This window comes from Crinia signifera, chromosome 1 (assembly GCF_055691185.1).
Source record: "Crinia signifera chromosome 1, ASM5569118v1, whole genome shotgun sequence".
NCBI classification, from domain to species: domain Eukaryota; kingdom Metazoa; phylum Chordata; class Amphibia; order Anura; family Myobatrachidae; genus Crinia; species Crinia signifera.
In genome coordinates, this window is record NC_139217.1 from 421,346,320 (window position 1) to 421,490,498 (window position 144,179).

General features: G+C 50.7%; 1 protein-coding gene across 1 annotated transcript; it reads right to left on the reverse strand.

Annotated features, from left to right (window-relative positions):
- Positions 1–8,590: 8,590 nt before the first annotated feature.
- On the reverse strand, positions 8,591–75,448 carry FAM151B (family with sequence similarity 151 member B). Its single transcript, XM_083151864.1, has 6 exons — positions 75,216–75,448; positions 54,497–54,622; positions 51,327–51,486; positions 20,225–20,445; positions 11,254–11,389; positions 8,591–9,456 (listed from the first exon to the last, which is right to left on the reverse strand). The coding sequence occupies exons 1-6, from the start codon at positions 75,355–75,357 to the stop codon at positions 9,291–9,293; spliced, it is 951 nt and encodes a 316-aa protein (XP_083007990.1). The 5' UTR covers positions 75,358–75,448; the 3' UTR covers positions 8,591–9,290.
- Positions 75,449–144,179: the final 68,731 nt, after the last annotated feature.

The following is a 144,179-nucleotide window of genomic DNA, read 5'->3' on the forward strand; positions in this document are numbered from 1 at the left end:
CTTAAAAATTTACATTTATTGATTAGTAGGTTGTTCCACGCATGCAGAAAATAAATGTACTTCTTGTGTGAACGGTGTACATGTGTGGTAACCAGTAGAATACTTTAGGGAGGTTAAGAAGAGGAAAAGTGTAGTACTAAAATTGCTAAAAGAGGGGAGTATTCCAGGAACACTTGCAAGTTTGCACACTAGGGAAGATTTTCACTCCGAGGGAGGAAATACCACTGAGTAGGTGCAGGCCAAGGGGAATACGGTCATTAGGTCTACAACAACTAGGTCGACACCACTAGGTCGACATGGGTCAATGTCAACATGGGTCTAGGTCGATATGAGTCTAGGTCAACAGGACATTAGGTCGACACAAGCACTAGGTCAGTATGGGCAAGGTCGACAGTCAAAAGATTGACATGGGGTTTTTCCCTGTTTTTTGAGCCGACATGTGCCGACAGGTGGGATTTCATGACCTACCATCCACTAGGGCATGGTGGGAGAATAAAATAGTGTGCCGAACGTAGCGAGGCACCATGCCCGAAGCAAGGGTATGCGGTGCACTTCAAACTGTGTCCATGTCGACTGTGTCGACATGCGGGTAAAAAAAAAAACACAGTGAAAACCCCCATGTCGACCTTTTGACCTTGCCCACGTCGACCTAATGCTTTTGTGGACCTAAGGTCCTGTCGACATTAACCCATGTCGACCTTGTGGTGTCAACCTAGTTGTTGTAAACCAGACAATCCACACCGGCCAAGGAGTGTGAGGAGTCTGCATAAGGAGGAAAATCCCAGGATTGGGATCTGTGTGATCCTGGGATTTAGGCCCCAAATTGCCAGTGTTTCATTTCCAGAACTGGAAACTTCAGTCCTGGCATTTGACTAATTTATGCCCGGCAGAACTAAGCACCAGCCGTGCTTGGCACAGACATTGCCAGGCAGGTTGTGTGGCTGTGCCACACACCTGTCCACTTCTTCAGCAGAGGTGTGGTATGGTGGCCCGACAGGGGGGATCCCAGCGGTCAGTATTCCGACGTCAGAATCCCGACTGTAAGAGCTCCGACGGGCACGAGCACAAAGAAGACCCTTGCGGGCTCGCTTTGCTCGCCACAGGTTAGAGTCTCCCTCTATGGGGGTCATTGACCCTCACAAGGGAGAATAGCCCCTGTCAGTCAGGATCCCCCCTATTGGGATACTGACCGTCTGGATCCTCCGTCGGGCAGTTTTACGGCACCCTTCAGCAGGACTTTTCACCATGCCTGCCGGATTGCTGCACAATGTGGCGTGGCATCAGGAGGTCACTCCTAAAACCCAAGTATCCGGGGATTGAGAGTTTTTTCTATCCTGATTCCCGCCATTGAAACAATGGCCTGGGACTGCCCTCCCCAAGTCTGCGTGACAGAAGCAGATGTGAGACAGAGCGGAGAGGTCAGGTTGGGAGATATTTTGTGGCATAAGAGATGTGTGATCTGCAGTTTTATGAATACCAAAAGAAAAATATAGTAGAGCACATTTTTCCATAGTTAAATGTGAGTGTGTGTGGGGTGTAAATGGCAGAAGATAATGGGAGACAAATTCCCATTGGTTTACAACTAATTATAGTATTATAGTACATGTGCGTACAGAATCCTGGGCCTAAATAAATATATGAACCTAAACACAATATAGGTCAATGTGTTATCAAAATAGTATTGGGATACAATGTAGATGGGTAGTGTAGGTTCATTGATAAGTAAAGTTGGTTATCAGTGGTATAAGTACATCCCAGTTGCCCGGAGGCAAGATAAATGTTGGTGTCCCCCACCAAGATATACACAGTATAAAGGGATTTTTGTAAGAACTTACCGTTCGAATCCCTTTCTCTGATATGGTCCTGGTGACACAGCTCAACACTGGGATGTAGGAGGGTCCGAAGGAGCCAGGCACCTATCCTAAAGTTTTAGAGGGTAGGCTCCTCCCCTACTGCATCCCTGGACTCTTCAGTTCAATCTTTCAAAGCCATTGGAATACATTAACTCAGTACAAACGCCTGCACATATTATATGCACATTTTATAACAGAAACTGTTAACTTTTAACCATTTTAACATGAACATCATGAAACTTCTGGCATACTTACTGAGCGTAAGGGAGGGATCGCTGTGTCACCAGGACCATATCAGAGAAAGGGATTCGAACGGTAAGTTCTTACAAAAATCCCTTTTTCTCTTTCAATGGTCCTGGTGACACAGCTCAACACTGGGACGTTCCAGAGCTGGTCCTTTGGGAGGGTACGCTCAGGTCTGCAGCTCTCAGCACTGCTCGCCCGAATGATGCGTCCTCCGACGCGAACTCATGGAATCTATAGAATTTGGCAAATGTGTGAACAGATGACCAAGTGGCAGCTCTGCAAACCTGCTCAGCTGTGGCCCCATGTCGAACCGCCCAAGAGGTGGCAACTGACCTGGTGGTATGCGCATTTATTTTGGCCGGTACTGGTCTACCCACTTTGGTGTATGCAAAGGCTATCACAGACCGCAACCACCTAGCAATAGTCTGCTTAGATGCAGGCCAACCAATTTTGTGTACGTCATACAATACCAACAACGTGTCAGTCTTCCTGACACTCTTCACTCTGTCCACATATATGCGTAAGGCACGCACAACATCCAAAGTTCTCAACTTGTCCCTTTTCTTAGAACCCTCTGGGGGTTGAAACACAGGTAGAACTATCTCCTGATTTAAATGGAAGGTAGATACCACCTTCGGTAAAAACTGAGGCACTGTTCTTAAAACAGCCCTGTCATCATGAAAAATTAAGAAGGGAGATTTACATGACAAGGCTCCCAATTCTGAAACTCTTTTAGCAGATGCTACTGCTAACAAAAACACTAGCTTCCACGTGAGAAACTTAAAGTCAGCCGACCTTAAAGGTTCAAATGGTGCCTTTTGAAGGCATTCCAAAACCAGTGATAGATCCCAAGGTGCTACTGGTTGCTTGTATGGAGGTTTCAACCTGGATACTCCTTGTAAAAAGGTTTGAATTTCCGGCAAAATGGCTATCTTTTTCTGGAAATAGATGGACAAGGCCGAAATCTGCACCTTCAGTGACTGAAGGCTTAGACCCGATGAAAAACCATCTTGTAAGAATTCCATCATTCTTGATAGCTTAAAATGAGATGTATGAGCCTTTCTTCTCTCACACCATCGAATGTAAGTCTTCCAGACTCTATAATAATTTGCCGAAGATACAGCTTTTCTGGCTTTTATCATCGTCTGTACTACTGCCTCAGAAAACCCTTTCCTTTTCAAAATGGTGGTTTCAATAGCCAGGCCGTCAAAATCAATCGATCTGAATCCAGGTGATTGAATGGGCCTTGTCTTAGAAGGTCTGGTCTCAGAGGTAGACGCCATGAGTCCACAGACAACCTCTGAAGCCTCGAGTACCAGGACCTCCTTGGCCAATCTGGGGCCACTAAGATCACTGGAAACTTCTGCCCCTGTATTTTCTTCAGAAGTCTCGGTAACATTGGTACTGGTGGGAATGCATAAAGGAGATCTCCCTGCCAATGAATAGTCATGGCATCCACTGCCTCCGCTAGTGGATCCCTTGTTCTGGCATAGAACCTGGGCACTTGACGGTTGACCCTGGATGCCATCAGGTCCACATCCGGAGTTCCCCACATCGAAGTGATCTGGTGAAACACCTGAGGGTGTAAGCTCCATTCCCCTTCCTTGAGCTCCTCCCTGCTCAGGAAGTCGGCTTCTATATTCTCTATTCCTGGAATGAATATAGCCGATACAGCTGGAACATTCTGTTCCGCCCATAGGAAGATTCTGGACACCTCCCACATGGCCAATTTGCTGCGTGTACCTCCCTGGTGATTCAGATACGCCACAGCTGTGGCATTGTCGGTCTGAATCCTCAAATGGAGGTTCTGTAACCTGTCTCCCGCCAAGGAAATCACTTTCCAGACAGCTCTCAGCTCCAAGATGTTGATTGGTAACGCTGATTCCTCTGCCGTCCACAGGCCCTGAAGCCTGAGATCCAGGACTACTGCCCCCCAGCCCCTGAGACTGGCGTCGGTAGTTACTATCAACCAGTCCCAGGTCTGTAATGACCGACCCCACTGAAGGGAATCTACTTCTGTCCACCATTTCAAGGATTCTCGAGTGTCCGAAGACAGCACTATCATCTCGGATTTCATGGTCAAAGTGTTTCCTGACCAGGCTGACAAAATGTTCCATTGGAACCTCCGAGAGTGGAACCTGGCAAATTGAAGCGTCTCGAATGACGCCACCATCTTCCCCAGGAGCTTGAGGCACCTCCATACTGAAATGCTCTGAGCCCTGAGAATCTCCTGGACTAGGGTGACCAGATCCCTGGCCTTTACCTCCGGGAGGAATACCCGATGAAGATGGGTGTCCAGTATGACTCCCAAGAATTGGAGCCTTTGTGACGGTACCAACTGAGATTTTTGCAAATTTAAAATCCAGCCGTGAGCCTGCAAAAAACTGATGGCCTCTGCCAAGTGACTCTGCAGCATGGCTGCTGACTCTGTTTTGAACAGGAGATCGTCCAAATAGGGTATTACTGTGATTCCCCTGAGCCTCAGCACCGCCGCCATCACTGACATTATCTTTGTGAATACCCTTGGCGCGGTTGCTAGCCCAAAGGGTAACGCCCGGAATTGTAAATGCAGGTCTCCTATGGCAAACCTCAACAAGGTCTGATGCTCCGGGTGTATAGGGACGTGCAAATATGCGTCCTGGACATCTATGGACGCCAAAAATTCTCCCTGGTCCAGACTCAGGAGAACTGACCGTAGGGACTCCATTTTGAAATGGTCTACCCATAAATGAACATTTAGAGACTTCAAATTTAGTATTGGTCTGAAAGACCCGTCTGGTTTGGGCACCAGGAACAGCGTGGAGTAAAAGCCTTTCTTCCACTCTGCCCTGGGGACTGGTGTAACCACCCCTTTTTCCAAAAGGGAGTGAGCTGCTCTCACAAGAGCTGTACGAAGCCGTGCCTCCTTTGGTAAGGATGTGGGGATGAACCTCTTCGGAGGCGGCCCTCTGCAAGGGATTTTGTAACCCTGTGTTATAATATCTAACACCCAGGCATCCTGGCCTAGAGAAGCCCAAGCGTCCCTGAAGAGTGTGAGACGCCCCCCCACTTTTGTCACTGTCGGGCGAAGACCCTGACAGTCATGCAGAGGGTTTATCCTCTCCTTTTGTGGCAGGCTTCTTGTGAAAAGAGCCAAATTTTGACTTTTGTGTCTTGCCTCTAGAGGACTGAAACCTTCCCCTGAAAGACTGTCCTCGAAAGGACGCACCACCTCTAGGGGAGGTCCGAAAGGACGGCTTAAAAGCAGAAAATCTGGACGTCTGCTTTGCTGAGGAGGCCGGCAGGAATGTACTTTTGCCGCCCGTGGCCTGTTTTATAATCTCCTCTAATTCGGTACCAAAGAGTACCTTTCCTTTGAAGGCTAATGTTTCCAGAGCCTTCTTGGACTCATTGTCTGCTTCCCAGGCTTTAAGCCAAAGCACTCTCCTGGCATTAATGGAGACTGTGGACACTCTGGTTGCCATTTTAATAGCTTCCTCCTCTGCTTCCACTGCATATTCTGCAGCTGCCTTAATCTTTTCTGCAAGCAGTAACGCACCAGGGTCAGCCTGCAGCATGGTGCATAATTCACCAGCCCACTCTATCATGGCCTTAGAGACCCAGGCTGAAGCAATAAGGGGCCGTAAGGTAAACCCCACCCCTTCAAAGATAGCCTTGAGGTTACCCTCCAGCTTTTTATCCACAGAATCTTTGAAAGCTGCACCGCCCTGTACTGGTAATACAGTAGCCTTGGACAAACGTGCCACTGAAGCGTCCACAACTGGGACCTTTTCCCAGAGCTCCGCATGAGACTCTGGCATGGGGTACAGACTAAGGAATCGCTTAGGCATCTGTAGCCTCTTATCAGGAGTTTTCCAAGCCCCTTCTAACAATTCCTGTAACCCCTCATCTGAAGGAAAAGTAACAGCCTCCTTCCGCTGTCGCTTAAAAACACCTTTAACAGGAGTCTTATCCTCCACAGACAGCTTTAAAGCCTGCTTCACAGCTACAATGAGATCCTCTATACCAGCAGCAGAGTTCTCTTCCACATCATCACCCTGATCCCAGGGGATGTCAGTATACTCTCCTTCCTCCTCATCTACCACAGTAGTCAAAGCATAAGACCTTCTAGGGGTCCCTGCCACATCATCCATTTTGTCCAGCATTTCACTGAACCTGTTGATCCCTTTAGCAGTATCCTGCATCACCTGAATCAGCGCAGGATCTGCCTGGGTAAGAGGCAAGGAGCCAGACGACTGCTGAGATGATGGCATAGGTCTCTGTGATTCTACCAGCCCATCACTCTGCCTGTCCAAAAGCTGCACCAAAGCGTTAACTGACCTGCCAAGGGCCCTGGCCCACGCAGGTTCCATCTGCTCTGCCCTATGGGGTTCACTGCCCATGGGTCTCACATCAGCGCAAGTAATACATAAGCCCCCCTTGGCCATCTGCTCAGGGACAAACTTTTGTGTGCAAACATTGCACGCGCTCAGTGCACTAAGGGCTCCCTCCCCCAAAACCACAGCCTGATGCTCAGACATGATGCAAGTGATAAATGTATATCTATCAGTATACACAGTGCAAACAATGTACAAGCGTTTATACAGAGGCAATGCACCCAATCACTTATCTGTCTGTTGGTTTCAACTGCGGGGAAGCGATGCCCAGGAAATCCAAGTCACTCTGCCAGGATCAGTAAGCCAGCTCAGCTCCGCTGCAAGCGTTCTGAAAGGCGCCAAAGTCAGAGTGAAGGAAGAGACCACAGGTCCCTGCTGCTGCGGGGTCCGTGACCTTTTGGCGCCAACCACCCCCAGCTAGCCGCTCCTCAGGTAGGATTTCCTAGTTCCAGTGTCTCCCCCTCAACTGGGGATCACTTGGAACATGCCTGTCACAACGCTGCTGTCCTCTCATCTAGGAGCTCAGCGTGTAAGCTCCGCATAAAATGGCCGCCGCCATCACGGAGCGCCTGTCCCCCATGATCCCCACCTAAATGTGGAGCCGGTTTCAGGGTACTCCGGAGCCCAGGCAGCCTTTTAGAAAAGGCTATAAGCGCTGTACAGGGAGACCAGACAGTGTCTCCCCTGTGCACAGTGAGCTGACAGGACGCGCTTCTGTCAGCTCCTGCTGCGCTAGCAGTGTGAGGATTCACTATGAGAATCCTCACACTGTGCCTACCTAGCTAGGGTAAAAGTTAATAAAACAATAAAAATCCCCTAACTACTCTAATTCTTCGGCTGCTCCTGCAGCCCTTTAGAATAGCACCCACTCCAGTGGGCACCTAACACGAACTGAAGAGTCCAGGGATGCAGTAGGGGAGGAGCCTACCCTCTAAAACTTTAGGATAGGTGCCTGGCTCCTTCGGACCCTCCTACATCCCAGTGTTGAGCTGTGTCACCAGGACCATTGAAAGAGAAATATAAACACAAGCATACACACCTCGGTCACTCAACACAAACACACACCTGTTTCACACAAACACAACACCCGGCCATAGAAGAGGTGGCATCACTTCAGTGGAAAGCTGCAGATGGGAAAATGAGGAGAGAGGAATAGAATAGAAGGTTTGGTTAAATGAGAGAGTAACAAAGCCAACTGACGGACAGAGAGGGTAAAGGGAAGGAGCAGCAGAGAGGGTAAAGGGAAGGAGCAGCAGAGAGGGTAAAGGGAAGGAGCAGTAGAGAGGGTAAAGGGAAGGAGCAGCAGAGAGGGTAAAGGGAAGGAGCAGCAGAAAGGGTAGGGGGAGAAAGAAAGTGATATAGACAAAGGGATGGCAGAAGGGATAAAGAAATATAGCATCAGGAATGGCTCATAGACAGAAACTAGGTCAACAAGCATTAGGTCGACACCACTAGGTCAACATGCATTTAGGTTGACATGACTGAAGGTCGACAGGTCATTAGGCCGACAAAAGCATTACGTCGACATGGGGAAGGTCGACAGGCTAAAGGTCGATATGGGGATATGGCTCGTCATGCTTCGGGCACAATATTTTGTTCTCCCATCACTCCCATGTCGACCTAATGCTTGTTTTGACCTAACCCATGTCGACATTCAGTCATGTCAACCTAGTGACAGTATCCCCAGGAAAGATAAGGGGAGAAATGTAGAGATAATGACAAACAGCTTACAAGGGAACCTTAAAAAATGGAATAAGGTTCAGTCAGCGAGAGAGAAAGATTAGCAGAAAACGTACAGAAGCCAGAGACAGGAATAATCACATAAGTAGATACCTGGGAAATGTGGTAATAAGAGAGGTGACACTCTCCTCAGGAGGCCTGGGCTGTGGAGAGCTCAATAACTATGACTGTGGCCAGCTGAACAGATAAATAAATGTGCACAACCTAATCCTACCGCTCTGCTCATCCCACAAACATTACCTAATGCTGAAATGGGACAGCTTTACCGCTCAGCATAAATGTGAACATACATTTAAAAACCAGTGGTGATTGCTGGTACTTGTTGTACACCTGCACCTTAATACCCCATGACAGCAAATGTATACAAGCACAATGTATTATTCAGTTCACCTTTATTAGCCAAATAGGAGATACAAAAAAACAGTATTCAAAGTCATGAAAATGGACAGTGTATAAGTTGTCATAATGGAATTAACAATGGAATGTACTGTCTATTAACTGTTGTATATGCAGTACAGTTCAGTAACTGTATATTATCAGTAGCGACACTATTCATACCCAGGCTAACCACCCCCTTATTCCTATGCCATCTCCCTGTGTAAAAGAGTTTACTTTAAATGTGTCCTTTTCTTTGGTCCTTGCTTTGACGGTGGAACGTAAAGGAGGCCATACATCTACAGATCGATTGTCAGATCTGGCTGGTTGGAACAAACACCTGGTAATATCTGAATGACAGTTTTTGGCAGTTTTCCAGCATTTCAAAGCAAATGGTCAACTGTCATTTGCTCTCATCCATTACCAGGATTTTGTTCCAACCAGCCCAATCTGACAATCGATCTGTAGATGTATGGCCGGCTTAACCTTCTTTTGGACCGCAGGTGGTGACACTCTTCTCTGATTCATGGAGCAAGTGTAAAGCATGGGGTGCAGGATAAGGCCACCACCTTGTCTTCATGACAGATCTACTGAAGGTATAATATGAAACATACATTATTGGTTTGTAGTCAAATGAATGAACTGAATTTATTAGACCTGAATTCATTAGACCCAAAACATACTTTTATTACATATGCTGTTACTGTTTTGCAGTACGTTCTTGCTGTACAGCCTTTTTGAATTTGCTGTTTTGAGGTTCAAACACATCATAAAATATTCTGTGTTGCTGGGAATGTTCACGGATATATAGCAGGTCACCCACAGGATACAGGTCGTCTTTTCCTGCCCAGACAGTCAGACTGTACCTGCAAAAAGCCAATGTTATTGATCATCAGTCTCTGAGCTAAAGTTAAGCCGCTGACAGCAAGTGAACCATAATATGATTGGCTTCTAAAAATATGCACCGTTCAATAAGTCTTAATCTGAAACACAATAAGCACCTGGGACTTAGCGACTTTACTGGACAAATACGGAGACTTATTTTTACAGGTGCGCAATGGATACTTGTGAAGAGGGGCATCCTAATTAATCTTAATCATATTGAATGCAGAATTAATTTTAACCCATCCTGTACTGACGACAATCTTTGCTCCCCTATGTAAATAATACTGCCTGCAATGAATGCCTGAACTGTGTAAGGCCTGCAATCATTTTTAGAATAATGCTGGTTATCTGAAAGACAATGGGCCATTTACTAGCCTGGCAATGGGAGGGGGCATTGATGGTTTGGTCCAGTTATTCAGCACACTATTTACCAAGAGAGCACTCTCAGCCAATCAGTGGCCACCAATTCATTTGAAAGCTCTGAAATCTACCCGCCGCTACTGCAGCCTCTCTATCCAACCCTTATCCTTAATCCAGACCCTAATAATCTAAAGTGGCCCATGCACTAGTACAATTTGACCCATTTATACACAAATTTGACGCATGGGGCTCATAAATTGTGTGCAATATTTGGAATTGTATTTAATTTGCTTACAATTACAATCCGATGAGCGGTCCTGTGCACATCAGATTGGACCCAAAAATTGTCACTGCTGCACCAATGATATATCGTATCCCGGGGCAGTGAATGAGATCACATGCTATATATTGTATACAAGATAAAATGCGATCTAGCAGCTGTTGAGCTTCCACTTAATTTTAAGAGGTATTGCATGCAAGGCTTATGCAATAATAATAATAAAAATGAGGAAGCCTGTATGGAGGTTGTACTGTGTAACTGTGTGCTATGTAAACATTCTCAAAAGAGGAAATACACATAAATGTGAAATTACGTCACAGACTCAAACTTAAGCCAAGGTATTAATTTACTGTCAATATTACAGACATATAAAATAATAATTTAACTTTGTTGTTTTCACCTATTTACTTTTTTCTTCTTCTTTTTTACAGTATTTCGGACTAATGCATGTCTAACTTTTGTCAATGTCTAACTAATGCTTGTCTATCTTTTATCAATGTCTAACTAAAGCATGTATATGTCAATGCCTAACTAATGCATGTCTAACTTTTGTCAATGTCTAACTTTTGTCAATGTCTAACTAATGCATGTCTAACTTTTGTCAATGCCTAACTTATGCATGTCTAACTTTTGTCAATGTCTAACTAATGCATGTCTAACTTTTGTCAATTTCTAACTAATGCATGTCTAACTTTTGTCAATTTCTAACTAATGCATGTCTAACTTTTGTCAATTTCTTACTAATGCATGTCTAACTTTTGTCAATTTCTTACTAATGCATGTCTAACTTTTGTCAAAGTCCAACTAATGCATATCTAACTTTTATCAATGTCTAACTAATACAGGTCTATCTTTGGGTGATGACCTATTGACTGCCTAACTAGACAATGTCCGAGCTATACCACACCCTAAGAAATTAGATTAATACATACTATGCAGACCCATGCATGGTCAGCAGTCCCTACACACATAAGTAGTGGGCATTAAACTAAAAAAGCTTTAAATAACATGACAACCTCGTAAGTATTATCCAGTCCATATAATGCTGTTGACTAAACAACTACTTCTTATTACTGCAATCATATGGATACAGTGTTTGTTACAGAGGTATAAATAGTCTACGCTTTCACTGCTTTACCTGTCTGATGTCTGTAGCAGCCACTCAAGCTGAGGCCATGACTGCCGCACTAAGGCTGCTCTCACTGGGAATGTTACTGGCTGGCTTAATGTCTTACAGATCTTCTCCATGTCCTGCACCATCTCCCAGCTGTAGCCTGAAAGCACAACACATGTTCTATAGAGCACACCAATAACGGCCAACGGCCTTCTCGTGGTGGTAATAAATGTAATGCAAAAGGATGTCAATGAAAAATTCAAAAAGGATTTTAATTCAAATTAATATTTACAAAAAATATAGAGTTACATTATGCAGGCAAAGAACATCATGTAATAACAGGTTGGGTTAAAAGAATAATTATAGTTATATACTAATACCCCTTTCCTACAGAAAAACAAATGACCGGGTTAAACATTTCTACCCAGTAATTTACTTTTCAACACGGCTCCTTTTCTTGTGTGAAAGAGTCAACCTGGATGGAAGTTCCCTGGTATTGGACCCAGGAATTTACTAGGGACGAAGACCCGGGAATTTCGACCCGGGTTGCTCTTTCACTTGAATTATCACACATGTTAATCAGCAAATTACTGGGTATTATCCGGTCATTTGTTTTTCTGTATGAAAGGGGGGGGGGGGGGGGGGAGGGAGAGGGGGGGCGGCGGCTGGGACCTGCAAAACAACCTGACGCTCAAATGCTTGGATTTAGGGTCTATTTTGTCTGAAAGATGTACTGTATAATGAAAGTTTTTAGGATATTGTTATATTGAAGCTATGTTATTAAGAATAAATAATAAAAGAATAGTAACACAAAATATATATTAAAAAATACTGGGAATAAAAAATAAAATCATAATTAGGAGTCAATTCATTAGACAAAGAACAATATGGCTTTCAATTAAGCAACCAATCATTCTTATCATATTAGAAAGATGAATAACAAATGCATACCTCCCAACTATCCCACTTACCGCAGGAACGTCCCGGTATTCGGGGATGTTCCCGCATCCCGCCCGGGGCCGCCATTGTCCCGCGGTGGGGGGGCAGTTGGGAGTCCCCCCAGCCTGGCAAGAATAAACACAGCTACTATTCAGCGCTGCAGAGTGGCGGAAAACGAGGCGCGGACGGAGGACGCGTCATCCCGCAAGGTCAGGCCCCTTTTCAACGGCCACACCTCTTTCCTGGGATTGTGCGTGGCTTTGCCGTGCGGGATTCCCGATCTCCCCCTTCAAAAAGTTGTCAGGTATGTAAATGCATTGTTAATTGAAACAGGACTCTGTTAAAACCTCTTCTTCCAGTAAAACCCTCTGTTATTCATATATAAAAAAATAGATCTTAGCAGACTAGGTAAAAAAAACAATAAAAACCCAATACAATTAAAACAGACTACCATACAAACCATCCTGTTCCTTCAAATGTGGAAAGACATATGTCTCAGCAGCATTTAAGCTGTATATAAAACTAAGGAGGAATGTGCAGATACAGGTAGAAAGGTTTAAGGAATCAAAAACCATCATAAGAAGTAGGTAATAGAAGAAGCTTAAACAACACTTTTTACAACACCAGAGAAATACTGTTAAAAAAACAAACAAACAAAACAAACATAATGTATCATGACTTTATAGACAAGGCTGTTGACCAAAGAAAAATGATGGTGGTTTGGCTGCAATCAATGCCTGTGACAAGAAGGGGTGGACACAGATACAGAATTCTGCTTCTTCTGGAAGACTTTTGGATATTTATCTTAAACCTAGAGGACTTGAACACACATATTGAATTAAATAGGGTTAGTGGGACATTTTGTTACATCGCATGAGGACTGTGAACGTCCATGAGCTTGTTCTGCTATTCATAGACTCCACAAGTTTTTAGAGGCGGAAAACAGGAAAAAAAATATTCACGGCCAGTTTTCACCGCAGGGAAGGGATCCGGGCAGCAGGGTCAGCCAGCGCAGGGAAGGGATCCGGACAGCAGGGTCAGCCAGCGCAGGGAAGGGATCCGGACAGCAGGGAAGGGATCCGGGCAGCAGGGTCAGCCAGCGCAGGGAAGGGATCCGGGCAGCAGGGTTAGCCAGTGCAGGGAAGGGATCCGGGCAGCAGGGTCATCCAGCGCAGGGAAGGGATCCGGGCAACAGGGAAGGGATCCGTGCAGCAGGGTCAGCCAGCGCAGGGGAGGGATCCGGGCAGCAGGGTCAGCCAGGGAAGGGATCCGGGCAGCAGGGTCAGCCAGTGCAGGGAAGGGATCCGGGCAGCAGGGAAGGGACCCGGGCAGCAGGGTCAGCCAATGCAGGGAAGGGATCTGGGCAGCAGGGTCAGCCGGCGCAGGGAAGGGATCTGGGCAGCAGGGTCAGCCAGGGAAGGGATCCGGGCATCAGGGTCAGCCAGGGAAGGGATCCGGACAGCAGGGTCAGCCAGCGCAGGGAAGGGATCCGGGCAGCAGGGTCAGCCAGTGCAGGGAAGTGATCCGGGCAGCAGGGAAGGGACACGGGCAGCAGGGTCAGCCAATGCAGGGAAGGGATCTGGGCAGCAGGGTCAGCCGGCGCAGGGAAGTGATCCGGGCAGCAGGGTCAGCCAGCGCAGGGAAGGGATCCAGGCAGCAGGGTCAGCCAGCGCAGGGAAGTGATCCGGGCAGCAGGGAAGGGACCTGGGCAGTAGGTCAGCCAATGCAGGGAAGGGATCTGGGCAGCAGGGTCAGCCAGCGCAGGGAAGTGATCCGGGCAGCAGGGTCAGCCAGCGCAGGGAAGGGATCCGGGCAGCAGGGTCAGCCAGCGCAGGGAAGGGATCCGGGCAGCAGGGAAGGGATCCGGGCAGCAGGGTCAGCCAGCGCAGGGAAGGGATCCGGGCAGCAGGGTCAGCCAGTGCAGGGAAGGGATCCGGGCAGCAGGGTCAGCCAGCGCAGGGAAGGGATCCGGGCAACAGGGAAGGGATCCGTGCAGCAGGGTCAGCCAGCGCAGGGGAGGGATCCGGGCAGCAGGGTCAGCCAGGGAAGGGATCCGGACAGCAGGGTCAGCCAGCGCAGGGATGGGATCCGGGCAGCAGGGTCAGCCAGTGCAGGGAAGGGATCCGGGCAGCAGGGAAGGGACCCGGGCAGCAGGGTAGGGATCTGGGCAGCAGGGTCAGCCGGCGCAGGGAAGAGATCTGGGCAGCAGGGTCAGCCAGGGAAGGGATCCGGGCAGCAGGGTCAGCCAGGGAAGGGATCCGGACAGCAGGGTCAGCCAGCGCAGGGATCCGGACAGCAGGGTCAGCCAGCGCAGGGAAGGGATCCGGGCAGCAGGGTCAGCCAGTGCAGGGAAGTGATCCGGGCAGCAGGGTCAGCCAATGCAGGGAAGGGATCTGGGCAGCAGGCTCAGCCGGCGCAGGGAAGTGATCCGGGCAGCAGGGTCAGCCAGCGCAGGGAAGGGATCCGGGCAGCAGGGTCAGTCAGCGCAGGGAAGTGATCCGGGCAGCAGGGAAGGGACCGGGCAGTAGGTCAGCCAACGCAGGGAAGGGATCTGGGCAGCAGGCTCAGCAGGCGCAGGGAAGTGATCCGGGCAGCAGGGTCAGCCAGCGCAGGGAAGGGATCCGGGCAGCAGGGTCAGCCAGCGCAAGGAAGTGATCCGGGCAGCAGGGAAGGGACCGGGCAGTAGGTCAGCCAATGCAGGGAAGGGATCTGGGCAGCAGGGTCAGCCAGCGCAGGGAAGTGATCCGGGCAGCAGGGTCAGCCAGCGCAGGGAAGGGATCCGGGCAGAAGAGTCAGCGCTGGCTGGAAACTAACCTTTTTCTTGCATTCCAATATAAATCCCCTAATCCTAATCACTTATAGATATTTCAATTCATATGTGGCTAGAGATGTAGCTCATACCCCAAAGTACCCAATGTTCACTACTTTGCGCATATGACAGACCCGTACTGAAAATGTGCAGCACGGGTCTGTGACGTTGGTAGTAGATCGGCTGCAGACGATCGTTGATATGTTTTTATGAAGCTATTGTTATTATTGACCTTGCCTGCTTAGTCAGGTGTTATATTCCTTATTGCTTAATATTTTAAATTTGCACAACTCTGTTCTGTCCTAATCTAGTTTCAAATTGGTATTTCTTGATCTGCGGTTGGACTGGGAGAAGGGGGGGGGCCAGAATTACGTTTACTCTAGTAACGAAAAGAACAAATATGGCTCGTGCTTTGAGGAATAGATATAAAAGGCTCCATACACAGTATTCAGATACGGTATATGGTCACTAGGTCGACATGCATTCGGTCGACAGGCCTTAGGTTCACACACTCAAAAGGTCAACATGGCTTTAGGTCGACAAGGAGTATCCGCGTCGACTGTGTCGACATTTGGGACCAAAAAAAGTGTGGGGGGGAAACCCACGCCGACCTTCCCAATGTCAACCTAATGACCATGTCGACATTTTGAGTGTGTGGACCCTAAAAGCTGTCGACCTTGCTGTGGTCGACCTAATAATACCAACCCTTCGGATACATGCATGTATGTGTAAGGCTAACTTTAAGAAACCTATCATTTCTATATACTTAAAACTAAAATGATAAGGAATAACCTGCATAAAGGTTACTGCCATATGTCTGGTGTAACAATCTCATGCCTACCAAATACTTAAGGTATACAACAAATTACTTACCGATCAATGGCGACCCTATGTCCAGCCTACTGTAGGCCCAAACTCACTACATGTGCACAACGTACAGTTATGTGTGTTCTATAGATTGTAAGCTTGCAGCAGGGCCCTCCTACCTCCAAGTCTGTCTGTTGTTACCTAGTTTGTTTTATCACTGCCTACTATTGTAAAGCGCAACGGAATCTGCTGCGCTATATAAGAAACTGTAAATAAATAATAAATTGTGTGTCCCACTATCCATTGGGGGATCAGTGAATCCCCACAAATAAATGAACCACTCTATTCTGGTTATTGTCATTTCTTCTATTTGGGTGCTGATTGCGAATAGCTCCACAATTTCACCCAAAGCCATTGCAGGTGATTTTAGAACCCAACTTTATTATTAATCATAATACCAAACCCCAGGTGAACTTGTTGTTAAAGATTAAAAACTCCTATTGTTTGTGAAAAGAATTCTCAAGCATCATATAGTGTTACATATACAGGTGCAGGAAATGATTCACTTTGACAACTAGAAACTTGGAAAAAGGAGAATGTTTGTCCTTCAGCAGATACAAGTTTCATGGTCATGTCATTATAAAGCGGCAAATCCACCTTTTCTGCTCTTTACACACCAAGGACATTTCGCATCCAGCAAGAGAGAACATAACATTTGCATCTGGTAGGAGACTCAATAAAAACAACTTTGTACAGTCTTTCTTTTAGAAGAATGGAATTCTCAGGATTAGTACCTGATCACAGTATTGAAAGGCAGAATGTGAATATGTTCAGGGTCAGAATGACTGGATTTGTGTCACTTCTCATTAAATGCTTAACAGGAAATTCACATGAATGCTCAGCCAATATAATGGGAATAGTGTACCCATAGAGTAAAATGACCATGTTTCATAGAACAGGGGAATTATACCACAATATAATAGCCAAAGGCCAAAGGTTCCTATTTGTTGAAGTTTTGGAGTGAATGAGACAAGAACATATAAACAAAGAACAGCAAACTGCCACATGTAGCCTTCAAGCACTCATAGGGGGCCCTCCAGCTGTTTCAACAGCAAACTGCCACATGTAGCCTTCAAGCACTCATAGGGGGCCCTCCAGCTGTTTCAACAGCAAACTGCCACATGTAGCCTTCAAGCACTCATAGGGGGCCCTCCAGCTGTTTCAACAGCAAACTGCCACATGTAGCCTTCAAGCACTCAACTGTGGCCCTCCAGCTGTTTCACAACAGCTGGAGGGCCACAGTTTGGACATAGCTGCCTTAGGGACTGATTGTCTAGTACTTCATCTCTCTCCACTTTAGCACTCTCCACTTTAGCACTGCCTTGGAGAGTGCTAAAGTGGAGAGAGATGAAGTACTAGACAATCAGCTGTTGTGAAACTACACATCCCATCATGCCTTGCCATAGTTTTAACATTCCCTAATAGCAAAACTGTTGCAAAGCATGATGGGACTTGTAGTTTCACAACAGCTGGAGGGCCATAGTTTGGACATGCCTGTCCCAAGCGATCTAGTGAGAAATGTGTGTAGATCCCAATAGTCTTTCTACATAAGCTCCAACTATGTAATTCTAAACTTCTTTTTAACATCCCCCCCTGTCCCCTAAGGGGGAGGGGGGGGGGCTAATGTAGGAGCTAATGTAGAAAGTCTAATGGGACCTACACCCATAGTGATAGCAATGCACAGAGATATTGCCCAGAAATTAATGTCCAGCACACTGGATAGTAATCGGTCAGGGCCAGTGTTCTCACCAGAGAACACTGCCCTGACAGATCGCTCCATACACATTGCTGTGCGTAGAGCAATCTTGCTGAGCGTTCTAGCATTGCTCTGAATGCTCAGCAAATCTCTATGTGTATACAAATGGAGCCCCTCTCATGCTTACAGGGGCTGGCGATTCTATCGCCAGCCCCTGCCAGCCGCCAGAAGGTGGGGAGCACAAGACACGCGCACGCCCCATTCCGACGGAGCTCCCCGCCACCATCCACTGCCTCCCCGGCTCATTCTTTTTACTGGGAAGTCAGAGAAACAAGGCACTGACAGCAAATGTCTCATCAATGGGGGAGGGGGGGGGGGGGGGAATCACAAGGAACACCGGGCCCTAGGGATGGATAAAGCTTATAGGGATGGATAAAGGGAAAAGGACAATATAATGAGCCATAAGATGGTTGTATAGTGATAGAGGCAAGAGGAGGTGTGAAGGTTTTTTCCCAGCATTATGTGTGGGATTATCAAGCCTAAAGATGTATTAGATGAGAATGGACAATTCCCAGAGTGCACCCTAAATATATCTACTTCCTTTCTCTTCACTGAGAATGGAGGAACACAAGGGAACTCAGTTAGAAGCAGTGTTACTAGAGTAAGAGATCGGAATATATCTGGATGAAGGAGAAACTAAGTACGGAAAGAGAAACGTAAGGACTGATGACAAAAGGGAACAAACTGACTGTAGAGGGAGAGGACTCTGGTGAAGACCAGGTTTAAAAATGCCTTAATTGCATCACTGACAGCAGCAAACGCAGGATTTCTAGTGGGGGATTTCCACATGCAGTCCACAGTCTCCCACTCAGCAGAACATGGAGGAGCTGTTGAAGAAGAACCTTGTAATGTCGCTGGACATTAATGTACACATGATTTTTTACAGTGGATATAGGTATTCAATACAGTATCAATATTTAAAATTATAGATGGTCTATGGCTGTATCAAACATATTTTATATGGAAGCGGTACATCTGTCAGAACAGACTTAGGTCTACAGTCATTAGGTCGACCCCGGAAGGTCGACTGTCCCCAAGGTCGACAGGGTTAAAGGTCGACATGGCTCAAGGTCGACAGTCATTAGGTCGACATGAGTTTTTCACTGTTTTTGACCCGAATGTCGACACAGTCGACATGGACACAGTTGGAGTCGAACCGCAGCCCCTCGCATCGCTCACTTCGCTTCGGGCACGGTGCCTCGCTGCGCTCGGCACACTATTTTATTCTCCCACCACGCCTTAGTGGATGGTAGGGCATGAAATACCGCCTGTCAGCACATGTCGGCTCAAAAAACAGTGAAAAACACATGTCGACCTAATGACGGTCGACCTTGGCCCATGTCGACCTTAAGTCATGTCGACCTTTAACCCTGTCGTCCTTGGGGACAGTCGACCTTCCGGGGTCGACCTAATGACTGTCGACCTAAGTCTGGTCTGACAGATGACCGTTTCCCTTTAATATACATAAGTGGTCACGAAAAGGTTAAACATACCATAATAAATACTGTACACAAATATAATAGAACAAATACTGCGCTATGCAGACATTCTCCCACCTCATGGTAAGGCTCCTGCCTCTTCTTCCTGGCAGCTACTCTCTGGTCCTATACACTGACTGAAGACTCAGAACCACACACACAGCAAACTTGATAGAAGAAGCTGCTAACACTGGGCATGTGCCATAAGCCTGCCATTTTACTTAACATGCTCTCTATTATTACTACTGTTATCATAATTTGAGCCACTTGCTAAGAGAAGGGGGTTTCCGGGCAACCAGAATTTGATTATGGGGGTATTTAATTAAGTGCTGTTTTTTCGGCCCCTCGGTATTCAATTGTTGGCACTTTTGCCCGTTTTTGAGTACATTTTGGCCAATGCGGTTTCCCTTTTTTTGGGGGTGCGAATTAGCATGGGCGAAGACTGACTCAAAATTGGTCGATAATGGCGGCAAATTCATCCAAAAGTGGTCAAAAACACATGGTTCGACGACAATCCACCTGGTTTACCACTGTGCCAGGTTTTTCAATTGTAAAAATCATCATGGGCATTGAATAAGTCTAATCCAATTTGCCCTGAAATAGCCCAAAATTAGCCATTTTTTTTTTAAATTGTTCAATAATTGAATACGCTCTTTGTATCATACATCAGAGATGTACAGTATGCTAAAGCATTTACAGTTGTGATCCTGCAGCAGGTAGGATCTGTAAAATGACCAAACAACAGCAGGGACGCGCATCGGATTGGAAACGGATCGGAATCGGATCTGAACATGCAAAACCATGCCCAATCTACATACAGTCTACATCTAATCAGTCGGAAGTGGATCTAGATTGATGGAATTGAGCCCTACTCGTTCTGATGTGTACCCTACATTATGTGTTAGGATGGTTAAAGGCCAATAGTGAAATACAAGATATATTAACAACTGACACTGGAACTAGCTACTGTATTTTAAAACGTTCCGGTCTATGGTGCATTACACATGACAATTGCAAGTGCATGATTAATGTAATTTACCTGTTCTGTATTCATTAGTCTAACTTACCACAGGCTGTAGTAAATGTGTACATGGTTTGCGAATACTGGTAAAGGAAAAATAGCAATGTTGAATAATATAATTTTACCTTCATTAACAATTTTTTCAGGATGCCATCCAGTCGTCCAACCTAATGATAAAGTCACATCTGGGAAGGCTGAAGTAACCATCTGCAGGAACTCTCTGGCGTCCACTGCCTTGGCGATTCCTCCGGGGCCTGGGAGTATGTCAGCATTTATCCAAACAGGTTGCTCAATTTTATTCTTCATCCCATCCAAGATCTTCATAGATGGTGGAACAGCTTCCAAACTAAATAGGGGGCAGGGATTAATTAAACGTATACAGTAGGTCTACAGGCCTAAACCAGAGCAGCTAATTAGAGGCAAATATATAGGGAGTGCTAGGTATTTTTGTTGGTGTCATTATATATATATATATATATATATATATATATATATATATATATATATATATATATATATATATATATAATTAATATACTTTAAGGTTTTTAAGGGTTGCGTCCTGCCTGTTATTTCATTAGCTATTTAAACCACACCCACATTACAAAAGCCACTCCCCCAACATTACTGTCATGCCCATTTATGTATTGTATTCCATGTGAAAAGCTGGGCCACTTGCTTGTGTCTGTCCCCCAGGCTGAAAGTTGCCAGCCAGCCCTGCGCGAATGCATTACTTATCGCACCCAAATGAACCAAATTTACCTGTGTAACCAGCTAAACCGGTATAATGTCAGACTTAGCGGACCCAGACAACAGTTAGTCCACACAAAAGATGGACTTTTCATTGGTTAATGGTCCCCACCTCAGAAGGCTAGTTGCTCATTACATACTAGTGTTCCTTCTAGGAACTAGGGCAGGCAGGGTGCCGCTGCACGGGGGCAGCGTAAGGGGGGCGGACCGGGCCCACCAACATCACTGTTTTGGGCGGTCCCGTGCTGCCAATGTCACAAAAGGGGCATGCCCAGGCCGCGCCGTGATGAAAAGGGGCGGGCCCAGCTGCTGTCAAGAAAAGGGGCGGACCCGGCCGCCGGCGTCACTTAAGGGGGCGGGCCCGGCCACCCCTAAGGCTCTACACTGCCAGGGAAGCACCGGCCAACGCTATCTACAGCAGTGCCGGGCTTCCCCGATCACACCAGTCGGGTCGGAGGCAGGCTGTTTTAGCTAGGTGCTGCCAGAGGGGCAGGGCGCATTTTGCCCTTTAAAAACCGGGCAGGGGGCAGCACCCCGCTAAAACAGCCTAGCGGGAACACTACATACAGCAAGGCAAAAAAACAACTGAATGCTACCCTAAATATCTCTTGTAAATGGCATAAAAATTAGACTTTGTAATCCAGAGTATTTCATTTCCAGGTAAATAAATGACGGTACAATTTATTTTAGCATTTTGGAGCTGTATATTGGGACTCATGTTACTTACACATTTTATGATTAAGGTGTCTGCATTTCAAAAGTAAGGAAAGATCATTTGCATTAACTATGTTTGCAGGTACATATATTCAAGCATTTGAAAAAGCAAAGATGATTCCCAGCTGGATATGAACATGTCTGGGATCTACTACCCTTGAGCAACACCTCAAACATGACACATTTTCTGAAAGCTCGAAAAGTACAAGTTATCAATCAGAAATATAAAATAACAAGACAGTTATTAATTGGAGAGGGACATTCCTCACACAGAAAACAAGCAGCATCCCAGAAGCATAAACCCTACGCTACTCAGAGGAGTTAACAGTCTGTGCAAGAAAAGATGATGACATTTGATGAATACAGTAATGTATACATGCATTAACCTTTATGAACTGTGATCATTTCAGTGCAGCATAATGAGAAAGAATTTCCAGCAGAACAAATATAGCTCATACTGCGCTGTGATGCCCCGTCCTAATAATCTAAAACATTGCATTCAAATTTAAGGCAGTTTAAAGTGAATATCAACCACAAATAACATGTTTGGGATTAAAATATATAAATCCCTCATTATATATTAGTTTAAAGCAGAATTACCATGGAAAAAAGATAAGCTTCCGAACATGTTTCCCCCCCCCCCCCCTCTCTTTAGGCAGCTATTAATTATGATTTTGATTACCATAGCAACACCAGTCACACTGCACTAGATGTAGTGAGCAGAGAGACTTTGGAATAGCCTTCTGACTGACTATTGGGGTTTTAATTAGGCACGATAAGAGATCTGGTGCGGAAAATTGACGATTTCCCATTATTTTTCGCAATGTTTTTCTGATATTTTTTTTTTTACAGGCTATCCAATTAGAGCACCTGTTAATAAAATACATTTCTCATGAAAAACACACCAATGTGTGCTTTTACAGGTGCAGGCCCATTTTTGCACGAAAACGGTTCATACCAGGCAGGTGACGTCCGCGAAGGAAGGCCTTGAGCCGGCACTTGGAGATGACATTATCTCCAAGCGCCGGGAAATCCGCCAGCCAGGACTCCTGCAATGACAACCGACACGACAACCGACATGGCCATCGGTGCCTTTGACATTGATGGTTGCCATCAATGGGAAAAGTGCAACAGGCCATCAATAGTGTAAAACTGCAATGGGTGACCATCGATAGTTTTACATATCGATGGTCATCTATTATGTTTGAGTGATTGGCCTGTGGGCCAATCAAAACACGTGGGCAGGGCTTCGCAGGTTGGGTCTATGCTCCATGTCCCGAAAAGAAACAAGAAAACATCGGGTTTGCTGTGCCATCGATGTAGGGAAACCTTCTGGTTCTCCCCCATCGATGGCAAAAGTATTCGACATCGGCCATAAACCATCAATGATTTTGAATCATTGATGGTGGATGTCCATCCCTACCACAAACTCTGATTGGTTCACGATGCCGGCTGGAGCAGTTTTGAAATAGCGTTGCTGAGGCGGACCTGCACCGGCTCTTGTACAGCCAGGGGGAGAGTTGACAGAAGCAGAATCTGGTCATCGTTGCGACCTGGTGCCCTGGGTTTGTCGAGCCCTGCCTTAAAATAATACATCTTTTCATTATGCAATAGATTTCTCAATTAAAATATGGGCGCTCTAATTGATGGAAAAAGAGGCTTGTACTCCCCTGTTACAGTGATCGGTCCAGATGTCCCTCTTCACTTCTTTCAGATGGTTTATGAAATGATAAGAAAGAGAGAGGGCAGCTGTCCTCGTATTAAATTGGTTAAGACCACAGAGAGAAATAAAAATCTAGTGAAATCCAAACAGAAATGAAATTAATCTATAATTACAAAACTTTAGCCCCCGGGGGACTCAACCAGGATTTTGAATTGAAATGGTTTTTATGAACTCTCTCCACCCCCATTTCTTTTTATCTGCTTGATTAGAATGCCATTTTTAAACTGTTTCTTAAACAGTTTTTCAATCTGTTCTTTTTACACTTTTTTAATCTGCTCTTTTTTTACGCACTCACCTTTTAAACAGAATTCTCCATTTTTTATTATGTCACATTGCACTTTAACATAGATACTGGTGCTGCTAATTGATTCCAAATATTTCAGGATATATGCACAGAATCCGAAGTTTTGGAAAATAACAGTCTGCCGTACCTAAGTGCAATATAGGAGACACACAAGTTTTAAAGATGGAAGTGGAACGCAAATAAGAAGCAAACCAATTTAGCGTATAAGAAGAGAGAATACGAACAGTGACATAAAGAGGAAGTCCACGATAGAAACCAGACCGGTCCCACACAGAGGCGGCTCCAATGTGGACTTTTATACAAAGTTTTTTTGTTTTAACATCTTGTCATCAATAAAGGTTACTATTTTTATTTAAGTAGTACCTTTTTTTGGAATTCCTACCTACCCCATAAGGTTTATTAAAACAGCTAATCAGGGGAAACGGAAGAGGAGACGGAGGAACAAAAGACCCACCTGACAGGCGACTAAAATTCCTATCGGAGTGAGTAATTGGAGTAGGGGGAAGTTAACCCCGTGATACCATCTTTTATTATCTACATTGAGATACACTGATTATAGTGTGACATGCTGTTATTTTTTGTACACATTGTGAGTGTTTTTTAAAGGGGAACAATCCCCGAAATACTAGATTTATTGTTACACTTGGGGGATCAACACCGAATACTCTTATCGGTCTGATAACCAAACAATATTATACGAGGACAGCTGCCCTCTCTCTTTCTTATCATTTCATATACCATCTGAAAGAAGTGAAGAGGGACATCCGGACCGATCACTGTAACAGGGGAGTACAAGCCTCTTTTTCCATCGTTTAGAGCGCCCATATTTTAATTGAGAAATCTATTGTATAAAGTTTCACTTGTTAAAGAGTACTTGGGTGGTACCCTTGTCTCAATAGAAATACAGGCAGCTCTATCCTTGCGCAGATTAATAGAACCCCACCACTTAAAAATCATCTTTTCATTATGGTTTTATTAAAACAACTCCAGTCACGAACATGTTAATTGCTACATATTTTATAATCCTACCACAAAATGAAACAATTATAGAACAATGAACACATCAATATTTTCTTGAATATTAGTAGATGTGAAAAACCTGGAATGCATAATAAAGGTATCAACACCGATGGTAAGGTGTAGAACACATCACATTGCTGAACAGAAACAAGGATTTAATCATATCTGATCTATATGGAATTGATAATGCCAACAGGAGACAGTTGTGGAGCAATGGAAGCTGGGAAGAATAAGAGTTTGTACATAAATTCTATGATCTGATCACCACTATCGTCAATCAAGAATTCCCCAATTAGGAATGTTAAATTAAGAAATAAAAAGGGGGTTATTTATAAAATCTCCTCAATGCCATGTTACAAGCGGTCTAAAAAAAATGACAGTTAAGACCCTAACTAGTATTTATATATTTCTCCAATGTTTGAAAAATATTCCCCCAAATCTCTCAACGTTCTTTTAAAGCTATATTTGACCCTTGAGCCAATTTCTTCACCTTAAGGGGCACATTTATTATTTTATATTTGCGGCTAAATCCCTCAAAACACCTGGGAGGATATTCTGCACACAATGGGGGAGATTTAATAGGATGAGAGATTCAGAAAGTGAGAGATTTGGTAAGAAATCTCCAGTTTTTTTTAAAGCAGCAATCATTTACTCTGCAAAATCAAACTGGTTTTGCAGTGTAAATGATTGCCGCTTTAAAAAAACTGGAGATTTCTTACCAACTCTCTCACTTTCTGAATCTCTCACCCATTTAATTTTCCCCAATATTTCTCACAAAACCTCTTTTATACATAAATATTGTTATTTTGCAGAATAAAAAAATTAACAAAATCCTATTAAGCATTCAGAATGTGTACAGCACTTCAGAGTTGTATGCTAAACATTAAGTTTTTTTTTAAGGAAAAAAAAGAACTGGCCAGTTACTTGGAGCGCCCATCTTAATGCTGTTCGTCCTGCGCAGGGTCACAAAGTGATTTGCGAACAAAGGACAAATATTGGATAACTCACACCAGTTAACCACTATTTGCTTTGACTGAGCTTGTGCAAGTTAGAACAAATTGCAAAGTCTGATTGGCTGCTAAAGGTCAGCAGATCTTTGCACTCAATTAATAAATAGCCTAATTAGGATTATACATATAGGAAATAACAGGCACACATTAATATGCAAATACATTCATTGAAAGTCTCACTGGTGTATGAAAACCATACATGATATTCCCTGATTTTGACAGACTATGGAACCATATGACGGCTCTTAATTATGATGTGGGTAATGTCTAATGAGGGCTCACTGACACTTTAGCAAATAAACACACGGCAAATGTACCCTTATTATAAAAATACTATACTTTCACGTTACTCTTTTAGAAATAGCCAGTAGAACACATGGGCAAATGCTACAGTAATATGCCAGCTTTATATCCATGAATACTTACAGGAATGAAAGGAAGATGCCATATTGCCTCAAATTGGGAACATTTACTTGGAATTGCTAAACAAACCACTGAACACACACTTAGCAAACAAAAAAATACCCTTGTTTATGTACAAAACTTGCAATTTAAATGAATAGATACAGATGGAGCTCACTAGAACGTCCCCCTGGTGGAGAGGGACTCCATCCGTTGGGCTGCACGTGCGTCTCACACAAACGCGCGTCCCAGTCACTCTGTGGTGCCCCCTAAAGCTGAGACACGCAGGGTTAGGGGGGGGGGGGGTTTCAGGGCGGCGGGACTGGGGAGACGGCAGCAGGGAGCTCTGTCAGAACAGGGCGCGCACCCCCTTCCAACGGCTGGCAAGCATGAGAGGGCCTCCATCTGTAAATATATATAGTTTCCCTGCCAGACTGGCTATATCAGATAAGATCTAGTCGTCTCTCGTGCCAGGCAGCAAGATCACCTCTGCACTTTGGGAGTGGTCAGCAGATGGACACGGTTCTTCAGTTTGCTCCAACAGGCCTCAGTGACACCTAGGATTTTGAATATCTGGTTGCAGCTGCAGAAAGTCAGGAACGGAGCAAAAAATCTTAACCTACCGGACACTCGCGTGGCAGTGTATTATTAGGTGTGCTATTATTGTATATGCCACTGTCTAGTTGTAAAAATTGTAACATATCTTAAGTGTTCTTAAATGTGCCAGACATTCCTTTGTTCTGTAGCAGGTGTGTCTATTCGTATTTATCCGATATTCTGCCGAGTCGCATCCAGGCTGGACAGACATACTGCGGCCAGATTGCCTATGGCGGCCACAATGAAGCAATGGCAAGAGAAGATCCCACGCACAAACCAGGTAATGTAAGTCAAGCAATGGTTGGCAGTATGTTAGCGAGGGTAATAAGCCAGTCCACGGAGCACTGTGAATAATGTAGAATAGTCCTTGTTTTAATGCTGATGGATCAACAAACAGGTGCTAATGAGATGATTTATGAATTAGAGGATGAGAGTCTGTTTAGTATGATTTAACATTCAATGAGATGTTATACTGAATAGTTGTAAGTATATGCAATGTAATATATTTACCACTGCTTGCTTCTGAAATTGCAGTTGCTGGCCTCAGCCAGAGATGGATTAATGTGCACAAATTGGCAGCCAAATGGTGATTTTTAAAGTTGTGGTTCCCGGCCTGGTTAGCACTCCAGTCTGCCTTATCAGGACCCGCCCATAAGATGGTCGCCACTGGATGGAAGAAAAGTACTGGTACCAGGGCTTAACGCGTTTCTCCACCTCTAGGGGGCCGGTGACATCCTCTGAGGAAGCTGCTAAACTATTTAAGATCAGGATGGTTTAAAAAGGTGCAGTGCAGTAATGTGTTAAGGTGTGTTGGATGTAACCTGGTATGTGCTGACATGGGGTAACAGCCCCAGCTGGATGGGACACTGGGCAGTGAGGAATGGCCACAAAGATAATGCAGAATTTCAAAGTCCCATTTACGGTCTTAACTTTGTGCACCTGCTATCTGTGGGTAGACATTGTTCTCAGTCTCTACCACATTGGGGAGAGAAGTAAAGGCCATTTTATGGAATTGTGGTGAAGCCCCTAGTATTGTCACATTACTGCTATTATTTTATGTTGTATGAGTATATTTTTATACAATAAAAGGCTGTAACTCTCATCCACTCTGAATCCAAGTAATTGGGCGGAGATAAAGTACCAGCCAATAAGCTTCTAGTAAATACGGTGATTACAATAAGTGCACAGCAGATGTCAAAGTGAATGTTTCGCCACACAGTGTTCTAAATACTGGGTCTATTATACCCCTTTCAGCCTGCCAAATTAACCCAGTTTGACCTGCGGTCTGAAAACGTCACAGCCATGCTTCCCGGCATTTCAACCCTGGTCACAAGCAGGGTTGAACATGGCTGTGACCCAGGTTGCTGTTCAAACTGGTAACCCGGGTCCCGTTCACAATATGGAGGAGGCAGCGCTTGGAGACAGCATCAGCTCCAAGCACTGCCTGCTCCCCTGCCCCCAATGATATGCCGTTGCTCCATCCCGACTGACATCAGCGATCTGACAATAAGTCGGGTCATTGCAGGAGCTTTCAGATAGCAAATTCCGGGTCACGACCCGTGTCCCGTTCACGGGTGCGACCCGGCACTTGCGGTTTGAAAGGGGTATTAGTAAACAGCAGGTGCAGGATTATACAGGAACATACTGGCATACCTCCCAACATGACCCTCTCCAGGAGGGACACAATGCTCTGTTCCTGGACTTCCCTCTTAATCTAGGTTTACCATCACCTTTGGTGAAACACCTTTCTGATCACTTAAACTGCTCAATGCAGGTGATGGCAATCATAAGGGAAATCCACAAACTGAGCATTGTGTCCCTCCTAGAATGGGTCATGTTGGGAGGTATGCACTGGCAATAAAGGTGTTAACCCCTTCACGACATTTGACGTATATATACGTCATGGTCGGGAAGTACTTCCCGACACATGACGTATATATACGTCATGACTTCTAACTGTCACTGCGTCTAGAGACGCAGTGACAGTTAGGTGATGTCTGCTGTCCCTGACAGCAGACATCCCCCCTCGTCGCCCAGGGGGGGCAGGGGTGCCCCCCCCGGTCGGCGATCGCTGTGATTGGCTGTTCAAATCTGAACAGTCAATCACAGCGTTTCCTGTGTTACCGGCGGCTAAGCCGCTCGGTAACACAGAAAACGGTGGTGATCGGTGCAGCACCGATCACCACCGATGTGCAGCCCCCCCCTCCCACCCGCCGGGCACTCACCCGGCAGCGGCAGCAGCTCCCCCGGCTCCCCCGCAGCGCTGCCCTCCTCCCCCCTCCCCCCTGCAGCAGCAGCAGCAGCATGCTGCTAGAAAAGTTAAAATAAAATAAAAGAGAAGTATTGCAAATGTATATGTATATATATATATATATATATATATATATATATATATATATATATATATACACACACACACACATATATATATATATATATATATATATATATATGTGTGTGTATATATATGTATATATACAGATGGGGCCGGGCTCATCTTTGCAGGGGATGGCGATGGCGTCGCCATCGCCATTCCCTGCTCCCGCGCCATCTGTGTGTCGGAAGGGGACGCGCGCGCACGAGGTGCGCGCGCGTCCCCTTCCGACGGTGCTGCCCTCGGTCGCCCGGTGCCCACACCGGGCGCCCGCACCCCCCCACAGCCTCCTCGGGTCCCCCCAGCCCCCCTCGAGCGGGAGGCGGACAGTATTGTGTCCGCCTCGCCGCCCGGCCGCCCGGATACTGAGACGCGCGTGCGTGGGGGACGCACGCGCGTCTCAGTCAGATGGCGCGCCGTGTTGCTGGCGGATCGCCAGCAAGCATAAGGCCTGCGCTATCTGTATATATATATATATATATATATATATACACACACATATATATATATATATATATATATATATATATATGTGTGTGTGTGTGTGTGTGTGTGTGTGTGTGTGTGTGTATACCGCACCGATCACCAACGATCGCCAGCCCCCCCCCTCCCACCCGGCAGCACCCCTCCCTCCCACCCACCCGGCTGCCGCAGCGCCAGCACCCCTCCCACCCCCCCGCCAGCCGCAGCGCCAGCCCCCCCCCCCAAAGCTGGTGACCAAAATGGGGTCACTTGTGGGGGGGTTCCACTGTATTGGTGCTTCGGGGGTCTTGCTAATGCGACATAGCACCCACCATTCATTCCACCACCAAAAATCACTCCTTCCCTTCTGAGTCCTGCCATGCACCCAACTGGTATTTTTTGGTCACATGTGAGGCATTGCCGTACTCGGGAGAAATTGGGGCACAGATTTTGGGGTGCTTTGTCTCCTTCATTCCTTGTGAAAATTAAAAATTTTGAGCCAGAACTGCATTTTTGTGTAAAAAATTAAATTTTTTTACACAAAAATGCAGATCTGGCTCAAAATTTTTCATTTTCACAAGGAATGAAGGAGACAAAGCACCCCAAAATCTGTGCCCCAATTTCTCCCGGGTACGGCAATGCCTCACATGTGACCAAAAAATACCAGTTGGGTGCATGGCAGGACTCAGAAGGGAAGGAGTGATTTTTGGATTTTGCAGCACAGATTCTGGTTGAATGACCCCCGAAACACCCATACAGTGGAACCCCCCCACAAGTGACCCCATTTTGCAAACTACACCCCTCAGGGAATTCATCTAGGGGTATAGAGTACATTTCAAACCCCCCGAGGTTTCACCAATTTTGATACAACTGAGCTGTGAAAATGAAAAATTAATTTTTTTCATTTTCACTGCCCAGTTGTACCACAATTGGTGAAACCCCTGGGGGTTTGAAATGTACACTATACCCCTAGATGAATTCCCTGAGGGGTGTCGTTTGCAAAATGGGGTCACTTGTGGGGGGGTTCCTAACTTTTAGCATCTTATGGTGCCTAGAAACCTACATGGTGCCTAAAAAATAATCTCATAAAAAGGAGGCTCCAAAATCAAGTAGGTGCTCCTTCTATTATGAAGCCTGTGGTTTGGTCACCGTGCACACTAGGGCCACATATAGGATATTTACGAAAACCAAAGAATTGGGGGAATCAATTTTTAGTCACATTTCTCTAGTAAAATGTACTGTGTTCCTTAGAAAAATGTATTAAAATTGCAAATCTGCAAAAAAAATGAAATTTTGAAATTTCACCTACACTTTGTTTTAATTCCTGTGAAACACCTAAAGGGTTAACAAACCTCCAAAATGCTGTTTTGAATACTGTGAGGGGTGCAGTTTTTGAAATGGCATCATTTATGGGGGTGTCTCACATACAAGTCCCTCAAAGTCACATCAAAACTGACCTGGTCCCTAAAAAAATCAGAGTTTGAAATTTTCTTGAAAATTTGAGAATTTGCTAGTCATATTTGAAGCCTCCTAGTGTCCAAAAAAATGAAAAGGGGGTTGAAATAATGATTGCAACATAAAGTAGACATATGGTCTTTGTTAGTTATTAACTATTTTGAGTGGTATGATTATTTGTCTCACAAGCAGAAAATGTGACATTTTGCATATTGCTAAATTTTCCATTTTTTCACGATATTTTGGTATTTTTCACAAAAAAACACAGACTGTATCGACCAAAATTTACCACTAACTTGAAGTACAATGTGTCACGAGAAAACAATCTCAAAATCACTGGGATAAGTAAAAGCAAAAAAAAGTTATCCCCACTTAAGTGAGACATGTCAGATTTGAAAAAAAGGGCTCTGTCATGAAGGCACAAACTGGCTCTGTCATGAAGGGGTTAACAGCAGCAGTTAAACAGTAAAGATGGCTGCGTTCTGCACATGTGCAGCAGCACATCAGGTGAGAGGTGACACCTCCCTGCAGCCTCTGGGTCCTATTGCCTGGAGTATATGCAGCATAGGAGCAAGAGCAAAGTGCTACCCTCCCAACAATTTCAACATACAGAATCAGTGGTGGAACTCCGGGAGACAAAGGAGGCTCTTGCCGCTGGGTGCCAAGCCCTAAAGGAGGGATTTCTGCTATGCTACTTTGCCTGAATCTGGCCGGTATAAACTTAGAGGCTATCTGAGAAGGGTCCCCCATCACCCGCCGCAGATCGGATGTTTAATTCCGATCTGCTGACTGGAACACAGACTGACAGGCAGCCACCGCAGAGCAGTTCTGTATTTCCGGCGGCTGTCCAATGGAATTTGAATATGCAGCCTGTGGCTCGATGACTGGACAGCACACAGGCTGCAGGGAAGAAGACAGCGGGTGACAGGCAGTAGCGAAACAATGTGTTTGCAGACCCCGCAGCAGGGTCTGCATGGAGTGCCAGATCCAACAGGCAGAGAGCAGCAGTTGTATCCGTGCGTTTTCCTCCCTTCCTTCCCTCATGGACATTTCTTCCTCCACCCCTGCTACATGCGGGTGCAGGTGGGGAGGGGGGTGCTCGGTACCCCAGCGACCGCCGATCCGCCTCCCCTCTCCCAGCGCCCGGGCTAATAAAGGGTGTCTGCATGCACCACATAGCGCAATTACAACACCCCAGCTACCCGGTCTCCATGTCAGAGCACTAGTAGTAGTACGTTTATTTATAAAAGGCGCCACAAAGTGTCCGCAGCGCCGTACATAGCAAACAAAAAAACTAATTACAAGGTAACGTACAGGGTGTGTTGATAAAATACAGCATAAATAGGGGTATAGCTGGTACAACTAAAATCAGCATCAGTTCAGAAGTAGGTGTCGAAATTGTCGAGGAGACTGAAGATGAAGTAAAGCACAGGTGAGGTAAAGAGGTAGGGTGAGTACGTGATGAAGGAGGGCCCTACTCATAAGAGTTAACATACTAAAAAGGAGGTGGGTGGACGAACGAAAAACAATAGGATAAGTAGGAACGGATGGGAACGGAGGCAGGATAGGAGGATCAAAAGAGGTTAGGAGGAGGGATAGGCTAGTCGAAAAAAGTGGGTTTTGAGGGAGCGCTTGAAGGAGCTAAGGGAATCAGAAAGCCTGATGGGTGGCGGGAGGTTGTTCCAGTGCAGGGGGGCGGCGCAAGAGAAGTCTTAGACACAGGAGTGGGAAGAGGTGATAAGGTGAGAGGTCAGTCGACGGTCAGCGATGGAGCGAAGAGGACGGGAGGGAGTGTGGATAGAGATCAGTGAAGAGAGGTAAGGAGCGGTGGAGGAGGAGAGAGCCTTGTAGGTGGTGGTGAGGAGTTTAAAGAGAACTCGGAAAGGAATGGGGAGCCAGTGAAGAGATAGAGAGAGGGGGGAGGCGGAGGTAGAGCGGCGGGAGAGGAAGATGAGCCTAGCAGCAGCGTTAAGAATGGATTGGAGAGGTGCGAGGCGGGTGAGAGGTAGCCCAGAGAGAAGGATGTTGCAGTAGTCAAGGCGGGAGATGACAAGAGAGTGAATGAGAATTTTGGTCGCGTCAGTGGAGAGGAATGGTCTGATGCGTGAGATGTTGCGTAGGTGAAAGCGTCAAGACTGTGAGAGAGCATGAATGTGGGGGGTGAAAGAGAGGGAGGAGTCAATGATGACACAGAGGCAGCGCGTTTGGTTGGTGGAGGTGATCTCAGTTTCACCAATGCTGATGGAGATAGTGGGAGAAGAGGGGATGTTCGGGGGATGGAAGATTAGAAGTTCAGTTTTAGCCATGTTTAGTTTCAGGAAGCGTTGGGTCATCCAGGCTGAGATATAGCCGTGAGGCATTCGGAGACCTTGGACAGGAGTTATGGGGATAGGTAGGGGGAGGAGAGATAGATTAGGGTATCATCAGCGTAAAGGTGGTAATGGAAACCATAGGAGCTGATGAGGGTGCCCAGAGAGGTGGTGTAGAGGGAGAAGAGGAGAGGGCCAAGGACTGACCCTTGGGGAACACCGACTGGCTGCGGGGTAGTAGGAAAGGAGGAGCTCGGAGTGGAGACGACCGTTCCAGTGATGCCAAAGGAGCGGAGGGTGTTGAGCAGGAGAGGGTGGTCAACAGTGTCAAAGGCAGCCGACAGATCAAGCTGGATGAGGATAGAGAAGAGGCCTTTGGATTTAGCCGATAGTAGATCGTTAGTGACTTTGGTCAGGACAGTTTCAGTAGAATGTAAAGGGCGGAACCCAGATTGGAGGGGGTCTAGAATGGAGTTAGCAGTAAGGTGGCTTAGGAGATGATTATAGGTCAGACGTTCTAGGAGCTTGGAGGCAAAAGGGAGGAGGGAGATGGGCCTGTAGTTGGATGGAGTTGGGGTCCAGATTAGTTTTTTTTAGAATTGGGGAGACAAGAGCGTGTTTGAAGGAGGAAGGGAAGATCCCAGAGGATAGGGAAAGATTAAAGAGGTGAGCCAGGTGAGAGCAGACTGATGGACTGAGACGACGGATAATATTGGAGGGAATAGGATCGAGCGGGCAGGTGGAGGGAGAAGCGGATTGAAGGATAGATTGGACTTCAGCGGCAGTGGTGGGGTAAAATGAGGACAGGGGTTGAAAGGAGGGGAGGAGGGAGAGGGTGAGGTCATGGCAGCAGTGATGGCAGTCCTGAGAGAGGAGATTTTGGTTGAAAAGTAGGTAGCAAAATCAGCGGCTACGATGGAGGACGGAAGAGCTGGAGGAGGCACTGATATAGAGGAGCATTCCGTCGCTCCTCTTAGGAGGACGTTACTGACAGATGGCAGCATTGACTCTGTCCTGCTGCCTGTCACAACAGTGAGTAGTCACTTCTGATGCTGCTGCAGCCTGCAAGGGGAGGGGAGGTGAAATTGTGTGTGTGTGTTTGTGGGGGGGGGGGGGGGGGGGGGTATAAGTAATACATAAGTAATACATAAAGAGCAGGCTGCACTCTTAATATAAGTGAAATAACCCTAGTGCATTTATTCTGTAATGTTTAAGGGACCAATCCCTTTCCTAACAGGGGCTCTGTTACTAACATAATTCTCTCCCCCTACCTGTATAACCCTCCCTTCTAGCAGATTAACCCTCCTCACCCCACAGCCTGACCATAGCCCTTCCTACTAATGCCTTTTCCTAACCCCCATACCCTGACACATAAATCTAACCCCCTGCCCCGCAGCCGAACCATAATCCCTCTCCTTACCCACCCATCCCGCAGCCTAATCCTAACCCTGCCACCTAAATATAGCCCCCTGCCCCACAACCTAACCATAAACCTTCCTCTTGATGTCTAACCCCCGTCCCCACAGCCTAACACCCCCCCCTCTGCATTCTATCCCTAACTTAACCCCCTAAGTCCCCCCACTAGTGTCTAAACCTAGAACCTAGAACCCCCCTCCAAGCCTGACCCATTAGTTTGTATGAGACTATGGGAAAAGGGTATATGTATGTGTATGTGAGCTTATAGGGGCCACATTTGTATCTCTATAGGGGGCAATAACATTTATTTTGCCTCCGGGCGACTGACAAACTTACGCCACTGTACAGAATGGTTAATCTATGTTGCTTAGAGATCAAGCACAATGCAGTGAGGATAGAATAACATCATCCTATCCCAGGGAGACAACAGTTCTGAGGTAGGCTTTAAATGCATTACTAAGAAGCACAGAGGAATACTAAACTACAGGAATTTAGTGAAAGTGGCAGAAGACATTATGGTACTTGTTTCCTAGCACGGCGCCCATCGCATACCATCGCATGCCTTAATTAGTGGTATGAAATGGTATTAGATGGGACACGATTTTCGGGTCCTAAGAGTTGCACTGTACAATTTTAAAATCACATCGCATGCCATTAAAATGGCATGCGATGCGATCAAAAAGATGATTACATTGTACATACACCCTGATGGGTGATTAGTATGTTATATGCACCCCCATCGTTAACGCCACTGCCACTATTAACACCCACCCGAAGCGTGGCGAGCACAGCGAGCCCGCGAGGGGCGGCGGTACGCGTCCTCCGACCTTTTCATACCCCCACTATACACGTCGGCGTGGAGTTGATTTTATATAGTGTGGCAAGCGCAGCGAGCCACCGAGCCCGAAGCGTGGCGAGCCCCGCAAGGGGATGCGGAATACGAGCCCGAAGCGTGGCGAGCGTATCGAGCCCCACAAGGGGGGGAAGCGGAATACATGTGAAGTTATCCACGTCCCCTCGCGGGGCTCGGCAGCTCGCCACACTATATAAAATCAACTCCACGCCGACGTGGATAGTGGGGGTATGAAAAGGTCGGAGGACGCGTACCGCCGCCACTCGCGGGTTGGAGTTAATAGTGGTGGTGGCGTTAACAATGGGGGTGCATATAACATACTAATCACCCAGCAGGGTGATTGCACAATGAAATCATCGTTTTGATCACATCGATCGCATGCGATCTGGTCACATGCGATGCGATGTGATCGATGCGATCAAAACTATGTACTAAGATTAAAATCGTGGGCGCCGTGCTAGGAAACAAGTACCGACATTTTAAAAGATAACACATTAAACATAAATTTAAAGGTGTACAATTTCCAACATTTATTATTAATATTTATTAAATTACTTAACCCCTTCCCGACATTTGACGTACATTTATGTCATGGTCGGGATGTACTTCCCGACACATGGCATAAATGTACGTCATGACTGTAAACTGTCACCGCGTCTATAGACGCGGTGACAGAGGGACGATGGCTGCTGTCCCTGACAGCAGACATCTTCCCTCGTGGCCCAGGGGGGGCAGCGATGCCTCCCCCCATCGGCGATCGCTGTGATTGGCTGTCCAAATGTGAACAGCCAATTACAGCGTTTTCTGTGTACCGGCGAATAACGTCGCTCGGTAACACAGGGATCGGTGGTGATTGGTGCTGTTAAGTACAGCACCAATCACCACCGGGTGTAAAGGGGTCACTGGTGGTCACCCCACCTCACCCTACCTGCCCCCAAGGCTGTGATTGGTCCGTCGGACCGACGGACCAATCACAGCCATTACACCTCACTGAAAATAACGGAGACAGCCCTGCAGCCGCCATTCCGGTCAGGAACAGCATGCAGAGCGGTCTCCGTGCCCATCTGTGCTCTTATACTGACCTGATCTGCGTTGTGGTGTGGTGGCATCCGTGCTGCCTGCTTCCTGGTTGCTGTTGCTTCCTGGTGCTTGTGCTGCTGCTGCGTTATCATTGTGTCATAGAACATTATATTGTATAATATAATTTTGTCTCTGCTGCCTCCTGCTGCCCCCCTTTTGTGCTGATCAGTATAAATTAACTGATCAGCAACTTTTTTGGGGTGCAGGTTTTTTTTTTTTTTATATATACCCCGTCAGGTTGCACCAAAAGTTGTGTGCCTGCTGCCCCTCACTGCTAATCAGTGTTGCATCACTGATCAGCAGTTTTTTTTTTTTTGAGGGAGTTGTGGGGTTTTTTTTTTTTATTTTTTTTACACCCACGGTGATTTTGTGGGTGTCCTGTGGCCGCTGAGCGCTGATCAGTGACGTACATCACTGATCAGCATTTTTGGCACAGGGTTGATCTAATTTTTTTTTTTGGGATCAAATTCCTGTTGCCTTTGACTCATCAGCAGTTTTTTTTAATTTTTTTTTTTTTGGAGGGTGCTGTGGAGTCTTTTTTTAAAAAATTTTTTACACCCACGGTGATTTTGTGGGTGTCCTGTGGCCGCTGAGCGCTGATCAGTGACGGATGTTACTGACCAACATCTGTGCTCAATTTTAGGCGCAGGAGCTTTTTTTTTTTCTTTTAACTTACACGTGTTAAAGCACTACATACACACTACATACCCCCCGTGTTGAAATAAAGTTTGTACCCCCCCCTACACTATACATGTGTTGAAACACTACACTTACACAAACACAAAAATAATAAAAATGTCCCAATCATCGCAAAGACTGTTTTCAGCGGAGGAGGCATATGCCCTTATTGCCTCTGACACTGACACAGCCAGTGAAGTAAGCAATGAATTTGCATTCGTCTTAAGCTCCTCTTCCTCCTCTAGTGATGAGGGACCCCCTCAAAGACGCCCCCGTAGAGCAGCTGAGACCCCCCCCCCCTAATGATTGATCTCGTATGGACCCCACCACCAGACAATTTTGAGCCCCAGGTTCCTGAGTTTTTGGCCAACCCAGGAATCCAATTTGATACTACAGGCCTCAAAGAAATTGACTTTTTCAAAGTCTTTTTCTCTGATGATTTTATAAATTTAATGGTGGACCAAAGTAATTTATATGCCCAGCAGTTTATTGCCCAAAACCCCACTTCATCATTTGCTAGGTGGACCCCTGTAGATGCAGTAGAGATGATGACGTTTTGGGGTCTGGTGTTACATATGGGCATAGCTAAAAAGCCAGAAATTAGGCAATATTGGAGTACAGATGTTCTGTACAGCACCCCACTTCATCATATGGCCATGACCCGGACTCGTTTTGAGACGATCCTTAAATTTTTGCATTACAACGATAATGCACAGTGCCCACCCAGAGATGATCCCACCTTTGACCGGCTATTCAAAGTCAGGCCGGTCATTGATCATTTCAGAGCCAAATTTGCTGAGATGTACATCCCCGAAAAATTCATTTGTGTAGACGAGTCACTTATACATTTTAAAGGAAGGGTTAAATTCCGCCAGTACCTTCCCAATAAGAGGGCAAGGTATGGCATAAAAATGTATAAGCTGTGCGAAAGTACCTCAGGGTACACCCACAGGTTTAGGGTATATGAAGGGAAGGACACAAGAATTGAACCGCCAGAATGCCCCCCCTCCCTCGTAGGTGTTAGTGGAAAGATTGTCTGGGATTTAGTGCACCCCTTCCTGGATAAGGGTTATCACCTCTATGTGGATAACTTTTACACCAGCATCCCCCTGTTTAAGGCCCTTGGTTCAAGAGGTACAGCAGCTTGCGGTACTGTGCGCAAGAACCAAAGAGGCCTCCCAAAAACGCACGTTGCCCAATTACTGAGAAAGGGTGAAAGCAGGGCACAATCCACCGAAAATATGTTGTTGGTCAAATATAAGGACAAGAGGGATGTCCTTATACTGACAACAATTCACGGAGACAGTACCACCTCCGTCCCTGTACGAGGTACCAGTACCCACACCTCAAAACCTATTTGTATCCTAGATTACAATAAGTACATGGGCGGAGTGGATCTTTCAGATCAGGTACTGAAGCCGTACAGTGCCCTGCGGAAAACAAAAATATGGTATAAGAAGCTGGCCGTGTATATCATCCAGATGGCACTGTATAACGCTTACGTACTATTCCGTTCTACCAGCCAGACGGGGACATTTATGCACTTTCAAGAGGAAGTCATAAAGGGCCTAATATTTGGGAACCAGCAGGCAGAGGGCCCCAGTACTTCTAGTACTGGCCCCAGTACTTCTAGTACTGGCCCCCGTATTGTATCAGGGCAGCATTTTCCTAACGAAATCCCCTCCACTGGAAAAAAAAGGGCAGGACACAAAAAAGGTGCAAAGTTTGCTATAAAAAGGGAATAAGAAAGCAAACTATTTTCCACTGTGAAACTTGCCCCGACAAACCCGGCCTATGTATGAAGGAGTGTTTTAAAATATACCACACATCTATGGATTATTAGGTTCATCATTTCACCGTGCTTCGGGGGTCTTGCTAATGCGACATAGCACCCACCATTCATTCCACCAGAATCTGTGCTGCAAAATCCAAATATCACTCCTTCCCTTCTGAGTCCTGCCATGCACCCAAATGGTATTTTTAGGTCACATATGAGGCATTGCCGTACTCGGGAGAAATTGTAGTTTGCAAAATAGGGTCACTTGTGGGGGGGTTCCACTGTATTGGTGCTTCGGGGGTCTTGCTAATGCGACATAGCACCCACCATTCATTCCACCAGAATCTGTGCTGCAAAATCCAAATATCACTCCTTCCCTTCTGAGTCCTGCCATTTTTTGGTCACATATGAGGCATTGCCGTACTCGGGAGAAATTGCGGCACAGATTTTGGGGTGCTTTGTCTCCTTCATTCCTTGTGAAAATGAAATATTTTGAGCCAGAACTGCATTTTTGTGTAAAAAAATGTAATTTTTCATTTTCACAGCCCAGTTGTACCAAAATTGGTGAAACCCCTGGGGGTTTGAAATGTACACTATACCCCTAGATGAATTCCCTGAGGGGTGTAGTTTGCAAAATGGGGTCACTTGTGGGGGGGTTCCACTGTATTGGTGCTTCGGGGGTCTTGCTAATGCGACATAGCACCCACCATTCATTCCACCAGAATCTGTGCTGCAAAATCCAAATATCACTCCTTCCCTTCGGAGTCCTGCCATGCACCCAAATGGTATTTTTTGGTCACATATGAGGCATTGCCGTACTCGGGAGAAATTGCGGCACAGATTTTGGGGTGCTTTGTCTCCTTCATTCCTTGTGAAAATGAAAAATTTTGAGCCAAAACTGCATTTTTGTGTAAAAAAATTTAATTTTTCATTTTCACAGCCCAGTTGTACCAAAATTGGTGAAACCCCTGGGGGTTTGAAATGTACACTATACCCCTAGATGAATTCCCTGAGGGGTGTAGTTTGCAAAATGGGGTCACTTGTGGGGGGGTTCCACTGTATTGGTGCTTCGGGGGTCTTGCTAATGCGACATAGCACCCACCATTCATTCCACCAGAATCTGTGCTGCAAAATCCAAATATCACTCCTTCCCTTCTGAGTCCTGCCATGCACCCAAATGGTATTTTTTGGTCACATATGAGGCATTGCCGTACTCGGGAGAAATTGCGGCTCAGATTTTGGGGTGCTTTGTCTCCTTCATTCCTTGTGAAAATGAAAAATTTTGAGCCAGAACTGCATTTTTGTGTAAAAAAATGTAATTTTTCATTTTCCAAAATAGGTGAAACCCCTGGGGGTTTGAAATGTACACTATACCCCTAGATGAATTCCCTGAGGGGAGTTGTTTGCAAAATGGGGTCACTTGTGGGGGGTTCCTAACTTTTAGCATCTTATGGTGCCTAGAAACCTACAAGGTGCCTAAAAAATAATCTCATAAAAAGGAGGCTCCAAAATCAAGTAGGTGCTCCTTCTATTATGAAGCCTATGGTTTGGTCAACGTGCACACTAGGGCCACATATAGGATATTTATGAAAACAAAAGAATTGGGGGAATCAATTTTTAGTCACATTTCTCTAGTAAAATCTACTGTGTTCCTTAGAAAAATGTATTAAAATTGAAAATCTGCAAAAAAATGAAATTTTGAAATTTCACCTACACATTGTTTTAATTCCTGTGAAACACCTAAAGGGTTAACAAACTTCCAAAATGCTGTTTTGAATACTGTGAGGGGTGCAGTTTTTGAAATGGCATCATTTATGGGGGTGTCTCACATACAAGTCCCTCAAAGTCACATCAGAACTGAACTGGTCCCTAAAAAAATCAGTGTTTGAAATTTTCTTGAAAATTTGAGAATTTGCTATTCATATTTTAAGCCTCCTAGTGTCCAAAAAAATTAAAAGGAGGTTGAAATAATGATGGCAACATAAAGTAGACATATGGTCTTTGTTAGTCATTAACTATTTTGAGTGGTATGATTATTTGTCTCACAAGCAGAAAATTTAACATTTTGCAAATTGCAAAATTTTAAATTTTTTTACGACATTTTGGTATTTTTCACAAAAAAACACAGACTGTATCAACCAAAATTTACCACTAACTTGAAGTACAATGTGTCACGAGAAAACAATCTCAAAATCACTGGGATAAGTAAAAGCAAAAAAAAGTTATCCCCACATAAAGTGATACATGTCAGATTTGAAAAAAAGGGCTCTGTCAGGAAGGCAAAAACAGGCTGCGGCGGTAAGGGGTTAATTTGAACATTCAGTCCCTGCCCCAGTGGAGCTTACAATCTATATTCCCTACCACATATACACGCACACAGACATTCTAGGGTTAATTTGTTGGGAGCGAATAAACCTACCAGGAAACCGGAGTACCCGGAGGAAACCCATGCAAGTACGCAGAGAATATACAAACTCCACACAGTTAGAGCCATGGTGGGAATAAAACCCATGACCTCAGTGCTGTGAGGCAGTAATGACACCATCAACTAATGACACCATCCGCACTGCCCCTACATTAATTCTATCTAACACAAGGGTATAATAAGGTTTATCTTCAGGTGCACCTCTACCAAAAGACCACATCTAGGAAAGAAGTAACATAAATGGCTGCTGAGCAACTGCATAGGGAACCTCAAACTCATTCCCACCATAGAACATATTACAAGATACAGACACGTTAATGTCTCACGTCCACTTTCTACATTCTAGTACAGCCAGTGGGCCTATATATTGAGCTACAAGGCTCTGATGAACGTGGGCTGCAGTTTTGATCAAAATTTAAACACTATATAATTTGGAGTTGCATAATGTCTATTAAGAGCACTAGGGAATTTCTAGGGGATTAATTTCAAAAGTGACATTTTCTTTTTTGACTAAAAACCTTCACAAAACACCTACACTTTCTGCAAAATTATTTAGCTCAGCCCACATATTCTTTACTTAAGGAACCTGTCAACGCAGTGCGATCATTATAGATGGAAGCAGAACTCTTAAAAAATGATTGTTGTACCTCACGTTTTACTTCAGTTTTGGATCCCGAGAACATCTTATGAATGGACAGGATAAGATGACTAGCGCCTCCTTGTGGCTTCACACAGTAATAAGATAATCTACTGGGACTAGATTTTTCTGCATTTATGTCACTATTTGTAGCAGGATACAGATAAATGGTGATAAATGGTGTTTTGTGTTAAAAAGGACAGATCATCACAAAATATTTCAATAATTTGTGTTTCTATAAATACAAAATGGATCGGATATTGTTGTAATTTGTGAGACTCACAAGTTAGTTAGGTCCTACCATTAAAGGCTTGTGAGTTTCTATGTACCTTTACCTATGTAAGAAAAACTTAAATTAAAAACTATTTTGTTAAAAAAAAAATCAGAACACAATAAATGGGGATGGGGGGGGGGGCACAAGGAAACAATAGACGGCTTGCAATAAACATTTCCATGGAAACACAAGGTTAGAGAATCTTGTGTACACAAATAGCCTGTAGGGGCTGAGGGATTAGGTGCACAAGTGGTAAAACTGAATTTCGATTTCGCGGTATGGAATTATTAGCTGTGGAAGCCATCAATATCCTATTGAATGTGAATGTGCAACAATCTCGGATATTATGCAGTATCACAGCACCAAGTTTCTCAATCTATACCTCATCACTTGGGAAACTAATCAACTCTTTTGGATTTCAGTATCACCTGTACGCTGATTATACTCAAATCTATCTATCCTCCCCGGAATTGTCACTATCAGTATTGCTCCGTGTCTCTGATTGTCTTTCTGCCATTTCATCTTGGATGTCCTCTCGCCACCTCAAACTTAACATTTCCAAAACAGAATTAATTATATTCCCACCAGCCTAGAGTAGTTACCAACCTGATGTCTCTATCACTGTTGAGAACACAACAATCACAGTTTCTCCTCACTCTGCACAAGTTCTTTGATAAATATCAGCCCCAGACACTACCTCAGACCACAAAAAATGAATTACTGCAGGCTGCTCTTCTTTTGCGCAAATCACAAGAGGGGCAGTCAGTGAACTAAAGGTCCATACACACAGGGCCGGTGCTAGGGTGTCCGGCGCCCTCCTGCACACCATAAATTTTGTGCCCTTTCACATTGCCATTGCAACAAGCTGCAGCCCGAGTGTGGGAGCATATGCAACATGCGATCCTATGGAGGATCTCGGGTGCATGTACATTTATGCCTACACCATCTCAGTGCTGTGTCCGCAAAATGTTGCAGGCACTAAAGGTGCCCATACACACTGCTAGAATCGCATACGTTATGTGCTAGATCGCATCGCACGTCGTGTGTGTGCGATGCGATGCGAAAGCAGTACAAAAAGTATTTGCAGCACATACTTTTTGTACTGTGCAGGAGCGCAAATCGCATCGCACGCAGCTATTGCAGCGTGTATGGCCACCTTTAGGCACATAACCCAGCCCATTATTTAAAAAGTGTCTAAATTCATATAAAAAAATCTAAATTATTAAAAAAATTGTTATAAACATGTATAATAAGACTCTGTTCTTTTGCTGTTTAACTCTTGTGCAGTCCCTCCCCTTCTATCTGCGTAGGCAGGACGCTGATTACACCCCTCTAGTGACTGAGGGGGAAAGGAGGGGAGAGAAGGAGGAGATGGAAGAAGAGGGGAGGAGATAGAGGGGGCAGAGTGTTGAGGACTGGCAGTGGCACAGGCACAGCATACTGAGAAGAGGGAAGGAATGGCGGCGCTGCTGCCTGTTCGTTATTTGATTTACAGCTGACAGGCGCAGGGAGCAATGGGTAGGGGGCGGATCTGGACAGGACATATCATCCAGGCATTCACAGACAGCGCTACATGCCTCAGCGCAAGTGTCCGTGAGGAAGAGGGGGCAGGTCGCAGGAGGAGGACAGTGTGTGCGCAGTGCAGGGAGCTGATCAGCCTCTCCATATTGTGGCCTGCTGTCAGGCAGGCACTGCAGGCGGTGTGCAGGCTGTGTGCACTCGCGGTGCAGGGAGCAGCTCTTTATACTGCCACCTGCCCGCTGCCAGACAGGCGCTGTGGGTGGCGTGCAGGAGGCAGTGACCGTGAGGGCTGAGGCAGCTTTAGCAGAGCAGGGAGGGAGACAGTGCCTTGTCATCATGGCGCCTCCCTGCTTTGCAGGAGCTGCTGAGTGGGTAGCGCCGGCCCTGCATACACACTGGGTGACTATGCCCAACGTGTATGGACAGCGATGACCACTGTCATCGCTGCGGGGAAAGCCTCTCAGTGCATACACACTGCCCGCCGCTGATGGAGGGGGGGGGGGGGCGGCATTGCATAGTGGAGCGCTATGCAAAGCCGTCCTGAAAGCAGTATAACCAGCAGATGAACAGCTTTCCCGGCAATGTTGCGGGAGCGTGCAGCAGCGCTCATTGCCGGGCCATACACACTGGGTGGCTTTGAGCTGAAAGCCGCTCAAACCTGCTGCTTTGAGCGACTTTCAGCTCAAAGTCACCCAGTGTGTATGGGACTTTACTGTAAGTGAAGTGCAGGTCATTTTTGACTCATCCTTGTATAATAGCACCAGATTAGTACAGGTCCTGATAGAGCACTCTTCCAGGATGAGGATATAGAGATTTAATAAGGAAGGGATTGGCATGGGGACCATAAGGACTGTAAAAAGCCTCCGATCTCATTAGCAGTTGCTTTGTATATACAGCATCTCAGGACTTTAAACTATAGACAGAACATTGACTTTTATTTCATCCTGTAGGTAATATACATATACTAAATACACCACAGTGCATAAACTGATTATGTTTTATCTTATATTATTTACGTGAATTTGAGTCTAAAATTATTCAAAGAACTCTCAGGTAATAACTATTTCATTAAAACTACACACACACAATTAAAAAGAGTAAGAGCATCAAATGTTTAATGGGACCCTGATGTAATCGAATATAATCAAAGGGTCTAATATGTTCAGGGAGAAAAGTAATGAAGGACTGAGAAACAAGCACTACATGCTCTACAATAAAACAGAGTATTTGTATTATTAAACCTGTGAAATTGCCTTCTTTGGACTAGAATAGTGAAGTATTTTTGAAGGGAAGATAAACCCTGTAAACTATCACTATATCAGGGAGATGCGGTTAGCTAAATGTCTGGGGATATACGAGAGCCCAAACACACACACACACACACACACACACACACACACACACACACACACACACACACACACACACACACACTCCCAAGGGTTCATGTGGGCATTACACAAAGGTGCAGCAGGATATATTGCTGGAAATGTGATGACTATTGGTGAGTCAGGGATGTGCGGACAAGGTAGGTCGGGAGGATGTGCCTCACCTGTCATAGACCAGTATTCTACAGAATAGAATTTTGACCAACACACAAGCTGTCAAAGTCGGTCCTCTGGCCCGCACACAGTGCAAGTTTGCAGGTCTCATAGAATCACAAGTGAAATAATTAAAAATAATTAGCTCCACCTGTGGATCTTAAAATGTGTCAGTGAGTAATGAGTACACCTGTGCCTTCCGTGTGACCTGGAAAAATGTGAACTGTGTGGGATCCTGAGGACCATGTTTGAGAACCACTGGACTAAATGGTGTATTCAATGGTTTTTGCGAGCTGTGACAGCGAGCAGTGCTGCCTGCTCGCTGTCACAGCTCACAGGGTCAGTATTCAACAGACACCCTGCCCACACCGTTTCCCCCTTGGTTTTTGTAGCGAGGGTGAAACGGCGTATGCAGACACTAAAACAGTGAGGCTTGCAGCTAAATGCAGCAGGCCCCCTGCATTAGCTGCAAGCCTCGCTGTTTGGGGGAAGCCCGATTACCCCGGTGAATGGCTGGCACGTGGGTTAAACGACGAGGATCGCTTGTTTTCAGTGATCCTCACCGTTTAACCCCCTCACCGGCCACATTGAATACGGCCCAAAGAAGATACTTGTAATATCTGCTTTGTATTTTTTTATGCAGGGTAAATATTGGCTGCTTTCGTGTGTAGCTCACGAATGTTAGATCCTTTTTTTTACATTGCAACTTAGATTTCAGTTTAATTATACCCCACCCAACTCTAACTATCTCTGCATGTTACGTATGCCCATTGCCCCACCTTCAGCATAACATGGTTTTACCCAGTTTCTTGCTTTACTTATAGTGAGCGGTGTAAGGCTTCTCAGCACCCTAGCGAAAACCTTCAATCTAATGTTCCCAACCCCACACTTCACCAATACCCATTTGTCAGCCCCTCAATTGAAAGTGGCATCTTAGAAGTTCCACAGCTGCCACCTGTATTAAGTACAACAAGGACGCCTTCCTCATAGACAGCCTTCATTTTGCGATAGGCAGACTCGGTAGTGCCTCACCCAGATCCCAGCGATCTGGGTGAGGCAGCTGCCTAAGGCTGACTTATGGTAGAGCATTTCCTGTTTACTTACAAACATGAATCAGGCCCTTTGTACACTGGGTGCTATTATTAGGAACACCACATTACCATCATAAATAAAATGTATAATTGGAGAGGCGTATCTGTATTTCATTAACAATGCTGCAAATAAATGTCAAATATAAACGATAGGTGCTGACTAGGTCATCCAGAGATTTTGGAAATAGGTTAAGACTATAGGCCCATACACACTAGGCGAACGGCTTTCCCGGCTCCCGCAACATCGCCGGGAAAGCCGTTCATCTGCTGGTTATACCAGGACGGCTTTCAGGATGGCTTTGCATAGCGCTGCGCTATGCAACGTCATCCTCCCCCCCTACGTCGGCGCCGGGCAGGGGGAAGCCGCTCAGTGTGTATGCACTGAGCTGCTTTCCCCGCACATCATCGCTGTCCATACACGCTGGGCATAGTCGCCCAGTGTGTATGGACCTTATGGTATATCCTGAAGATTGCAGAGTTTTAGATAAAGCTACAATATCTTAAAAATGTATTAAATGGACATTTGAAACCAGGCCTGGGCCTTGAGCGCAGGTACTCTTGCTAGACTAAAAATCTAAGGTACTTGTTTAGTTTCACGGCGGCAGATAAATCGCAAACCCATGGGATGGGATGCAATTTTGTACCTGTTCATAACCTCACTATCCACTATGCATGGAGTTGATTTTATATAGTGCAGCGAGCCCTGCGTGGGGACGCAGATTACTTTACATGTATTCCGCGTCCCCTTGCGGGGCTCGCTGCGCTCGGCACGGAATACATGTAAAGTAATCCGCGTACGCTCACCACGCTTCGGGCTCGGTGGCTCGCTGCGCTCGCCACACTATATAGAATCATCTCCATGCGCAGTTGATAGTGGGGTTATGAACAGGTGCAAAATCGCATCAAATCGCATCCAATCGCATGCGATATATCTGCCGCCGTGAAACTAAACAAGTACCAAATCTAACGTGAAGATAAAAATAAAAATGCGAGAGATAATCTTTAGGGTCAACTGATTATCTAACAGAGGAGCAATACGAGTGTTCCCAGTGCTAGACTAAAGACTTTATGTTCATAGGATTCACATTGTAATACGCAAATATGTAATACGCAAATATCACAAGGAATTGACCCTGGCCAGGTCTGATCATTACGAAATCTACAGATGAGCACTAGTCCTGGGATGGGTGTGGATCGTATTGTCGACCCAATTTCGGCCGAGAGTCATTAGGTCGACACCGTTGGGTCGACAGGCAGCAAGGTCAACAGGGTTCTTGGTCGACAGGTGTCTAGGTCGACATGGGAAAAGGTCGACGTGGGTTTAGGTCGAAAAATGTGTTAGGTCGACATGGGTTATGTCGACAGGTCGCAAAGTCGACATGGTTTTTCACTGTTTTTTTTACCCAAAAGCCGACACAGTCGACATGGAGACAGATGGAAATGAACCGCAGCCCCTCACATCGCTCGCCACACTATTTTATTCACCCATTACGCCCTAGTGGATAGTAGGGCATGAAATACCGCCTGTCGGCACATGTCAGCTCAAAAAACAGTGAAAAAACCCATGTCGACCTCGCGACCTGACCTAACGCATTTGTCGACTTAAACCTATGTTGACCTAGACACCTGTCGACCTTTACTCATGTCGACATAGAACCCTGTTGACCTTGCTGCCTGTCGACCCAACGGTGTCGACCTAAGTCGGGTTGACAATACGACCGTATCCCCCTGGGATAACCCCCTGAAGAAAGACTGTGGGCAGGATGTATGAACCACAACAACAGTCAGTTCACATAGAATTCTACGGGGCTATGATGAGAGGGGATGCATCAAACATTGTTGCCTGTAGAAGCGTATGGGCTTTTTAATACAGAGTTCCCCTTAGAGCAATCCAGATTAATATGTACTTATGTTTACCTTACGCTGGCCACACATCAGACCAACTTTCCTCCAACCATCCAACTAGTTGCTTGGATGGAATAAAAATATGGTACTGGATGAGAGCAAATGTAATATTTACTTCAGAAATTTGCTCCCAAAATCTGGAAAAGGACAAAAACTGTCGCTCAGACACGGTACTGTAGTTACACTTGTTTGATCTAAACAATTTGACTGAATGTTTTTGTCCATTTTCCTGGGTTTGTGAGCAGATTTCTGATTGTCCTTTGTTCCCATCTAGTACCATATTTTTAATCCATCCAAGCAACTAGTTGGATGGTTGGAGGAAAGTTGGTCTGATGTGTGGCCAGCATTAGTTATATATGCTTGTACTGTGCTGATGAACTCTTGTGGTGCCTAATAAAGATAAGAGAACAGTACAATATGCAGATATGTGCTTATACATCTATCCTCAGTACAGCATGTAGCGCAAGGTCCCTGGCGTGAGATCCTGGGCAACTCTGCGATCTTCAGCGTCTCATTTGCCAAAAGTGAGTTAGTCACAAACTAGGATGCACACAGAGGGTGAGATTTAATAGGATGAGAGATTCAGAAAGTGAGAGATTTGGGAAGAAATCTCGGTACTTGTGTAGTTTCACGGCGCCACCGTGCGCACAGTCTGTAACAGAAACTTGGCAGCCTGCCAGAGGCTCTGTTTAACTGTGCGCGTGCCATTCTAGCGCTGTCTGACTGTGCTCGTGCCGCTCTAGCTCTACGTTAATAGCGTAGCGGCCGGCCAGCAGCAGCGCGCTGCCCAGGCACTGACAGGTCACTGTGGTACTTGTAGTTCCACAGTGAAATAGGCAGCGCCTGGGCACCGCTGACAACGGGGGGCATGTTAAAGTGGACACCCCGGCACACCGCTGACGTGCCGGGGCTTGTAAACTACACACCCCGGCACACCGCTCTAGGCGCTATGTATACGCTAGATTCAGACGCTAATGCGTCTGAATCTCGAAGCCGCTAAGGTGTTGGGGCATCTAAAGCCAGACGCAAAAGTTGGGTGTAGGGGTACATCTAAATTTAGAGGCTAAAGCCTCTAAATTTAGCTGGGTCTAAGGGTACACTATTAAAACCTGTGCACAATGGCACTAGTTGACGCAACAGCTGTCGACCTTGTAAATTCCACTATCCATGCCAACCCGAAGCGTGGCGAGCGCAGCGAGCCCCGTGAGGGGCGGCGGTACGCGTCCTACGACCTTTTCATACCCCCACTATCCACGCCGGCGTGGAGTTGAGAATAGAAAGTGTGGCGAGCGCAGCGAGCCACCGAGCCCGAAGCGTGGCGAGCGCAGCGAGAGGACACGGATACCTTCACAGGTATCCGCGTCCCCTCGCGGGCTTCACAGGTGTCCGCGTCCCCTCACGGGGCAAGCTGCGCTCGCCACGCTTCGGGCTCGGTGGCTCGCTGCGCTCGCCACACTTTCTATTCTCGACTCCACGCCGACGTGGATAGTGGGGGTATGAAAAGGTCGTAGGACGCGTACCACCGCCGCTCGCCACGCTTCGGGTTGGCGTGGATAGTGGAATTTACAAGGTCGACAGCTGTTATGTGTCATTGTGAACAGGTTTAGGATGTTTTGCACAGTGCACCTCTATGTACCCCTACACCCTACCAAATTCAGACGCATTAGCTCTGAATCCAGTGTCTCAATTGTAGCGTGTACATTACGCTACGCTGATAGCGTAGCGCTGCAATGAAAACAGCTAGAGTGGCACACGCTACGCTAGTAACGTAGCGCTGAGAACAGTTAGGAGAAAAGCTAGAGCGGTGGAGCCATGAAACTACACAAGTACCAAAATTGCCAGTTTTTTTTTAAAGCGGCAAAATCACTGCAAAATCAAACTGGTTTTGCAGTGTAAATGATTGCCGCTTTAAAAAAACTGGAGATTTCTTCCCAAATCTCTCACTTTCTGAATCTCTCATCCTATTAAATCTCACCCAGAGACTGTGCTGATGAATTTACTGTATACTTACTGTATAAATGGTGTGTGACTGTATAAGGAGCACTATGGAACCTGTATTGGAAAAAAGCTGAGGCTGCTACATTATAGCTGGAGAACAGATAAACTGGAGATAAATTGAATGGAGATTAAGCACCAGCCAATGAACTGTGTTTGAAAATGACAGTTGGGAGTTGATTGGCTGGTGCTTTATCTCATTTCACTTTATCTCCAGGCTTAATACATCTGCCCCACTGTGAGCAGATTCAGAGGGTGTGGTATAGCGGCCCGACTGTCGGGAGGTCATTTGCCACCCGATTCAGAGGGGTTTATTTACTAAGATGAGAATTAAATTGAAGATAGGATGTTGCCTATAGCAACCATCAGATTTCATTATCTTCTAGAAGGTGCTAAATAAATAAGAATATTCTGATTGGTTGCTATGGGCAACATCCCATATTAAATAGAACTCCCATTTTAGTAATAAAAAAAAACCAGAGACTCCATACCACAGATATACAAGTGTCATTTAACAAATTAATAAGGACAGTCCCCTGGTGTTCCTTTGTGGGATCACGTAGCAACTAAGATGCATTTTCAGAAGACGCCTGGCGCTAGCATAGTCTCACGGGACCTGGCATGCAGAGTGCCAGCAGCAGAGGACACAGCTGTACCCTAGATATTAAGGGGCAGATTTATTAAGCTCGGTGAAGTGATAAAATGTCTGTTTTTTATCACCGGCCAATCAGCTCTTAACTGTGAAGTTACAGGCTTGGTTTGAAAAATGACAGGTAGGAGCTGATTGGCCGGTGATAAATACCAGACACTTTATCACTTCACCGAGCTTAATAAATCTACCTCTAAGTTACCAATTAATCTGTAAGTATCAAACAAATGTAGCTTGCTTTATCTGCCGGTTTAGGAAATTTTACCTTTTAAAATCAAGCTTTATGCCTTTATTAGATGCAGAGACTGCAGCCAGCCAATCCTTGAGAGTTATGTCACTGTCCGTTTCAGGAGGATGTGCCATGATGGGCTCCCTGCCAGCTGACCCCCGAAGGAGGACATCTGCCTCGATCATATGGACATCACCTGTGCATGTGAAGTTAAAACAGATTACAAATGATAAAGAATATTATGCTTAATTTACATTTTCTACTTAACCAGTGAACAGCTTTTGGCAGTAACGGCAAGTTCTAATCTGTACCGGTTATACTAGTCATACAGCCTGGGTAAGAGGCGTTACCCAACTATTCCTTCCTCCTTTACTATTTATATGTAACAGTGTGGTGGAAGCTAGCAGGGGCGGATCCAGGATAAAATGACAGGGGGGGCACCATGATAAAAGAGGGTTTAGGTGGGGGAGGGCCAGTGTTAGTGGTGCCAGTGTACATGCTAAGAGAGCGGCAGAGAGAGGGTGGCAATGGGATTAAAAATAGGCCCTGGCATTTAAAGTACGCAGGCCCACCATGGCAACAAAAGCGAAGGATGTAGTTGTGCGCGTGCAGAAGGCGCGCTCTGGAAAAGGGGTGTGGCCACTCAACAGGGGGCATGTCCTTAAGTGTAGTGTACAACACCATATACAACTTCTACACATTATGCAACAAAATACTAGACCCCATTATACTTGCCCCTAACACATGATGCCAAATGGAATGAGCCAAAATTCAAATAATGCCACACGGATTGAGCCAAAATTTACATAATAACACATGGATTGAGCCAAAATTTACATAATAACACATGGATTGAGCCAAAATTCACATAATGCCAAATGGATTGAGCCAAAATTCACATAATGCCACATGGATTGAGCCAAAATTCACATAATGCCACATGGATTGAGCCAAAATTCACATAATGCCAAATTGATTGAGCCAAAATTCACATAATGCCACACGGATTGAGCCAAATTCATAAAATGACATATGGATTGAGCCAAAATTCACATAATGCCACACGTATTGAGCCAAAATTCACATAATGCCACACAGATTAAGACAAAATTCACAATAAGCTTGATAAACAGGGACATTGTCCACCAAAGGCGCGCATTAAACATTTACACCATAATGTCCATTGCACGTTAAGTTACACAGCATGATGTCCATTATGTATTTTGCCAAACACCATAATGCCTATTAAAAATTATGCTACATACAGTAAGTGCTGCTTATCTACATGCTCATTGCCAAGGGTTCCATGCTCATTGCCAGAGGTTCCGTGCTCATTGCCATGTGGGATTACATGCTCATTGCCAACGGGGAATACATGCTCGTGGTAAATGGGGGACAGCCGCCGCCAGGCAGAAGTGATAGCCACTGACAGTGGCAGAGCCTGACTGTATTCCGAGCACTGCAGGTCCCAGCTATTTGAAATAATACCCATTTCACACCAGAAAATGCATTCCCAGGTTGGCCCCTTTTACACCAGCCTAGTCCCTGCATTTTCTGGTGTGAGGGGGATAGAAAACCTCCCCTCCCCCCCCTTTAACCAGTTATCTCATTTAACCGGCTATATCTTCGGAACTAACTGACCCATTTACATGAGACAAGTATTATATTGAAGAACTTTTGAGTGGGCTTTGAATGATTTTGGTCCAGTAAAACTGGAACGTTTGGTTCCAGAGTAATCTGCCCTCAAAGAACATGAACAGCCATGAAATTACATTTCAAAAATAAAAAAATCGATTTACACGCTATATCTCTGGAACCGATTGACCGATATGGACCATCCTGGTATCATATTGAAGGACCAGCGATTTGGAATTGAATGACATCAACCTCAAGCTCCTGTGATGCCAGGGGGGGAATTGGCAGCCGTCGGAACCGGGTGGGGGTCGGAATTGACGGGTCCCATATTATCCTATGGGGAAAAAATGTTACAGCTTTGCCAGGCGATATCTCCGGTTCCCGGGGGGCTAGAGACATAGGCATGGGCTCGTTGGAAAGCCCTGGTCCTCGGCTACAAAATGAATGACAGGGGGGGGCACGTGCCCGGGTGCCCCCCCCCTGAATCCACCACTGGAAGCTAGGATGTATACCACACAAATGCAAAGCATTCCTCACACCTCATATTAACTTGCAGAACTTAGGGAGATGTACAGTACACTTGAGGTAATCAGCACATCAAGCTGGAAATGTACTAAAGGACAGTTTGCTAAACTGTAGTTTTTTGGACTTTTTTCCACAACAGTTTTCAAACTGCTTAACTTCCAATCTAGAAAGTGGTTTCAATACACTAAACTTTTTCTTCATGGAATTGTTCCAATCAAGGTAGGGTGGACTCGCCCTTGTACATCGCACCTCAAACCCTGGATTATTGCTGGGTGGAGGTGTGGTGTGGAAGTAACCTGGGTCGGCCAAACCGGAAATTTGACCAAGGTTATACGAATGGTTAAACCCAGGCCGTCCTGTGTATAATGGGTGGCCCTGATGTAATATGAATGTGTAGTGTTCATTCTAGCACCCGCCATCTTTGAAAACCCATGCAGTTCCTCTTCCTTGCCTGGTGTGTTGCTGTCTGCTGTAGTGCTTCTAGCACAGTGTGGTCTGTATATCAGCACTAATATGCAAACCAGACCTGTGCTAGAAACACCACAGCAGAGAGAGAAACCCCAGGCAGGGAACAGGAACTGCGTGGGTTTTCAAAGATAGCGGGTGCTAGAATGAACACTAAATGTGCCTGAGCTGGGATTGAGAATCTGGGTCCGACCTGGCAATTGCTATGTGAAAGTGGTATAACCTTCTTTCTCAGTACAACTGTACATATGTGTGCTGATGCTAGAGGTCACACAAACAAACTAGTAACATACAAAGACAGAGCAAAATAAAATGTATTAGATAAAAGTTACACATTAGGCTAGAGGTTAACCTGTGCTATGGAAATTATAGCACTTCTCCTTACTGCCAATTAACTAAAATGATTCATGTTAAATCATTAAAACTGTATTTCACTGCTCTATACCTACTTATTTCTTTCTATAACAGCATTCCCAAGGTGTAAGCTACAGTAATGTTTGCATTCTGAGGAGGGCTATTTAATTCTAGTTACAGGTACAGGATGTGTGTAATGATATTCCATGTCTTGTCACAATACTCACTCTGCAAGGCTCCATTCAACTTCTCCTGGCTGTTTACTGCATGGTCCCAGACTATCTCGCTTCCATCTTTGGCATCTATGAGACCCTTGCTCAAGAAATAGTCCAAGATATTTTCACTCCATGGACCTAATGTAACATAAAGCAGAACACAGCAATGGTCAGGCACAGCGGCTATTTGCTCAGTGGGTGCGAGGGTCACATTCCTAAAGGTAGAGAACCTAATGTAACATATAGTGGAACACTCAGTGGCTGCAAGGGTCACACCCCTAAAGGAAGAGGACAATGTGCCCATAAAGCAGCACACAGCAATAGTCAGGCACAGCGGCTATCCGCTCAGTGGCTGCAAGGGTCACATTCCCAAAGGAAGAGGACAATGTGCCCATAAAGCAGCACACAGCAATAGTCAGGCACAGCGGCTATCCGCTCAGTGGCTGCAAGGGTCACACCCCTAAAGGAAGAGGACAATGTGCCCATAAAGCAGCACACAGCAATAGTCAGGCACAGCGGCTATCCGCTCAGTAGGTGTGAGGGTCTCATTCCCAAAGGAAGAGGACCAAATGTAATATAAATGTAACAAAAAAGCAGAACACAGCAATAGTCAGGCTCAGCAGCTATCCGCTGTGTCTGACTATTGCAATGTTCAGTATGTCTCTAATGCTGAATCAAAGCTTTAGCATTTTGGTCGCTATGGAAACTGGGTGATTTCAATATTGCCCGGCATCCACCACAACACTTCAAATCCCAACACTGTTACCCTACACCAGTGGTTCCCAACCTTTTTTATCTCCTGTACCCCTTGATTAGACTTTTAATTTATGAGTACCCCCTCATCTCAATTTGAAATATCCACAGTACTTACGGGTGTAGTGGAAGTGAGCAGTATGCGTGTACTAATGCGTGTCCTAGTGTGGCCGGAGAGCCCGGCACACGGGGTTAATGGCGGCTACAGCACTGAAGGGGTTAACTATCCGTGCTTGGCCGTTATTCAGAACAAGGGCACTTGCCCTGTTTTAAACTGTATGAGTAGCACTGAGCTGGGACAGGACCCCTGCTGCAGTGCTGATGTAAGTTATAGCACTGAGCTGGGCACCCGGCACACATATCATATGTATTTATGTAATATATGTTTGGCACTGAGCTTGGACTGCATCATATATTGTGTATATTGTATTGAATACTGAGGAATGCATTCTGGACTTACAATGCACTTTGTACATTTCTGGAGGAAGGAATTTAGCAAATCTTGGTGATGGGGAAATTAAATGCTAATCTGACCCTCTTGTCAGAAGGTCTGTGAGTGTCCAAAACACAGCAGGGAGTAGGCTCTGTGTCTGAAGCCCTGTGATAAGGAAATTTGTGTACCATATGTGATGGGTCCCTGAGCCCAGGACATCCTGTGTGTGAGGTGTTGATGAGGCACAGACATTTGTGTTTCGTTATGTAAACATGCTACCAGGAGATAAATATCTCCCCTGTTCCTGAAAGTTATATATTCTAAGGAAATTGGACTCATCCTTTGTAGTATGTAATCTTGGTTCGTTATGCACGGGAAGTAACGTAGCACATTGAGATGCAAATTGTAAATGTATGGGGGAGGATCTGACAATGTCAAAGAGTTTTCTGCCTATATAAGCAGGGCTCTGTGAGCCCAAAGTTGTACTTCTGCCTGTATCTGAATGCTGTAACAACATCTGTATGCTGTATACCTCTGAAAGGAGAAGGGATCTTTTCAGATCCATTGGCAATAAACCATCTTTTGCCCAAGAAGTCTGCTTCATCTGCGACCAACAGAATTAATGCAATAATTCCGTTCTCCGGCTGTTCTGGGTATAGCATCCAGCGTCTCCGAGTCTCCGCTCTGCCAGCTACCAAAGCAGAGGTCTGGTCCGTGACCAGTGGGGGACCAGTCGACACCAGCAGCGTGTCGACGCAGGTAGTACTCAGGTGCCAACGATTGGACCTGAGGAGGTATCCGTGGTTCCAGATGCCACGTAGGAGGAGTCTGGTGGTGGCAGCGATAACCCCGCCCACTGCGTAGTGGGCGGAGTCAGTAACAGGCGGTTACTGACGGTAACAGGGAATCCCCTATTGGCCAGGTCCCGTGAGACCAGGAACCGCTATCTGTGGACCCGAAGGGCGTAGCCAGAGCTAAGGGCAGGCGTCCGGTCACAGAAATTGGTGGCAAGCGGTGGGATAACCCAGGCGGCTCTTCAGTCACCCGATTGGAGAAGCCGAGTTACTCAGGGAGGAGTAACTGCAGCCAGGAGAACGCGCAAGATGGCGGACTTCAGCGGAATGTCGAAGGATGACCTCGAGATCGTGTGTCGGGAGAAGGGTGTGGATATCCCTTCCAAAGCAACTGTAAACGAAATGAGGGCGGCGCTCAAAGGCTTGGAGGAGTCGAGTCGGGAGGAGGTGCAGCACGCTGATGGTGACCGTGTCCAGGAGGACAGCCACACAGAGGACCTTCATCTGGACCCGGTGAGACTCACAAGCCACGCCCCCTCTAGCAGCAGCCATGTTTCCCAACATTCCCTAGCAGGGCCAGGATCCCCGCGTCCCAGGGTGGACGGCGCGGATAGCCTAGCGGATCGGCTAGCGGAATTAGGGGAGAGGGCAACGGAACAAGAACGCATGCTCATCATTCGGATGTGGCATGCGGAGCGGGCACCACAGGCCGTGGTACCCCGAGGACCGTTGTCAGCTGCTACCCCACGAGCGGGACGGATTCAGTTTGCCAAGTTTGCCGACAGCGATGGGGACATTGATGGACATTTGCAAGTTTTTGAGAGGACTTGTAAATTACATGATTTGCCCAAACAGGAGTGGGTAAGACACCTTGTACCCACCCTGCATGGAGAGGCCTTGGAGGCCTATCGAGGAGTAGCTAATGAGGACTGTGGGGACTATGATGTTGTCGCCAAGGCCCTCCTCCAACGGTTTTTTGTAACTCCTGAGTCCTACAGGAAAAAGTTTCGGGACTTGCCAAAGAATCCGGGCAGCACCCACGAGCAGTTTGCCACCCAGCTGCGGCAGTACTTGGTGAAGTGGGTGCAGGAATCAAAGGCCACAACCTGGGACACCCTGATTGATGTGATCTGCAGGGAGCAGTTCTACCGCAGGTGTGCCCAGGAAGTGAAGGAGTGGGTGCTAGATCGGGAGCCACCCAGTGTAAAGATGGCTGCCCAGCTAGCGGACAAGTATGTGGCCATTCGGTCGCAGGGGCTGAAACGCCCAAGTAGCAGCCCACTACAAAGGACTTTACCAGCAGGGGGACACCCCTCTTCAGCTCATCGCCCCCCAAAGCAAGCATCTTCCAACCCGGGTGCTCTTGGCCAGCAATCGCCCCGCAGCGTCCCTGCAAGTAATCAGGGATCATCGGAGCCCCGACTGGTCAAGAAGTGCTACAGCTGTGGGAAAATCGGACATCTGAGGATGAACTGTCCCACACTGCCGGCACCCCAGATTCGCGCTACCAATCCGAATGCTGGATCCCGGCTTGCTTGCTTAACCCGTGGAGATGAGCCCACAGAGACTGTACCCCCTCCAGTCAGTCCGATGGAGTGTGGTGAGAAGCAGGCAGACTCTGCTGATAGAGTCACCTGCATGGCCATGCGGCCTCTAAGGAATATGTGGCGGCACCTACAGGCGGTCCAAGTGGGGCCCCTGCAGGGGGAAGGCCTGAGAGACTCTGGGGCCTCAATCACTGTGGTGAGCCCCAGACTGATTGATCCTGCTGCAATCTTGCAGGGTCGCACTGCCAAAGTTACAATGGCAGATGGAGCGGAGCGAGAGGTACCCATGGCCAGAGTCTACCTGGATTGGGGGGCTGGACCAGAGTTGCGAGATGTTGCCGTCATGGATGGCCTCCCAACAGATGTAGTCCTGGGGAATGATCTTGGGGGTGGAATCGTTACTACATTTGCTAACGCCATCGCCTGGAGTCAAGCTGCCAGACTACAGTCCTTACCATCGACACCAGCACAGCCCAGCCCAGAGGAAAAGACCACAGCGGCCAGACAACTGCCAGCACAGCCAACCACAGCATCAACCAGCCCAGAGGAAAAGACTACAGCGGCTAGATCAGCGCATCTCCCCAGCATGCCTTTTGCCTCTGGTGTGCCTACGTCCCCTAGCAACGCAGAGGATGTGTGTGCCAGCTTGTTGTATCCTGTGAGGGTGCCCAGCGATGCTCCGGTTCCTAGTGGTTTGCCAACTCCAGCGGTGAGTAAGAGTGACCACACTGACCTGTCCATGACTGACCCAAACCAGAATGACCCTAGACATCCCAACCTAGATGCCCCTGTAGAGTGTCCCCCTTTAGGAGAAAGTGAGGGGCACTGGCAGGGGGTTCAGGAGGCTCCACTCTCTGACCCATCCCTGACAGGCATACGGTGCCAAGCTCGCAGCGGCCTTGATGGGGTGGGGGTAGGGAGTGTACCTGGGCAGGAAGGGTTCAGGCCCAGGGTAGTCAGGAAGGTAGAAGGGGATACACCAGAGAGAGTGGGTTCCCCAAGACGTAGGTCCTTTGAGGAGGACAGGAGGGCAGGTCTGACAGTTGTTGCAGACGGGTGCCCGGGAGAAGTGACAGGGGTGCAGTGCCTGGAGGAGAGTGTGGGAGGAGACAGGGGTAGGCCCAGACCAGGGAAGGTAGAGGCGACCAGAGGCTGTCCCCGGCCCACAACCCCCAGACAGGTACTGACCTTAGAAACTGTAAGGCCCTACAGACCAGTTGTCCCTGACTCTAGTTTGGTAGTGACGTCCCTTACAGTAGTGACTAGGAAGGGTCCTCCCAAGACAGTGGACTGTACACCTGCTTGTGAGTTGGCATTTCAGTCGCTAAAGGAGGCTCTGGTACCAGCTCCAGTGCTGATGACGCATATTTATTACCAGGACATTGTGGTACGGACTATTGCGTCACTGCACGGACTGGGAGCAGTACTGAGCCAGGAGGAGCCATGTGGGCAGGAGCACCCTGTGGCTTGTGTGAGCAGAATACTGCTATGGTGGGAGGTGGGGTATGCCACAATTTGGACACACTGGGTGGCAATTGTGTATGCAGCAGACCAGCTTTGGCACAGATGGTGCCACTGGCACCCCACAGGGGTGAAGGAACACCCACCTGATGAAGGTTTGCCCCCTTCATTGGGGGAAACAGACAGACTGTTGTTGTGGGGCCTTGGACTTGGACACTGTGGTGACTGTGTGGACTTTCAGCACCAACCGGATATGGCCCACTGCAGTCTGGAGGAACTGTCTAGGCTGGGGGCCAACACCCCCAGGCACTCCCAGTAACCCCCAAATGGGCTGCGGGACCAGGAGCCAAGTCGTTGGGACATGGCCCTCTGGTTTCCCGCTTGAAGGGGGGGGAAGAAGTGTGGCCGGAGAGCCCGGCACACGGGGTTAATGGCGGCTACAGCACTGAAGGGGTTAACTATCCGTGCTTGGCCGTTATTCAGAACAAGGGCACTTGCCCTGTTTTAAACTGTATGAGTAGCACTGAGCTGGGACAGGACCCCTGCTGCAGTGCTGATGTAAGTTATAGCACTGAGCTGGGCACCCGGCACACATATCATATGTATTTATGTAATATATGTTTGGCACTGAGCTTGGACTGCATCATATATTGTGTATATTGTATTGAATACTGAGGAATGCATTCTGGACTTACAATGCACTTTGTACATTTCTGGAGGAAGGAATTTAGCAAATCTTGGTGATGGGGAAATTAAATGCTAATCTGACCCTCTTGTCAGAAGGTCTGTGAGTGTCCAAAACACAGCAGGGAGTAGGCTCTGTGTCTGAAGCCCTGTGATAAGGAAATTTGTGTACCATATGTGATGGGTCCCTGAGCCCAGGACATCCTGTGTGTGAGGTGTTGATGAGGCACAGACATTTGTGTTTCGTTATGTAAACATGCTACCAGGAGATAAATATCTCCCCTGTTCCTGAAAGTTATATATTCTAAGGAAATTGGACTCATCCTTTGTAGTATGTAATCTTGGTTCGTTATGCACGGGAAGTAACGTAGCACATTGAGATGCAAATTGTAAATGTATGGGGGAGGATCTGACAATGTCAAAGAGTTTTCTGCCTATATAAGCAGGGCTCTGTGAGCCCAAAGTTGTACTTCTGCCTGTATCTGAATGCTGTAACAACATCTGTATGCTGTATACCTCTGAAAGGAGAAGGGATCTTTTCAGATCCATTGGCAATAAACCATCTTTTGCCCAAGAAGTCTGCTTCATCTGCGACCAACAGAATTAATGCAATAATTCCGTTCTCCGGCTGTTCTGGGTATAGCATCCAGCGTCTCCGAGTCTCCGCTCTGCCAGCTACCAAAGCAGAGGTCTGGTCCGTGACCAGTGGGGGACCAGTCGACACCAGCAGCGTGTCGACGCAGGTAGTACTCAGGTGCCAACGATTGGACCTGAGGAGGTATCCGTGGTTCCAGATGCCACGTAGGAGGAGTCTGGTGGTGGCAGCGATAACCCCGCCCACTGCGTAGTGGGCGGAGTCAGTAACAGGCGGTTACTGACGGTAACAGGGAATCCCCTATTGGCCAGGTCCCGTGAGACCAGGAACCGCTATCTGTGGACCCGAAGGGCGTAGCCAGAGCTAAGGGCAGGCGTCCGGTCACACCTTATATTAAGGAGTAGCGGAGGAGTAGTATGCAGTCAAGATTCCTCTGTGTCTGGCCGCTGGCTGTGTACTGTCATCGGGGTTCCCACTGATGCCTGTAGGATTAATTCCACTGCTTTCTCGACACCTGACATGGGGCAGATTATTGCTGATGCTTGAGGGCAGCGTAGGTAGCTCCTAGTGGATTGCTGGTCAGGCAAAAGCACAAGGAGACACTAATGACGCTGCAGACCAAAAGTGACACAACGTGGTTCGTCTCCATGGCAATGGGAGTCTTCTGCCGCCATCAAAAGACTTTTCCTTCTTCCACCATTACCAATGTTATTTTCAAGTACCCCCAACTGGTCTCCAGAGTACCCCCAGGGGTACTAGTACCCCAGGTTGGGAACCACTGCCCTACACAATTCAAATCATACACCCAAAGCCCTCAACACAGCACCATTATACATCTTAACTCATATCTCAAAATACCTTCATGTCTTCTATCTCTGACTTGTACTTAACTTTGCTGTGAGAGATCCTCAAAATATACGTTAAAAATACCAGCGCCGCTCACAGCGACTGTTCTTATTTTGGGTGCAATATTTAACTAAACTTCAATTAACTGACTTGGCTGTATTTGTATTTAGTTATACTAAAAGAACAGCTTCTGTGAGCAATGCTGGCATTTTTAGCACTCAAAGGGTAACCACATTTCTCTCCTGCTTTGAAGATTTCTTCTGTGCCTATATTTCCTCTAGCCCCTTAAACTTACTCCCACCTGTACTACATACACTAACGTGCCCTCAGCCCAACAGTACTCCCACCTGTACTACCTGCTGTAACGTGCCCTCAGACCAACACTACTCCCACCTGTACTACCTGCTGTAACGCGCCCTCAGACCAACATTTATCCCACCTGTACTACATACACTAACGCGCCCTCAGCCCAACACTACTCCCACCTGTACTACCTGCTGTAACGCGCCCTCAGACCAACACTACTCCCACCTGTACTACCTGCTGTAACGTGCCCTCAGACCAACACTACTCCCACCTGTACTACCTGCTGTAACGTGCCCTCAGACCAACACTACTCCCACCTGTACTACCTGCTGTAACGTGCCCTCAGACCAACACTACTCCCACCTGTACTACTTACACTAACGCGCCCTCAGCCCAACACTACTCCCACCTGTACTACTTACACTAACGCGCCCTCAGCCCAACACTACTCCCACCTGTACTACCTGCTGTAACGTGCCCTCAGCCCAACATTTATCCCACCTGTACTACTTACACTAACGCGCCCTCAGCCCAACACTACTCCCACCTGTACTACTTACACTAACGCGCCCTCAGACCAATACTACTCCCACCTGTACTACCTGCTGTAATGCGCCCTCAGACCAACACTACTCCCACCTGTACCACCTGCTGTAACGCGCTCTCAGACCAACACTTCTCCCACCTGCACTACCTGCTGTAACGCGCCCTCAGAACAACATTTATTCCACCTGTACTACATACACTAACGCGCCCTCAGCCCAACACTACTCCCACCTGTACTACCTGCTGTAACGTGCCCTCAGCCCAACACTACTCCCACCTGTACTACTTACACTAACGCGCCCCGCGCCCTCAGCCCAACACTACTCCCACCTGTACTACTTACACTAACGCGCCCTCAGCCCAACACTACTCCCACCTGTACTACCTGCTGTAACGCACCCTCAGACCAACATTTATCCCACCTGTACTACATACACTAACGCGCCCTCAGCCCAACACTACTCCCACCTGTACTACCTGCTGTAACGTGCCCTCAGCCCAACACTACTCCCACCTGTACTACTTACACTAACGCGCCCTCAGCCCAACACTACTCCCACCTGTACTACTTACACTAACGCGCCCTCAGACCAACACTTCTCCCACCTGTACTACCTGCTGTAACGCGCCCTCAGACCAACACTACTCCCACCTGTACTACTTACACTAACGCGCCCTCAGCCCAACACTACTCTCACCTGTACTACTTACACTAACGCGCCCTCAGCCCAACACTACTCTCACCTGTACTACTACACTTATGCACCCTCAGACCAACACTACTCCCACCTGTACTACCTACACTAACACGCCTTCAGACCAACACTACTCCCACCTGTACTACTACACTTATGCACCCTCAGACCAACACTACTCCTACCTGTACTACCTACACTAATGCACCCCCAGACCAACACTACTCCCACCTGTACTACCTACACTAACACGCCTTCAGACCAACACTACTCCCACCTGTACTACCTACACTAACTCGCCCTCAAAATGGGAATTTTCAAGATTTATGTTTGGACAAGGGCTTTACGCTTTCAAAAGATCTATGTACTACAGTGATCTGCAGTGTAATTAACGGACTTGGCTGTATTTGTATTTAGTTATACTAAAAGAACGGTTTCTGTGAGCAATGCTGGCATTTTTAGCACTCAAAGGGTAACCACATTTCTCTCCTGCTTTGAAGATTTCTTCTGTGCCTATGGCATTTCCTCTAGCCACTTAAACTTACTCCCACCTGTACTACATAGACTAACTCGCCCTCAGACCAACACTACTCCCACCTGTACTACATACACTAACGTGCCCTCAGCCCAACACTACTCCCACCTGTACTACCTGCTGTAACGTGCCCTCAGACCAACACTTCTCCCACCTGTACTACTTACACTAACGCGCCCTCAGCCCAACACTACTCCCACCTGTACTACTTACACTAACGCACCCTCAGCCCAACACTACTCCCACCTGTACTACCTGCTGTAACGTGCCCTCAGACCAACACTACTCCCACCTGCACTACCTACACTAATGCGCCCTCAGACCAACACTTCTCCCACCTTTACTATGTACACTAATGTGCCCTCAGCCCAACACTACTCCCACCTACACTAACGTGCCCTCAGTCCTAAACTACTCCCACCTGCACTACCTACAGTACACTAACGTGCCCTCAGAGCAACACTACTCCCACTTGTACTACATACACTAACGTGCCCTTAGACCAACACTACTCCCACCTGTACTACCTACACTTATGCGCCCTCGGACCAACACTACTCTCACCTGTACAACTACACTTATGCACCCTCAGACCAACACTACTCCTACCTGTACTACCTACACTAATGCACCCCCAGACCAACACTACTCCCACCTGTACTACCTACACTAACATGATTTCAGACCAACACTACTCCCACCTGTACTACCTACACTAACGCGCCCTCAAAATGGGAATTTTCAAGATTTATGTTTGGACAAGGGCTTTACACTTTCAAAAGATCTATGTACTACAGTGATCTGCAGTGTAATGGTGAGGCTGGGATTGCCCTTGCACCAAATGCATCTGCCCAATTGAGCTGTCAATCACCACCACAATATCTAGGCTGCAGCACAGATGGTTAATTCAAAATAACTGAGGTACCAATTAAGTCAGCTGTGCTCTAGCATAGAGATCACTAAAACCTGACCTGTTAGCGTGCCTTAAGGGCAGAGGTTCGGAATGTCTTCAGTTGTGGATCCAGACGTTGGGATGCAGCGCAGGTCAAATTTCAAGTAGGTAAAGCACACCAACCGCATATGAGTCTCAGCTGGCAATGATTGGCAGTATATGGGGTGGCAGTTGGTGTGGCTCCACTATTTGAGTCTTGCCCTGTGTCACAGAAAAACATTTGGAGCCTCCATTGTCTACACCAGTATTTAAATCATCAGCTATACAAGGAGTATAAATAGGCTTGCAGACCACTCAAGCTTAACAGCAGCCACCAGAGGCTCAAGAATAAATGAAATAAAATTTTACTGAAAGGGCATACACTAGAGGAACTGGTCACACTCAGCACTGGAAGTGAGTATTTTGCAAAAAAATGAGCGCTAAAAATAAGATAGGAGAGAAAGTTAAAGATATAGAGTAAAAGATAGAAAAGCACCTGAAAAATAAAATAAAATAAAAGTTAATAATAATGTTTACAGCCCCTTTGGGGCGTCCGTGTAAAAGTCCGTGGGGTACCTGCTGCTGTCCCTACTTCTATAGAGCACGGGGCGGGAGACGGGAGCCAGGCGGGGAGACGGAGGTAGCGTCTCGCTGATGTTCTGAGAAGCCGCTCGTCTCCGTCTGTAGGTGACGTCACACGGTGCCGTGAAAGCCGTGTAGCCGGCGATGGTTCTTCGTGCTCCCGCTTGATGGAAGGGACTTGTAGAGGTCAGGGTAGCGTTCTTGCAGGTATCCACAGGCAGGTCTTCAACGCGTTTCGTGCAGTTAAAGCACTTTTTCAAGAATGACAGTCTGCTGTCCATAATGGTCCTTTTATTCATTTTTTATTTGAAAAAACTTTATTAAAAAACGGAAATGAACATAAAAATGGTGGGAACCTCATGGAAAGACCTATATAGGTAAAATTGAAGGTATACGGTGCTTTATAAAAATAGAAAGAATGAAAGAGAAAAGGAGAGGATAATGAAAAAAGAGGAATTATATTTATAAATAGTATAATAATCAGTGGATTGAAAAAATGGTATTTAAGAGGGGGCGATTTTATCAAAACACTTAAACAAACCGAAACAAAGTGGATATATGCCATGCAAACCCTGATGCCAAAAGGATTAAATATTGATTTTGAGCTTAATGCATTTTTATAAATACTTTTATAATTCATTTATCTTAAATACCATTTTTTCAATCCACTGATTATTATACTATTTATAAATATAATTCCTCTTTTTTCATTATCCTCTCCTTTTCTCTTTCATTCTTTCTATTTTTATAAAGCACCGTATACCTTCAATTTTACCTATATAGGTCTTTCCATGAGGTTCCCACCATTTTTATGTTCATTTCCGTTTTTTAATAAAGTTTTTTCAAATAAAAAATGAATAAAAGGACCATTATGGACAGCAGACTGTCATTCTTGAAAAAGTGCTTTAACTGCACGAAACGCGTTGAAGACCTGCCTGTGGATACCTGCAAGTACCTGCAAGAACGCTACCCTGACCTCTACAAGTCCCTTCCATCAAGCGGGAGCACGAAGAACCATCGCCGGCTACACGGCTTTCACGGCACCGTGTGACGTCACCTACAGACGGAGACGAGCGGCTTCTCAGAACATCAGCGAGACGCTACCTCCGTCTCCCCGCCTGGCTCCCGTCTCCCAGCCCCGTGCTCTATAGAAGTAGGGACAGCAGCAGGTACCCCACGGACTTTTACACGGACGCCCCAAAGGGGCTGTAAACATTATTATTAACTTTTATTTTATTTTTCAGGTGCTTTTCTATCTTTTACTCTATATCTTTAACTTTCTCTCCGATCTTATTTTTAGCGCTCATTTTTTTTGCAAATTATTAACCCTTTCATTGAGCAGCTTATTTTACAAAGTTTTTAGCGCAGTGCCCACAATTTTACTGGAAGTGAGTATACTAGAGATGCAGGTAACATTCAGCACTGGAAGTGAGTATACTAGATATGGTAGTCATACTCAACACTGGAAGTGAGTATACTAGAGATGCAGGTAACACTCAGCACTGGACGGGTGTATATACTAGAGATGCTGGTCACACTCAGCACTGGACGGGTGTATATACTAGAGATGCTGGTCACACTCAGCACTAGAAGTGAGTATACTAGAGATGCAGGTAACATTCCGCACTGGAAGTGAGTATACTAGATATGGTAGTCATACTCAGCAGTGGAAGGGGGTATATATAGATATACTGTCACAATCAGCAGTGGAAGGGTGTATATACGAATGCTGGTCATACTCTGCACTTGAAGAGTGTACAGTATATACTAGAGATACTGGTCACACACTCAGCACAGGAAGGGTGTATAATAGAGATACTGGTCACACTCAGCACTGGAAGGGTATATACTAGATATACTGGTCACACTCACAGCACTAGAAGGGTGTATATATTTGTTGGTGGTCACACTCAGCACTGGAAGGACACAGCACTGCAGGGGCAAACACAGGATTTTCGGAAGGGGGTTTCCAGAGGGGCGGAGCAAAGCACGGAGATGGACACTTAGGTGACCCAGTATATGCCGGGTCAATTAAAGTATTATAGATAGACCAAATGTATATAAATAATAAAATATATATACATACATACATACATATATATATATATGCCAATAGGCAGCACACCTGATAAATAACGTCAACTTTGCCCTCCAAAATAACCCAGTTGGGTCAATATGTAGTAAGCAGCGCACGGAGGCACTCAGTGAATAAATAGATAACACAACGCAGGTAAATGTCCAAACGTTTTCGATGTATTAAAATCACATCTTCATCAGGAACGGTTCCTGATGAAGATGTGATTTTAATACATCGAAAACGTTTGGACATTTACCTGCGTTGTGTTATCCATTTATTCATTGAGTGCCTCCGTGCGCTGCTTACTATATATATATATACACATACAGGGGTATCAACAGCAGTGTAGACCCCTGGGCATAGCAATGTATTGAGGCCCCTACAGATCCTCCAGCGGTAGGGGTGGGGTAAGCATTGATGTCCCGTGGTTGGTAGGGGGTATTATATCAACCGCTCAGCATGTATGGCCTGGATCAGTAATTTCCACTAATTACCCCTTCACTGCACAGATGGTGGGAGATGAGGTGGGAGAAGGGGGCATTGAGCTGAATGAAGGGGCCCTAATACATAACTTCCAGGGTTGTGCAGGATGTTTAATATGCAGAGGAGCGGTGTATAGTGGAGTGGGCTTATTATACATAATTTTCTGGTGGGAGGACAGCTTGCTTGACTGCAGATATCTCCAGTTCCCGGAACTAGATTTCTTAGATTTTAATGGAATTAAACACTAGAGGATCCCACCTACCAAATGGTAATGGGGACTAGGGGATCAGAGTTCAGTAGGCAGAGCAATCTGCCAACGAGTATATAAAACTACATACCAGGTGTGTGGAGCTGGAGCAGTAACCAGCTGCTGGAAGGCTAATATCTTTGGTTCTGGGCACAGTAGAGACAAGCTCATGGTGTCCTTCAAAGGGGAAGAGTCCCAGCTTTTGGAATATACCCTCAGAAAAACTCTAAGTCAGACAGAACCTGAAATATCTGACTGGGAATAGCAATTAACAGGCTTGGATGGGGACCACTGCTTTGAAGTAAGATATCTCCGATTCCCAAGGGCCGATTTTTAAAATTCTTGTACCTGTGGAAAGAAGGGACCCTAAGCTTTCAGCCTATGGCCCTTAGACTCCTGGGGGGGTTTCTGGGTACTCAGAAACCCCCCCTGCGTGCGCTACTGCACTGGAAGGGGTGTATATACTAGAGATGCTGGTCACACTCAGCACTGGAAGGGGGTATATATTAGATATACTGGTCACACTCAGCACTAAAAGGGTGTATATACTAGAGATGCTGGTCACACTCAGCACTGGAAGGGTGTATATACTAGAAATGCTGGTCACACTCAGCACTGGAAGGGTGTATATACTAGAAATTCTGGTCACACTCAGCACTGGAAGGGTGTATATACTATAAATAGTAGTCACACTCAGCACTGGAAGGGTGTTTATACTAAAGATCCTGGTGGTCACACTCAGCACTGGAAGGGTGTATATACTAGAGATGCTGGTCACACTGAGCACTGGAAGGGTGTATAAACAAGAGATGCTAGTTACACTCAGCACTAAAAGGGTGTATATGTTAGAGATGCTGGTCACACTCAGCACTGGAAGGGTGTATATACTAGATATGCTGGTCACACTCAGCACTGGAAGGGGGTATATATTATATATACTGGTCACACTCAGCACTAAAAGGGTGTATATACTAGAGATGCTGGTCACACTCAGCATTAAAAGGGTGTATATACTAGAGATGCTGGTCACACTCAGCACTGGAAGGGTGTATATACTGTACTAGAGATGCTGGTCACACTCAGCACTAGAAGGGTGTATATACTAGAAATGCTAGTCACACTCAGCACTGGAAGGGTGTAAATACTAGAGATGCTGGACACTCAGCACTGGAAGGGTGTATATACACTGTACTAGAGATGCTGGTCACACTCAGCACTGGAAGGGTGTATATACTAGATATGCTGGTGACACTCAGCACTGGAAGGGTGCATATACAAGAGATGCTGGTCACACTCAGCACTAAAAGGGTGTATATGTTAGAGATGCTGGTCACACTCAGCACTGGAAGGGTGTATATACTAGAAATGCTAGTCACTCTCAGCACTGGAAGGGTGTATATACTAGAGATGCTGGTCACACTCAGCACTGGAAGGATGAATATACTAGATATGCTGGTCATACTCAGCACTGGAAGTGAGTATACTAGAGATGCTGGTCACACTAAGCACTGGAAGGGTGTATATACTAGATATGCTGGTGACACTCAGCACTGGAAGGGTGCATATACAAGAGATGCTGGTCACACTCAGCACTAAAAGGGTGTATATGCTAGAGATGCTGGTCATACTCAGCACTGGAAGTCAGTATACCAAAGATGCTGGTCATACTCAGCACTGGAAGGATGGATATACTAGAGATGCTGGTCACACTCAGCACTGGAAGGGTGTATATAATAAACATGCTGGTCACAATCAGCACTGGAAGGGGGTATATACTAGATATACTGTCACAATCCGCACTGGAAGGGTGTATATACTAGAGATAGTGTCACACACAGCTCTGGAAGGATGTATATGCGAGATATACTGGTCACACTCAGCACTGGAAGGGGCTATATACTAGAGACGCTGGTTACACTCAGCACTGGAAGGGTGTTTATATTAGTGATGCTGGTCACACTCAGCAGTGGAAGGGTGTCTATCTTAGAGATACTGGTCACACTCAGCAGTGGAAGGGTGTATATATTAGAGATGCTGGTCACACTCAGCACTGCAAGGGGCTATATACCAGAGATGCGGGTCACACTCAGCACTGGAAGGGTGTTTATATTAGTGATGCTGGTCACACTCAGCAGTGGAAGGGTGTACATATTACAGATGCTGGTCACACTCAGCATTGGCAGGGTGTATATATTACAGATGATGGTCACACTCAGCAATGGAAGGGGGTATATACTAGATATACTGTCACAACCATCAGCACTGGAAGGGTGTATATACTAGAGATACTGTCACACACAGCACTGGAAGGATGTATATACTTGAGATGCTGGTCACACTCAGTACTGGAAGGGTGTATATACTAGAGATGCTGGTCACACTGGGCACTGGAAGGGTGTATATATTTGAGATGCTGGTAACACTCAGCACTGGAAGGGTGTAAATACTAGAGATGCTGGTCACACTCAGCACTGGAATAGTGTATATATTTGAGATGATGGTAACACTCAGTACTCAAAGTGAGTATACTAGATGTAATGGTCACACTTAGCACTGGATGGGTCTATGATCTAGAGATGCTGATCACACAGCACTAGAAGGGTGTATATATTAGCAGGGCCGGTGCAAGGCACCGGAGCGCCCCAGGCGAGGGGGGGTGGGGCGCCCCGGTGCCTAGGGGGGGGGTACCTGCGGCACTGTGTGATCTGGCGGCGGGGTCCCTGCAGTGATGCGCGCAATCCGGCAGCCAGGCGGCAGCGCGGGAAGCGCTGATGGGTTTGAAAACTCGCCGCAGGCTGATTGGCTGAATCTCAGCCAATCAGCATGCGGAATGTTTTCAAACCCAGCAGCGCTTCCCGCGCCGCCGCCTGGCTGCCGGATAGCGCGCATCACTGCAGGGACCCCGCCGCCAGATCACACAGTGCCGCAGGTACCCGGCACGGACACCCCTGCAGCCTCCAGGCGAGGGGCGAAGTGCCGCCCTCCAGTGGCTGGCGCCCTAGGCAAATGCCTAGATTTGCCTAGTGGTGGTGCCGGCCCTGTATATTAGAGTTGCTCGTCACACTCAGCACTGGAAGGGTGCATATACTAGAGATGCTGGTCATACTCAGCACTGGAAGTGAGTATACCAAAAGTGCTGATCATACTCAGCACTGGAAGGGTGTATATATATATATATTAGAGATGCTGGTCACACTAAGCACTGGAAAGATGTATATACTAGAGATGCTGGTCATACTCAGCACTGGAAGTGTGTAAATACTAGAGATGCTGATCACACTCAGCACTGGAAGGGTGTATATACTAGAGATGCTGGTCACACTCAGCACTGGAAGGGTGTATATACTACAGATGCTGGTCACACTCAGCACTGAAAGGTTGTATATACTAGATATAATGTCACACTCAGCACTGGAAGAGGGGTATATATTAGATATACTGTCACAATCAGCACTGGAAGGGTGTATATACTAGACATGCAGGTAACACTCAGCATTGGAAGAGTGTATATACTAGAGATGCTGGTCACACTCAGCACTGGAAGGGTGTTTATACTAGTGATGCTGGTCACACTTAGCACTGGAAAGACACTAAGCACTGAAAGAGTGTATATATTTGAGATGCTGGTCACACTCAGCACTGGAATGGTGTATACACTAGAGATGCTGGTCACACTCAGCACTGGAAGGGTGTATATAGTAGAGATGCTGGTCATACAACACTGGAAGGGTGTATATATTTGAGATGCTGGTAACACTCGTTACTGGAATTTAGTATACTAGATATAACAGTCACACTCAGCACTGGACGGGTGTATATACTAGAGATGCTGGTCGCACAGCACTAGAAGGGTATATATATTAGAGTTGCTGGTCACACTCAGCACTGGAAGGGTGTACAGTATATGCTAGAGATGCTGGTCATATTCCGCATTGGAAGTGAGCATACTAGAGATGCTGGTCATACTCAGCACTGGAAGTAAGTATACCAAAGATGCTGGTCACACTTAGCACTGGAAGTGAGTATACCAGAGATGCTGGTCCATAGGTGCTGATTTATGTTTTTGCTGGTGGGTGCTCAAGCCAAAAAGGTACTTGTTTCCTAGCACGGCACCTACAATATTCAGTCGTATGGCATCTTATACAATGTATCGCATCGATAGTAGGGGTGTCGTGGGGGTGCTTTTAACATTGTAAGCACCCATTACGGTGCTTATACAATTTAAAATCGTATACCATCGCGTTGTATGGCATTGTATGCCATATACAATGGTATACGATTTTAAAATTGTATAACATCGGGTGCCATCGCATCGCATCCCATTGTAAGGCTTATGGTATACGATGCGATGGGCGCCGTGCTAGGAAACAAGTACCGCCAAAAATATAGAGGAGTGGCTTCAAGGGAAAGAGGCGTGGCCACAAAATAATACCAGTACGCAGCACAGTTGTCTCCAATATTCAAATTACGGCAACAGTGTTCCCCTTTTTATACATTACTTGTGGACCTGCAGCTGTTTCTCTATGATAACCGTACATACCCCCATGCACAGGAATGCCAGGAAGATGCTTTTGTCAGCTCTGTTAATGGCGCTGGGCAGCATCTTTTATGCGGCAGCCGCCGGGTCACTAAAGAGCGGACGGAATACACTCTTCCCGGCATACTGTTGTGGGTGCTGCAGCTGCAAATTAGCAAGTTAATATGGCGGCCCAGCAGCGCTCATCAATTTCCGTGGGTGCTCGGGCCCTTGAGCACCCACAGAATTGGCACCTTTGTGCTGGTCATACTCAGCACCGGAAAGGTGTATATATTCTAGAGATGCTAGTCACACTCAGCACTGGAAGGGTGTATATACTAGGTATACTGGTCACAGTCAGCACTGGAAGGGTGTATATACTAGAGATGCAGGTAACACTCAGTACTGGAAGGGTGTATATACTAGAGATGCTGGTCACACTCAGCACTGGCAGGATGTATATACTAGAGATGCTGGTCACACTCACCACAGGAAGTGGGTACATACCATTTATGCTGGTGACATTCAGCACTGGAAGTGAGTATACTAGAGATGCTGGTCACACTCAGCACTGGAAGAGAGTATACTAGAGATGCTGGTCACACTCAGCACTGGAAGAGAGTATACTAGAGATGCTGGTCACACTCAGCACTGGACAGGTGTATATACTAGGTATACTGATCACTAGAGACAGGATTATATGCATTTGCATATTTATTTGCATATTTTGCCCAATCTCACTGGTTATTGCATATTTTACCTAAAATCTAGTGATGGTGCATATTTTAGGCCGCGCCCCCTTTCCACTCGCGAGTCACAGCACTGCTTTGCCCTGCTTCTGCTGCTGGTCAGGTAGTGGTAGAGTGTGCAGGCTGTGGCAATATGTGCGCAGTGTGGGGAACCTTGGATGTACGCTATGTCTGACACTGCTCTAGGCTGCCAATCCATGTTGATAAAAGTCAGACGGGGCAGATGCCATTACGAAGCTCCTGAACCTTTGCCTGCCCCTGGCCTGGGACTTTACACCAAGAGACAGACTTCTGCAGCAGAGGAGGCAGGCGGAAGGGTTGTGACATCACGCGGCGCATAGGAAATGCCGTGTCATAGTGAGTATGCGGCGCAGGGAGGAAGCCTTTCACGGCGCGGCCCTCACACGCTATGCTGACATTTGATCCATCGGCACTGGAGATGAGGGTCCATGTGGTTGATGCAAGTAGAGCTTTGGACGCTGCAGTATGCTGTAGCAGCCAGGAAGAAAAAAATCCTATGGACAGCACTAGACATCTGCAGATGCTGTGGGCCTATTTTTTACTAATTGTATGGCAATTTTTTAATAAATAAGTTAAAAAGTACTTTTTTATTATTTAATATAGCATATTTTAACACTTTTCATGCATATTTTAAGTATTTTTCATGCATATTTGCATGCATATTTCATGCTTTTTATGTTGCATATAATCCTGTCTCTACTGATCACACTCAGCACTGGATCGGTGTATATACTAGAGATGCTGGTCACACTCAGCACTGGAAGGATGGAAATACTACAGATGCTGGTCACACTCACCACGGTGGGTATATACCATTTATGCTGGTAACATTCAGCACTGGAAGTGAGTATACTAGAGATGCTGGTCACACTCAGCACTGGACAGGTGTATATACTAGGTATACTGGTCACACTCAGCACTGTAAGGGTGGCTATATTAGTCACACTCAGCACTGGAAGGGTGTATATACTAGAGATGCTGGTCACACTCAGCACTGGACAGGTGTATATACTAGGTATACTGGTCACACTTAGCACTGGAAGGATGTATATACTGTACTAGAGATGCTGGTCACACTCAGCACTGGAAGGGTGTATATACTAGGTATACTGGTCACACTCAGCAATGGAAGGATGTATATACTGTACTAGAAATGCTGGTCACACTCAGCACTGGAATGGTGTATATACTGTACTAGAGATGCTGGTCACACTCAGCACTGGAAGGGTGTATATATTGTACTAGAGATGCTGGTCACACACAGCACTGGAAGGGTGTATATACTGTACTAGAGATGCTGGTCACACTCAGCACTGGAAGAGAGTATAATAGAGATGCTCGTCACACTCAGCACTGGACAGGTGTATATACTAGGTATACTGGTCACACTCAGCACTGGAAGGGTGGATATACTAGGTATACTAGAGATGCTGGTAACACTCAGCACTGGCAGGATGTATATACTAGAGATTCTGGTCACACTCAGCACTGGCAGGATGTATTCGCTAGAGATGCTGGTCACACTCAGCACTGGAAGGGTGTATATACTAGAGATGCTGGTCACACTCAGCACTGGCATGATGTATATACTAGAGATGCTGGTCACACTCAGCACTGGAAGGGTGTATATACTAGAGATGCTGGTGATACTCAGCACTGGAAGGGTGGATATACTAGGTATACTAGAGATACTGTACTGGTCATACTCAGAACTGGAAATGAGTATACTAGAGATGCTGGTCACACTCAGCACTGGAAGGAATGAATAAGTATAACGCTGTGCTGCTACAGCCCTGGCTGCAGAGTATTATAGACACTACATGGTGCAGGTAGCATTTCACTTTCCAGCTATTTGTATATATTCAGGAGAGGCTGAAGCAGCACCAGGCAGAATCCGCTGATCTGTCTGCACTATAAATACACTGCTTACCCCATCTCCTCCTGTCCATAGTTACACCCGAGGGACCCGCACAGCACAGCTGGTAGTAAGTAATTAGTGTGCCTGCTGTAATGATCACAATGGCAGTGACACAAGGCCAGGACCTGCTGCATGTAGTCCCACACCTTCTCATCCAGGTACACAGTCACAGGCACACACACAGCTACAGATTCCAGCAGCAGCCATGTCATGTGACACAGGATAATTCCGGGGAGGAGGAGGGGGGGATCCCATCCCAGTGCGAGATTATTCAATCAGGAAGCTTCTTTACAGTTAAGGTAGTCGTGGTGGCACACCCCCTGCTGGACAAACACAGTCATAGTTGCCAAGTCAGCTTGAAACAAGCGGATTTGGGCTTGTTTTTTTCGTGAGTTGCTTATTTTTTTTGATGGTTGCTTGTTGCTTGTTTTTGGGCTTATAATTTTTTTTAGTAGCTTGTTTTGGGCTTGTTTTATTTTGGGCTTCTCTGTAATTCAGTTATTCAGCACAGAGATAAGGGACAAACACAGGTGAGAACTAGGCTTTTAGAAATGGTAATGACTCCCATTATCTATGTTGCGGCTTGTGTGTATTCAGTAGGGCTAATCTGATTTTAGCAATGATGCTTGTAGTAAGATTGTTCTATCTTTTCTTAAGATGTCCACGCATGGTACAATTTATCCCGCTCACATCGCACAGCACAACAAGTATGTGCTCACTAGATTGCACTGCAGCGCATTCAAAACGCATGCGATCTAGTACAAAATGTACATCGCCTGTCGCACCGTGTATGGTAAATATTTCTCAGTGTGTACAAAGGACAATGTTCACTTGAGATTTTTCTTTAGAGAAAAAAATGAAAGTAAAATATCTCATATTGGGGCAGATGTATGAAGGCGCGCTATGGGGGAGAAGGGGGAATCAGTGCATGTTATGTGCACTGATCCTGCTTCTCCCCCATGTAAGAAGGAGCCGGTGTGCACAGGCCGCTATGTAAGGTAAATGTATGAACGGTCCACAGCGCTGACTGTCCCGCCCCCTGCCGCTATCCGCTTCAACAGCTGCAGGGTGACAAAGCCCTATACCCAAAACAGTGACATCACTGTCCCTGCTGCTGGCTTCAGGCTGCGCTGGAATCTCACGTGAGTAGTGAGGTCTCGCGCATGCCCAGTACAGCCGGCCATGGGGAAGAAGTCAGCGCGCAAGTTTGTGTTCGCCCGCTTCGGCAGACAAGATGTTAATACATCTTGTCGATGTCCCTTCCTGCTTTGCCTCATCAATGAGGCGAAGCAGGAAGTGTTATAGTATTCTTTAAAAGTCAGTTTTGTGCTGATAAAATATCATTGTAAAGACATTACATGTAGATTGTATAAATAATACGTAAAATATAGTCAAATGTAAGTTGGGCTTGTTTTGGGACTTTTTAGGATTAGATTGGGCTTGTTTTGGGCTTGTTTTTTGGTCATCAGTTGCTTGTTTTACGTTTCAGAGTTGGCAACACTGATTATCACCATGATAAGCAGGCCTCCGTTCCTGGTGCCGGCCTCATGGCTTTCATCTCTCTGGCCACCACTGCTCACCAGCTCCCTGGTTCTCGGTCCCCAGCTGCCGCTGCTGCTCTCCCTGGTCCCCGGCCGCCGCTGCTGCTCTTCTCAGTCCCCGGCCGCCGCAGCTGCTCTGCTCAGTCCCCGGCTGCTGCTCCTTGGTCCTGTCTATTTTAATGGCAGAGGGAGCCAGCCAGGAGGAGGACGGAGCCGTGAGCTGCCACTCACGAGCTCCGCAAAGGACCATGGGAGGAGCTGCGCGCTGCAGCCCTCCTGTGGTCATTTGGGATTTGGGCAAACCGCTGAGATCGCGGTGGCCCAGACATAGGGAGAGCGGCCGTTTTTAATGATTTATGGGAAGTGGCCCGATTTCACGCCAATCCGCCCCTGCATGCCACTCACCTCTTGCTACGTGAGCGGCATGTCAGCTCGGCAGGAGGGAGGATGCATGCTGATTGTAAGAGCTGACTGCCGCTCACGTAGCAAGAGGTGAGCGGCGTGTCAGCGCGACAGGGGGGAGACAGTACACGCATTCATTATGCAGGATGCAGGGCGGGCGGGCGGAGTGGCCATGGAGAGACAGTACACGCAGCTCAAGCTGCGTGTATCATTATGCTGGGCGCAGGGTGGGCGGAGCGGCCGGGGAGAGACATATTATGCAGGGTGCAGGGCGGGACAATAAGGGCAGGGCGGAATTGAGCATGTTTTAAAGGGGCAGGGTGCAGCGCCCGGCAAAAGAAGCCTAACGGGAACACTAATAATGCTTCCCTGCACTACCCTGTACAAGGAATATCTGAGGAGCAGATGAGTTGTGCATCTGCCATGCCTTTGGCTATACCGAATATAGTTGAGTCACTGCCAGTGGGACCAGTGGACCAACTGGAGATGATGAACCGGGAAGAGTTGGTTTCCGAGTGTGAGCAGCAAGGTATCGTTTGCCAACAGTTAGCACGGGAAGAAATTATTCTTTGCCTCATCCAGGATCAAGAGAATCCCCTACATGCTTTCAGTCATTACAGGAGCTGGGTGCTGCTCCAGGGATACCAGTGGGAGACATAGGAACAGCTGGAGTGTCTGGAGGAGTACTTTGGTCTTGCGTCGGAAGAAGCAATGGACCAGGGGGTGTTTGATACTCTGAAGTGGCTAGACCAGTGCCACCAGGTGAATGTGGAAATGCAACGCCTGAAGCAGCTTCTTCAACCTCCGTGGATAACAGCTGTCCAGTGTGCTTTACTGGGGGAGACTACTGAAACTGAGAAGAAGGTGGGAGCTGTCATTCAGACACTCCATGAGGAGATGCACTACACCTTCCCATTTGTAGATGTAGAAGATGAGGAAATGGTGAATGAATGCCAGTACCAAGAAGAGATCAGTGTCATGGGTACCAAGGAGTCTGTAACGGTCAGGGTCTTATCCCTGCAGGTGAAGTCTAGTCTACCAGTGACAATCGAACCAGCTGCCCAGTGTGCTATACTGGTGGAGGCGGTCATCGATCAGAGGGATGCCCAAGGGCACTGCTGGCAACGGCTTCTCATCCCAGTGGAAGAAGTAGCAGCGCCAGAACACATGGTATTGGATATGGACGAGTGGACTGAGGATTTGAAAGATAATGGAGACTCACCCCTCCAGGTGGGTGTCAGGAGGCACCACCTCTTACCACTTTTCTCTGTCATGAGTGAAGAAGCCACTCAGGACAGGACCACTAGAGGCCACATAGAGATTGAAATGCCGGAATTTCCTGGCATGTACATTGAGGCTGTTACAGAAGACTTGCCCACGTTCCAGAGAATTTCAGAGTTCCCAGGTTTGGAGGTAACTCTGCAGCTTCCCATTTTGTGGATGGAGGAGGGGGAAGCAAGCCACTGTCCAGATGCACCAGAGGTGATGGAAGTGGGGTTCCCAGGGAATACAGTTTTGGGGAGGGAGTGTGAAGGCCCGAGAGATCAGATTTTGTTGGCAGAAGAAAACTGTGACTGTCTTAACTATGAATTTACCCTGTTGGGTGTACTAAGTTCCCAGGTGGAGTTGCTTGACCCATTCAGTGACACTATTGCATCGCCTGGTTGCCCAACCAAGCAGTCATCTACAAAGGAAACTGTGGTTTATGTATTTGGGTGGGACACTGGTGGGAAATTCAAGAACTATGGACTGCTGATCACATTTCCACCAGACCCTGGTAAAACTCTTTTGATTTATGTACTGTGGGCCACGCACCCGCCAGACCCGGGAAAGAAGTCTCCACACAAACCTTGTGACGGTTGCCAGAGGCTTCGGACATGGGATGCTGGAAGGCTCCCTACAAATGTAAAAGGTCAGCCCAAAAACCACCATAACCACAATAGAATTCAGCTAGTCATTGTTATGACAGGACTAAGGGCCAGATTCTCTAAGCTTCCAAAGTGATAAAATGGAGAGTGATAAACAGCCAGCCAATCAGTTCCTACCTGCCATGTCACAGGCTGTGTTTGAAAAATGTCAGACAGGAGCTGATTGGCTGGCTGTTTATCACTCTCCATTTTATCACTTTTGAAGCTTAGAGAATCTGGCCCTAAGACTGTTGGATCTAGGAGGGCACCACTGCTCTCAGCAAGCTTAATCTAATCAGGACACAGGGCTAGAAAGTAGGGGAGAAATATGATGACACAGCCGACGCCTCGTGTCTAGTGTTGTGGGCATTTTGTGCGTAAGCTGTGCTACTCGTGAGCATTGTGTGAGTAAGCGGGGATATTCATGTGGGCATTGTGTGCCCAAATCCAGAAATCCTATCATCGCAAAGGATGCAAGAGCGGCCCCCGTTTATTCCCATACCTCCCAACTGTCCCGATTACCGTGGGAACTTCCCGGTATCTGGGGAAGTTCCTGGGGCCGGCAGCGTCCCGCAGCGGGGGGGCAGTTTGGAGTCCCACCCTGCCGCCTGTGAATAGACGCTGTGCACTTGCGCACAGCGTCTATTCATGCCACACTGCGGGGCCACACCCCAGATTTTCGGCGCGCATGCCAGCTCCTCTACTGCACCATCCTCAAAGTTGGGAGGTATGTATACCTGTCACTACCACACCCAAACGAGTGGGAATAGATACACCCATAGATGGAGCTAGACACGCCGATTGGGCAGGGTACGGCACGCACACCCTCAACGGCACGCTTCGCGTTGAAAATTTTGGTGACCTCTACTATCTCCCTGAAACTACTTTTCAAAAGTAGGCAAGTATGGGTATAATGGCACTGCAATAGGGGAAGGTGTGCTGATTACACTGCTAAGGGGGGGGGGGGTTAATGGTACTGCTATGGGGGAGGGGGGATAATGACACTGCAATAAGGGGAGAGGGGGCTGATGACACTGCTATGGGAGGAGGGGGCTAATGACACTGCCTCTGAATAGATACAGTGCGCATAGAATCTATTCCCCGCTCTGCAGCGCCAGGCAGAGGGGACTCCCAACTTCCCACTGCGGAACACTGCTGTCCATTAGCCCAAAAAATGGGATGATCCCACTTTTAACAGTTGGGAGGTATGGAGGGGTAATGACACTGCTATGGGGGAGGGGGCTGATGACACTGCTATTGAGGGAGGGGTGTAAAAACACTGCAATGGGGGAGGGGACACTGCTATGCGCGGAGGGGGCTAAGAGAAGGGTGCAGGAGGCTGGAATGATGGGGGGACAGGAGGCAGCAAAGACTGGGCAGTAGACTACAAAGTAGTGGACTTGAGTCTACAAAGAGAAAAGGGCAGACACTAGATTGGGGGTGACCGGAGCAGCAAATAGGGGGTCTGGAGGCTGGATAGATAAGAAGGACAGAAGGCTGAAGTGAGGCAGTAAACGCAAAGGAGATTGGGCAGGAGGTGCCACAGGGAGCAGGAGGCTGGGCCACAATGCTTGAGCATGTTGCTAATTAAAGACGAAGGTGGATGGGACACGGAGCAGGAGGGAACACGGCACAGGTCAGGCTGTACTTCTGTATGATAATTACATATTCCTACACAAACAGGCATCTTCTAGACCATGGGATTTCCTATAACTGAAGACATTGTTTGCCCAAAGAGGATACATTTCTCCAGTGGTTCCCAGTCGCAGAGAAACCATCATATAGGTAAGGTGTATTCTTATTTACTACACACACCCTGTGCCAGCTCATTGCTCTGCTCTCTCTATAATTCTAAACCCCAATGTGCAATTCTGTTTGGTGCAGTTACTCTGTGATCCCCCTCATTCAGCCCAGGTTTCCCCTTCCACTCCTATATCACTGTCCCTTGCCACCCAGCTCAGTGTCTCCCCTTCATTCATTAACCTCCTCTATCCCAATGTTTAACACTCTGCCAGCCAGGTGTCTCCCCCTTCCCCTCCCCCATTCTCCAGCCTAGTGTCCCCCTCCCACCACCATCTCACTGCCCCTTTTCTATCTAGCCTAGTGCCCCCCTATATTTCACTTCCTCTCCCCATCATCCTCTGCTTATTCTTTGTGTATACAAGTTTCTCTTTGAGACCTGTCCCCTTGTTGCAAGCACACACACTTTAACAGCAGCACACACCCTATCCATACACACACACCTGTAGCCTAACCCTATCCACACACACACACACACACACACACACACACACACACACACACCTGTAGCCTAACCCTATCCATACACAAACACACTCATCTGTAGCCTAACCCTCTCCATACATACACACACACACACAAACAAACACCTGAAGCCTAACCCTATCCATACACAAACACACTCATCTGTAGCCTAACCCTCTCCATACACACACAAACAAACACCTGTAGCCTAACCCTATCCATACACAAACACACTCATCTGTAGCCTAACCCTCTCCATACACACACAAACAAACACCTGTAGCCTAACCCTATCCATACACAAACACACTCATCTGTAGCCTAACCCTCTCTACACACACACACACACACACACACACCTGTAGCCTAACCCTATCCATACACAAACACACTCATCTGTAGCCTAACCCTCTCTATACACACACACACACACACACACACACACACACACACCTGTAGCCTAACCCTCTCCATACACACACACACACACACACACACACACACACACACACAAACACACACCTGTAGCCTAAACCTATCCATACACAAACACACTCATCTGTAGCCTAACCCTCTCCACACACACACACACACACACACACACACACACACACACACACACACACACACACACACACACACACACACACACACCTGTAGCCTAACCCTATCCATACACAAACACACTCATATGTAGTCTAACCCTCTCCATACACACACACACACACACACACAAACAAACAAACACCTGTAGCCTAACCCTATTCATACACAAACACACTCATATGTAGCCTAACCCTCTCCATACACACACACACAAACAAACACCTGTAGCCTAACCCTATCCATACACAAACACACTCATATGTAGCCTAAACTTCTCCGCACACACACACCTGTAGCCTAACCCTATCCATACACAAACACACTTGTAGCCTAACCATCTCCATACACACAGACCTGTAGCCTAACCCTATCCATACACGCATACACACACACACACCTATAGCCTAACCCTCTCCATACACATATCTGGAGCCTACCCTCTCCATACTCATACCTGTAGCCTAACCCTATCCATACACACACCTGTAGCCTAACCCTATCCACACACACCTGTAGCCTAACCCTATGCACACACACACCTGTAGCCTAACCCTCTCCATACACACTTCTGTAGCCTAACCCCATCCATAAACACACACACCTATAGCCTAACCCTATCCACACACATACCTTTAGCCTAACCCTCTCCATACACACCTGTAGCCGTACCATATCCACACACACACACACACACACACACACACACACACACCTGTAGCCTAACCCTATCCACACACACACACACACACACCTGTAGCCTAACCCTCTCCATACACACACACCTATAGCCTAACTTTATACACATACACACACACACACACACCTATAGCCTAACTTTATACACACACACACACCTGTAGCCGTACCATATCCACACACACACCTGTAGCCTAACCCTATCCACACACACACACACCTGTAGCCTAACCCTATCCACACAGACACTGTGTTCAGCGTGTTAATGGGAATTTGAATTGCGGCTATGGGGAGAAATGAGGTTAACAGACCAGCAGATGTAATTGATAATCTATGATTATGTATGCTATAAATACCCGGTCTTAGCTAGACGTCACTTATGCTCCTGAGGACGGTGGGAAAGCACCGAAATGGCCGTCGGGCATCAGAGACCTGCTAGTTGGACCACCATGCTGACATTTTGCTACTTGTGGTAACATGTACCTATTGAACTGTATGCTGTTTTTGCACCATGCTTGGTGTGTCCCTCTTTTGGATTTGTTCTTCTATTGAACTTTTTTTGCTATATAAAAAGAATCTTTTCATTCATTTGGATGTGCTGGCTTCCTATTTTTTGTAACAGTAACCTTTAAGTAGCCTTTGCACCCACAAGATGACCTCTAAGTGTGCAGTTTGCCATACAACTATTGCAACATTTTTATGCAAGCATTGCACCTCGATTTAAAGTCACAGGACCTTTTTTGTTATATTTTTTACGTTTTTTTTTTTTTTCATATTTACTTTTTGCAATTTTCTCCTATTTTTTTGTTTATTCTTGGCTATTTATACTTTTTGGATTATTTTTCATCATGGTTAATACAAATGCACTTGCTGATGCTTTAACTGGAACTAAAAGATTCGATAGCAAGGATGAAGGACGGATCTTGTTTGCCAATACTGACTCCCTAGCATTTGATGTGGATACTCCATTGGAAGTTTATTCTGATTTACTGAAATTGAAGAGGAGACATGTAGAATTGACTCTGCACGGTTTGACTCTGTCACAGTATTATAAAGATAAAATGATACCCCGCGGATTCCGCATCCGTAACCAGCCTACAGTGGGGAGGTCTAATTTAAATTTCTGCAAACAATGGTGCCAGATTCTTAATTTCAGTTTATATTATTAGTCATAGAGCAAGTGAATTGTGATTTAAAACTGGTAGAACAAGAGATTGATGCATGTGAAAACCTGGGCATTGACTCATTAAAAAATGACCCTACGGGTGATTTGACAGTAAAATTGCAAGAGGCCATTGACGCTTTTCGGACAGAATTGTTGATTTTTAAAAAAAGTAAATACAAAGTGGTTAAAGAAGATTACAGAGAGTTACGTGTATATTGTTGGGTGCAAGGTAATGAGCCCAAGACCAATTGGAGAGACAACTTTAGGGGACGTAGGAGACGGTCAGGTAGAGCAGACAGAGGTTTTTCTGACATTGAGACACATACATCAGCTAGCGACTCTGACCAATCTTTCAAACGGGTTTTTCCAAAGGGCAGTGTCACGCGCTCCAAATACAAAACTCAGAACCAGGGAGACCTTGCAGGAGGGGTGGAGTCAGGAGGAGAAGGAAAGGACAAAAAACAGCAGGGACGAAAGAACAAGGGGAAACCGTGATATTTAATCTTTCTAATTATTCACCTAATTCACATGAGTTAGAAGTCTTAGGTAAGGGCCTTAGTTTTGTTAAAACCTTCAAACAGCGCCCGTTCGATTATGAAATTGAACTATACAGGTTTCATCGGACTCTAAAATTTAAAGATTTTTTTGCCAGAAATCCCCAACCCAACAGACAACCCAGTCCCTTTAGAGCCAAAAGTACCTTCGATCCTCCATGTACCAATTGCTCCATTGAGACCTTCTTTAAATTGGTCAAGAGGGATACGCTAGAGTTTATTAGCAAACAGAAAATTTCCTATTGTAATTTGAGTAGTGAGAAAAATGCTGCCTTAAAGAGCCTAGGCTCCAACACTGATATCACCATCCGCCCCGCTGATAAAGGGGGCGGAGTGGTGATATTAAATAGAGCTGATTACATTTCTGAGGTAACTCGACAACTACGGGATCCTGTCTGCTACAAGAAACTCACTTATGACCCAACCTACTCCTACAAAAAGGAAATTGATGCTATCATTCAGCTTGGTCTATCGAATGACTGGCTGGATGAACCTACAGCTTTTTTCCTGACACAAACACACCCCCGCATACCCATCCTATATGTATTACCAAAGGTCCACAAGACCTTGGTTAATCCTCCGGGCCGTCCCATTGTTTCTTCTTGCGGATCTATATGTCAGCCGATTTCTCAATATATAGATTTCTGGTTACAGCCCGTGGTACAACACACCACTTATTACTTACGAGAGACCTCCGACTTTATCTTAAAATTAAAAGATTTGGACGGATTACCGGCAGATTCATTGTTAGTGACTTTAGATGTTTCCAGTCTATATACAAATATCTTACATAGAGAAGGACTGGAAGCTGTGAGGAGTTTGATATTCTCCAGTCCTCACTATGAGGGTCCCAACGTTAATTTTTTACTTTTGTTAATGGAGATTGTGTTGACTAAAAATTATTTTCTTTTTGAGAATTTTTTTTATTTACAGCTACAGGGCACCGCCATGGGGTCGAACATGGCCCCGGCGTATGCCAATCTGTTTATGCATATGTTTGAAAATCAACACATTATGTCTAACAGTCAATATTCTTCATTTGTGTTTTTCTACGTTCGTTACATCGATGACCTCTTCATGGTGTGGATTGGGGGGCCTGAGCTCCTCACAGAGTTTGTGGATCATTTAAATGGTTTGGAAACCTCCATTAAGTTTACATTAGCATTCAGTGGGAGTTGCATCAATTTTTTGGATGTGGGTGTTACCATCAGCGGGGGTGTGATTTCTACCCGCATCTACAGAAAGCCCACAGACAAAAACACGCTATTGGTGGCTGATAGCTTTAATCCTATGCCACTTAAGCGTGGTTTACCTTTATCACAGCTTTTAAGGGTGAGACGGATCACCTCTGTTGAGAGTGAAATTTCTGCGGCATTGGCTGAGATGGGTGACAGGTTTCAGAATAGGGGGTACTCTATTGATGAAATCAATTAGGCTATTGTTCATTGTACAGAGATGACACAGGATCAAGCATTGGTTTCTAAAAATAAGAATACTCAGGCTAATAGAATGACCTTTATCAGCACTTATTCCATAGCTTCTAGTAAAATCAAGGATGTAATATTACGCCATTGGCATATTCTACAGGCTGATGATATTATGGGACAATTCTGTGTAGATAAACCAATGTTCTGCTACAAAAAAAGTAGTAATACCAGAGATGTGATTGCAAAGTCTGATTTAATTCCTGTTAAAGCCTCTAAATGGCTTGCACCTAAAAATGGAAGCTTTAAATGCTCAAAATGTGTGAACTGTCAATTTTTACTAACTGCTTCTGCCTTTGTTGATCCTAGAACCTCCATCACCTAATCCAATACGTCATCACCTGACATGTGACAGCCGCTATGTGGTGTATGCCATTATTTGCACATGCAAACTTGTTTATATTGGTAAAACTATAAGGACTTTAAAAGAGAGAATCGCGATGCACCGCTCCTCACTGAAAAAAGCTTTTGTATCTATCGATGCTACCACTCCACCTGTTGCTAAACACTTCAATCTGCTCAAACATACTATGAAGGACTTCCGGTTTATGCCCGTCGATCATGTCCCCCCACTGAGAAGAGGGGGCGAGCGCGGAAATCTTCTACTCCGTAAAGAGTGTCAATGGATTAATCAATTGGACTGTACTTCTCCCAATGGATTGAATGAGGAGCAATCATTACATTGCTTTATATAATTATGTCACTTGTTCATTGGCTTTATATGTGTTTTTTTTTTCTTCTTTTTTGTATTTTTTCATGCTGTATTTTTTCAAATATGTATCATGATCGGTGTATTGTGGCACATTTATGTAATGCTGGCCTGTACTCTGACCCCCGATTCTCCGCTACTTGTTCCCATATTTTAATTCTTCCAGGCTGTATTGTGGGATAATTCCCATCAACCAGGTAGCGCCCCCTCTGGGACCTCGGTGTGCCCTGGCAGATTGCTGGGATCGCCGGCGTTCAGTGAGGTGGTACAGTGCCTTATTATTGTTTTCGGACGTTTTCATGGTGACGGACTCTGTGACGGGGTTTCTGCCTCATCCAGAGCCGCCCATGTTCAGAAAGCGTCTATCGTTGCCAGAGTGACTGACGCGGTGACCCGCTTCTGCCAGGATCCTACATCATGTCACATCCGGTCCAGGACGCCTGGTTACACAGCTGATTCCACACGCGTGTTAATGGGAATTTGAATTGCGGCTATGGGGAGAAATGAGGTTAACAGACCAGCAGATGTAAGTGATAATCTATGATTATGTATGCTATAAATACCCGGTCTTAGCTAGACGTCACTTATGCTCCTGAGGACGGTGGGAAAGCACCGAAATGGCCGTCGGGCATCAGTGACCTGCTAGTTGGACCACCATGCTGACATTTTGCTACTTGTGGTAACATGTACCTATTGAACTGTATGCTGTTTTTGCACCATGCTTGGTGTGTCCCTCTTTTGGATTTGTTCTTCTATTGAACTTTTTTTGCTATATAAAAAGAATCTTTTCATTCATTTGGATGTGCTGGATTCCTATTTTTTCTATATATATATATATATATATATATATATATATATATATATATATATATATATATATATATATATATATATATATATATATATATATATGTAAAAGATCCACAAAAAGCCTGCACTCGCACAATTTACAAATAAAGCAACCGTGGGGTGTTCTTTAAGGACCACAGGCAATGCCCGTGTCCATGCACAGAGGAAAAGGAGCCTACCAGAGGTAGGTAAGAACACTCGCCAAATAACAACTGAAAATACTCCTAGTTGTTTTAAACATAAATACAAAGTCAAAACGAAATAAGGTAGTTTAACCTGTTTCTTAAGTCCATCTGCCAACGTTTCGGTCAGCAACAGTGACCTTTGTCAAGGAATGGAAGCAAGGAGACAACACTGCTACATTTTGACTTTGTATTTATGTTTAAAACAACTAGGAGTATTTTCAGTTGTTATTTGGCGAGTGTTCTTACCTACCTCTGGTAGCTCTCTCTCTCTCTCTCTCTCTCTCTCTCTCTCTCTCTCTCTCTCTCTCTCTCTCTCTCTCTCTCTCTCTCTCTCTCTCTCTATCTATATATATATATATATATATATATATATATATATATATATATATATATATATATATATATATATAATTTCTTGGGGAGAGGGGCAAGCCCCATTCATTTAGTAAAGAAATAAAATATATTACCGTGATTCTTTTTTGTTCTTGGCGTTCCTATTTGAACCAGCATAATTCTGGTGATTTAATACAGCAATAATATAAAAGACAAAGCCAACCTACAGTTTTAACTTTTAAACTATTGCCGATTTAAATCTATGAGCTACAAGAGAACTAAAAAGAGCTACAAATCTTCTCAAAGAGCAAAACCCCTGGCAAAGAGCATGACACCCCTGGCAAAGAGCATGACACCCCTGGCAAAGAGCATGACACCCCTGGCAATGGACATGAAACCCCTGGCAAAGAGCATGAAACCCCTGGCAACAGACATGAAAACTCTGGCAAAGAGCATGAAACCCCTGGCAAAGAGCATGAAACGGTACTTCCTCATCTTTGCAGCCACCACTTACGCTACAGAACTTATGTAGCGTACGGCGAGCCGCAAGGTTTATTTTCGGTGTCCAAGCCATCCTTCTGAGTCAACGCCACTATCTATTACCTTTAGTAATGTTGTGGCGAGTGAAGCGGAGCAAACCACTGAGCACAAAGCGTGGGAGCGGACAATCGCGATTCACGTAGCGGTTATCGTAATTGGCATAAGTGGTGATAGCAAAGATGAGGAAGTACCTATGAAACTCCTAGCAACAGACATGACACCCCTGGCAAAGAGCAAGAAACCACTGACATCAAGCATGTAGGTAAAAAAATTATAGTTAATGTATGTGGCATGGGTCATAGGGTTGACTGCATGAAGGTCGACATGCATTAGGTCAACCAATGAATGTCAAGAGGGCTTAGGTCGACACCTGGAATAGGTCAACATGGCTAAGGTTGACAGGTTCGGAAGGTCAACACAAGCATTATGTCAACAATGTGGAGGTTGACAGTCAAACGGTTGACATGATTTAAAAATGCCCCCAGTTTCTACATAGTTGACATGGACACTGTCTAAGTGTACTGCATCCCTTCGCATGGCTTCAGGCATGGTACCTCACTGAGCTCAGCACACTATTTTATTCTCCCATCACACAGTAGTGGATGGTAGAGTATGAAATACCGCCTGTCAGCACATGTAGGCTCAAAAAATGGGAAAAACTCATGTCGGCCTTTTCGCTGTCGTCCTTCCCATTGTTGACCTAATACTTGTGTCAACCTTCCGACCCTGTTGACCTTACCCCATACTTGCCTACTTGACCCTCTCCATGAGGGAGAAAATGCCCTGTTCCTGGACTTCCCTGGTAATGTATGATTGCCATCACCTGTGGGGAGCTAGTTCATTGATAAGAAAGGTGTTAAGGTGCCCATACACGTTACAATTATTGTATACAATATTGTATACAATATTGAATCTCAGTTTTGCGATGAGATGAGATCTAGTACAAAAAGTATGTGCTGCAAGTTTGTACAGCGATACATCCCCCCGTGTGTACGGGGCTTTAGAGGAAGGTTTGGTTTGATCTAAGTAGGGAATAAACAAAGATGAAGGGCATACCGATGCAGGGGTCTGGTAAGTATACTTACCATTAACTCCCTCCTCTAACCCCATGCAGCCTACCCCCTACCCCCTTTCCTACTAGTGCCCAACCCTAATGTAGCCCATACACTAGGGCGATATTGCATACAATCCTTTGATTTCGGCCGCATCTGTGTGATAAATCGAAGGATTGTGTGCATGAATAACGGGTCCCCCAGATGCAATGCGCGGGCCTGCCGGAAGCATGTCGCATCGAAAAAATATTATGCCCCGCACATAATATTTATCGATTTGCATGAGCGATCACATGTGGTTTTTAACCATGTGTGATCTCTCAAATGCAATCATCGGCAGGTTCGAAGAGCGGATGGTCGGTGGCGGTGGATCGGGGACTGGAGTGCTGGCAGTGGAGCGGGGACCGGAGAGCTGGCAGCAGTGGAGAGCGGACCGGAGAGGTGGAGCAGTAGTGCTGTGAAGGAGGGCTGGCGGCAGGGTTCTGCAGCAGTGCCAGAATTTGAAAAAAATAATAATTGAAAACAGTAGGTGCACTCTCAGCCAATCAGCGGCCTCACAATCAGGCAGCCGCTGATTGGCTGAGAGAACTCTCTCAGCCAATCAGATGGCCGTCCAGTTTTAAAATATTTTTCCAAATTCTGCTGCTGAGCCCCACTGGAGCCCAGTCCACTGCCGCCAGCACTCCGATGCCCGCTTCACCACCACCCATCTTTCAGCACCTGATGGGGCATCGCAGCTGGCATGCTGGTGCAGGAAAAAACACACTGGGCACCACAAGATGCTATCGGATGTGATGGGACATTGCATTGCGATGACGCATCGCATCTGATCACATAAATGTATGGGCTCCATAACCTTCTTACCCCACTGCCTAAACCTAACCCTCCCACTCCATGGCTTAACACTAACCCCCACTTCTAAGTGGCTACCTCTAACTGGTACTTGTTTCCTAGCATGGCGCCCACGATTTGATCGTATACCATCGAATTGCATGTGATGTGATGCGATGTGATTCGATGGTTGCCGATTTTACATTGTATAAGCACCAAAATTGGTGCTTACAAATTTTGCATTGCATAAGCACCAAAATTGGTGTTTACAATGTTTAATGGACCTACAATGGGAATTTACCCCCCCAATGTCAACGGCACCCCACAATCAACGCCAACATGAAGCGCGGGGCGGCGGTACGCGTCCTACGACCTTTTCATACCCCCACTATCCACGTCGGCGTGGAGTTGAGAATAGATAGTGTGGCGAGCCACCGAGCCCGAAGCGTGGCGAGCATATCGAGCCCCGCGAGGGGATGCGGAATATGCGGCCGAATCGTGGCAAGCGCAGCAAGCCCCGCGAGGGGACACGGATTAGTTAACATGTATTCCGCGTCCCCTTGCGGGGCTCGCTGCGCTCGCCATGCTTCGGGCACGTATTCCTTGTCCTCGTTACGCTCGCCACGCTTCGGGCTCGCCACACTATCTATTCTCAACTCCACGCCAACGTGGATTGTGGGGGTATGATAAGGTCGTAGGACGCGTACCGCCGCCCCTCACGGGCTCGCTACGCTCACCACGCTTTGGGTTGGCGTTGATAGTGGGGGTGCCGTTGACATTGGGGGAGTAAATTCCCATTGTAGGTCCATTAAACATTGTAAGCACCAAATTTGGTGCTTATACAATGTACAATTTGTAAGCACCAATTTTGGTGCTTATACAATGTAAAATTGGCAACCATTGAATCGCATCGCATACCATCGTATGCCTTATGGTATGCGATGCGATGGGCACCGTGCTAGGAAACAAGTGCCCTCTGAACCCCCCCCCCATCATGACTATCCCTGCTCTGGGATCACGGGAGGGACCTACCACCTGAGGGACCTTTCCTAACAATAGGCAGGACTGACCTTGTCTGTGCGTTAGGGCACAATTACCATAGGTGCAGGGACTGCAGCTGTTATTGAACCCAGAGCTGAGAGGAGTTCCTTTTTTCCTGTACAATACTTTTTTGGCATTGGATGTTACAAAGGCCCTTTCAAACTACTGTCCTGGGCCTGTAATATATCTAATATCATGATCCAGTGTCTGAGAAACACTTTCTTAACTTCTATGTGTTTGTCTAGGCTTGCTCTGAAGGGCTATAGAAGGTCATGGTGCAGTTAACAGACTTCCAAGGCCCCGATGCCCAGCCGGCATCTCCACTGGGCATCTCCCATGGACGTCTGGCAGCGCTGATCATGTTACACTGGTGCTTATCGCTAAGTTGCACTCCGCTACCTCTAACAGTATTCCGTAGTCTCCATCTTCATTACCAAAGTCACAGGCCACAGCCGCGTTACCTGCACGCCCAGTTTCCCTCCAATTCCCATACATGGGCACCACGATCTTGCCTGCAGTCACACAATGTTTAGCAGCCAACCTGGGAAACTATCTGCTGACATAATTTCTCTCCAGCCAATCAATAACACCTTATCCCCAGGGGTGCCGACAGGTCAGCCGGGCCCTGGTAAAATGGAGGGTGCGTGGCCCCACCCCTGTGAATAAAAATTAAACAAGAGGGAGAGAGAGGACAGGCTGCAGCTGCCTCTCTCACCAGATCAGCACATGGCACTGAGCAGTGTGTGCTGAACTGGGGAGATAGGCTTTGCCTGCCATCTCTCTCCCCACTGACCAGCTCCCTGCAACAGGCCCCTCCAGCAGAACCGAGCACTGGAAAAAAGCCCATCCCTCGACGCCTCTGCTTTTCCCTATAAGGATGCTGGGAGAAGGCCAATGAATTGTCAGTGCAATGGTGTCTACAGCCTAGTAACATCTTAGGATCTGCTCCTGTGACATCCAGACCAAGTGCTCTGTCATCTTCAGCACAGCCTGATTCCTACCAGTTTTACTGCATCTGCTACATCAGTCTCAGACGATGTGTTATCGTCAGCTACCTATTGGATTCTTCACCATTGACTCACTATCAACCCAACATTAGGTCTCCATCAATACACCATCGATACTCCTTCAGTTCCAGCAAATTCTTGTGATTCCTGATTCTAAGCTACTCCAACAGACTATATAGAGTCTTCCAAGCACCTCCGATTACCATTGATTCAACATTGGTTCTCCATAGAATCACCTCTGCCTCCAGCCTTCACTTCTAACTATCTGCCAGCTCATACCCAAGTTCCAACCTCTTCTACCAGTCACCATTCAGAATTCTGTGTTAGAGGGTCTTACTAGAGCTATCATACACACCTGTGGTGTTCCTCATCATATCCAACATACTACTGGTTATGCTTCTTTTATTGAAGATTGCATCTTTTAACATAAAATCAAAATATACATATATACACTTGGATAAATAAATAAAGGATATCATAACTTGAAAAAACTAAACATCTAGCAATCTGCTCAAAAAACTTTAACATAGTCACTCTAACATATTTTTAAACAAAACAATGACATTTCTGAAACGGTCTTGACTTGAAAGAGGAAATTACATTCATCCTTCACCAAGCATTCACATTCATACACACGCTCCCCCAAATATACGTCATCCATGCCACTAAGACAACCTCAACACATATGCTTATCACATTCAAATATCCTTCCACCCTTCATACATAAACCAAAACACCCCTATACATACATTCCACCAACCCATCACCAAACCAAAAAATTTCCCATCACCTTAAACATACACATATATAACCAATACTCACAAAACTTACCTTGCCATAACGAACACTCCCCCCTCCATTCGCTCATCCAACATTAAATAAAATAAATGAGGTTATGTATAGATAATGTGTATGCAAACCATTTCTTTAACCAATCTTTGCATACTACTTGTGTTTAAAGAATAGAAAAAGTACCCAGAATGGTCTAGGATTCACTGGACGTCACCTACTAAGGAGGTTTCAGCTGACCCCACAAGCGAGACCAGCTGATGGCATCCAGTTTTTCCTTTTCCATTTCCATCACCACCTTCACATCATGGAGGAAGGATTTTTTTTCTTATTCCGATATGGCACCGTGCATTCCACATGTGATACCTAACCACTAAACTAACTATGTAAATAGTGCACAAATCAAAATTCCCATATCCTTTGAAAGCTCCATAGGCCCATCCTGGGTAACTAAGCCCTGAAAGGCAAGGAATACCCAAGGAGATTGACACTGATTTGTAAACTTCTACATTAAAAGGACACTAAAGAATAAAGTGGTCTATAGACTCCTCCTCCCCTAGACATTCCTCCCGTGGACAACCACGATCATTGGGACTTAGAAACTTAAGGTTCCCTTTAACATAGATTTTCCCTAGAAACGAGAGCCAAGCAATGTCTCTAAACTTCAGAGGGATCCGCCGCTCATTAAGCAACTTCAAACCTGCTGAACAGACAGTCCCCGGGCAGTCTCTTAGAGCCAGAGGAGCCAAGAAGTAGATCTGCAAGACCCTCTTTCCCAACTCCTTTCTTGAGAGATCTCTCACATCCCCAACCGCTAAACTCCACTTGGAAATCGTCCTAATAGCCAGAATCACGTAGATCGGGAGGTAACTTCTCCTATTCCAAGGTTTCTTCAATCTGCCGCCATCTAACCATGCTCTGGAGTAGGGATTCCACCATTCTAGGAAACCTTGTACCCATCGAGGGGGGTCCTCTAAGAAGAGGCTACCAATATTTAGCTTTAGAAAAGCTGTTACAAAAAAGACTACAGGGTTGACCATATCTTGGCCTCCCTCTGCCCTTGACCTGTACACGATACCTCTCTTAACCATGTTCATTCTATTCCCCCAGAACATCTGGAAAAATAAAGGAACATAGCCTGGACCACATAGATTGAGGCAAAAAACAGACATAGCTGACATACATAAAGATTGGTACCAAATAAGTCTTGCAAATGTCAACCCTTTTCCCTTAGAGAAAACTTTTGTCTCTTCCACAAGCACACTTTCCTGGTTGCATCTTCTAGCTTCCTTTCCCAATTTAGAGAGGAATAATCTCCATGGTCAAATTGGATGCCAAGAATTTTGATATTATCCCTGGCCTCAGGGAAGGTGTCCGGGAGGGAAAATTCTTCCCCTCCTTCCCCCATCCAGAAAACTTCACTCTTATCCTGGTTCACTTTGGAACCGGAAGCCACAGAATAATCCTGGACCAGTTGGTCGATGACACCGGCCTCTGCCATGGATGACAGAACAACAGTGACATCATCCGCATAGGCTGTCACTTTCAATGTGCATTCCGGAGACAGCTGCAACCCCTCCAACATGCTGTTCTCAATCCTTCTGACGAAGGGATCAATCGCAAACACGTACAGAAGAGAGCTCAGGGGACAACCCTGACGTACACCAGAATCCACACTGAAAGAGGGCCCAACCCAACCATTGACAAGAGGGAAGCTTTTGGCCCTCTTGTATAAAATCTTTAGCCAATTTACCATTTTCCCTGGGAAGCCATACCTTTCAAGTAATGCCCAAAGGTACTTGTGATTGACACGATCGAAAGCCTTTGATTGATCCAAAGCCAGCAAGAATTTTCCAACCTTCCCAGCCCTGCACTGCTCCACGGCTTCCCGGACACCGAGGACCGCACTAAAAGTGCTACGCCCCTTCACCGTGCAGTGCTGGGAAGGGGAAAGAAGCTCTCTTGAGAACTCCATTATTCTGTTGAAAAATACTTTTGCCAAAATCTTTCTATCCGTATTGAGAAGAGCGATGGGGCGCCAGTTCTCAATATGGGCTCGGTCCTTGCTTTTGAACAAGAGGATAAGTGCCGACCGTCTCATGGAAGGGGACAACTCTCCCTCTTCTAGACAGGAATTAAAAACCTCCGTGAGATGGGGGGCTATAACATCAGACAGTTCTTTGTAAAATTCCGATGTCAGGCCGTCAGGCCCGGGTGACTTTTTTGATGATAAACCATCAATTGCTTCCCTAACCTCTTCTACATTTATCCTGTTGTCCAAACATTTAAGAGAGATACCTGGGTTCACCAAGTTTGAGGTTTCCCTCAGGAAGGCTTCCATCTTTTCTCTGATCAGTGATTTCTCAGATAAGAGATCGGAATAATAGTCTTCCACAACTTTCAGGATGCCTTCCTTCCCTTCCTGAAGCACACCCTGTCCGTCATGTAGACCTCTGATCTCTTTTACCCCGACTGCCCTTCCACAATCCTGGTAGGGATCAGGTGAGTGGTAAACTCCATAATCCCTCTCCAAGGTCAAGGAAGTCAACCGGTCATACTGACATTCTCTCATCTGAAACTTCACTCTGGAGATTTCCCCACCATCTCCATTCTCAGAGATCAAGAAGTCCAATTCCCTTTTCGGAGTATAGTAGACATTTTTTTTTCAAGTTATTTCTTCTTACCAGCTTCTTGAAAAAACCTTGGACTTTTTTCTTTAATACCTCCCACCACTTTGATCTACTCCATCCTGCCTCCAACAGTGATTCATGATCTTTTAGGAGATCTCTAAGAGACTGCAGCACGCTTACATCCTTCAGGAGTTCAGAGTTCAATCTCCAGAGGCCTCTCCCCTTCTGGATGGTCTCTAAAGCATTCAAAGAAAAAGAGAGAAAACAGTGATCAGAGAATTCTACTGGCTCCACCTTTGGTGGCAGAGTTTTTGAACCTCCTTTAACAAAAAACCTATCTATCCTAGACCTATGCTGGCCACTAAAAAAAGTGAAACCCGTGAGGTCTGGGGAGTGTCTAATATGAACATCCTCTAGACCTGCCTGTCTTGCCATGCTAACTAGAAAATTTGCATCATAGCTCATGGTCTTATTATTTTTGGGCCCTCCTCTATCTTTTGGTCTTACGACAGGGATACGTTACTAATACCCAAGAAGAAAACCATTACAAACCCAAACGATAAAGGAATTTCCTTTATCTCTACTTTCAATACTCAATCTAAGGAAATAAGAAATATTGTCCAGAAAAATTATGAAATTTTAAAACAAGACCATGCCCTAAGAGAAATATTACCCCCAAAACCCTCATTTATTTTCAAGAGAAACAGAACACTAAAAACTCTGCTAGCTCCGAGTGAGCTAAAAGAGACAAAACATAACAACAAAGAATTTACAACAAATTCAGGGACTCCTGATATGTGGCTACCTAATAAAATTCTAGGCTGCTATAAATGCGGGAGGAATTCATGTATTACCTGCGGATACATTCAAAATAAGATAAAAGTGGTTTCAATTGAGGGGGAAAAAAATCCCTACACCATTAAAAACTTCATAAATTGCAATAGTGATTATGTGATTTATTTGCTAACCTGCACTTGCGGACTCAAATACGTGGGTAGAACCACTAGACCCATGAGGGTTAGGTTCCCTGAGCACCGCAGAAATATCATAAATAAGAACATACTACATAGCGTTTCTCGCCATTTTGTTGAACACCATAAAAGCGACCCCAAAGACCTAAGCATATTGGGTATAGAGCAAATTGGTACCACCAAACGGGGTGGGAATAGATTTAAGACCTTATGTAATCAAGAAATCTATTGGATTTTCAAATTCAACTCCCTCCACCCGGGAGGTCTAAATGATTCATTAGAGTTAAATGTCGTTTTATGATAAATATCTATCCCCCCATTTCTCCACCAGAGCCTCCTATCCCCATCCCCCTCCTCCCCTCCCCCTCCCGCTCCCCCCTTCTTTCCATCCGGGTTTTGATTGTTTTTTTCTGACTGCTTTCTCTGACTGTCTTTTAATTTTTTTATATTTTTTATTTTTATTTATTATTTTTTATTTATTATTTAATTATTTTTTATTTTTCATTTATTATTATTATTTTTATTTTATTTTTCCAAGAAGTTAAAAATTATACAACAACTAATGAAAAAATGAAAAAAAGAAAACACCACTAAAAATTAAATAAATTAAAGATTGATGATCAAATATTGCCTAATAAAGCTAATCCAATTGATTTAATAAGTGATACTGCATATACATAATGTTTATTGTACGATTGTTTATTGTACTTCTGTGCTTTATATGATGTCTCTCTGGAATTCTCTCCTATCTGTTGCCCATAATAGATAGACATTAGATAAGCAATATATGAAAATCCTCCTGTATATATAGAATGTGACATTGTTCCTGAGTGATCACGAAATGATTACAAAAGAAATAATAAATAATAAAAAAATCTTTCCTTTTACTCATTCAATGTACATAATACTGTATTAAGATATATCTCTAACCCGAACAGCTAATTTCACCATGAAAATGTACTTATATAACTTTATTTTGCGTTCCAACAACCAGGATATAACTACCCCCTCTGCGTGTCAAATGCAGGAATTGATGCGGTCTAATCGTCATGACCACGTCGTGATACTTCCGGTACTAATAGCCGGAGTATCTACATCCGTACACATGAAATCACTATGGAAACCCGACACACAGGCCGGACATGACGTACGCATTAAAGAGATTATTGTGCGTAACGTCATTTCCGTACCTGTGCCGTCCGCATCCATAGCAACCAGGATGCAGGACGGCAATACGACTTCCGGGCAAACATAAACAGCACGATCATAACACACATCATGCTGATCTGACACTAGCGGAGGGGCTAATTATATATTCCCTATATAAGGATAAATAATAGATATCTGCCATATCGTCAATAAAGTAAATATATATAATACAAATGATGAACCAGAAGTGCTCTGATTTGATAGCGACAGGACACTGACCCGGAAGTAATATGCAAGCAAGTAACTATCAATTTCTTCAATTTTTACACTTTGCTAGAATCGTTTTTGATATATAACCATATGTTTTATATGAGTGATGTATGATATTGTCTCCGAGTAAGTTTATTTACTGTTTTTTATACTTTTTGTAACATTGAACCTAGGGGAAGCCAGGTATAAAAATGGCTCCCAGAGACCACAATGGACACCTTGATAAAGCAGTCAGTAGGCACTGCGAAACGCGTTGGTGCTTCATCGGTTGGACCCACATTGTCCCAAGGACTTCACCTTTTTCACCATAAGGACCACCTCACCTGCTTAAATCATCTGATCGGATAATCCACCATCTTGGAAGTCTCAAGCCACAGAACAACGTTGGATACCTGACCACTCGCAGCAGTGGGACTCCCGATCGGCTAATTCCCATCTATGCCATCGGTTGCAGTCCGTAATAACAACATCAGGATACCACCAAGTGGCAAATAAGGACTCCCTCACCTTCTTCCCCCCCTTTGCCCTGAGGATCAGAGCAGGTTTTGAAATACCATCCTATATACGGTGATCACTTCAATATTGGTGACTATAACAATTGGGTCCACCCCACAACCTTTTATACCATTGGTTCATTTTTTAATGCTTAATATGTTTTATTAGTGTATGTAATAAATATTTTTACATTGTAAATTTCAGCGCTGCATTATTTTATTTATTACATCCTCTAGACCTGCCTGTCTTGCCATGCTAACTAGAAAATTTGCATCATAGCTCATGGTCTTATTATTTTTGGGCCCTCCTCTATCTTTTGGTCTTACGACAGTGTTAAAATCACCCCCAAAAATGACCTGCTGAGCTGTGAACAGAAAAGGTTTTATCAATCTAAAAAGACATTTCCTGTCCCAAGGTGTTTGGGGGCCATAGATATTTATCAGCCTCAGGTCCTGTCCCCTGAGATTGATGTCCAAAATCATGCACCTACCAACTTCCAACTCCACAAATCTATTCACAGTTACCTTGTCGGTGAAAAGGACCGCCACCCCACTGTAAGGTTCAGCTGCAAGAGACCAGAATGAGGGGCCTCTAGTCCATTCTCTCTTGGCTCTATGAAGAACCTCAAGAGTCCTCACCCTGGTCTCCTGAAGGAAAAGAATGTCAAAATCCTTGCCTTTCAAAAAATCATAGGCCATAAACTGAGCCTTACCTGATGATATAGATGCCACATTTATTGTGGCACATTTAATGAGGTGGGGAGCCATGAAAACATTTGTAGAGGAAGCACCATAACCAATCATTTACTTTCTCCTCTTCCACCACCATCCTTACATTCCCCTTCACCCATCACTTTCGAAACCACTTCCATTTCTTCATACATACCATCACCAGTATCATTTAGGTCTGGTGGCTTTTCTTCTTTCCCATCTTCAGAGATTTTGTCAGTAGGAACATTAGTTTCAACTGATTTTTTTTCCCCAGGCGTTTGTTTTCCGAGAGTACTTTCCTCGGAATCATCAGATTCTGTTTGAGGTACCGAAATTTTTTCCTCCTTATTTGACGCCTCACTACTAATTTCTATACTACCAGCCCTTTTCCTGTATTTAATTATCTCTTTCTCTTTTTGCTCACTTTGTCTATGTTTTAATTTCAATTTTTTATTTGTCTCCCTGTCTTTTTTGATTCTCTGCTCTTTTTCATTTAATTTTAGATCCAAACCGTCTTTTTGCATAGGATCCTCACCTTCACCTACTTCCTCCATTTTTCCTCTGTCTCACCCTCTTCTTCATTATCTGAGAAACCTAAAGGCCCCCATACACTAGCCGATTTTGGTCAGATTTCAGCCAGATCAGTCGGATCTGGCCGAAATCGGACCAAAATCGTCTAGTTTTGATGTTCCCTCAGATCCGATGCGCGGTCCCGTGCGCATCGGATCTGCGTCGGGTGGTCGGACCTGCTGCACGTCCGACCACCCGACTTGGGACCTAGTGGGGCGGTGGAGGGAGCAGGGGGGGCTGGGGACGCTGCGGGGGACACGTCTGTGTCCCCCGCTGCTGGGGACAGCGTCTGTGCGGCGAGAAGGTAGAGGGAGCAGGGGGGGCTGGAGACGCTGCGGGGGACACGTCTGTGTCCCCCGCTGCTGGGGACAGCGTCTGTGCGGCGATAAGGTAGAGGGAGCAGGGGGGGCTGGAGACGCTGCGGGCGGGGGACACAGGCTGCATAGAGCCGGGCAGGGGGAGCCGGCCGGGAGCTGTCAGTAATGAATAAAAAAAAAGCCCATACAATGAATGGGCGGCCTGTGATTGGCTGAGCGCTCTCTCAGCCAGTCAGCAATTGGCTGAGAGAGCGCTCAGCAGCCAATCACAGGCTGCCCATTCATTGTATGGGCTTTTTTTTTTATTCATTACTGACAGCTCCCGGCCGGCTCCCCCTGCCCGGCTCTATGCAGCCTGTGTCCCCCGCAGCGTCTCCAGCCCCCCCTGCTCCCTCTACCTTATCGCCGCACAGACGCTGTCCCCAGCAGCGGGGGACACAGACGTGTCCCCCGCAGCGTCTCCAGCCCCCCCTGCTCCCTCTACCTTATCGCCGCACAGACGCTGTGTCCCCAGCAGCGGGGGACACAGATGTGTCCCCCGCAGCGTCCCCAGCCCCCCTGCTCCCACCTCTTAGCCACCCCCCCTGCTCCCCGGGTTTTTTACATGTGATAAATCGAGACGATTTATCACATGTAAAAAATGGCACATCAAGTGCCAATCTAATCAAGCTCCCCCGGGGAGCAGCCGGGGAAGCTCAGGGGGAAGTCGGGGGCGACTTGTCCTAAGGACAAGTCGCCCTAGTGTATGGGGGCCTTAAGAATCTATTTGATAGGTCAAGATTTGCTTCTCCTCCCGCCTTTACTTTGATAGCCTTTTTCCCTTTCTTTACAATTTGAAAAGAATCTTCCTCTACAACCTCATCATTTTTACACCACTTTGTCTGTTTGTCTTGATTAATTATAACTTTGGAAAACTGTTTTGCTCTGGCCTCATACATTTTGTTTTCTAAACTCTTTAAGGAGCTTGGACATCTGCTATAGGGATGACCTTCCTGCCCACATAGGTTACATTTAACCTTATTGCAAACATTTGATATGTGTCCAGATTCTCCACATAAGGTACATTTTAACTCGCCACATTCGTTACTATTATGTCCTATTTGGCCACACCTGAAGCATGTTCGCGGTTGGCCAGGATAGAAGATCTGAACTCTATCCCGGCCGATGTATGCCGCTGATGGTAGGTGCATGGTCCTACCCTCTTCCTGGTTTAATCTTGCCAGGACAGACCATGCACCTCCCCATACTCCAAGTGTGTATCCAACTTTTGTCAAACTGCTTTTTAACGTGCATTGCCTATTTAGCCAAAAACCAATATCTTCTGCTGGGATTAGATCATTTCTAACTAATATTTTCAATCTTACATGATCTGGTTGGGAAGAGGAGGCAGATACTATGTAGCCAGCATATCTTTTTTCCGACTTTTTTTCCTCCCACTCATTTAACACTTTATGCATTTTAACAGAAGAAATGAAACTTAGGTAAAAAAAAGGGGATCTGTCCGGGTGTATACATGCAGACAAATCTCCTGCATAACAATTTAGTGAAAAAAATCATATTTAAAAAATCTGCTTGTGTCGGCACAGAAGCCGAGTCGACCCATTTAAATTGCAAGAGGTGACGTTTCCCATAAGAATTTCTAGGAGTATACCCTTGATCCATTATTTTCTCTCCCGGTTTATCATTACCCTTTACAATTTTGGCATAGGAAACCGAAATTTTGCCATTGGTCGACACTGACTCCGTTGACATTTGTGCGTTGACAATCAAACTTTTACTTGGATTTTTTTCTAAGTGACCAGCAATCAATTTTAAAGCACTTCTAGCACCTTCTGGTGCTCCAATTGGTCCAAAAATTGTATCATACACCTGCATTTCATTTTTAGACAAAACATTTGTGTCCAGCCTTTTCTTCCCTTGAGACAATCCTACTGCACTTCCATCCTAGCGCTCATACTTACCGCGTCCTGGGTAACTCCTGGTCCACACGATCCCGTCTCTGTTCCTGCTGCAGGCGCCAATACAGTCTGGGCTTCAGCTACTGCCTACTTCCTGGTTCCCACGGTGCAGGGATCTCCCGCTCTGACGTCACCGTCCTGCTTGGCTGCGGGGGGAATCCTTGCTGCTTGGGCTGCAATCAACTCTGCTATTGCCGGGGAACTTTTGACTGAAGCATCTTCAATCATTTTTAACTGTAAGCGCTGTTTTACTTTATTCAAAGTTTTCAGATGCCTCACAATAATATTGTTTAGAGCGTGTTTGTCCATTTGGTGTGCAGCATTTCGCCGCTCCTTCGCTTTAAACAGTTTACTGTTTACATACGCTACTTCTCTTTTCAAATCTTGCAGACACATAATATCAAAGTGCCTGTCCTCATCTTTGTCGTAACTTGTCTCGTCTGAGACCAACATTTCTGGCAATTCCCTCGTAGCTGCTGTTATGCCGCCACCGCTGGATGCCTCTACAGCGCGTTCTCCCATGTTTTCCCCCCACGCCACGCTGGGCACAAGTACCCTCTAAACAACCCCCCCCCCCCCCATCATGACTATCCCTGCTCTGGGATCACGGGAGGGACCTACCACCTGAGGGACCTTTCCTAACAATAGGCAGTACTGACCTTGTGTGTGTGTTAGGGCACAATTACCATAGGTGCAGGGACTGCAGCTGTTATTGAACCCAGAGCTACTTTTTTGGCATTGGGTGTTACAAAGGCCCTTTCAAACTACTGTCCTGGGCCTGTAATATATCTAATATCACTAGGTGATTCATCGCGCCCTACGGGCGCTCTTCACACCGTCGTAAGGGGCTGCGCCCCCTTAATTTGTGAACGTTTGTATATGAGAAATATGGTTAGAATTGTATGAAAGATGCCCTGTATTGCAACTTAGGTGTCAGCGAATCGCGGGAGGGGGGGTCGCGGAGGGTGCCGCGAATTGCAGGAGGGGGGGTCACGGGGGGTGCCGCGAATTACAGGAGGGGGGGTTGTGGGGGGGTGGATGCTGCGAATCGCGGGAGGGGAGGGATTGCAGAGAATCGCGGGAGGGGGGTCGCGGGGTGGGTTGCCGCAAATCGCGGGAGGGGGGTTACGGGGGCGGGGGTTGCGGCGAATCATGGTAGGGGGGGTCGCGGGGGGTGTGCCGTGAATCACGGGAGGGGGGGTCACGGAGTGGGGTGCCGAGAATCGCGGGGGTGTGTGTGTGTGCCGTAAATCGCGGGAGTGGGGGTTGCGGGGGGGTGGGGGGGGTGTGACGCGAATCGCCACAAGAAAAAATCAACACAGAAAGGTCAACACATGTAAATGTTGACATAAGTGTGGCACTTCATTGGTGTCCATGTCGACACATGAGAATGAATATGAAAACATTCAAAAAATGAAAAAAAAAAAAACTTCAAAAACTCATGTCAACCTTTTTCATTGTCGACCATAGCCATGTCAGTGTTTTCCATGTGCAATTTAATTCTGGAGCTGCCGCGAATCACGGGGGGGGGTGCCGCGAATTGCGGGAGGGGGGGTCGCGTGGGTGCCGCGAATCGCGGGAGGGGGGGTTACGGGGCGGGGGTTGCGGCGAATCATGGGAGGGGGGGTCGCGGGGGTGTGCCGTGAATCACGGGAGGGGGGGTCACGGGGTGGGGTGCCGAGAATCGCGGGGGAGGTGTGTGTGTGTGTGCCGTGAATCGCGGGAGTGGGGGTTGTGGGGGGGGGGGTGTGATGCAAATCGCCACAAGAAAAAATCAATACAGAAAGGTCAACACATGTAAATGTTGACATAAGTGTGGCACTTCATTGGTGTCCATGTCGACACATGAGAATGAATATGAAAATATTCAAAAAATGAAAAAAAAAACTTCAAAAACTCATGTCAACCTTTTTCATTGTCGACCATAGCCTTGTCAGTGTTTTCCATGTGCAATTTAATTCTGGAGCTGCCGCGAATCACGGGGGGTTCCGCGAATTGCGGGAGGGGGGGGGGGTCGCGGGGTTGGGTGCCGCGAATCGCGGGAGGGCAGGATTCACAGGGGTTCCGGTGGGGGGTTGCCGCGAATTGCGGGAGGTGGGGGGTCACGGGGGGTGCCGCGAATCGCGGGGGGGGGGTTGCGGGGGGGGTGTGACGCGAATCGCCACAAGAAAAAATCAACACAGAAAGGTCAACACATGTAAATGTTGACATAAGTGTGCCACTTCATTGGTGTCCATGTTGACACATGACAATGAATATGAAAATATTCAAAAAATGAAAAAAATAAAACTTCAAAAACTCATGTCAACCTTTTTCATTGTCGACCATAGCCATGTCAGTGTTTTCCATGTGCAATTTAATTCTGGAGCTGCCGCGAATCACGGGGGTTGCCGCGAATTGCGGGAGGGGGGGGTCGCGGGGTTGGGTGCCGCGAATTGCGGGAGGGCGGGGTTCACAGGGGTTCCGGTGGGGGGTTGCCGCGAATTGCGGGAGGTGGGGGGGTCACGGGGGGTGCCGCGAATCGCGCGGGGGGGGGGGTTGCGGGGGGCTGTGACGCGAATCGCCACAAGAAAAAATCAACACAGAAAGGTCAACACATGTAAATGTTGACATAAGTGTGCCACTTCATTGGTGTCCATGTTGACACATGACAATGAATATGAAAACATTAAAAAAAATGAAATAAATCTTCAAAAACTCATGTCAACCTTTTTTATTGTCGACCATAGCCGTGCCAGTGTTTTGCATGTGCCATTTAATCCTGGGGCTGCCGCGAATCGTGGGGGGGGGGCGCGATTTGCGGGAGGGGGGGGGGGGGGGGGTTGCGGGGGGTGGGTGCCGCGAATCGCGGGAGAGCAGGGTTCATGAGGGTTCCGGTGGGGGGTTGCCGCGAATTGCGGGAGGGGGGGGGGTTGCAGGGGGGTGCCGGGGTGCCGCGAATCGCCGGAGGGGGGGTTGCGGGGGGTGTGACGCAAATCGCCACAAGAAAAAAATCAACACAGAAAGGTCAACACATGTAAATGTTGACATAAGTGTGGCACTTCATTGGTGTCCATGTCGACACATGAGAATGAATATGAAAATATTCAAAAAATGACAAAAAAACTTCAAAAACTCATGTCAACCTTTTTCATTGTCGACCATAGCCATGTCAGTGTTTTCCATGTGCAATTTAATTCTGGAGCTGCCGCGAATCACGGGGTGGTGCCGCGAATTGCGGGAGGGGGGGTCGCGGGGGTGGGTGCCGCAAATCGCGGGAGGGCGGGGTTCACAGGGGTTCCGGTGGGGGGTTGCCGCGAATTGCGGGAGGTGGGGGACACGGGGGGTGCCGCGAATCGCGGGAGGGGGGGTTGCGGGGGGGTGTGACGCGAATCGCCACAAGAAAAAATCAACACAGAAAGGTCAACACATGTAAATGTTGACATAAGTGTGCCACTTCATTGGTGTCCATGTCGACACATGACAATGAATATGAAAAAATTAAAAAAATTAAAAATAAATCTTCAAAAACTCATGTCAACCTTTTTCATTGTCGACCATAGCCATGTCAGTGTTTTGCATGTGCCATTTAATCCTGGGGCTGCTGCGAATTGCGGGGGGGGGTGGGGTGCCGCGAATCGCGGGAGGGGGGTCGCAGGGGGGGTGCCGCCAATCGTGCAAGGGGGGGGTCTTTTTGCAGCGAATCGCGGGAGGGAGGTCGCGGGGGGGTGTTTTTTCCGCGAATCGGGGGGGGGGGGGGTCACGGGGGAGGGTTTGCCGCGATTCGCGGGAGGGGGGGGTCGCGGGGTGGTGGTTATGCCGCGAATTGCGGGAGGGGTCGTGGGGGGGTTCTTTTTGCAGCGAATCGCGGGAGGGGGGGTCGCGGGGGTGTTTTTGCTGCGAATCGCGGTAGGGGGGGGTCGCGGGGGAGCGGGTGTTTTTGCCGCGAATCGCGGGAGGGGGGGGCGCGCGCGGGGGGGGAGGTTTTGCCGCAAATCGCGGGAGGGGGGCGCTCACCTGGTGGCTGTGGAGTAGCAGTGCTGGGCAACATGGGAAGGCAGTGGGTGTCTGGCACTGTCTGTGGGCTCACTGGGCTGGTTCTCTGTCACATACCTCCCAACATGACCCTCTCCAGGAGGGACACAATGCTCTGTTTCTAGACTTCCCCTTAATGTATGATTGCCATCACCTGTTTTAAACAGGTTAATTTCTCAGAAAGGTGTTCAGCACAGATGAAGGCAATCACAAATTAAGAGGAAAGTCCAGGAACAGAGCGTTATAGACACAGACACCCACTTTGAGTGACAGATGTAGCCAAATATATAGGAGATGATCCAGTGTCTGAGAAACACTTTCTTAACTTCTATGAGTTTGTCTAGGCTTGCTCTGAAGGGCTATAGAAGGTCATGGTGCAGTAAACAGACTTCCAAGGCCCCGATGCCCAGCCGGCATCTCCACTGGGCATCTCCCATGGACGTCTGGCAGCGCTGATCATGTTACACTGGTGTTTATCGCTAAGTTGCACTCCGCTACCTCTAACAGTATTCCGTAGTCTCATTACCAAAGTCACAGGCCACAGCCGCGTTACCTGCACGCCCAGTTTCCCTCCAATTCCCATACATGGGCACCACGATCTTGCCTGCAGTCACACAATGTTCAGCAGCCAACCTGGGAAACTATCTGCTGACATAATTTCTCTCAAGCCAATCAATAACACCTTATCCCCAGGGGTGCCGACAGATCAGCCGGGCCCTGGTAAAATGGAGGGTGCGTGGCCACACCCCTGTGAATAAAAATTAAACAAGAGGGAGAGAGAGGACAGGCTGCAGCTGCCTCTCTCACCAGATCAGTATCTCACCAGATCAGATCATGGCACTGAGCAGTGTGTGCTGAACTGGGGAGATAAGCTTTGCCTGCCATCTCTCTCCCCACTGACCAGCTCCCTGCAACAGGCCCCTCCAGCAGAACCGAGCACTGGAAAAAAGCCCATCCCTCGACGCCTCTGCTTTTCCCTATAAGGATGCTGGGAGAAGGCCAATGAATTGTCAGTGCAATGGTGTCTACAGCCTAGTAACATCTTAGGATCTGCTCCTGTGACATCCAGACCAAGTGCTCTGTCATCTTCAGCACAGCCTGATTCCTACCAGTTTTACTGCATCTGCTACATCAGTCTCAGACGATGTGTTATCGTCAGCTACCTATTGGATTCTTCACCATTGACTCACTATCAACCCAACATTAGGTCTCCAGCAATACACCATCGATACTCCTTCAGTTCCAGCAAATTCTTGTGATTCCTGATTCTAAGCTACTCCAACAGACTATATAGAGTCCTCCAAGCACCTCCGATTACCATTGATTCAACATTGGTTCTCCATAGAATCACCTCTGCCTCCAGCCTTCACTTCTAACTATCTGCCAGCTCATACCCAAGTTCCAACCTCTTCTACCAGTCACCATTCAGAGTTCTCCATCGATATCAGTCACCATTGGTGCACAAAACATTGATAAGCTGTCAACATCGGCGAACTCTCATTGTGTCTGTGTTAGTGGGTCTTACTAGAGCTATCATACACACCTGTGGTGTTCCTCATCATATCCGACATACTACTGGTGTTTATCATCAGAAACTCCTAGAACTGCATCATATTCCTTTGCTCAAAGCATGTCTCCGGTTCCAGCTGGATCCATTACATCCATTGATTTCAGCCAACTCCTATCTGCACCCGGTTCCAGGGCTGCCATCACAAATTGTGGGTCCCGGGACTGACCAAATGGGCAGAGCCCCCGTAGGGGAAAGTTGCTGAACGTCGTGTGACTGCAGGCAAGATCGTGGTGCCCATGTATGGGAATTAGAGGGAAACTGGGCGTGCAGGTAACGCGGCTGTGGCCTGTGACTTTGGTAATGAAGATGGGGACTACAGAATACTGTCAGAGGTAGCGGAGTGCAACTTAGCGATAAGCACCGGTGTAACATGATCAGCGCTGTCAGAGACAGCTGGATGCAGCAGAGCGGCATGTGCCAGTGCAACATGATCCGCGCTGCCAGATGTCCATGGGAGATGCCGGCTGGGCATCGGGGCCTTGGAAGCCTGTTTACTGCACCATGACCGTCTATAGCAATTCAGAGCAAGCCTAGAGAAACTCTTAGAAGGTAAGAAAGTGTTCCTCAGACACTGGATCATGATATTAGGTGCCCCTCACCACCTACTAGCGCTCTGGCCCTCCTAGGGATCATGTGGCCCACACCACCTGCTAGTGCTCTGGCCCGCCTAGGGATTAGGTGGCCCGCACCACCTGCTAGCGCTCTGGCACGCCTAGGGATCAAGTGGCCCATGCCACCTGCTAGTGCTCTGGCCTGCCTAGGGATCAAGTGGCCCGCACCACCTGCTAGCACTCTCGCACACCTAGGGATCAAGTGACCCGTGCCACCTCCTAGCGCTCTGGCATGCCTAGGAATCAGGTGGCCCACTCCACCTGCTAGCGTTTTGGCCCGCCTAGTTATCAAGTGGCCCGTGCCACCTGATAGTGATCTGGCCCATCTAGGGATCAGGTGGCCCGCACCACCTGCTAGCGCTCTGGCCCACCTAGGGATCACGTGTCCCTCGCCACCTGCTAGCGATCTGGCCCGCCTAGGGATCAGGGGGCCCGCGCCACCTGCTAGCACTCTCGCCCACCTAGGGATCAAGTGGCCCGTGCCACCTGCTAGCGCTCTGGCCTACCTATGGATCAAGTGGCCCGCACCACCTGCTAGCGCTCTGGCCCGCCTTGGGATCAGGTGCCCCTCACCACCTGCTAGCGCTCTGGCCCGCCTAGGAATCAGGTGGCTCACACCACCTGCTAGTGCTCTGGCCCGCCTAGGGATCAGGTGGCCCGTGCCATCTGCTAGCGCTAGGGCCGCCTAGGGATCAGGTAGCCCGCACAACCTGCTAGCGCTTTGGCCCCCTAGGGATCAAGTGGCCCATGTCACCTGCTCGCGCTCTGGCCCGCCTAGGGATCAGGTGGCACGCGCCACCTGCTAGTGCTCTGGCCCGCCTAGGGATCAAGTGGACTATGCAACGTGCTAGCGCTCGGCCCACTTGGGATCAAGAGGCCTGCACAACCTGCTAGCGCTATGGCCCACCTAGGGTTCAAGTGGCCCGCACCACCTGCTTGCGCTCTGGCCCGCCTAGGGATCAGGTGGCCCGCACCACCTGCTAGCGCTCTGGCCCGCCTAGGGATCAGTTGCCCCTCGCCACCTGCTAGCACTCTCGCCCGCCTAGGGATCAGGTGGCCCACACCACCTGCTAGTGCTCTGGCCCGCCTAGGGATCAGGTGGCCCGTGCCATCTGCTAGGGCCGCCTAGGGATCAGGTAGCCCACACAACCTGCTAGCGCTTTGGCCCCCTAGGGATCAAGTGGCCCATGTCACCTGCTAGCGCTCTGACCCGCCTAGGGATCAGGTGGCACGCGCCACCTGCTAGTGCTCTGGCCCGCCTAGGGATCAAGTGGACTATGCCACGTGCTAGCGCTCGGCCCACTTGGGATCAAGAGGCCTACACAACCTGCTAGCGCTATGGCCCACCTAGGGTTCAAGTGGCCCGCACCACCTGCTAGCGCTCTGGCCCGCCTAGGAATCAGGTGGCCCGCACCACCTGCTAGCGCTCTGGCCCGCCTAGGGATCAGTTGCCCCTCGCCACCTGCTAGCGCTCTGGTCCGCCTAGGCATCAGGTGCCCCTCGCCACCTGCTAGCGCTCTGGCCCACCTAGGGATCAGGTGCCCTTCGCCACCTGCTAGCGTTCTGGCCCGCCTAGGGATCAAGTGGCCCATGCCACCAGCTAGCACTCTGGCCCGCCTAGGGATCAGGTGCCCCTCAACACCTGCTAGTGCTCTGGCCCGCCTAGGGATCAAGTGGCCCATGCCACCTGCTAGAGCTCTGACCCACCTAGGGATCAAGTGGCCCATGCCACCTGCTAGCGCTATGGCCCGCCTAAGGATCATGTGCCCCTCACCACCTGCTAGCGCTCTGTCCCGCCTAGGGATCAAGTGGCCCGTGCCACCTGCTAGAGCTCTGGCCCGCCTAGGGATCAAGTCACTCGTGCCACCTGCTAGCGCTAGGGATCAAGTGGCCCGTGTCACCTGCTAGCGCTCTGGCCCGCCTAGGGATCAGGTGGCACGCGCTACCTGCTAACTCTCTGGCACACCTAGGGTTCAAGTGGCCCATGCCGCCTGACAGCGCTAGGGATCAAGCGGCCTGTGTCACCTGCTAGCGCCCTGGCCAGCCTAGGGATCATGTGGCCCTCGCCACCTGCTAGCGCTCTGGCCCGCCTAGGGATCAGGGGGCCCGCGCCACCTGCTAGCACTCTCGCCCACCTAGGGATCAAGTGGCCCATGTCACCTGCTAGCGCTCTGGCCAGCCTAGGGATCAGGTGGCACGCGCCACCTGCTAGTGCTCTGGCCCGCCTAGGGATCAAGTGGACTATGCCACGTGCTAGCGCTCGGCCCACTTGGGATCAAAAGGTCTGCACAACCTGCTAGCGCTATGGCCCACCTAGGGTTCAAGTGGCCCGCACCACCTGCAAGCGCTCTGGCCCGCCTAGGGATCAGGTGGCCTGCACCACCTGCTAGCGCTCTGGCCCGCCTAGGGATCAGTTGCCCCTCGCCACCTGCTAGCGCTCTGGCCCGCCTAGGGATCAGGTGGCCCACACCACCTGCTAGTGCTCTGGCCCGCCTAGGGATCAGGTGGCCCATGCCATCTGCTAGCGCTAGGGCCGCCTAGGGATCAGGTAGCCCGCACAACCTGCTAGCGCTTTGGCCCCCTAGGGATCAAGTGGCCCATGTCACCTGCTAGCGCTCTGGCCCGCCTAGGGATCAGGTGGCACGCGCCACCTGCTAGTGCTCTGGCCCGCCTAGGGATCAAGTGGACTATGCCACGTGCTAGCGCTCGGCCCACTTGGGATCAAGAGGTCTGCACAACCTGCTAGCGCTATGGCCCACCTAGGGTTCAAGTGGCCCACACCACCTGCTAGCGCTCTGGCCCGCCTAGGGATCAGGTGGCCTGCACCACCTGCTAGCGCTCTGGCCCGCCTAGGGATCAGTTGCCCCTCGCCACCTGCTAGCGTTCTGGCCCGCCTAGGGATCAAGTGGCCCATGCCACCAGCTAGAGCTCTGGCCCGCCTAGGGATCAGGTGGCCCATGCCATCTGCTAGCGCTAGGGCCACCTAGGGATCAGGTAGCCCGCACAACCTGCTAGCGCTTTGGCCCCCTAGGGATCAAGTGGCCCATGTCACCTGCTAGCGCTCTGGCCCGCCTAGGGATCAGGTGGCACGCGCCACCTGCTAGTGCTCTGGCCCGCCTAGGGATCAAGTGGACTATGCCACGTGCTAGTGCTCGGCCCACTTGGGATCAAGAGGCCTGCACAACCTGCTAGCGCTATGGCCCACCTAGGGTTCAAGTGGCCCGTACCACCTGCTAGTGCTCTGGCCCGCCTAGGGATCAGGTGGCCCGCACCACTAGCTAGCGCTCTGGCCCGCCTAGGGATCAGTTGCCCCTCGCCATCTGCTAGCGCTCTGGCCCGCCTAGGGATCAGGTGGCCCACACCACCTGCTAGTGCTCTGGCCCGCCTAGGGATCAGGTGGCCCATGCCATCTGCTAGCGCTAGGGCCGCCTAGGGATCAGGTAGCCCGCACAACCTGCTAGCGCTTTGGCCCCCTAGGGATCAAGTGGCCCATGTCACCTGCTAGCGCTCTGGCCCGCCTAGGGATCAGGTGGCATGCTCCACCTGCTAGTGCTCTGGCCCGCCTAGGGATCAAGTGGACTATGCCACGTGCTAGCGCTCGGCCCACTTGGGATCAAGAGGCCTGCACAACCTGCTAGCGCTATGGCCCACCTAGGGTTCAAGTGGCCCGCACCACCTGCTAGCGCTCTGGCCCGCCTAGGGATCAGGTGGCCCGCACCACCTGCTAGCGCTCTGGACCGCCTAGGGATCCGGTGTCACGCGCTACCTGCTAGCGCTCTGGCCCGCCTAGGGATCAAGTGGCCCATGCCGCCTGACAGCGCTAGGGATCAAGCGGCCTGTGTCACCTGCTAGCGCCCTGGCCCGCCTAGGGATCATGTGGCCCTCGCCACCTGCTAGCGCTCTGGCCCGCCTAGTGATCACGGGGCCCACGCCACCTGCTAGCACTCTCGCCCACCTAGGGATCAAGTGGCCCGTGCCACCTGCTAGTGCTCTGGTCCACCAAGGAATCAGGTGCCCATCGCCACCTGCTAGCGCTCTGGCCCGCCTAGGGAACAAGTAGGCTGTGCCACCTGCTAGTGGTCTGGCCCGCCTAGGGATCAGGTGCCCCTCGCCACCTGCTAGCGCTCTGGCCTATCTAGGGATCCAGTGGCCTGCACCACCTGTTAGCGCTCTGGCCCGCCTAGGGATCAGGTGGCCCGCACCACCTGCTAGCGCTCTGGCCCGCCTAGGGATCAGTTGCCCCTTGCCATCTGCTAGCGCTCTGGCCCGCCTAGGGATCAGGTGGCCCACACCACCTGCTAGTGCTCTGGCCCGCCTAGGGATCAGGTGGCCCATGCCATCTGCTAGCGCTAGGGCCGCCTAGGGATCAGGTAGCCCGCACAACCTGCTAGCGCTTTGGCCCCCTAGGGATCAAGTGGCCCATGTCACCTGCTAGCGCTCTGGCCCGCCTAGGGATCAGGTGGCACGCGCCACCTGCTAGTGCTCTGGCCCGCCTAGGGATCAAATGGACTATGCCACGTGCTAGCGCTCGGCCCACTTGGGATCAAGAGGCCTGCACAACCTGCTAGCGCTATGGCCCACCTAGGGTTCAAGTGGCCCGCACCACCTGCTAGCGCTCTGGCCCGCCTAGGGATCAGGTGGCCCGCACCACCTGCTAGCGCTCTGGCCCGCCTAGGGATCAGGTGGCACGCGCTACCTGCTAGCGCTCTGGGCCGCCTAGGGATCAAGTGGCCCATGCCGCCTGACAGCGCTAGGGATCAAGCGGCCTGTGTCACCTGCTAGCGCCCTGGCCCGCCTAGGGATCATGTGGCCCTCGCCACCTGCTAGCGCTCTGGCCCGCCTAGGGATCACGGGGCCCGCGCCACCTGCTAGCACTCTCGCCCACCTAGGGATCAAGTGGCCCGTGCCACCTGCTAGTGCTCTGGTCCACCAAGGAATCAGGTGCCCATCGTCACCTGCTAGCGCTCTGGCCCACCTAGGGATCAAGTGGCCCGTGCCACCTGCTAGTGCTCTGGTCCACCAAGGAATCAGGTGCCCATCGCCACCTGCTAGCGCTCTGGCCCGCCTAGGGATCAAGTAGGCTGTGCCACCTGCTAGTGGTCTGGCCCGCCTAGGGATCAGGTGCCCCTCGCCACCTGCTAGCGCTCTGGCCCATCTAGGGATCCAGTGGCCTGCACCACCTGCTAGCGCTCTGGCCCGCCTAGGGATCAAGTGGCCCGAGACCACCTGCTAACGCTCTGGCCCACCTAGGGATCAGGTGCCCCTCACCACCTGCTAGCGTTTGGCCCGCCTAGGGATCAGGTGGCCCGCGCCACCTTCTAGCGCTCTGACCCACCTAGGGATCAAGTGCCCTTCACCATCTGCTAGCGCTGTGGCCTGCCTAGGGATCAGGTGGCCCGCACCATCTGCTAGCGCTCTGGCCCATCTAGGGATAGAGTGGCCCGTGCCACCTTCTAGAGCTCTGGCCCGCCTAGGGATCAAGTCGCTCGTGCTACCTTCTAGCGCTAGGAATCAAGTGGCCCATGTCACCTGCTAGCGCTCTGGCCTGCCTAGGGATCAGGTGGCACGCGCCACTTGATAGCGTTCTGGCCCGCCTAGGGATCAGGTGCCCCTCGCCACCTGCTAGCGCTCTGGCCCGCCTAGGGATCAAGTGGCCCGTGCCACCTGCTAGTGCTCTGGCCCGCCTAGGGATCAGGTGCCCCTTGCCACCTGGTAGCGCTCTGGCCCACCTATGGATCAAGTGGCCCGCGCCACCGGCTAGAGCTCTGGCCAGCCTGGGGTTCAAGTGGCCCACGCCACCTCCTAGCTCTCTGGCCCATCTAGGAATCAAGTGGCCCATGCCACCTGCTAGCGCTCTGGCCCCCCTAGGGTTCAAGTAGCCCATGCTTCCTGCCAGCGCTAGGGATCAAGTGGCCTGTGTCACCTGCTAGCGCTCTGGCCCGCCTAGGGATCATGTAACCCTCGCCACCTGCTAGCGCTATGGCCCATCTAGGGATCAAGTGGCCCGTACCACCTGCTAGCGCTCTGACCCACCTAGGGATCAGGTGGCACGTGCCACCTGCTAGCGCTCTGGCCCACCTAGGGATCAAGTGGCCCATGCCGCCTGACAGCGCTAGGGATCAAGCGGCCTGTGTCACCTGCTAGCTCCCTGGCCCGCCTAGGGATCATGTGGCCCTCACCACCTGCTAGCGCTCTGGCCCACCTAGGGATCAAGTAGGCCGTGCCACCTACTAGTGGTCTGGCCCGCCTAGGGATCAAGTGGCCCGTGCCACCTGCTAGCGCTCTGGCCGCCTAGGGATCAAATGGCCTGCGCCACCTGCAAGCACTCTCGACCACCTAGGGATCAAGTAGGCCATGCCACCTGCTAGTGGTCTGGCCCGCCTAGGGATCAAGTTGCACGTGCCACCTGCTAGCGCTCTGGCCGCCTAGGGATCAAATGGCCCGCGCCACCTGCAAGCACTCTCGACCACATAGGGATCAAGTGGCCCGTGCCACCTGCTAGCACTCTCGCACACCTAGGGATCAAGTGACACGTGCCACCTCCTAGCGCTCTGGCATGCCTAGGGATCAGGTGGCCCACTCCACCTGCTAGCGCTTTAGCCCGCCTAGGGATCAAGTGGCCCATGCCACCTGATAGTGCTCTGGCCCGTCTAGGGACCAGTTGGCCCACACCACCTGCTAGCGCTCGGCCCACTTGGGATTAAGGGGTCTGCACCACCTGCTAGCACTATGGCCAACCTAGGGATCAGGTGGCCCATGCCACCTGCTAGAGCTAGGGATCGAGTGGCCTGTGTCACCTACTAGCACTCTTGCCCACCTAGGGATCAAGTGGCCCATGCCACCTGCTAGCGATCTAGCCCACTTAGGGATCAGGTGCCCCTCGCCACCTGCTAGCGCTCTGGCCCTCCTAGGGATCAAGTGGCCCATGCCACCTGCAAGCGCTCTGGCCCGCCTAGGGATCAGGTGCCCCTCGCCACCTGGTAGCGCTCTGACCCACCTATGGATCAATTGGCCAATGCCACCCACTAGCACTCTGGCCAGCCTAGGAATGAGGTGGCCCGCACCACCTCCCAGCTCTCTGGCCCACCTAGGAATCAAGTGGCCCATGTCACCTGCTAGCGCTCTAGGCCCGCCTAGGGATCAAGTGGCCAATGCCGCCTGCCAGCGCTAGGGATCAAGTGGCCTGTGTCACCTGCTAGCGCTTTGGCCCACCTAGGGATCAGGGGGCCCGCGCCACCTGCTAGCACTCTCGCCCACCTAGGGATCAAGTGGCCCGTGCCACCTGCAAGCGCTCTAGGCCCGCCTAGGGATCAAGTGGCCAATGCCGCCTGCCAGCGCTAGGGATCGAGTGGCCTGTGTCACCTGCTAGCACTCTCGCCCACCTAGGGATCAAGTCGCCCATGCCACCTGCTAGCGATCTGGCCCGCCTAGGGATCAGGTGCCCCTCGCCACCTGCTAGCTCTCTGGCCCTCCTAGGGATCAAGTGGCCGATCCCACCTGCAAGCGCTCTGGCCCGCCTAGGGATCAGGTGCCCCTCGCCACCTGGTAGCGCTCTGACCCACCTATGGATCAAGTGGCCCACGCCACCCACTAGCGCTCTGGCCAGCCTAGGAATGAGGTGGCCCGCACCACCTCCCAGCTCTCTGGCCCACCTAGGAATCAAGTGGCCCATGTCACCTGCTAGCGCTCTAGGCCCGCCTAGGGATCAAGTGGCCAATGACGCCTGCCAGCGCTAGGGATCAAGTGGCCTGTGTCACCTGCTAGCGCTTTGGCCCCCCTAGGGATCATTTGGCCCTCACCACCTGCTATCGCTCTGGCCCACCTAGGGATCAGGGGGCCCGCGCCACCTGCTAGCACTCTCGCCCACCTAGGGATCAAGTGGCCCGTGCCACCTGCTAGCGCTCTGGTCCACCAAGGAATCAGGTGCCCATCGTCACCTGCTAGCGCTCTGGCCCGCCTAGGGATCAAGGAGGCCGTGCCACCTGCTAGTGGTCTGGCCCGCCTAGGGATCAAGTGGCCCGTGCCACCTGCTTGCGCTCTGGCCGCCTAGGGATCAAATGGCCCACGCCACCTCCTAGCTCTCTGGCCCATCAAGAAATCAAGTGGACCATGCCACCTGCTAGCGCTCTGGCCCCTCTCGGGTTCAAGTAGCCCATGCTGCCTGCCAGCGCTAGAGATCAAGTGGCCTGTGTCATCTGCTAGCGCTCTGGCCCACCTAGGGATCATGTAACCCTCGCCACCTGCTAGCGCTCTGGCCCGCCTAGGGATCGGGTGGCCCGCGCCACCTGCTAGTGCTCTGGCCCGCCTAGGGATCAAGCGGCCCGTGCCACCTGCTAGCGCTCTTCTCCACCAAGGAATCAGGTGCCCATCGTCACCTGCTAGCGCTCTGGCCCGCCTAGGGATCAAGTAGGCCATGCCACCTGCTAGTGCTCTGGCCCGCCTAGGGATCAAGGGGCCCACGCCACCTGCTAGCACTCTCGCCCACCTAGGGATCAAGGGGCCTGTGCCACCTGCTAGTGCTCTGGCCCGCCTAGGGATCAGGTGCCCCTCGCCACCTGCTAGCGCTCTGGCCCATCTAGGGATCAAGTGGCCCGTACCACCTGCTAGCGCTCTGGCCCGCCTAGGGATCAGGTGGCACGCGCCACCTGCTAGCGCTTTGGCCCACCTAGGTATCAAGTGGTCCATGCCGCCTGACAGCGCTAGGGATCAAGTGGCCCGCGCCACCTCCTAGTACTCTGGCCCACTTAGGGATCAAGTGGCCCATGCCACCTGCAAGCGCTCTGGCCCACCTAGGGATCAAGTGGCCAGCGCCACCTGCTCGCACTCTCGCACACCTAGAGATCAAGTGGCCTGCACCACCTGCTAGTGCTCTGGCCTGCCTAGGGATCAGGTGCCCCTCACCACCTGCTAGTGCTCTGGCCTGCATAGGGATCAAGTCGCTCGTGCCACCTGCTAGCTCTAGGGATCAAGTGGCCTGTGTCACCTGCTAGCACTCTCGTCTACCTAGGGATCAAGTGGCCCATGCCACTTGCTAGCTCTCTGGCCCGCCTAGGGATCAGGTGCCCCTCACCACCTGCTAGAGCTCTGGCCCTCCTAGGCAACAAGTGGCCCGTGCCACCTGCAAGCGCTGTGGCCCGCCTAGGGATCAGGTGGCCCGCACCACCTGCTAGCGCTCTGGCCCTCTTAGGGATCAGGTGCCACTCGCCAACTGCTAGCGCTCTGGCCCGCCTAGGGAACAGGTGCCCCTCGCCACCTGCTAGCGTTCTGGCCCGCCAAGGGATCAAGTGGCCCGCACCACCTGCTAGCGCTCTGGCACAACTAGGGATCAAGTGGCCCGTGCCACCAGCTAGCGCTCTGGCCCGCCTAGGGATCAGGTGCCCCTCACCACCTGCTAGCGCTGTGGCCCGCCTAGGGATCAAGTGGCCCGGGCCACCTGCTAGAGCTCTGGCCCACCTAGGGATCAAGTCGCTCGTGCCACCTGCTAGTGCTAGGGATCAAGTGGCCTGTGTCACCTGCTAGCAAACTCGCCCACCTAGGGATCAAGTGGCCCATGCCACCTGCTAGCGCTCTGGCCCGCCTAGGGATCAAGTGGCCCGCGCCACCTGCTAGCACTCTCGCACACCTAGGGATCAAGTGGCCTGCACCACCTGCTAGTGCTCTGGCCTGCCTAGGGATCAGGTGCCCCTCGCCACCTGCTACCGCTCTGGCCCTCCTATGGATCAAGTGGCCCACGCCACCCGTTAGCGCTCTTGCCCGACTAGGGATCAGGTGGCCCGCGCCGCCTGCTAGCACTCTCGCCCACCTAGGGATCAAGTGGCCCATGCCACCTGCTAGCACTCTGGCCCACCACGGAATCAGGTGCCCCGCACCACCTGCTAGTGCTCTGGCCCACCTAGGAATCATGTGGCCCGTGCCACCTGCTAGTGCTCTGGCCCGCCTAGGGATCAAGTGGCCTGCGCCACCTGCTAGCACTCTCGCACACCTATTGATCAAGTGACCCATGCCACCTCCTAGCGCTCTGGCATGCCTAGGAATCAGGTGGCCCACTCCACCTGCTAGCGCTTCGGCCTGCCTAGGGATCAAATGGCCCATGCCACCTGATAGTGATCTGGCCCATCTAGGGATCAGGTGGCCCACACCACCTGCTAGCGCTCTGGCCCACCTAGGGATCACGTGCCCCTCGCCACCTGCTAACGATCTGGCCCGCCTAGAGATCAGGTGCCCCTCGCCACCTGCTAGCGCTCTGGCCCGCCTAGGGATCAGGTGCTCCTCGACACCTGCTAGCGCTCTGGCCCACCTATGGATCAAGTGGCCCATGCCACCCGCTAGCGATCTGGCCAGCCTTGGGATCAAGTGGCCTGTGCCACCTGCTAGCGCTCTGGCACGCCTAGGGATCAAGTGGCTCTTGCCGCCTGCCAGCGCTAGGGATCAAGTGGCCTGTGTCACCTGCTAGAGCTCTGGCCCGCCTAGGGATCAAGTCGCTCGTGCCACCTGCTAGCGCTAGGGATCAAGTGGCCCTCGCCACCACCTAGCACTCTGGCCCACTTAGGGATCAAGTGGCCCATGCCACCTGCTAGCGCTCTGGCCCGCCTAGGGATAAGGTGGCCCGCGCCACCTGCTAGCACTCTCGCCCACCTAGGGATCAAGTCGCCTGCACCACCTGCTAGCGCTCTAGCCCACCTAGGGATCAAGTGGCCCGCACCACCTGCTAGTGCTCTGGCCCGCCTAGGGATCAGGTGGCCCGCGCCACCTGCTAGCACTCTCACCCACCTAGGGATCAAGTGTCCCATGCCACCTGCTAGCACTCTGGCCCCCCAAGGAATCAAGTGCCCCGCACGACCTGCTAGTGCTCTAGCCCACCTAGGGATCAAGTGGCCCGTGCCACCTGCTAGTGCTCTGGCCCGCCAAGGGATCAAGTGGACTGCGCCATCTGCTAGCACTCTCACACACCTAGTGATCAAGTGACCCGTACCACCTCCTAGCGCTCTGGGATGCCTAGGAATCAGGTGGCCCACTCCACCTGCTAGCGCTTTGGACCGCCTAGGGATCAAGTGGCCCATGCCACCTGATAGTGACCTGGCCCATCTAGGGATCAGGTGGCCCGCACATCTGCTAGCGCTCTGGCCCGCCTAGGGATCACGTGCCCCTCGCCAGCTGCTAGCGATCTGGCCCACATAGAAACATAGAATATGACGGCAGATAAGAACCACTTGGCCCATCTAGTCTGCCCCTTTTTATGCCACTAGGGATCAGGTGCCCATTGCCACGTGCTAGCGCTCTAGCCCTCCTAGGGATCAGGTGCCTCTCGACACCTGCTAGCGCTCTGGCCCACCTATGGATCAAGTGGCCCATGCCACCCGCTAGCGCTCTGGCCAGCCTAGGGATCAAGTGGCCTGTGCCACCTGCTAGCGCTCTGGCCCGCCTAGGGATCAGGTGCCCCTCGCCACCTGCTAGCGCTCTGGCCCGCCTAGGGATTAAGTGGCCCGTGCCACCTGCTTGCGCTCTGGCCCACCTAGGGATCAGGTGCCACTCGCCACCTGCTAGAGCTCTGGCCCACCTAGGGATTAAGTGGCCCACACCACCTCCTAGCACTCTGGCCCACTTAGGGATCAAGTGGCCCATGCCACCTGCTAGCGCTCTGGCCCTCCTAGGGATCAAGTGGCCCGCGCTACCTGCTAGCACTCTCGCACAACTAGGGATCAAGTGGCCTGCACCACCTGCTAGTGCTCTGGCCTGCCTAGGGATCAGGTGCCCCTCACCACCTGCTAGTGCTTTGGCCTGCCTAGGGATCAGGTGGCCTGCACCACCTGCTAGCGCTCTGGCCCACCTAGGGATCAAGTGGCTCGCACCACCTGCTAGCACTCTGGCCTGCCTAGGGATCAGGTGCCCCTCGCCACCTGCTAGCGCTCTGGCCCATCTAGGGATCAAGTGGCCTGCGCCACCTGCTAGCACTCTAGGCCACCTAGGCATCAAGTGGCCCATGTCACCTGCTAGCACTCTGGCCCACCAAGGAATCAGGTGCCCAGCACCACCTGCTAGCACTCTTGCCCGCCTAGGGATCAAGTGGCCCGTGCCAACTGCTAGCACTCTGGCCCACCTAGGGATCAAGTGGCCCGCGCCACATGCTAGCACTCTCGCACACCTAGGGATCAGGTGGCCCGAACCACCTGCTAGCGCTGTGGCCCGCCTAGTGATCAAGTGGCCCGTGCCACCTGCAAGAGCTCTGGCCCGCCTAGGGATCAAGTCGGTCGTGCCACCTGCTAGTGCTAGGGATCAAGTGGCCTGTGTCACCTGCTAGCACTCTCACCCACCTAGGGATCAAGTGGCCCATGCCACCTGCTAGCTCTCTGGCCCGCCTAGGGATCAGGTGCCCCTCGCCACCTGCTAGCGCTCTGGCCCATCTAGGGATCAAGTGGCCCGCGCCACCTGCTAGCACTCTAGGCCACCTAGGCATCAAGTGGCCCATGCCACCTGCTAGCACTCTGGCCCACCAAGGAATCAGGTGCCAAGCACCACCTGCTAGCACTCTGGCCCGCCTAGGGTTTAAGTGGCCCGTGCCACCTGCTAGCACTCTGGCCCACCTAGGGATCAAGTGGCCCGCGCCACATGCTAGCACTCTCGCACACCTAGGGATCAGGTGGCCCGCACCACCTGCTAGCGCTGTGGCCCGCCTAGGGATCAAGTGGCCAGTGCCACCTGCTAGAGCTCTGGCCCGCCTAGGGATCAAGTCGCTCGTGCCACCTGCTAGTGCTAGGGATCATGTGGCCTGTGTCACCTGCTAGCACTCTCACCCACCTAGGGATCAAGTGGCCCATGCCACCTGCTAGCGCTATGGCCCGCCTAGGGATCAGGTGCCCCTCGCCACCTGCTAGCGCTCTGGCCCACCTAGGGATCAAGTGGCCCACGCCACCTGCTAGCACTCTCGCACACCTAGGGATCAGGTGGCCCGCACCACCTGCTAGCGCTGTGGCCCACCTAGGGATCAAGTGGCCCGTGCCACCTGCTAGAGCTCTGGCCCGCCTATGGATCAAGTCGCTCGTGCCACCTGCTAGCGCTAGGGATCAAGTGGCCTGTGTCACCTGCTAGCACTCTCGCCCACCTAGGGATCAAGTGGCCCATGCCACCTGCTAGCGCTATGGCCTGCTTAGGGATTAGGTGCCCCTCACCACCTGCTAGCGCTCTGGCCCGCCTAGGGATCAAGTGGCCCGTGCCACGTGCTTGCGCTCTGGCCCGCCTAGGGATCAGGTGCCCCTTGCCACCTGCTAGCACTCTGGCCCGCCTATGGATCAAGTGGCCCACGCCACCCGCTAGCGCTCTGGCCAGCCTAGGGATCAAGTGGCCCGCGCCACCTCCTAGCACTCTGTCCCACTTAGGGATCAAGTGGCCCATGCCACCTGCAAGCGCTCTGGCCCACCTAAGGATCAAGTGGCCAGCGCCACCTGCTATCACTCTCGCACACCCAGGGATCAGGTGGCCCGCACCACCTGCTAGCGCTGTGGCCCACCTAGGGATCAAGTGGCCCGTGCCACCTGCTAGAGCTCTGGCCCGCCTATGGATCAAGTCGCTCGTGCCACCTGCTAGCGCTAGGGATCAAGTGGCCTGTGTCACCTGCTAGCACTCTCGCCCACCTAGGTATCAAGTGGCCCATGCCACCTGCTAGCGCTATGGCCTGCCTAGGGATTAGGTGCCCCTCACCACCTGCTAGCGCTCTGGCCCGCCTAGGGATCAAGTGGCCCGTGCCACGTGCTTGCGCTCTGGCCCGCCTAGGGATCAGGTGCACCTCGCCACCTGCTAGCGCTCTGGCCCGCCTATGGATCAAGTGGCCCACACCACCCGCTAGCGCTCTGGCCAGCCTAGGGATCAAGTGGCCCGCGCCACCTCCTAGCACTCTGGCCCACTTAGGGATCAAGTGGCCCATGCCACCTGCAAGCGCTCTGGCCCACCTAAAGATCAAGTGGCCAGCGCCACCTGCTATCACTCTCGCACACCTAGGGATCAAGTGGCCTGCACCACCTGCTAGTGCTCTGGCCTGCCTAGGGATCAGGTGCCCCTCACCACCTGCTAGTGCTCTGGCCTGCATAGGGATCAAGTCGCTCATGCCACCTGCTAGCTCTAGGGATCAAGTGGCCTGTGTCACCTGCTAGCACTCTCGTCTACCTAGGGATCAAGTGGCCCATGCCACCTGCTAGCTCTCTGGCCCGCCTAGGGATCAGGTGCCCCTCGCCACCTGCTAGCGCTCTGGCCCATCTAGGGATCAAGTGGCCCGCGCCACCTGCTAGCACTCTAGGCCACCTAGGCATCAAGTGGCCCATGCCACCTGCTAGCACTCTGGCCCACCAAGGAATCAGGTGCCAAGCACCACCTGCTAGCACTCTGGCCCGCCTAGGGATCAAGTGGCCCGTGCCACCTGCTAGCACTCTGGCCCACCTAGGGATCAAGTGGCCCGCGCCACATGCTAGCACTCTCGTACACCTAGGGATCAGGTGGCCCGCACCACCTGCTAGCGCTGTGGCCCGCCTAGGGATCAAGTGGCCCGTGCCACCTGCTAGAGCTCTGGCCCGCCTAGGGATCAAGTCGCTCGTGCCACCTGCTAGTGCTAGGGATCAAGTGGCCTGTGTCACCTGCTAGCACTCTCACCCACCTAGGGATCAAGTGGCCCATGCCACCTGCTAGCGCTATGGCCCGCCTAGGGATCAGGTGCCCCTCGCCACCTGCTAGCGCTCTGGCCCACCTAGGGATCAAGTGGCCCACGTCACCTGCTAGCACTCTCGCACACCTAGGGATCAGGTGGCCCGCACCACCTGCTAGCGCTGTGGCCCACCTAGGGATCAAGTGGCCCGTGCCACCTGCTAGAGCTCTGGCCCGCCTATGGATCAAGTCGCTCGTGCCACCTGCTAGCGCTAGGGATCAAGTGGCCTGTGTCACCTGCTAGCACTCTCGCCCACCTAGGGATCAAGTGGCCCATGCCACCTGCTAGTGCTATGGCCTGCTTAGGGATTAGGTGCCCCTCACCACCTGCTAGCGCTCTGGCCCGCCTAGGGATCAAGTGGCCCGTGCCACGTGCTTGCGCTCTGGCCCGCCTAGGGATCAGGTGCCCCTCGCCACCTGCTAGCACTCTGGCCCGCCTATGGATCAAGTGGCCCACGCCACCCGCTAGCGCTCTGGCCAGCCTAGGGATCAAGTGGCCCGCGCCACCTCTTAGCACTCTGTCCCACTTAGGGATCAAGTGGCCCATGCCACCTGCAAGCGCTCTGGCCCACCTAGGGATCAAGTGGCCAGCGCCACCTGCTATCACTCTCGCACACCTAGGGATCAAGTGGCCTGCACCACCTGCTAGTGCTCTGGCCTGCCTAGGGATCAGGTGCCCCTCACCACCTGCTAGTGCTCTGGCCTGCATAGGGATCAAGTCGCTCATGCCACCTGCTAGCTCTAGGGATCAAGTGACCTGTGTCACCTGCTAGCACTCTCGTCTACCTAGGGATCAAGTGGCCCATTCCACCTGCTAGCTCTCTGGCCCGCCTAGGGATCAGGTGCCCCTCACCACCTGCTAGCGCTCTGGCCCTCCTAGGGAACAAGTGCCCCGTGCCACCTGCGAGCGATCTGGCCCGCCTAGGATCCGGTGGCCCGCACCACCTGCTAGAGCTCTGGCCCGCCTAGGGATCAAGTCGCTCGTGCCACCTGCTAGCGCTAGGGATCAAGTGGCCTGTGTCACCTGCTAGCACTCTCGCCCACCTAGGGATCAAGTGGCCCATGCCACCTGCTAGCGCTATGGCCCGCCTAGGGATTAGGTGCCCCTCACCACCTGCTAGCGCTCTGGCCCGCTTAGGGATAAAGTGGCCCGTGCCACGTGCTTGCGCTCTGGCCCGCCTAGGGATCAGGTGCCCCTCGCCACCTGCTAGCGCTCTCCCCCGCCTATGGATCAAGTGGCCCACGCCACCCGCTAGCGCTCTTGCCAGCCTAGGGATCAAGTGGCCCGCGCCACCTCCTAGCACTCTGGCCCACTTAGGGATCAAGTGGCCCATGCCACCTGCAAGCGCTCTGGCCCATCTATGGATCAAGTGGCCAGCGCCACCTGCTATCACTCTCGCACACCTAGGGATCAAGTGGCCTGCACCACCTGCTAGTGCTCTGGCCTGCCTAGGGATCAGGTGCCCCTCACCACCTGCTAGTGCTCTGGCCTGCATAGGGATCAAGTCGCTCGTGCCACCTGCTAGCTCTAGGGATCAAGTGGCCTGTGTCACCTGCTAGCACTCTCGTCTACCTAGGGATCAAGTGGCCTGCACCACCTGCTAGTGCTCTGGCCTGCCTAGGGATCAGGTGCCCCTCACCACCTGCTAGTGCTCTGGCCTGCATAGGATCAAGTCGCTCGTGCCACCTGCTAGCTCTAGGGATCAAGTGGCCTGTGTCACCTGCTAGCACTCTCTTCTACCTAGGGATCAAGTGGCCCATGCCACCTGCTAGCTCTCTGGCCCCCTAGGGATCAGGTGCCCCTCACCACCTGCTAGCGCTCTGGCCCTCCTAGGGAACAAGTGCTCCGTGCCACCTGCAAGCGATCTGGCCCGCCTAGGGATAAGGTGGCCCGCACCACCTGCTAGCGCTCTGGCCCGCCTAGGGATCAGGTGCCACTCGCCACCTGCTAGTGCTCTGGCCCGCCTAGGGATCAGGTGCCCTTCGCCACCTGCTAGCATTCTGGCCCACCTAGGGATCAAGTGGCCCGCACCACCTGCTAGCGCTCTGGCCCACCTAGGGATCAAGTGGCCAGTGCCACCAGCTAGCGCTCTGGCCCGCCTAGGGATCAGGTGCCCCTCACCTCCTGCTAGCGCTGTGGCCCGCCTAGGGATCAAGTGGCCCGGGCCACCTGCTAGAGCTCTGGCCCACCTAGGGATCAAGTCGCTCGTGCCAACTGCTAGTGCTAGGGATCAAGTGGCCTGTGTCACCTGCTAGCACTCTCGCCCACCTAGGGATCAAGTGGCCCATGCCACCTGCTAGCGCTATGGCCCACCTAGGGATCAGGTGCCCCTCGCCACCTGCTAGTGCTCTGGCCCGCATAGGGATTAAGTGGCCCGTGCCACCTGCTTGCTCTCTGGCCCGCCTAGGGATCAGGTGCCCCTCGCCACCTGCTAGTGCTCTGGCCAGCCTAGGGATCAAGTGGCCCATGCCACCTCCTAGCACTCTGGCCCACTTAGGGATCAAGTGGCCCATGCCACCTGCTAGCGCTCTGTCCCGCCTAGGGATCAAGTGGCCCGTGCCACCTGCTAGCACTCTCGCACACCTAGGGATCAAGTGGCCTGCACCACCTGCTAGTGCTCTGGCCTGCCTAGGGATCAGGTGCCCCTCACCACCTGCTAGTGCTTTGGCCTGCCTAGGGATCAGGTGGCCTGCACCACCTGCTAGCTCTCTGGCCCACCTAGGGATCAAGTGGCTCGCACCACCTGCTAGCACTCTGGCCTGCCTAGGGATCAGGTGCCCCTCGCCACCTGCTAGCGCTCTGGCACATCTAGGGATCAAGTGGCCCGCGCCACCTGCTAGCACTTTCGCCCACCTAGGGATCATTTGGCCCATGCCACCTGCTAGCACTCTAGGCCACCTAGGCATCAAGTGGTCCATGCCACCTGCTAGCACTCTGGCCCACCAAGGAATCAGGTGCCCAGCACCACCTGCTAGCACTCTGGCCCGCCTAGGGATCAAGTGGCCCGTGCCACCTGCTAGCACTTTGGCCCACCTAGGGATCAAGTGGCCCGTGCCACATGCTAGCACACTCGCACACCTAGGGATCAGGTGGCCCATGCCACCTGCTAGAGCTCTGGCCCGCCTAGGGATCAAGTCGCTCGTGCCACCTGCTAGTGCTAGGGATCAAGTGGCCTGTGTCACCTGCTAGCACTCTCGCCCACATAGGGATCAAGTTGCCCATGCCACCTGCTAGCGCTATGGCCCGCCTAGGGATCAGGTGCCCTTCGCCACCTGCTAGCGCTCTGGCCCGCCTATGGATCAAGTGGCGCACGCCACCTCCTAGCACTCTGGCCCACTTAGAGATCAAGTGGCCCATGCCACCTGCTAGCGCTCTGGCCCGCCTAGGGATCAAGTGGCCCGCGCCACCTGCTAGCACTCTCGCACACCTAGGGATCAAGTGGCCTGCACCACCTGCTAGTGCTCTGGCCTGCCTAGGGATCAGGTGCCCCTCACCACCTGCTAGTGCTTTGGCCTGCCTAGGTATCAGGTTGGCCTGCACCACCTGCTAGCGCTCTGGTCCACGTAGGGATCAAGTGGCTCGCACCACCTGCTAGCACTCTGGCCTGCCTAGGGATCAGGTGCCCCTCGCCACCTGCTAGCGCTCTGGCCCATCTTGGGATCAAGTGGCCCGCGCCACATGCTAGCACTTTCGCCAACCTAGGGATCAAGTGCCCATGCCACCTGCTAGCACTCTAGGCCACCTAGGCATCAAGTGGCCCATGCCACCTGCTAGCACTCTGGCCCACCAAGGAATCAGGTGCCCAGCACCACCTGCTACTACTCTGGCCCGCCTAGGGATCAAGTGGCCCATGCCACCTGCTAGCACTCTGGCCCACCTAGGGATCAAGTGGTAAGTGCCACCTGCTAGAGCTCTGGCCCGCCTTGGGATCAGGTGCCCCTCGCCACCTGCTAGCGCTCTGGCCCATCTAGGGATCAAGTGGCCCGCGTCACCTGCTAGTACTTTCGCCCACCTAGGGATCAAGTGGCCCATGCCACTTGCTAGCACTATAGGCCACCTAGGCATCAAGTGGCCCATGCCACCTGCTAGCACTCTGGCACACCAAGGAATCAGGTGCCCAGCACCACCTGCTAGCACTCTGGCCCGCCTAGGGATCAAGTGGCGCACGCCACCTCCGAGCACTCTGGCCCACTTAGAGATCAAGTGGCCCATGCCACCTGCTAGCGCTCTGGCCCGCCTAGGGATCAAGTGGCCCGCGCCACCTGCTAGCACTCTCGCACACCTAGGGATCAAGTGGCCTGCACCACCTGCTAGTGCTCTGGCCTGCCTAGGGATCAGGTGCCCCTCACCACCTGCTAGTGCTTTGGCCTGCCTAGGTATCAGGTGGCCTGCACCACTTGGTAGCGCTCTGGCCCACGTAGGGATCAAGTGGCTCGCACCACCTGCTAGCACTCTGGCCTGCCTAGGGATCAGGTGCCCCTCGCCACCTGCTAGCGCTCTGGCCCATCTTGGGATCAAGTGGCCCGCGCCACATGCTAGCACTTTCGCCCACCTAGGGATCAAGTGGCCCATGCCACCTGCTAGCACTCTAGGCCACCTAGGCATCAAGTGGCCCATGCCACCTGCTAGCACTCTGGCCCACCAAGGAATCAGGTGCCCAGCACCACCTGCTACTACTCTGGCCCGCCTAGGGATCAAGTGGCCCATGCCACCTGCTAGCACTCTGCCCACCTAGGGATCAAGTGACCCGTGCCACCTGCTAGAGCTCTGGCCCGCCTAGGGATCAGGTGCCCCTCGCCACCTGCTAGCGCTCTGGCCCATCTAGGGATCAAGTGGCCCGCGCCACCTGCTAGCACTTTCGCCCACCTAGGGATCAAGTGGCCCATGCCACCTGCTAGCACTATAGGCCACCTAGGCATCAAGTGGCCCATGCCACCTGCTAGCACTCTGGCACACCAAGGAATCAGGTGCCCAGCACCACCTGCTAGCACTCTGGCCCGCCTAGGGATCAAGTCGCTCGTGCCAACTGCTAGTGCTAGGGATCAAGTGGCCTGTGTCACCTGCTAGCACTCTCGCCCACCTAGGAATCAAGTGGCCCATGCCAGCTGCTAGCGCTATGGCCCGCCTAGGGATCAGGTGCCCCTCGCCACCTGCTAGCGCTCTGGCCCGCCTAGGGATTAAGTGGCCCGTGCCACCTGCTTGCGCTCTGGCCCACCTAGGGATCAGGTGCCACTCGCCACCTGCTAGAGCTCTGGCCCACCTAGGGATCAAGTGGCCCACGCCACCTCCTAGCACTCTGGCCCACTTAGGGATCAAGTGGCCCATGCCACCTGCTAGTGCTCTGGCATGCCTAGGGATCAAGTGGCCCGCGCCACCTGCTAGCACTCTCGCACAACTAGGGATCAAGTGGCCTGCACCACCTGCTAGTGCTCTGGCCTGCCTAGGGATCAGGTGCCCCTCACCACCTGCTAATGCTTTGGCCTGCCTAGGGATCAGGTGGCCTGCACCACCTGCTAGCGCTCTGGTCCACCTAGGGATCAAGTGGCTCGCACCACCTGCTAGCACTCTGGCCTGCCTAGGGATCAGGTGCCCCTCGCCACCTGCTAGCGCTCTGGCCCATCTAGGGATCAAGTGGCCCGCGCCACCTGCTAGCACTCTAGGCCACCTAGGCATCAAGTGGCCCATGCCACCTGCTAGCACTCTGGCCCACCAAGGAATCAGGTGCCCAGCACCACCTGCTAGCACTCTGGCCCGCCTAGGGATCAAGTGGCCCGTGCCACCTGCTAGAGCTCTGGCCCGCCTATGGATCAAGTCGCTCGTGCCACCTGCTAGCGCTAGGGATCAAGTGGCCTGTGTCACCTGCTAGCACTCTCGCCCACCTAGGGATCAAGTGGCCCATGCCACCTGCTAGCGCTATGGCCTACCTAGGGATCAAGTGGCCCGTGCCACCTGCTAGAGCTCTGGCCCGCCTATGGATCAAGTCGCTCGTGCCACCTGCTAGCGCTAGGGATCAAGTGGCCTGTGTCACCTGCTAGCACTCTCGCCCACCTAGGGATCAAGTGGCCCATGCCACCTGCTAGCGCTATGGCCTGCCTAGGGATTAGGTGCCCCTCACCACCTGCTAGCGCTCTGGCCCGCCTAGGGATCAAGTGGCCCGTGCCACGTGCTTGCGCTCTGGCCCGCCTAGGGATCAGGTGCCCCTCGCCACCTGCTAGCGCTCTGGCCCGCCTATGGATCAAGTGGCCCACGCCACTCGCTAGCGCTCTGGCCAGCCTAGGGATCAAGTGGCCAGCGCCACCTCCTAGCACTCTGGCCCACTTAGGGATCAAGTGGCCCATGCCACCTGCAAGCGCTCTGGCCCACCTAAAGATCAAGTGGCCAGCGCCACCTGCTATCACTCTCGCACACCTAGGGATCAAGTGGCCTGCACCACCTGCTAGTGCTCTGGCCTGCCTAGGGATCAGGTGCCCCTCACCACCTGCTAGTGCTCTGGCCTGCATAGGGATCAAGTCGCTCATGCCACCTGCTAGCTCTAGGGATCAAGTGGCCTGTGTCACCTGCTAGCACTCTCGTCTACCTAGGGATCAAGTGGCCCATGCCACCTGCTAGCTCTCTGGTCCGCCTAAGGATCAGGTGCCCCTCGCCACCTGCTAGCGCTCTGGCCCATCTAGGGATCAAGTGGCCCGCGCCACCTGCTAGCACTCTAGGCCACCTAGGCATCAAGTGGCCCATGCCACCTGCTAGGACTCTGGCCCACCAAGGAATCAGGTGCCAAGCACCACCTGCTAGCACTCTGGCCCGCCTAGGGATCAAGTGGCCCGTGCCACCTGCTAGCACTCTGGCCCACCAAGGAATCAGGTGCCCAGCACCACCTGCTAGCACTCTGGCCCGCCTAGGGATCAGGTGCCCCTCGCCACCTGCTAGCGCTCTGGCCCACCTAGGGATCAAGTGGCCCACGCCACCTGCTAGCACTCTCGCACACCTAGGGATCAGGTAGCCCGCACCACCTGCTAGCGCTGTGGCCCACCTAGGGATTAAGTGGCCCGTGCCACCTGCTAGAGCTCTGGCCCGCCTATGGATCAAATCGCTCGTGCCACCTGCTAGCGCTAGGGATCAAGTGGCCTGTGTCACCTGCTAGCACTCTCGCCCACCTAGGGATCAAGTGGCCCATGCCACCTGCTAGCGCTATGGCCTGCCTAGGGATTAGGTGCCCCTCACCACCTGCTAGCGCTCTGGCCCGCCTAGGGATCAAGTGGCCCGTGCCACGTGCTTGCGCTCTGTCCCGCCTAGGGATCAGGTGCCCCTCGCCACCTGCTAGCGCTCTGGCCCGCCTATGGATCAAGTGGCCCACGCCACCCGCTAGCGCTCTGGCCAGCCTAGGGATCAAGTGGCCAGCGCCACCTCCTAGCACTCTGGCCCACTTAGGGATCAAGTGGCCCATGCCACCTGCAAGCGCTCTGGCCCACCTAAAGATCAAGTGGCCAGCGCCACCTGCTATCACTCTCGCACACCTAGGGATCAAGTGGCCTGCACCACCTGCTAGTGCTCTGGCCTGCCTAGGGATCAGGTGCCCCTCACCACCTGCTAGTGCTCTGGCCTGCATAGGGATCAAGTCGCTCATGCCACCTGCTAGCTCTAGGGATCAAGTGGCCTGTGTCACCTGCTAGCACTCTCGTCTACCTAGGGATCAAGTGGCCCATGCCACCTGCTAGCTCTCTGGTCGCCTAAGGATCAGGTGCCCCTCGCCACCTGCTAGCGCTCTGGCCCATCTAGGGATCAAGTGGCCCGCGCCACCTGCTAGCACTCTAGGCCACCTAGGCATCAAGTGGCCCATGCCACCTGCTAGCACTCTGGCCCACCAAGGAATCAGGTGCCAAGCACCACCTGCTAGCACTCTGGCCCGCCTAGGGATCAAGTGGCCCGTGCCACCTGCTAGCACTCTGGCCCACCTAGGGATCAAGTGGCCCGCGCCACATGCTAGCACTCTCGCACACCTAGGGATCAGGTGGCCCGCACCACCTGCAAGCGCTGTGGCCCGCCTAGGGATCAAGTGGCCCGTGCCACCTGCTAGAGTTATGGCCCGCCTAGGGATCAAGTCGCTCGTGCCACCTGCTAGTGCTAGGGATCAAGTGGCCTGTGTCACCTTCTAGCACTCTCACCCACCTAGGGATCAAGTGGCCCATGCCACCTGCTAGAGCTATGGCCCGCCTAGGGATCAGGTGCCCCTCGCCACCTGCTAGCGCTCTGGCCCACCTAGGGATCAAGTGGCCCACGCCACCTGCTAGCACTCTCGCACACCTAGGGATCAGGTGGCCCGCACCACCTGCTAGCGCTGTGGCCCACCTAGGGATCAAGTGGCCCGTGCCACCTGCTAGAGCTCTGGCCCGCCTATGGATCAAGTCGCTCGTTCCACCTGCTAGCTCTAGGGATCAAGTGGCCTGTGTCACCTGCTAGCACTCTCGTCTACCTAGGGATCAAGTGGCCCATGCCACCTGCTAACTCTCTGGCCCGCCTAGGCATCAGGTGCCCCTCGCCACCTGCTAGCGCTCTGGCCCATCTAGGGATCAAGTGGCCCGCGCCACCTGCTAGCACTCTAGGCCACCTAGGCATCAAGTGGCCCATGCCACCTGCTAGCACTCTGGCCCACCAAGGAATCAGGTGCCAAGCACCACCTGCTAGCACTCTGGCCCGCCTAGGGATCAAGTGGCCCATGCCACCTGCTAGCACTCTGGCCCAACTAGGGATCAAGTGGCCCGCGCCACATGATAGCACTCTCGCACACCTAGGGATCAGATGGCCCGCACCACCTGCTGGCGATGTGGCCCGCCTAGGGATCAAGTGGCCCGTGCCACCTGCTAGAGCTCTGGCCCGCCTAGGGATCAAGTCGCTCGTGCCACCTGCTAGTGCTAGGGATCAAGTGGCCTGTGTCACCTGCTAGCACTCTCACCCACCTAGGGATCAAGTGGCCCATGCCACCTGCTAGCGCTATGGCCCGCCTAGGGATCAGGTGCCCCTCGCCACCTGCTAGCGCTCTGGCCAACCTAGGGATCAAGTGGCCCACGCCACCTGCTAGTGCTCTGGCCCGCCAAGGGATCAAGTGGCCTGCGCCATCTGCTAGCACTCTCACACACCTAGTGATCAAGTGACCTGTGCCACCTCTGGCCCATCTAGGGATCAAGTGGCCCGCGCCACCTGCTAGCACTCTAGGCCACCTAGGCATCAAGTGGCCCATGCCACCTGCTAGCACTCTGGCCCACCAAGGAATCAGGTGCCAAGCACCACCTGCTAGCACTCTGGCCCGCCTAGGGATCAAGTGGCCCATGCCACCTGCTAGCACTCTGGCCCAACTAGGGATCAAGTGGCCCGCGCCACATGATAGCACTCTCGCACACCTAGGGATCAGGTGGCCCGCACCACCTGCTAGCGATGTGGCCCGCCTAAGGATCAAGTGGCCCGTGCCACCTGCTAGAGCTCTGGCCCGCCTAGGGATCAAGTCGCTCGTGCCACCTGCTAGTGCTAGGGATCAAGTGGCCTGTGTCACCTGCTAGCACTCTCACCCACCTAGGGATCAAGTGGCCCATGCCACCTGCTAGCGCTATGGCCCGCACCATCTGCTAGCACTCTCACACACCTAGTGATCAAGTGACCTGTGCCACCTCCTAGCGCTCTGGGATGCCTAGGAATCAGGTGGCCCACTCCACCTGCTAGCGCTTTGGACCGCCTAGGGATCAAGTGGCCCGTGCCACCTGATAGTGACCTGGCCCATCTAGGGATCAGGTGGCCCGCACATCTGCTAGCGCTGTGGCCCGCCTAGGGATCACGTGCCCCTCGCCATCTGCTAGCGATCTGGCCCACATAGAAACATAGAATATGACGGCAGATAAGAACCACTTGGCCCATCTAGTCTGCCCCTTTTTATGCCACTAGGGATCAGGTGCCCATTGCCACCTGCTAGCGCTCTGGCCCTCCTAGGGATCAGGTGCCCCTCGACACCTGCTAGCGCTCTGGCCCACCTATGGATGAAGTGGCCCATGCCACCAGCTAGCGCTCTGGCCAGCCTATGGATCAAGTGGCCTGTGCCACCTGCAGGCGCACTGGCCCGCCTAGGGATCAAGTGGCCCATGCCGCCTGCCAGCGCTAGGGATCAGGTGGCCCGTGTCACCTGCTAGCGCTCTGGCCCGCCTAGGGATCAGGTGGAACGCGCCACCTGCTAGTGCTCTGGCCCGCCTGGGGATCAAGTTGCATATGCCACATGCTAGCGCTCGGCCCACTTGGGATTAAGTGGTCTGCACCACCTGCTAGCGCTATGGCCCACCTAGGGATCAAGTGGCCCGCACCACCTGCTAGCGCTCTGGCCTGCCTAGGGATTAGGTGGCCCGCACCACCTGCTAGAGCTCTGGCCTGCCTAGGGATTAGGTGCCCCTCGCCACATGCTAGCGCTCTGGCCCGCCTAGGGATCAGGTGCCCCTCGCCACCTGCTAGCGCTCTGGCCCGCCTAGGGATCAGGTGCCCCTCGCCACCTGCTAGCGATCTGGCCCACCTAGGGATCAGGTGGCCCACACCACCTGCTAGCGCTCTGGCCCACCTAGGGATCAAGAGGCCCGTGCCACCAGCTAGAGCTCTGGCCCGCCTAGGGATCAGGTGCCCCTCAAAACCTGCTAGAGCTCTGGCCCGCCTAGGGATCAAGTCGCTCGTGCCACCTGCTAGCGCTAGGGATCAAGTGGCCTGTGTCACCTGCTAGCACTCTCATCCACCTAGGGATCAAGTGGCCCATGCCACCTGCTAGTGCTCTGGCCCGCCTAGGGATCAGGTGCCCCTCACCACCTGCTAGCGCTCTGCCCCTCCTAGGGAACAAGTGGCCCATGCCACCTGCAAGCGCTCTGGCCCGCCTAGGGATCAGGTGGCCCGCACCACCTGCTAGCGCTCTGGCCCGTCTAGGGATCACGTGCCACTCGCCACCTGCTAGCGCTCTGGCCCGCCTAGGGATCAGGTGCCCTTCGCCACCTGCTAGCGTTCTTGCCCGCCTAGGGATCAAGTGGCCCGCACCACCTGCTAGCGCTCTGGCCCACCTAGGGATCAAGTGGCCCATGCCACCAGCTAGCGCTCTGGCCCGCCTAGGGATCAGGTGCCCCTCACCACCTGCTAGCGCTGTGGCCCGCCTAGGGATCAAGTGGCCCGGGCCACCTGCTAGCACTCTGGCCCACCAAGGAATCAGGTGCCCAGCACCACCTGCTAGCACTCTGGCCCGCCTAGGGATCAAGTGGCCCGTGCCACCTGCTAGCACTCTGGCCCACCTAGGGATCAAGTGGCCCGCGCCACATGCTAGCACTCTCGCACACCTAGGGATCAGGTGGCCCGCACCACCTGCTAGCGCTGTTGCCCGCCTAGGGATCAAGTGGCCCGTGCCACCTGCTACAGCTCTGGCCTGCCTAGGGATCAAGTCGGTCGTGCCACCTGCTAGTGCTAGGGATCAAGTGGCCTGTGTCACCTGCTAGCACTCTCACCCACCTAGGGATCAAGTGGCCCATGCCACCTGCTAGCGCTATGGCCCGCCTTGGGATCAGGTGCCCCTCGCCACCTGCTAGCGCTTTGGCCCACCTAGGGATCAAGTGGCCCACGCCACCTACTAGCACTCTCGCACACCCAGGGATCAGGTGGCCCGCACCACCTGCTAGCGCTGTGGCCCACCTAGGGATCAAGTGGCCCGTGCCACCTGCTATAGCTCTGGCCCGCCTATGGATCAAGTCGCTCGTGCCACCTGCTAGCGCTAGGGATCAAGTGGCCTGTGTCACCTGCTAGCACTCTCGCCCACCTAGGGATGAAGTGGCCCATGCCACCTGCTAGCGCTATGGCCTGCCTAGGGATTAGGTGCCCCTCACCACCTGCTAGCGCTCTGGCCCGCCTAGGGATCAAGTGGCCCGTGCCACGTGCTTGCGCTCTGGCCCGCCTAGGGATCAGGTGCACCACGCCACCTGCTAGCGCTCTGGCCCGCCTATGGATCAAGTGGCCCACGCCACCCGCTAGCGCTCTGGCCAGCCTAGGGATCAAGTGGCCCGCGCCACCTCCTAGCACTCTGGCCCACTTAGGGATCAAGTGGCCCATGCCACCTGCAAGCGCTCTGGCCCACCTAAAGATCAAGTGGCCAGCGCCACCTGCTATCACTCTCGCACACCTAGGGATCAAGTGGCCTGCACCACCTGCTAGTGCTCTGGCCTGCCTAGGGATCAGGTGCCCCTCACCACCTGCTAGTGCTCTGGCCTGCATAGGGATCAAGTCGCTAATGCCACATGCTAGCTCTAGGGATCAAGTGGCCTGTGTCACCTGCTAGCACTCTCGTCTACCTAGGGATCAAGTGGCCCATGCCACCTGCTAGCTCTCTGGCCCGCCTAGGGATCAGGTGCCCCTCGCCACCTGCTAGCGCTCTGGCCCATCTAGGGATCAAGTGGCCCGCGCCACCTGCTAGCACTCTAGGCCACCTAAGCATCAAGTGGCCCATGCCACCTGCTAGCACTCTGGCCCACCAAGGAATCAGGTGCCAAGCACCACCTGCTAGCACTCTGGCCCGCCTAGGGATCAAGTGGCCCGTGCCACCTGCTAGCACTCTGGCCCACCTAGGGATCAAGTGGCCCGCGCCACATGCTAGCACTCTCGCACACCTAGGGATCAGGTGGCCCGCACCACCTGCTAGAGCTCTGGCCCGCCTAGGGATCAAGTGGCTCGTGCCACCTGCTAGTGCTAGGGATCAAGTGGCCTGTGTCACCTGCTAGCACTCTCACCCACCTAGGGATCAAGTGGCCCATGCCACCTGCTAGCGCTATGGCCCGCCTAGGGATCAGGTGCACCTCGCCACCTGCTAGCGCTCTGGCCCACCTAGGGATCAAGTGGCCCAAGCCACCTGCTAGCACTCTCGCACACCTAGGGATCAGGTGGCCCGCACCACCTGCTAGCGCTGTGGCCCACCTAGGGATCAAGTGGCCCGTGCCAACTGCTAGAGCTCTGGCCCGCCTCTGGATCAAGTCGCTCGTGCCACCTGCTAGCGCTAGGGATCAAGTGGCCTGTGTCACCTGCTAGCACTCTCGCCCACCTAGGGATCAAGTGGCCCATGCCACCTGCTAGCGCTATGGCCTGCTTAGGGATTAGGTGCCCCTCACCACCTGCTAGCGCTCTGGCCCGCCTAGGGATCAAGTGGCCCGTGCCACGTGCTTGCGCTCTGGCCCGCCTAGGGATCAGGTGCCCCTCGCCACCTGCTAGCACTCTGGCCCGCCTATGGATCAAGTGGCCCACGCCACCCGCTAGCGCTCTGGCCAGCCTAGGGATCAAGTGGCCCGCGCCACCTCCTAGCACTCTGTCCCACTTAGGGATCAAGTGGCCCATGCCACCTGCAAGCGCTCTGGCCCACCTAGGGATCAAGTGGCCAGCGCCACCTGCTATCACTCTCGCACACCTAGGGATCAAGTGGCCTGCACCACCTGCTAGTGCTCTGGCCTGCCTAGGGATCAGGTGCCCCTCACCACCTGCTAGTGCTCTGGCCTGCATAGGGATCAAGTCGCTCATGCCACCTGCTAGCTCTAGGGATCAAGTGACCTGTGTCACCTGCTAGCACTCTCGTCTACCTAGGGATCAAGTGGCCCATGCCACCTGCTAGCTCTCTGGCCCGCCTAGGGATCAGGTGCCCCTCACCACCTGCTAGCGCTCTGGCCCTCCTAGGGAACAAGTGCCCCGTGCCACCTGCGAGCGATCTGGCCCGCCTAGGGATCCGGTGGCCCGCACCACCTGCTAGAGCTCTGGCCCGCCTAGGGATCAAGTCGCTCGTGCCACCTGCTAGCGCTAGGGATCAAGTGGCCTGTGTCACCTGCTAGCACTCTCGCCCACCTAGGGATCAAGTGGCTCATGCCACCTGCTAGCGCTATGGCCCGCCTAGGGATTAGGTGCCCCTCACCACCTGCTAGCGCTCTGGCCCGCCTAGGGATCAAGTGGCCCGTGCCACGTGCTTGCGCTCTGGCCCGCCTAGGGATCAGGTGCCCCTCGCCACCTGCTAGCGCTCTGGCCCGCCTATGGATCAAGTGGCCCACGCCACCCGCTAGCGCTCTGGCCAGCCTAGGGATCAAGTGGCCCGCGCCACCTCCTAGCACTCTGGCCCACTTAGGGATCAAGTGGCCCATGCCACCTGCAAGCGCTCTGGCCCATCTATGGATCAAGTGGCCAGCGCCACCTGCTATCACTCTGGCACACCTAGGGATCAAGTGGCCTGCACCACCTGCTAGTGCTCTGGCCTGCCTAGGGATCAGGTGCCTCTCACCACCTGCTAGTGCTCTGCCTGCATAGGGATCAAGTCGCTCGTGCCACCTGCTAGCTCTAGGGATCAAGTGGCCTGTGTCACCTGCTAGCACTCTCGTCTACCTAGGGATCAAGTGGCCTGCACCACCTGCTAGTGCTCTGGCCTGCCTAGGGATCAGGTGCCCCTCACCACCTGCTAGTGCTCTGGCCTGCATAGGGATCAAGTCGCTCGTGCCACCTGCTAGCTCTAGGGATCAAGTGGCCTGTGTCACCTGCTAGCACTCTCTTCTACTTAGGGATCAAGTGGCCTGTGCCACCTGCTAGCTCTCTGGCCCCCCTAGGGATCAGGTGCCCTCACCACCTGCTAGCGCTCTGGCCCTTCTAGGGAACAAGTGCCCCGTGCCACCTGCAAGCGATCTGGCCCGCCTAGGGATAAGGTGGCCCGCACCACCTGCTAGTGCTCTGGCCCGCCTAGGGATCAGGTGCCACTCGCCACCTGCTAGCGCTCTGGCCCGCCTAGGGATCAGGTGCCCTTCGCCACCTGCTAGCATTCTGGCCCACCTAGGGATCAAGTGGCCCGCACCACCTGATAGCGCTCTGGCCCACTTAGGGATCAAGTGGCCAGTGCCACCAGCTAGCGCTCTGGCCCACCTAGGGATCAGGTGCCCCTCACCACCTGCTAGCGCTGTGGCCCGTCTAGGGATCAAGTGGCCCGGGCCACCTGCTAGAGCTCTGGCCCACCTAGGGATCAAGTCACTCGTGCCAACTGCTAGTGCTAGGGATCAAGTGGCCTGTGTCACCTGCTAGCACTCTCGCCCACCTAGGGATCAAGTGGCCCATGCCACCTGCTAGCGCTATGGCCCACCTAGGGATCAGGTGCCCCTGGCCACCTGCTAGCGCTCTGGCCCGCATAGGGATTAAGTGGCCCGTGCCACCTGCTTGCTCTCTGGCCCGCCTAGGGATCAGGTGCCCCTCGCCACCTGCTAGCGCTCTGGCCAGCCTAGGGATCAAGTGGCCCATGCCACCTCCTAGCACTCTGGCCCACTTAGGGATCAAGTGGCCCATGCCACCTGCTAGCGCTCTGGCCCGCCTAGGGATCAAGTGGCCCGCGCCACCTGCTAGCACTCTCGCACACCTAGGGATCAAGTGGCCTGCACCACCTGCTAGTGCTCTGGCCTGCCTAGGAATCAGGTGCCCCTCACCCCCTGCTAGTGCTTTGGCCTGCCTAGGGATCAGGTGGCCTGCACCACCTGCTAGCTCTCTGGCCCACCTAGGGATCAAGTGGCTCGCACCACCTGCTAGCACTCTGGCCTGCCTAGGGATCAGGTGCCCCTCGCCACCTGCTAGCGCTCTGGCACATCTAGGGATCAAGTGGCCCGCACCACCTGCTAGCACTTTCGCCCACCTAGGGATCATTTGGCCCATGCCACCTGCTAGCACTCTAGGCCACCTAGGCATCAAGTGGTCCATGCCACCTGCTAGCACTCTGGCCCACCAAGGAATCAGGTGCCCAGCACCACCTGCTAGCACTCTGGCCTGCCTAGGGATCAAGTGGCCCGTGCCACCTGCTAGCACTTTGGCCCACCTAGGGATCAAGTGGCCCGTGCCACATGCTAGCACACTCGCACACCTAGGGATCAGGTGGCCCATGCCACCTGCTAGAGCTCTGGCCCGCCTAGGGATCAAGTCGCTCGTGCCACCTGCTAGTGCTAGGGATCAAGTGGCCTGTGTCACCTGCTAGCACTCTCGCCCACATAGGGATCAAGTTGCCCATGCCACCTGCTAGCGCTATGGCCCGCCTAGGGATCAGGTGCCCTTCGCCACCTGCTAGCGCTCTGGCCCGCCTATGGATCAAGTGGCGCACGCCACCTCCTAGCACTCTGGCCCACTTAGAGATCAAGTGGCCCATGCCACCTGCTAGTGCTCTGGCCCGCCTATGGAACATGAGGCTCTCGCCACCTGCTAGCGCTCTGGCCCGCCTAGGGATCAGGTACCCCTCACCACCTGCTAGCGCTCTGTCCCACCTAGGGATCAAGTGGCCCGCGCCACCTGCTAGCACCCCCGCACACCTAGGGATCAGGTGGCCCGCACCACCTGCTAGCGCTGTGGCCCACCTAGGGATCAAGTGGCCCGTGCCACCTGCTAGAGCTCTGGCCCACCTAGGGATCAAGTCGCTCCTGCCACCTGCTAGCGCTAGGGATCAAGTGGCCTGTGTCACCTGCTAGCACTCTCGCCCACCTAGGGATCAAGTGGCCCATGCCACCTGCTAGCACTCTGGCCCACCTAGGGATCAAGTGGCCCGCGCCACATGCTAGCACTCTCGCACACCTAGGGATCAGGTGGCCCGCACCACCTGCTAGCGCTGTGGCCCGCCTAGGGATCAAGTGGCCCATGCCACCTGCTAGAGCTCTGGCCCGCCTAGGGATCAATTCGCTCGTGCCACCTGCTAGTGCTAGGGATCAAGTGGCCTGTGTCACCTGCTAGCACTCTCGCCCACCTAGGGATCAAGTGGCCCATGCCACCTGCTAGCGCTATGGCCCACCTAGGGATCAAGTGGCCCGCGCCACTGGCTAGCACTCCCGCACACCTAGGGATCAGGTGGCCCACACCACCTGCTAGCGCTGTGGCCCACCTAGGGATCAAGTGGCTCGCACCACCTGCTAGCACTCTGGCCTGCCTAGGGATCAGGTGCCCCTCGCCACCTGCTAGCGCTCTGGCCCATCTAGGGATCAAGTGGCCCACGCCACATGCTAGCACTCTAGGCCACCTAGGCATCAAGTGGCCCATGCCACCTGCTAGCACTCTGGCCCACCAAGGAATCAGGTGCCCAGCACCACCTGCTAGCACTCTGGCCCTCCTAGGGATTAAGTGGCCCGTGCCACCTGCTAGCACTCTGGCCCACCTAGGGATCAAGTGGCCCACGCCACATGCTAGCACTCTTGCACACCTAGGGATCAGGTGGCCCGCACCACCTACTAGCGCTGTGGCCCGCCTAGGGATTAAGTGGCCCATGCCACCTGCTAGAGCTCTGGCCCGCCTAGGGATCAATTCGCTCGTGCCACCTGCTAGTGCTAGGGATCAAGTGGCCTGTGTCACCTGCTAGCACTCTCGCCCACCTAGGGATCAAGAGTCCCATGCCACCTGCTAGCGCTATGGCCCGCCTAGGGATCAGGTGCCCCTCACCACCTGCTAGCGCTCTGGCCCACCTAGGGATCAAGTGGCCCGCGCCACCTGCTAGCACTCCCGCACACCTAGGGATCAGGTGGCCCGCACCACCTGCTAGCGCTGTGGCCCACCTAGGGATCAAGTGGCTTGCACCACCTGCTAGCACTCTGGCCTGCCTAGGGATCAGGTGCCCATCGCCACCTGCTAGCGCTCTGGCCCATCTAGGGATCAAGTGGCCCGCGCCACATGCTAGCACTCCCGCACACCTAGGGATCAGGTGGCCCGCACCACCTGCTAGCGCTGTGGCCCACCTAGGGATCAAGTGGCCCGTGCCACCTGCTAGAGCTCTGGCCCACCTAGCGATCAAGTCGCTCCTGCCACCTGCTAGCGCTAGGGATCAAGTGGCCTGTGTCACCTGCTAGCACTCTCGCCCACCTAGGGATCAAGTGGCCCTTGCCACCTGCTAGCGCTATGGCCCGCCTAGGGCTCAGGTGCCCAGCACCACCTGCTAGCACTCTGGCCCGCCTAGGGATCAAGTGGCCCGTGCCACCTGCTAGCACTCTGGCCCATCTAGGGATCAATGGCTCGCGCCACATGCTAGCACTCTCGCACACCTAGGGATCAGGTGGCCCGCACCACCTGCTAGCGCTGTGGCCCGCCTAGGGATCAAGTGGCCCATGCCAACTGCTAGAGCTCTGGCCCGCCTAGGGATCAATTCGCTCGTGCCACCTGCTAGTGCTAGGGATCAAATGGCCTGCGTCACCTGCTAGCACTCTCGCCCACCTAGGGATCAAATGGCCCATGCCACCTGCTAGCGCTATGGCCCGACTAGGGATCAGGTGCCCCTCACCACCTGCTAGCACTCTGGCCCACCTAGGGATCAAGTGGCCCGCGCCACCTGCTAGCACTCCCGCACACCTAGGGATCAGGTGACCCGCACCACCTGCTAGCGCTGTGGCCCACCTAGGGATCAAGTGGCTCGCACCACCTGCTAGCACTCTGGCCTGCCTAGGGATCAGGTGCCCATCGCCACCTGCTAGCGCTCTGGCCCATCTAGGGATCAAGTGGCCCGCGCCACATGCTAACACTCTAGGCCACCTAGGCATCAAGTGGCCCATGCCACCTGCTAGCACTCTGGCCCACCAAGGAATCAGGTGCCCAGCACCACCTCCTAGCACTCTGGCCCACCTAGGGATTAAGTGGCCCGTGCCACCTGCTAGCACTCTGGCCCACCTAGGGATCAAGTGGCCCGTGCCACATGCTAGCACTCTCGCACACCTAGGGATCAGGTGGCCCGCACCACCTGCTAGCGCTGTGGCCCGCCTAGGGATCAAGTGGCTCGCACCACCTGCTAGCACTCTGGCCTGCCTAGGGATCAGGTGCCCCTCGCCACCTGCTAGCGCTCTGGCCCGTCTAGGGATCAAGTGGCCCTCGCCACATGCTAGCACTCTAGGCCACCTAGGCATCAAGTGGCCCATGCCACCTGCTAGCACTCTGGCCCACCAAGGAATCAGGTGCCCAGCACCACCTGCTAGCACTCTGGCCCGCATAGGGATCAAGTGCCCCGTGCCACCTGCTAGCACTCTGGCCCACCTAGGGATCAAGTGGCCCGCGCCACATGCTAGCACTCTCGCACACCTAGGGATCAGGTGGCCCGCACCACCTGCTAGCGCTGTGGCCCGCCTAGGGATCAAGTGGCCCGTGCCACCTGCTAGAGCTCTGGCCCGCCTAGGGATCAATTCGCTCGTGCCACCTGCTAGTGCTAGGGATCAAGTGGCCTGTGTTACCTGCTAGCACTCTCGCCCACCTAGGGATCAAGTGGCCCATGCCACCTGCTAGCGCTATGGCCCGCCTAGGGATCAGGTGCCCCTCACCACCTGCTAGCGCTCTGGCCCACCTAGGGATCAAGTGGACCGCGCCACCTGCTAGAACTCCCGCACACCTAGGGATCAGGTGGCCCGCACCACCTGCTAGCGCTGTGGCCTACCTAGGGATCAAGTGGCCCGTGCCACCTGCTAGAGCTCTGGCCCACCTAGGGATCAAGTCGCTCCTGCCACCTGCTAGCGCTAGGGATCAATTGGCCTGTGTCACCTGCTAGCACTCTTGCCCACCTAGGGATCAAGTGGACCGCGCCACCTGCTAGCACTCCCGCACACCTAGGGATCAGGTGGCTCGCACCACCTGCTAGCACTCTGGCCCACCTAGGGATCAAGTGGCCCGCGCCACATGCTAGCACTCTCGCACACCTAGGGATCAGGTGGCCCGCACCACCTGCTAGCGCTGTGGCCCGCCTAGGGATCAAGTGGCCCATGCCACCTGCTAGAGCTCTGGCCCGCCTAGGGATCACTTCGCTCGTGCCACCTGCTAGTGCTAGGGATCAAGTGGTCTGTGTCACCTGCTAGCACTCTCGCCCACCTAGGGATCAAGTGGCCCATGCCACCTGCTAGCGCTATGGCCCGCCTAGGGATCAGGTGCCCTTCACCACCTGCTAGCGCTCTGGCCCACCTAGGGATCAAGTGGCCCGCGCTACCTGCTAGCACTCCCGCACACCTAGGGATCAGGTGGCCTGCACCACCTGCTAGCGCTGTGGCCCACCTAGGGATCAAGTGGCTCGCACCACCTGCTAGCACTCTGGCCTGCCTAGGGATCAGGTGCCCATCGCCACCTGCTAGCGCTCTGGCCCGTCTAGGGATCAAGTGGCCCGCGCCACATTCTAGCACTCTAGGCCACCTAGGCATCAAGTGGCCCATGCCACCTGCTAGCACTCTGGCCCACCAAGGAATCAGGTGCCCAGCACCACCTGCTAGCACTCTGGCCCGCCTAGGGATCAAGTGGCCCGTGCCACCTGCTAGCACTCTGGCCCACCTAGGGTTCAAGTGGCCCGCGCCACCTGATAGCGCTATGGCCCGACCTAGGGATCAGGTGCCCCTCACCACCTGCTAGCGCTCTGGCCCACCTAGGGATCAAGTGGCCCGTGCAACCTGCTAGCACTCCCGCACATCTAGGGATCAGGTGGCCCGCACCACCTGCTAGCGCTGTGGCCCACCTATGGATCAAGTGGCCCGTGCCACCTGCTAGAGCTCTGGCCCACCTAGGGATCAAGTCGCTCCTGCCACCTGCTAGCGCTAGGGATCAATTGGCCTGTGTCACCTGCTAGCACTCTTGCCTACCTAGGGATCAAGTGGACCGCGCCACCTGCTAGCACTCCCGCACACCTAGGGATCAGGTGGCTCGCACCACCTGCTAGCACTCTGGCCCACCTAGGGATCAAGTGGCCCGCGCCACATGCTAGCACTCTCGGACACCTAGGGATCAGGTGGCCCGCACCACCTGCTAGCGCTGTGGCCCGCCTAGGGATCAAGTGGCCCATGCCACCTGCTAGAGCTCTGGCCCGCCTAGGGATCACTTCGCTCGTGCCACCTGCTAGTGCTAGGGATCAAGTGGCCTGTGTCACCTGCTAGCACTCTCGCCCACCTAGGGATCAAGTGGCCCATGCCACCTGCTAGCGCTATGGCCCGCCTAGGGATCAGGTGCCCTTCACCACCTGCTAGTGCTCTGGCCCACCTAGGGATCAAGTGGCTCGCGCCACCTGCTAGCACTCCCGCACACCTAGGGATCAGGTGC

Excerpts from the sequence above, each read along its gene's own strand:
- FAM151B (XM_083151864.1), bottom strand. The coding sequence starts at position 75,357 with ATGAGAAGGTGTGGGACTACATGCAGCAGGTCCTGGCCTTGTGTCACT. Across the intron at positions 51,487-54,496 it reads GTTGAATGGAGCCTTGCAGA|GTGATGTCCATATGATCGAG; the intron begins GTGAGTATTGTG and ends TCACATGCACAG. Across the intron at positions 9,457-11,253 it reads CTGCTACAGACATCAGACAG|GTACAGTCTGACTGTCTGGG; the intron begins GTAAAGCAGTGA and ends GGCTTTTTGCAG.